At 43.4% G+C, this 144,179-nt stretch overlaps 2 protein-coding genes and 1 long non-coding RNA gene across 3 annotated transcripts; all 3 read left to right on the top strand.

Moving 5' to 3' along the window:
* The first annotated feature begins 1,316 nt into the window (after positions 1-1,316).
* Positions 1,317-2,691, top strand: SF3B5 (splicing factor 3b subunit 5). Its single transcript, XM_032683814.1, has one exon. The coding sequence runs from the start codon at positions 1,526-1,528 to the stop codon at positions 1,784-1,786; it is 261 nt and encodes an 86-aa protein (XP_032539705.1). The 5' UTR covers positions 1,317-1,525; the 3' UTR covers positions 1,787-2,691.
* A 22,765-nt stretch (positions 2,692-25,456) lies between these two features.
* On the top strand, positions 25,457-93,048 carry FNDC1 (fibronectin type III domain containing 1). The gene is made up of 20 exons (XM_032684189.1): positions 25,457-25,476; positions 51,555-51,764; positions 52,156-52,254; positions 52,947-53,061; positions 54,120-54,307; positions 54,955-55,062; positions 58,388-58,576; positions 59,281-61,626; positions 62,414-62,529; positions 64,327-64,438; positions 65,382-65,762; positions 70,428-70,496; positions 72,415-72,576; positions 74,555-74,785; positions 76,432-76,540; positions 84,553-84,632; positions 87,044-87,073; positions 89,260-89,421; positions 89,890-90,012; positions 91,432-93,048. Exons 2-20 carry the CDS (start codon positions 51,563-51,565, stop codon positions 91,545-91,547), a joined length of 4,938 nt encoding a protein of 1,645 aa, XP_032540080.1. The 5' UTR covers positions 25,457-25,476; positions 51,555-51,562; the 3' UTR covers positions 91,548-93,048.
* A 25,214-nt stretch (positions 93,049-118,262) lies between these two features.
* On the top strand, positions 118,263-140,057 carry LOC116783979. Its single transcript, XR_004355908.1, has 3 exons — positions 118,263-118,326; positions 139,585-139,589; positions 140,035-140,057. It is a non-coding gene; the product is annotated as an uncharacterized LOC116783979 (long non-coding RNA).
* Positions 140,058-144,179: the final 4,122 nt, after the last annotated feature.

The raw sequence follows: 144,179 nt of genomic DNA, 5'->3' as shown, positions 1-144,179 counted from the left end.
CTGTGGCCTTGGCTTTATAGGAAGCTTGCTTTTAAACAAGGGGCTTAGAATCATCTGGGTTTTCACAGAACATTTCTATGGGTTTCTTTTGAATACAGAGCATTTACAAGGACAGGAAGAAATAGCTCAGTGTTCTATTGGAAAATTTCTTGCAATGTGTCTTTCCTATTTTAAAACAAGTAATTAAAAACACTACTATCATATGAAAGCACAAATCCTTACATGCTTTTTAAATTTAACATTATGTAAGCTCTTGAATAGAGCTGGAAAAGAGAGACTACTTATTTGGTGAGCGATAAAATTTATTTCAAGCGCAACTTTCACCGAAGAAAATAGCCAGTGCAATTTATAATTCCTGTGGGGTTTATATCTGCTTGTGAGTTTAACATTCACATAAAATACTACCTGCCTGGGAGTTTAACATTCACATAAAATACCACCTGCACTGTCAAAAAATCCTTTCCAAAATTAATATTCAATTTTGGCTCAGCTTTACAGCCTGCCTAGGGAAGAGTGACTCAGAGCTCTCCACCTTCCAAAGGAACAGGGATGGGACATACAGTACTTTGCCTCAGCTGCACGTAGCAGTAAGTAACCTTACCAAGTTTCTTGTCTTGGAAGGACCCACAAATGCTGTGCACCTCTTCAGATTTTCTCTATGTCGACTTCTTAAGCCACTTCTCTACCACAGAAAGTGCTGTGTTGCCCTCTAACCAAGCAAAGGGCTAATGAAAAGGAGTGTTGGGTTGCTCGTGCTGGCAGTTTTTCTGGTAGCCTTTTCCTTCTCCAGAGCCAGACTTCCCACGTCCCTTGTTTAGAAAGAGATGCAGTTTATACAGAGACAGCGTCAGGAGCTGTGATAAGCTGTGCCCTGAAGCGTGAGCCTCGGGGCTTCGCTTTTCTGTTTTCTGACATCCCCAGGCAAACACAGATTTTCTGATGTCTTTCCCCATGATCCATTATCTGGGCGTTTTGTGGCCAGATTCGATAGTGCACGCCCCTTGATTCTCTGGTGAATCGAGCAATATCAAAGCCGTATCTCTGCTTTACAAATTAACTGGAGGCTCAAGGCTTTAGGCTGACGCTCAGCTAAGCACCTGGCTTAACTCGAGGTGCAGCCTTGCACCCGCGTCGAGAATACGAGATCCGGAGCTAGTCCTTAATCCTCAAGTACGTGCCTTACAATAACGATGTGTTGCAGATGCCGGCCTGGGGTTGTAATTACTGGATTAGCCGACTGAAGTGACTGAAGTGGCAGTAAATTATTTTATTACAGCATCAATATTTAACCACGCCAGGGCCCGCCCCGCAGCCCTCCAGCTCCCAGGGCGGGGCGGAGAGGAACTACAACTCCCGGGAGGCCTTTTCCGGCGCGCTCCCATCGGGCCCTGCGGCAGGAAAAGCCGAGCGAGCGCTGCTGCGCCCGCCGGAACAGATCCCTCTGCCGGGGTGCGTCACCTCCGCTCGCCATCCCGCTCGCCATCCCGCTCGCCATCCCGCTCGCCATCCCTCGCTCCGCCGCACCATGACGGACCGCTACACTATCCACAGCCAGCTCGAGCACCTGCAGTCCAAGTACATCGGCACGGGGCACGCCGACACCACCAAGTGGGAGTGGCTGGTGAACCAGCACCGGGACTCGTACTGCTCCTACATGGGCCACTTCGACCTGCTCAACTACTTCGCCATCGCCGAGAACGAGAGCAAGGCGCGCGTCCGCTTCAACCTGATGGAGAAGATGCTGCAGCCCTGCGGGCCGCCCGCCGACAAGCCCGACGAGTCTTAGGCCTCCTCCTCCATCCTCCCGTCCCGCCGCCGCCCTCGCCTGTGGTTCCCGCGAAGCACTGACGGGGGAGAAGTCTTGTAAAATGCTTGCTTCTGGACAGCGCCGGCTCCTCTGACTGTACAGTCCTTCGGATTTTTTCAAACGGACAACAATAAAGCCTGCTGGGCATTTCTGATGTTCTGTTTGGTAATCTGCTAGTAAGAGCTTTTTGTTCCAAAAGGAATGCTGTTGCTCGGTGTTAAGCGTTTCAATACAGCCACCTGAAGTGCAAGACTCGGATACTTCATAGATAGCTTTTTCCCCGCCAGGTCGATTGATGCTTGCTTACAGAACTCTGTTGTTTTGATGAGTGAGAGAAGAAGCTTGTTGGAACTCAGAGGGTTTGATTTGTTGTTAGCATTATTGTTTGGGGTGGCTTGTGGTATAGCATAAGGCAGTTGTTCTAGTGCTTTAAAACTTCAAAATAGCTTTTCTCTAAACCCTGTTTTCTTGGCTTGTCTTCCTCTGTCCTGTACTTTGAAGTTCTTAAAACCTTGATCCTCTCTGATCCAACTTAGCTACCTTTTTTTATATTAATGCTTTCTAGTCATATACCGGTTGAGGTTTTCCTATGTTACACCAAACTAGGGTATTAATATGGGGTTCAGCACTGTTAATATGGAATAAGAACATGAGGGTTATTTGCTAGTAGTTTGAAGTAGAATGCCTCCAGGTGACACAGTCTTAGATCAGATTGCATACTGAATTGATGTTGATTCTGATTTGTCACTTAAAATAGGCTTTCTATTCACTTGCGGTAAAAATAAATATTGAGTTGTAATGAATGGAAAGACCTCAGAGTAAAACTTAGAGATATGTTGCTTAGAGAAATAAAGTGCTCTCATTTCTGACATGAAGCATAGTAACTGTTGGTGGGGTGATTTTGCTTTGGATTTTTTTTGTTTATTTGTATTAACATTAGAGAGGAAAATCCAGTGTTTTGTGATTCTATTAAGACAAGTTTATCAATGATTTTTTTTTGTAAATCCGTAATCTCAAGTCAGTACATCCCTCTTCTGAGGAATTCAAAGGTGGCATTTTTCAAACTTGGTTGCACATAGTAAGATGAGGGCATGGGTGAAGTCCTAAAGAAATTTTACTTGCAAGTTCTGTGGGAAGCTGCTTCAGTTTCCAATAAATGAGGGGGATTTGTAGAAAACTGTTTTTCAGTTTGCCTACAAGCTGGTGCAGGTAATTTGAAGAGCATCTCTTCCTCACATACTGAAGAACGCAGCTGAAAGTTTTTTCCTTAAGTTGAGTTCAAGCACTTACTTGTATGCAATGCAGTCTTGCAAAAATCGGACAAAAATTATATCTAAATCAAGCAAGTTTCCTGTTATGGTTCCCCTTAAAAGTCTGTTCTCCTACCAAATTTTAGAAACTTGCCTTTTCCTATAGGAATAGGCAGCATGCTTAGTGAGAAAGGGTGGCACGGGAGAGTTCCATGGCAAAAGCTGCTCGTTCCTGTTTCTCTTGCCTTACATACACTGTGGCTACTCTCTCCAGAGAGAAAACAAGAACAGAAGCATCAATGACTTCACTGAACCCCATGACTGGTTCCATAAGTTGTCTCCTCTGCTGGCAGGCAGTTGGTGTGTGCAACAGGCAGTGGCAAAGGAGCTTGAGCCTTAGTGCTGGGCCTTGGGAAGCAGAAAAGCTGGAGTGAGGATAACAGGTGCTTTTATAATGGTTTGAAAGCTGCAATGTTTTATGAAGACAAGTCCTGAATCGCTTACATGGAAGGAAGAACAGAAACCATGCAATTTAATTGCTCCTGCATAAATTAGAACATTTCAAGGAGGATTTCTCTGAGTATAAACTAACAATTCGCTCTATCCGTGGATATTCTCAGTACATTTTAAAATGTGAGCAACAAATATATGACACATAAGTAAAGATTAATCCTGTTTACAGGCCAGCTCTTCACTATAAAGGCCAAACAGCCTTCAGGGACAAGTCCAGGGTTACGTGATGAATGAACTTGCTGGTTCTGGGTATACTTGCTTGAATCCCAGTTAGGTACACACCTCTGTTTTTAGTGTGGTTGAATTGGGGTTTTAGAGTGTCTGTACTAATGATGATGAAACATTACAAACACTTTCTTAAGAAATAGAGAAAAACAAAGAGAAGTTGTAATTCCTAAAATTCAAGATAAACTTAAAGAGAACTGGGAGGTTGTTCCTGGGCTGTGGTATTTTTCCTAGATCCCAAAGCAGTTTTAAAACCAATGAAGGCAGTGAACTCTTTTACATTTTAGAATTGAAAAGGGTAAAGCCTTTTAAGAACAGTGTTAATTACTTGCCCTATTGGGATGTATCTGGTTTTTACCTCTGTCCTGACTGAAGGATGAAGGGTACTGTTTGTTTTATAAATTGGCTTGATATTTGCATTATGTTCTTTTTTATGTCCAAGGAGTATGGCTTCAAGTGGGCTTCCTGCTGTGATATCTGGCTCATTTTCCTGAGTTTCTGTACCATTCTTTTGGTAAGGTGGCTATCTCCTACAACAGGCAGCATAAATGAGGTTTGCTAGTTATTTTATAGATTGAGAAATCTTGACAGTTTACTCAATTCCTATATTTGAGTTACTTTTCATTAAAGTGATTTTTTTTTTTTTGCTACACCAGAGGGCAGCAAGTGATGCTACTATCTAACTGAAGGCACAGATAACTAACAGAATTGCATGCTATCTTGCAAAGTTCCTATGAAAACATAGGTGGATACTTAAAAATTTAGTAAAACTTTCCAATAGGCAGAAATAGGTAACTTTGTTCAACGGGATAGTTCTAAGGTTCAAAACATGTTGTACCTTTTATTCACCATGTGTGAATAGAGCAGTATAGGAGCACAAAGCACTATAGTTTTGAATGCCTTCATCTTTTTTTATTTTCTGATCTATCAGAATGATAGCAGTACATTAGTTAACATTTGTGCAGTGAAGCAATTGCATTAGTGAGCTGTTTTCTGCAAACTTCCCTGCAGGCTGGAAAAGTCTTTTATACCCGCTCCAGAGTTTTGGGACTTTGTTAGTGAGCTGCAAACAGGCCTTGATATAAGTGTTGTTTGAAGAGCTATATTCTGCTTTTCATTGCTTGTTGAAATGTTTTCCTCCTAAGACAGGGTTCTCAATCAGCTATTTGCATACAAATCTGTGAGCACTGCAAAGTTAACTGCAGCTGTCCTGGGATGACCCTGGGAAGCTGGAGTGAGCAAGGGCTTTGGCAGGCAGCTCCCCAGCGCTCCACTCTGTGATTTTATTCCCAGTATTTTGACTGCTTGTTTAATGATGAGGCTCTAAGGAAAAGAGACGAACCATATGCTCATCAAGCAAGGCACAGGAAGCAACCAGGCCTGTGGGATCTCAGCAGCAGGATAAGATGACTGTCTTGGTAGAAAGTCAAGGCTGGAGAGGGCAGTGCAGGGCCACAGGCTGGCCCTGTGAGGCTTTGCTCACCTGCAGGTGAGGATTTACCAGCCTACTGAGCAGGGCACTGAACATTCAGTCTGTTAGTCATCCAGACCTGGATCTTATGCAGCTTTTGCTCTCTTATCTGGAGATTCCCACTGAATCACAGAGAGGGTTCAAGCACTCAGCGTCTCTCTGGATCAGGCCTTCAGGTTACTTCTCATCTTTGTGGATGAAGGCTTGTACCCTGCCAGGTGCTTTGCAACCAAGGACTGTATTAAGGCATTACTTGTTGGACATGATGTATGTTTTCTAGGAAATGAGGCGGTAGGGGACAGCAGGGTGAAGGGATGACAGTGCTTAATAATTCTTAGAGAAAGAGATTTTTATCCTCTCTGCTGCCCTTATGGCAGTTAGCTGGAAGCCTTTTTGTGAAGTCTTATCTTCCTGCCACCTCTTCTCCCTCCCCTTCTCAAAGGACATTCCCAGGAAAGCTATCATCATGAACCAGGAACAGAGCATTTTTCTTGGCAAACCTAAGCAGAGAACTTCAGGCCTTGTCTACACAAAGAAAATAAGGGAGGATGTGAATGCAAAGTAAAATGCCTGTTCCTGGCCATCGCTCTATGGGGGTGCTCTTTTCCTGCAATAAGATAACTTTATCTGAAGATAAGGACTCAAGAACAGGTGACTTGCAGTAAATTAACCATGAGGACATACCAGTTACTCTGTAGCTAGTGCCTATTGCACATCCTTACTTTAGTGTCAAGTATTTGGAGTCTTCGCCTCTTTCCTTGGAGGCACTTTCCTGTCATCATTGAGGCACTGCAAGGAAAAAAACAGGGCAGAAAAAACCCCTCAGACAGCTGCCCTAAAGTAGGTAACTACAGTGTGCTTCAAGTTCAAGCCCTAATTGCCCTGGCTGTAACTCCCAGGTATTTGGTGTTAGCTCTTTAGGAAACCAACTGCGATAATTCAGGGTAAGTCTCTCTTGCTGAAGGGTAAGAGTGCCTTGGCAGACTGGGGAGCAAAGAGTTGCAGAGAATTTACCAGAGCACTGTGACCAGGTCCCAAAACATAGGGGATGGCAGCCAAGAAAGCAGGGCAATTCTTGCTTACAGTCATCTCCTGTTTCTCCCCAGTGGGCAGGTGAGAAGATGATTCAAGAGACATGGACTTACAGACCAACAAAATAATACTTCCCTTCTTGTATGTCACAGCTTCATCTGGTTGTTTCTTGGGGTGTTTGGTGGGTCATACTGTCAAATGAAAAGGGGGGAATTTCCTCAACCCTTACTGTGGGGGGGTTTACTTGACCCTTAGTGTTTTATTTGTCTGTCAGTGCCCCAGGAAAGCCGAGACCCTTGTGCCCATCCAGTCTGTTAGCATTGTTATGGGGACTCTTCACTGAACAGTCCTGCTGGATTGGAGGGTGATTTGACTGCCTTTTTTAGGGAACTATGCCAGCAGCGTAAAGGAGACCCCTCAGCAGGTCTTCCCACTTTATTAGAGTGTATTACCCACTGCTGGCAACTGTTAGTGCCTGGGAAGGACCACCACTAACAGTTTACGGAATAACACTTTATTAATATAAAATTTTGACAGGTTTGAAGGTTGCCAGTGATGATATCTGACTGCAAAAACTTATTTAAAGCAATACACAGACAAGTTCTAATCCCAGTAAAAGTATTCAGCGTGTATACAGTTCTTACCCAATAGGCAACCCTATGGGAGGAGAAGACAGATTCGGCCCATCGACTGATCCCAGCAGTTACAATGGAGTCTTCCCTAGCTTTTCCCCTGCTCTTGACTTAATTTTATACTATTTCTTTAGGTGGAGCTTGAGTGACTTTAGTCATAAATACCTTTGTTGCTGATTGGTGTAAAATTTTCTTACTTTGCTTTTAAAGATACAATCAAAAAAACCTAGAGCGCATGCCCAGTGGAGGGTAGTTGTACCTTGAGGTGAGTAACTTTGGGATGAAGGTGTGCATTAATATTACAATTAGGCTTTAATGAACCGATTTCATCCAAGGAGATTTCACCACAGTTATTGGCTCATCAGCAAGATATCTGTTCCTATCTCCTTTCATTTACAGGTGCTATGTGGCTTATCAGATGCAAAGTACCACTGAGTTCCCCTCCCTGCAAGGATTTCAACAAAAGCTGGCCGTGGTGCCTCCACTCTGCTCCACTCTGCTCCACCCTCCATTCCATCCCCCTGAGCAGGTGCTTACTGTTGTGCGGGGAATCATTGTGGGGCTGTCAACTGCATTCCATCCAGGGAGCAGCAGATGCATTTTACCCTATAATTTCAGTACCATTATAACTTCTGTTAGGATGTGAATATAGCTTCTCAGTTTCCTCTAATTTTTATGCCCAGCCATCTTCCCAGTCACAACCAGAATGTGCTGCATTTGATGTTTGCTGGGCAAAGTGGATCTGTGGGCTGCCCTTGCCTCTGCAGGATGGAGGAGAGGTGCTGTGGTATGTTTCTGAGGTCACGTGCACCTCAGTTGAACTTGCATGCCCTGCCAGCACTCAGCTTACCCCACCAAACTGTAGGCACCCACCTGAGGCACTTGAAAGCCAGTGGTGGACCCTTGAGGCCTGTGTATTTGGAAGGGATTCATATGTCAAGGGACTGCTCCAGCCTTTGGTGATCCCTGCTGATTGATTTGCCAGCTGCTGAGCTACCATGGGGCATGTAGGATGAATCAAAGGAGTAGCTTAGTTTTCTTCAGTTTTCTACTTGGTTTGGGACTATCCTCATGTAATTCCATGGCTCAGTTAGCAGGGTAGGGGTTTTTATGTTACCTGCCAGGATTTAATCACAGATAAGTCATGTCCCACCCGTGTTAGTGCATAGGGGGATTAAAGGGAAGGGACTGTTGCTGCGGCAGTAAAGAAGACAGCATTGTATCTGAATTCCCAGGGAACAAAGTGCCACTATTCCCCCTCAAACGGGAAACTAATGAATTCCAGACCTCTCCCTAACCTCCTTCATGTCTCACTTTTATTCACTGCATCCCTGATGTCAGCAGGACTCAGTGAGAGCTCAGTGCTGAATTTGGCTGTTGGCCTTGGCGTAGCCTCAGTGCAGACCACTGCTTCCCCCTCCTTACTCTGTTTTCTGTCTGTCCTTTCCACTGCAAACAGATAGCTACACTGTGACACACCACACACAACAAGCACTGCTACTGCTTGACATCGCAGCCACTCAACACTTCTTCCTGGTGGTGATACCTCAGTTTCCTTCTTTTGATGATGTCTGAAGAAAAAAACCCAATCTTTGGCAAAGCTAGACTATGAATTATTAGACTATGAATAATTGCTCTGCTTTGGGCTGTCAGTGAGCAACTGGCTTGTGTCAACTGTCCAGTGGAATAATTTGGAGAAGGCTGCAGCTCCAAGTTGGTTCTATGTATACGTATTTTGAGATACTAATCCAGATTGGAGACCTTCCAGAATTGAATTCTTCCCTGCAGTTGCTGTGGCTAGAGTAAAGAGTAAAATGGAGTTTTGCAAAATGGAGCAAAAGTGGAGTTTTTAAAAGCAGTCTAGATGGGGAGCAGCAACTCTCAGCAGCTTTTGTGGTCTGTCCCATTCCAGGTGGTGTCAAACCCACATTGTGAATTTGGTCACTGGTGTGATGTGCTGCAGCCCACAGTTACCTGCTGAAGCACTGCATCCCACCTGAACCTTCCTTTTTCACTGCACCAGGCAGCTGGTGACTTTCTCAGCATCAGGGAGTGCAGTTGCAAGGGGAGGAAGACCAGGTGCTTTATCAGCTTTGTGTCCAAATCAAGATGTAGAGGTCTGGCTTCTTTTGGGGGAGTCAGCTGGGTGAACAGTGTACAGCTCTAATTGCCTTTTGTGCTTGTGTTGCCCCTGGAGATCATTCCAAATCCAGCAGTCAGCTCTGTAGGAACACAGTTTGTACTCCATACCAGGATCAGTATCTATAGCATCATGCAACATTTGCTTGCATGTAAGCCAGTTCTGCGGGGCTCTGTAATTTCCTGGATCTCATGAGCATCCTTCAGCCCTGATTCATTTGCCCACATCTTCCAGCTTCTCCAGTAAGGGAAGCACAGTTCTACAGAGTCATCTCCTTCCCCACATGCTGCTGGTAGGTGGGATGCCACATGGGAAAGACCTTCTGTTTCTGGGAATTGGTCAGAAGGTATCAACAAGGAAATGACTCAAGCTAATTAGGTGGAAGGAAATTTTTTTACCTTGGCATGGATTTTCTGGAGCAGGGAAGGGGAGGGGCCCTGCTCCAGGGGAGGAGGAGTGGTGAGGACAAGGCCCTTTTTAGCCCTGGGCATCAGGCAATGGAGACAGTCTATATGGTATAATGGAAGACTGGCTGCATGGTCCAGCCCCTGTGTCCCATGGGGTGGCTGGATCCAACCCTTCTCCTACCTTCCAAAAAAACATATCCAAATTGCTCTTTAAAACTGTATATGTTTTAGTATTTTCTCTCTCATGGCATAGGAACAGAGAGCTTTGGGGCTTTTAGGAACAGCAGAGGTAAAAAAGTCTCATGATGAGCTGTCACTTCGTGTGTGCATCTGTGTGTGTATATACGTGTATTATACATAGACTGGGTCAGAAGTTGGATAATGTGTTTTCAAGTGTTATTCCTTCCAAGTATCATCTTGGCACACTCCAGATAGCTATTTCACTTTCAAACTAAAGGAAGACTGATTAATCTTGAAAATCTGTCTTCTAGATACTATGAAGTTGTGGCTTATGAAAATACAGTCTTCCAAAGGATTCTGCTTTGCATATGATTTCATATTGCAGGGATGTTTTGTGGATGTGCAGAGTCTACAAACCTTACCGTCACGTAAGAACACTGCAAGTGCTTGTAAGATGTGCCAGAAACAAATACATGCCAGAAAAAACCCTCAGAAATTATAGGAGTCAGCAGCACAGATAACACAAGAGCTTGAGCACTCTGAAGCAACAGCAGCTCTTGTCCTTCCATTTTTACCTTGCTTTTCAAACTAGTTGATTTAATGTAATGATATTGTTGTATTTCCTGGGAAGGCCTCTCCCCATTGTAATTTCCTCTTTGTTGCTATGTGTACCTGGAGGAGGACACTGTGATGCCCATGTCTGCTTATTTTCAGCTTCAAATTCCTCAAAATATTTTTTGTTATGGTACTTTCAAAGGACTTGACAGTGGTTAGAGCCTGAGTGAGATGGCCAGCTCTTGGGCTTTTTCCCTGTTTCTTCATGCTCTTCCACAACTATTTATAGAGTCATCCCATGACCCAGAGTGTCATTATGATGGCACTGGTTTTGATTTGTGTGTGCTCACTGCCATTACTGAGAAGAGAGAAAAAACTGCTTAAAATAGCAAGATTAAGTTCTTTGGGTAGCTGGTTATGTGACCTTTGAGCTATTGGTTCAACAGCATTACCATGTGTCTTTCCCTATTCATACAGATCCTGCTTCATATTACTCAGTTGCTCAGGAACTCATTTACCAGTGGGATGGGTTTTCATGGACAGAGGTGTGACAAGCTGGGCTGCCACTGGTTGCAGTGGCATTACCAAGTGTGTTTCAAGACAACAGCAGCTGGAAACCCTGTTCCCTACTGCTGGAGCAGAGTGACCTGCAAAGGGAGGCTGGTGCACACAGAAGGGGCTCCCATAGCCACTGACTTGCTGTCAGTACAGTCTTGGAAAGGAAAAGTAGCAAGGGCAGGCTGTGCTGGGCTCCCTCTCCCATGCCCTGCTCTTCTTACATGAGCAAGGTGCAGGAAGAGTCACTCTGGCTGCCCTCCTCCTTCTCCTGGTTCCTCTTGGCTGTTGGCACACCCTGGGAAGGGGAAGCTGTGGTGGGAGGAAGACTTGGTTCAGAGGCTGACAGCAGACCGGGCTAGGCCAGGCGGTGGGAAGAGGTGTGAGGAGAAGCACAAGAGAGAAGAGGCCCAGGCTAACAGTCCAGGTTGAGATGTTCAGCCATCCATTTGAACACTGCCCACACCTAACACTCTGCTTTGGCCTCCATGCTTCAATTACCTATGTCTTTACTGAACAGCACCTAAGGGAGGAAGTCAGTGATGCAGACTTTGCTGACAAGCCAGGGACCTCATGTCAACAACTTCTGCTGCTATCTGCACCTGTCTCTGTGCACAGAAAAGAGAAGAATTAGTTAGCCATGAGCAACACAAAACTTGAAGGCTCTGGGCTCTTGCCAGAGGAGCAGCCACTGTCCTCAGAGAAACTTTAACATTTCAACATGTATTTTTGTTCACTTCAATGAAATGAGAAAATAAAATACTGAAAGGTTTTGTGTAACAAGGTATTCCAAACTGTTTTGCTTAGGGATAGTTGAAACATAAAGTTTATTTTATAGCATGACAGTTTATATAAAGTGAAGAAAATGGAATCCAGCATAATAAAACTACGTGAAATAAAACACTATGATGCCTTTCAAAACTGTTTTGTGGAAACTTTGTTGATGATCAGTGCCTTATCCTGAAATATGTAGTGTAGTTCCAGCATTTTTATACTTGAATAGTATTGTCTTGACAACTTTTCAGTTCTAACTTGACTTCTATCATTGTCTCTCCCTGAGCTTTAACCATTCACCAGAAGGTGGAGCTTAAGGTATTGCCAATGAACTAGAACTGAAGGAATTTTACAAAGTCCTTTGGATTGGAGGGCTTGAAATGTGTATTCTCTCCTCCCTGTTTTGCAGAGGAAGTACTGGATCATCATGACAGCTCCCCAGGTCATAACACCTCAAACTCGGGAGTCTTAGTGGTCCCACCCTGTCTGGTATCAGCACAATCTAATTGAACCAAAATCTTACCACCTAAGTAACATCAAAGTCCAGAATCCTTGTACCAAAAGCAAGAATCATTGCGCCCCTGGAGATGCTATTGACTTTTTTTGCGATTACTTTGAAACTAATGAGTGGGAGAGAGATGGGCATTCACCTCATGTTTCTGCCCCAGTCCCAGCAGACACTGCTGTCATAGAATGATAGAATGGTTTGGATTGGAAGGGTTCCTAAAGATCGAATAGTTCCAGCCCCCGTGCCACAGGGACACATTCCACTAGACCAGGTTTCTCAAAGCCCCATCCAACCTGGCCTTGACTTGTGTACTCATGGGCCAAAAGCTGGTCAGCTTGATTCCTATGTGGTGGGTCACAATACTGGGCTCCATGCACCTCTTGGCAATCGGGCTCATGCAAGTTCTCAGGGAAGGCTCTCTCTGGCACCTAAACCTCTGTGGCCTTGCAGTGGAGAGTGCTCCTGTACTGAGCTCTTAACTTGTCAACCACAATCATTTCACTGCTGTAGCAGGAAGCTTTTGGATAACATAGACCCAAACCCCACAGTGCCTGAGGGATGTGTCTCAGATATTGAACCTGAATCAGTTCTCTGTGATGCTGTGACAGAGCTGCAGGGGTGCACGAGGTTGTCTGCGGTGACCCATGTTACCAGGATGCTGTACAGTAATGGGCTGCACAAAAAGGAGCACTCTCATGGCTTTCTTCTTAAATACACGAGTTGCTGAGGTCCAGTCTGGGTCATGTTTAAGTAGAAAACTGAAAGCTGACTAGATTTGGTTAGCTGCTTTATGGGTGTGCTCAGGATTAAGACCCCATACTGAACATACTTGACTAAAAATTTAGCATCTGCCTTGGCTTTTTTCTGCTGTAGTTTGGAGGAAAGATAGCTGCCATCTCTGCATGATGCATGGAGTGTTTGATTCAGAGCAGCCCTTGTTCATGCTTTTATGGGCCAGTTTGGGTTCAGTTACCTTTTGGTGGAAGTCCACGTAGATAATTTTCCTGGAGGACGTGGGTGGGATGAGATGTTGACACCTTGCCCACAGGTGAGCTTTCTGCTGAAACTGTGACCACAGCAGCTGCTCTCAGAGTGGCAGCTCACATCACAGCCCCAGAAATGTCTTTTTGGAAACACACCGAAGTTTCACCTACATCACTGTCCTGTCTTTGGGGATGGCCAAAGGGAAGAGGATAAGAATAGAGCAAATATACAGCAATTGTTCCCTATGGTACTCCTCTGATCTGCAGTGATTTCCAGCTGAGGGATTCATTAAGCTAGAAATGGTACCTTTATGTTTTATTGCCCTTCTAAAGACTTGGATCAGTTCTAGTTGGCAGTCTTCCTAGCCCCTGTTTGTCCTAAGGCTAAATTTCCACTACCCTAACTTAGAGACATTTAGAAAAACATTTTGCTATAATCAACCCATTGGAAATCACTTCGGTGTTGAATACAACAGATTCCTCTGGTTAGCCATCTAGGTGCTGGCAACACTGACTAGTGAAGATCCAGTTCTTTCAATTTTACACCATTTCAGTGAATGGTACAAAATCGTTTGCTCAAGATAGCAAAACCCAAGAGGGGTGGCCAAAATCTTGACCTATAGAATCAGAATGAGTAATTCAGTGTTCATGAAAAAGAAGTGAAAAATAAATTTCTGACCATTTTATTTCAAAACAGCAGCCTTATCTCTATTTCAATTAAGGGTTATTTCAATTTATTAACAGTGAAGATAAGTACCAATGTGTATTAAAAACATTCCTTTCTTTTATATCCTGAAAAACAATCAGTAAGCTCATAGCAATATTGGCACCTAGCAGAAGTTAACCACAAATAAGAGTGAGTTAAAACCCACTGGCTCAGGAAGTTTTTGAGACAAATTTGAAACACAGTGTTCCTGTCTGGCAGCAGAGAACAAATTAAGTATTTTTCTTAGCTCTTAAAATGCATTTAAATGTCAGCAATCTCCCATGGTAAATTGGTTTCTGAAAAGAATTTACATCAAAATAATCTTCGTACCCACTTCCCTAGAAAAGAGTTGATTGTCGTTTATTTTCATAACCTCTGTGCCAAATATCCCAAGTATGAGGAAATACTGAATCCTGCATTCTACTTGCAACAGCAGTTTTCCTTCAGGCAGCCTCTTTTTCTCCCAGAAAATTGATGGCTGTTCCCCTTGCAGTATAGCTTGGATGGGGTGCTGCCACCCAGCTTAGCCCTGACTCTGAGGCACACCAGCTATAGACCTTGTTCATTCTGGTACTGCCAGAGTCCAACAGAGGTGGAGGTCTGGTTCTTCTGGGTGTTATACAACAGGAGAAAAGGAGATGAACCCTTCCAAGAAGTATCTACAGGCAGAAAAGGGGAAGACATACAAGAGCAAGGCACCAGAGACTGCAGAGAAATAACCACGATGCGGTGAGGGTTTTTCAAAGGTGAGTGCCTGCAGAGATAATCTAGATTACTTGGAAGAATAAATGCAAAGAGAATTAGTAAAGTCTTATCTCCATCTTCTTTATGGGTGTTCTCATTCAAAGTCAAGATGACCTGCCTGATGCTATTAAGCCAGTTTCACTCCACAATTTTAATGAATTCCAATGAATTTGTCTCAGTTTCTCAAGGTAGACAGGTCATGGCACAATTACCTTTTTCACGATGGGGCTAGAGGAAGGAAAGACAGAAGGAAGAGAAGCTATTCTGCTTAGATGGGATCAGAAATAAGAGAACTGAGCACCTTGTTAAAGAGATGAGGCTTGAGCAGACACCAGCCCTTCCCAGCAATTTATCACTTGCAGAAAGCCTACATGGGAGAAAGCAAGGCAAAGGCTGAAGGATGACAGAGGCTGAGAGTGGTCACATAGGGAAGGTCTGAAAGGCAGAAAGAGAAGCCTTTGATGAGGTGGAGCCAGTGGGTGATAGGAAGCAAGAGGGCAAAAACAGATTTATGAAAATGATTGGGAGTAATGCTCCAAAGGGAGTGGGTGCAAGAGCGAAGATAACTGAAAAGGAGGAGGGCTGTGAAATGATGTGAGAAAAAATGACAGATTTTAGAAAGGGTGAGGAAGATGAAGAAAGCTGAGACATAGAAACTGTCATATCCAGAGGAGAGAGTAAGTGAAAGATGATATCCAGGAAAAGGGCCAAAGGGACTTAGAGGAAGCTGGTATTGACCATTCAAACAGAGAGCAGTGTTAAAGCAGGCATCAACATCGCAGTCAAACAGACCAACAAGGGAGCAGTTCATGGCCAAAGCAAGATCCATTTCAGTGGCTATGAAACATAGACCACAGCTGCAGGGCAAATCAATGGAAGAAAACGCCAGGAAATCAAATGGGCACCATTGTGGAGGTGAGAGTTAGTGACGATGTTGGAAGGTAATGATGTGAGGGAAAGGTAAAGTCCAAGGGAGGTCATCCAAGAGTTATCATGGGACAGCAATGTCAGGATGGGGCAGGAAGAGGAGTTGGATGAAGCAGTGATGGTGGGAAGAGGGTGAGTCAGAGCAAGGAGGTTTGGAATTATTAATAATGAGAAAAGCCCAGTAGACTCCTTCCACTTTTTCTCCCTGGTTTGCTAAGAAAGATGTGGTAAATAAAAGGACGGAATAAGAGAACTCTGGATCTCTTCCCCCCCATGGTGTGGGGTAGCCCAGTTCTAGTTCCATTTCCATCTGAGGAACCATTTCCCATGGCTTAAGTGGATGGTGGGGGGGACTCCAGCGCCAGGGGTTTCTTCAGGTCCTGAGCCTGGAGAGGAGAGGTGCTCTCCCCTGCTCCCACCCACGTGGCTCCATGGCAGGCACAGAGACAGCACACCGGTGTGGAGAGGAGGCAAGAGAGAGTTTATTGTTGGGGGGGTTACATTTATAGGGTTAGAAGGTCTCACAGAGTAACCAATTAGAAGTCTCAAGGGGCTTACAGGAACACCCAATCACAGGAAGGGGTTAACAAGGTCCAATGAGAACACCTTAGGACATCTTCCCAGGACATTCCTGCATGGGATAACACTTGTCATGGGGGGTCTTGGGAAGAAGAAAGCATGAGTTAGCAAAGAGACTACAAAAAGCCATTTTGAAACATGTTTAAACCACAGTTTTCTCGTATACTGCCACAGAGAACCACAAGGATGAAGAAATGGTGAGATGCTATCTGAGGATCAGGGTGAAAATTAATAAAAAAAGAGTAAATATGATTAGGCAAAGAAAAACTAAGCGAAGGCAAAGCAACAGTGCTAGAGAGGACAGGGAGGTGGGTGCAGTTGGAAAAGACCTTTTGAAAATGCTACTTGGACTCCAGGATGCTTGCAATTCTGAACAGAAAGGGAAGGAAATGCAGGACCCTGAGACTTAGAGGTGCCTTCTGCAGTCACAGTGGGCTCACACCATTACTAGCTCTTCCTCTGACAGATTGAGTTCCCTCTCCCTTTGCAGCACCCGGATGTCAAAAGTTCATAATCCACAGTCCCATGCCAGGTGTCTCGAATAAAGGCACCTTGTCTCCGAACCAGAGAAAAAACTCACCAATGCAAAACTGAATGATAGAATAGCCTGCATGACAAATACCAGAGAAGAGCTTTGCCAGGATGGCCCTATAGTGTATTTCCAAAGTGGTTCTTCATGTATGCAGAGTTGTCATGTGCTGGAAAAATCTTTCTTTTGAGGCAACAGCAACACAGCCGTGCCCCTCACAGCATGGTTGTGTCACGTTCAGCGAAGCATCCTTCTTGTGCCCAGGTCACAGGAAGAGCTGGACCGTGTCAGTAGCGTCTTCCAGCCCCATCCAGGAACCCCAGCTGTGCCCGGGCGACATGCTTTCTTCTGAGCTGCCCCCTGGGAGATCAGCGAGGCAACACTGTGCCACTTTGGGGCCATCTGTCTGAGGGAAATCTTCAGGCGACAAGTTTTAAGAGCCAAATAGCAGCAGCGCCTGCTGCCGAGCACAGTAGCAAGAACAGCCTGCTCTTGTAGGGTGGCAGCTAGGGCTGAGGCGTGGATCTGTCCTTCCTCATGGCCCTGGTGACAGGAAGACCATTCATGAAGAAATTAGGCACAACCCTTCAATGTTTTGAGGATTGGCTTGTGCAATGGCAGTATTGTTTCCAGTTGCCAGGATGACATGAAGATTTAGGCAATGGAGCTGCTTGGCAGGAGGGCTCTTTCTGAAGAGGAAGGGGAAGCACAGACATCTCAGTGCTGCAGGAGACCTACTTGAAGTGTGTGAGGAACCAGCAGGGCTCTGGCTAATTCCTGTATGCAAAACGAGCAGGAGGAAGGAGGCCTTGGCCAGGATTCCTCTTTAAAGATATCCTTAAATAGCCTGTGTTGTGCCTGGGCCAGAGTGTTTAATGAGTCTCAGTGATACTTTGTCTTTATGCTCATCATGCAGGATTTTTTTTCTCTTTAAGAAACCTTGCCTTGCAAATCTCTCTCTCTCTCTCTCTCTCTCTCTATATATATATATAAACGTCATTTTTTGGGGGGGAATATTTTTTATGAAGATTTCTTGACCTCAAGAAAGTTCATTTATTCTTCTTCTCTACTTAATTAATGAAAATTCATGTCTGTCCCACAGATCTGCAACCACAAATAACTCCAAATATTTTAAGTCTACGTGAGTCACCCTAAAGGTTGAAAATATTTTCTTCTTCTTCCAAATGTCAGTAGATACACATACAGTTAATTCCAGATATTAAATACCACACATTCAAAGTGTCTAACTCTGCAGATCACCATCTTCACTTTATCATATTTTCAGGGTACTGTTACTGAGGGTTAATGTGACCTCAGTGATGTGACTGACAGTAAATTCATAGGGTCATGCTGTGTAGCAACTGGAAGAATTAGTCTTGACTAGTGAGATGCCTCTCTGCCTTGTAGCTGTCAAAATAAAACACTAGTTTGAAACTCATTGCACTGGGTGCCTGCCAGAAAATGCAACACAATGCAGTTTATTTGAATTCCAAGTGTCCTGACTAGGGCTGAAGCTGGAGTAAACAATATCCCTAAAAAAACACTGTGAGAGCAAATCAGTTGCAGTCATTAAGGAAACAGTAAGACCTAGTCATTGATCAATCCTAGGTTTTTTCTTGCCAAAGAGAACCATAACAATAGCCTCCTCTTTAAACAGAAGGACCTCAGAGAAGGAATATGCTCTACTGCTGTAAAAACAGAGTTGCCTTCTCACTCCTGAGTTTCCAGGAATGTGAGTTTATAGCCTTGACTACTGGGAATGGGTTGTCACTTGATCTTCGTGGGGGAGTAGGGGGAGTGTTAGGGAAAGCAGGCTTGGACAACTCTCTAAATCAGTGGAGTTTATATGGGTCCAGCAGACAATTATTGGAGTTGGGAGATAAATCCTCTGAGGCTCTCAGATTCACAAAGCAGACCACATCCTCTCACCATCCTGAGAGTGCTAAGCCTAGTGAGACCCCTTTCCTCACAGGATCAGAGCTCCCTGTCCCCATCCCCATCCCAGTCACCATCCCTGGGCCAGCAACATGGAAGTGTCCCTGCAATCACTGTTCTGAGCTGCTGGCCATGGTGTCATCAGGCAAAGAGGAGCAGCCCCTCCCAGGCTGAGCCCTCAACACTCCTGAATTCTATCAGAGTGCTGTAGCTCCTGCTGTAGGAGTTAAGGAGAGGAGGGTAAAAATGGAAGTCTAGAAGTCCTAAACTCTCCATCACATAGCCAGGCTGTGCTTTAGGGTGTCTCTGCAACTTAGATGGCCTCTGCCCCTTGGAGTTGTGATGAAAAGGTTTATTTTGGGGAAAAATGCCATAGGTCAGGGTTTTGTGTAGAGCTCCGAACTCCTCCAAATTGAACTCCTCCAAACTCCTCTCTGCTTGAGGCTTTTTCCAGTGCCACGTCTCAAACTTACCACCAGCTGCAATGTGGATGCACAAAAGCAATGCAGAAATTGCAGCTTAGAATCAGTCTATATGCCTTTCCAGTTCAGTGGTTTTCCACTGTGGGGGCAGTAGAGAGGGATGAATCATTTTCTCCTGTTCTAGCAGCAGCCACAATCGTGTTTAATTTGGAAGAACCCATGGTAAGGGTGACCAAGCTGATACACCTTTTATTAGACTGCTGCTTGTCATGACAAAGCTTTCAGGACTCAACACTTCATTGTGCTGACTGAGCTTTAGCAGTTGAAATGGTCTTGAACCAGGACAGCCAGTGTTTCTTCTCTGATGGTGCCCATCATCAAAGTTTGTCTCAATTAGTCTCTGTCCTGACAGTTCCCGGGGTGTGAACTTTGATGTCCAGGCATTACACTGGCAGAGATTCCATACTGCTGGGCATTGTGTGTTTCAGGCATTCAATGGCACCCAGGTTTGACATGCTTCAGGGCTTTCTTCATTTACCCACCTTGCTTTTCATTAGGTTGTCATTCCCAAATCTGGACTCAGGTTTTGAGACACTGTTCAGGAACACAGGGAAAATGTTCTTCAGGCTTTAAATGTAAATTTTGCAGAGACTTTCATAAGTAGCACTTATATTCTGCTATTTTATTGCTGGCTAGTTGCAGTGTTGAAAGGTGTTTGGCGAGGCAGCAATGGCTGAATTGTAACAAGTCAGTCTCACCACGAGATGAGGAATAGGGGATCATGACATGGCATTCTTACACTCACTGTTCTGACAAAATCACATTGTAGAATAACACAGCTATGTCCACATGTATAAACAGTCAAAGGAAATAATAATTTGCTCTAGAAGTTGAAGCAGTTTAATGGAGAGGAGCAGAAATCTCTTACTGCCATCCTGTACTGGGTGCACATGACAAGGTTTTGGGAGTGGAAGAACTACAGGGGTGGTTTCTGTGAGAAGCTGCTAGAAGTTCTCCATCTGGTAGAACCAATGCCAGCTAGATCCAAAAGGGATCTGCCACAGTCTAAGGCTGAGCCCATCAGTGACAGTGGCAGTACCTCTGGGATAAAGTGTTTAAGAAGGGGGAAAAACCTACAAAACAGCAACTGCAGCTGGAGAGAGGAGTGAGAATAAGAAAGAAAAAGATCTGCAGACCCTCGGGTCACTGAAGAGGGAGGGGGGAGAGAAGGTGCTCTGGGCGCTAGAGCAGAGATTCCCCTGCAGCCCTTGGTGGAGACCATGGTGAGTCATGCCCCAGCAGCCCACAGTGGGAGTAGAGATCCACTTTCAGACCATGGAGGACCCCATATCAGAGCAGGTGAATGCCTGAAGGAGGCTGTGACCCCTTGAAAAGCATGCACTGGAGTAGAGCTCCTGGCAGGACCTGTGGACCCTTGGAAAGAGAGAGGAGGCCACAGTGGAGCATGTCTGCTGACAGGACTTGTGATCCAGTGAGGACCCACACTGAAGCAGTCTGTTCCTGGAGGACTGCACTCCATGGAAGGGACCCACACTGGAACAGTTCATGCAGCCTCTGGGAAGGATTCATGCTGGAGAAGTTCATGGAGCACTATCTCACAGGGGAGAGACCCCACGCTGGAGCAGGGGAATAATGTGAGGAAGGAGCAACAGAGATAATATGTGATGAACTGACCACAATCCCCATTCCCCATGCCCCTGTGCTGCAGCAGGAGAGGAGGTAGAGAAAATCCAAGTAAAGCAAACTTGTAAAGAAGAGAGGGGTGGGAGGAAGTGTTTTAAGATTTGTTTTTATTTCTCATTATCCTACTCTGATTTGTTATGCAATAAATTAAGTTAATTTTCCCAAGTCAAGTTTGTTTACTCATGACAGTAATTGGTGAGTAATCTCTCCCTGCCCTTACCTTGACCCATGAACCTTTTGTTATATTTTCTCTCCCCTGTCCAGCTGAGGAGACGAGCGATAGAGTGGCTTTTGGTGGGCACCTGACATCCAGCCAGGGTCACCCCATCACACACTCACACTCATCGTGTCAGATAATTAGTGTCTATACAGGAAAAGTAGGATGGGCAATCAGGATTTGGAAGGAGATGCTAATATGGTAGCAATAACTGAGACACTCTTCCTGAGGCAGGCTGATCAAAAAAAATGAAAGACACTTCGAAGCAGTGGACTAATATAGCCATCTTCTGGTGGTGGAAGGCTGGGGTGCCATATGTTTCTGAGACTACAACCCCATGAACCTCTAATGCCCAGCACGGCCTGAATGAAGCCATGGCGCTTTCCAACTGCTCTTCCTGTGCTGATCTGCTTCATGAGGCTGGCTCAGCCTTCACCAAGGCCCTCCTGGCTGGGTGGCCTCACCAGCTGCCTCAGCAGACGTTTTCATGGCTTTTGCTCTCTGGACCAACACGTGTTTGCACAGTACACGAAGGCAGAGCAGTGTCTGCTCCACCGAGAAAGTTACAGCTCCTGTCATAGCCTTTGGTGCCACAGGGCTGGAAACCAAACTGCCTTGCCTTGGCTTTGTGGGAAGGAGGAGCAGCTAAAATGGAGCCAAATAGGAGTAGTACTGGGCACTTTGTCTACGACTAAAAGTCATAGAATCACAGAATCATTTAGTTTGGAAAAGACCCTTTAAGAGCATCGAGTTCAACCAAGGTCGAAACGTTGCCACTGTTATAGGGGAATAGCATGGAAAAGATATGGTTTCAGATATAAATGACTTAAGAAGCAAGGCATGCCAGCTCTACAGCTGGCTGAAAAAATTTAGTTGCTCCTTGTTTGTGTGCAGGCTTTCTTCAATGACATAATCTCCTCTTCTTGAGCTTTTGTTTAAATGAGTCTACCAGATGGGCACACAAGAATTCAAATTCCATTGACATTCATCTGGCAATTTCATTTAACTGAAACAACTTTTCACTTTCTTCTGGCAGTTGTTTTTGGAATCTGTATCTAGAAACTGAATTTGGTAAATACCCCAAATGTCTTCAAGAATACATGTCATTATTATTAATAACCATTTTGTTATTCAAACAATGAAATTATTTCTTTTTGTTTCAGTGTGAAGGTCACCACAGCATATAAATGGAAATAATTAAAAAATACATTAAAGAAACTGTTTCCAGGCAAGTGATCACCAGAAGAAGAGGCAAAGTTCAGCGAATAAATTATTGGCTACTAGTGATTTGCCCATAACAAGTATAACTTCTATGCTGTCTCCTTTTTTTAAAAAACTGAGCATTTCTTTTACACGATGCAGCTATTTGTGCTTCTACCAACCTGTACATATGCTCATACTGAAACAGGACAACCTGCAAGGACAACAGGACAACCCAACAGGTGCACGTAGAAGCTTTACATGGCTGGAAGGTATTTCCTGGCTCTCTTTCAGCCTCTTTTCTCTCTGTTAGTGGCCTTCAACAGAAGTTAGTGTATACCTCAACTCAAAAGAATTACATGATTAACATCCTTAAAACTGTTCCTGTTCATCTGGAAGTAAAATCTTAGTCTTATGCATATAAATAATCCTTTCACATTGTGTAGGTGTAATGATAAACAGATGCAAAAGTCTCTGTACAGAACCCTTGAAGTTGCCTATAAATATCTAGGCAATTTGGCTCACTAAAATTCTTCCTTTATATGCCTCTGTCTGCCTGTCTCTTCCATTTGTAAATCTGCCCCTACAAACTGTTGGGAGCGTCATTTCTATCTCATGGCCTGCAGCTATCTTTCCTTTGAGTTAATGACAAACATTCTAGAAGTCAAGAGTCAGTAAGCTTGCGTGCCAAACAGCAAAAAGCTGTTGCGTTAGCTGGTGCAATTAGAAGAGCTCCAAAGAGGATGAAAGGAGTTGGGGCAAGAAGTTCTTTGAGATTGTGCCAGCCGAGGACCTGCTTCAGTAAGTTTTCTAAAACTCCAGAAAGCAAGCTGCTGGTGTGCTATATCTTCTCTGCTCAGGGATTCTCTGGCATATAGTGATTATTTGTCTGGCCTCATATGACTTGAAAAGAAGCATAAACAAGAGAGAAAGTATCAGCAATCCCAAATATCACTTGTCTTGGCTTAGGCTATACTTTAATCTTAGACATTATACTAATATCAGCCGGGCTAATTACAGAAAATGCCTTTCCTGCAAAGAAATAGATTTCACATTGCCTTAGGAACAAGTCCGTACTCACTGCAGCATGACATCTTGGTTGTCTCCTGACTTATCCATATTCTCGATGGAATTCTATCCTTTAAATGAAAAACCTTTGAGGCTGCACAGCCCATACAGGTGATCACGGTAGTTAGTTTCATCCAGACAGATGGCTGCACCCCTGCATGCTTAATTCCCTCTCTCTCCCCTGGATGCACTTGCACAGAGGAAGCAATGAAGAAACAACTGAGGAAAATAAAAACCCTTCCAGATTTGTGAACTCTTCAAAGATTTGCCCTTTCCAATTCATCTATATACCGTTTTGGTTCCACTTGGGAAGTGCAGTGGTTTTTCCCTTTTTAGAGTTATGACTTAAAAAGCACTAAGTGGGCTTGAGCCTGATGAGCAACATCAGCTCCCATGGGGGTCCCTTGTGTTGCCTCTGTCACCCATGCCAGCTGGGGGGTGAGGGGAGATGTGTGGGTGCTGGAGGGGCATGCTGAGGCTGTGCCTCCTGCTTGCCAGGCACCATTTGCTCCTGAGGGCAAGCTCCTTGTCAGGGAGTATTGGCACAGCCACATTGTTTCACTAACTACATCCACTGCAATTCCCAAACGGCTGCCATGTACAACAATACCTTCCTCACACAGAATGGTTCTTGCTGCAGATAATAGGCAGGATTTGGATTTCTACAATCCTGTGATCCCTGACTCTAATAGAGACCCTCTTCCCAGGTTTATTTGCTAAAACTTTTGACCCAAATATTCAGATCTTTCAGTTTGGTTGTTTGGTTGTGTTTTTCCTCTAGCTGTCATGCTTTGCTAGTGAAGTATGCCCTCTCTCAGAAACAGCTGAGGCCCACGTGAGACTTGCATGTTTTTAACCAGCGTTCAAGTCAGTTCTTGATTCATAATCCAGAAAAGGCCTTTCAAAGCAGCACTTAGGGTGCAGGTGGCATTCCATGCAAAAGGCTAGATAAGCTCAGTACCTCACTGTATGACTGATGCTACTGCATTGTGAGCCACATCCTTGAGAATGCCACTCAGGAAGGGGAGAACTGAAGATGATACAAGTGACTCCATAATAAAGCAGTGATGCTCATGCAGCAGAGACACCACTCAGAGCAATGAGGGGTATACTGCAAAATGAGGAGAAAGTTACCAGTGTTGCTCTGTATTACAGAATTACAGTGTTTGCTGGGTATTATAGAATGTGCCTTAACTCGAACTCTCTGAAACCCTGTCATCTAGAGACTCCTGTTTGGTATGCTGCTTTGTTTTTAAAAGCCTCTCCCAGGCTGCAGCAGTCAAGTTCTAGGAGGAAACATTCCAGAAGTGGTGAAAGACAGTCTTCTGGAGACCCCCACAACTCAGGACTCCCTCTGCTTGTCACAGTGTGGCTCCCTGCTTCAGTTCTGGACTACAGTCTCTACCTTGTGCATGGCTGCTCCAGTCCCAGCCTGCTCCCAGGCTTCCTTATGGGGTGCAGTGATCACATTGCTTTGCAACAAAATCCACGGGGCTGCCCCGTACCCAGTATGGACGGGCAGGTGCCCGGCTTGGCTTCCTGTGTCCCACAGAGCCCTCCAACACCACCCCACTCTAATATCACCAGGGTATGCAGCCTACAGTGTTGTGATACGAATGCACATTCAGTTTACCAGTTAACACTGTCTTCACCTCATTTTAGGTGTTGCAAACAATGAAAATGCACATATGTAACACCCAGAGCACAAAGGATACTGTGTGCCCAGTGATTACCAGTGGAGACACGACAGATGTGCTCCTGTGGGCAGGGTACTCTGAGCAGCTTGGACATGAGGGCCAGAGGAGCGTGTAGGGCCAGAGTCCTGGGAGCAGGTATGTCCAGCAGCAGAAATGTAGCCTGAGATTTTGGAGGAGGCACATGTCCCTCACATGGTCAGCTGTGGGACTGTGCAGCAGCATGCCAGGGCAGGTGTATGGGCAGAAGCAGGTGAGGAGCTAGCACCCGCCAGGTTCCCGTGCAAAGCCTGCCTGTGTTATTTGCCTTTCTTTGAATTGTGTTTTTGCTTCTTTGATTCGTTTGTTTTCCTCGGAAAAGATGATGTTTATTTTTCCCAGTACTTGCAGAAACTCTTGTATCTTACCTCTCCCTTCATAGCAGGTAAGAACTGTAATGCATATTTAGTTGTTTTTTTGTTTGTTTATTTGGGTTTTTTGCTTAGTTTCCACAGGAAAGAGAACCCTGAGTAGAAAGTTCTGTACTGCATGTGAATTTCTGTGCCCCCGCAGGGCTGAATGCCCACCCCAGCTGGGAGGGCGAAGTGCGACAGGGGACAAGACAGAAGGGAGCATGGAGAGTGTGTAACAGGCGTGGGCCAGCTGAAACCCCCCTAGGTGCCGAAGGGCAGACTCGGAGCTCGTCATCTCCCCGGGGAGATGTTTCCTGCAGGAGCCAGGTGCGCACACCAAAAGCGGGCGATGCTGCGAGGTCCGGCGGCCGGAGCGGCCGTGCCGGGGCGCCGTGGGGGGCGGAGGGCCGGCGCCCGCCTCCGCGGGGCCGCCCCGCTGCAGTGTCCCGGCAGCCCGGGAGGAGGAGACGGCGGGGCGCGCAGCAGCAGCGGGGCAACCCCGCCGAGACGTTCGCCGGGCGGGCGGCAGCTCCGCGCCCCGCCGCTCCCGCTGCCGCTCCCGCTGCCTGCGCCCGCGCCCCCGGCCCCATGGCGGGGCCCGCCGCCCCCTGGGCCGCCCTGCTGCTCCTGGCTGCCCTGCTGCCCGCCGCCCTCACAGGTACGCGGGAGCTGCCCGGCGGTGTGGGATGGGGAGCTGTGCCCGGCGCGGGGGACTGCTCGGGGCGCTGCGCTGACGGCAGACCCGATGCTTTGGGATGCCCGGCGGCGCCGCTCTCTGCCCCCACCCGACCCGGAGACAGGCGCCGCGGCGGCACCGCGGGGTCACCCCGACCGAGCCGGGCCGCCTCCCTGCCCCTGCTCCGCGGCAGAGGCACCTGTCACTGCCCCCTGTTTGTGCGGGCCCTTCCTTCAGTGCCCCCCGCAGCCGGGGAGGGAGACCCGAGAGGGGAGGGAGGTTGCAAAGCGGGGCAGGCGCCGGCACCGAGGGGCTACAGGACCCTGGCGGCTCTCGGAGACCGGCCGGGACCCTGCGCGTTACCCCGTTACGGCTTGGCTGCGCCCGGGGCAGCTGCTGGGCGCAGGGCTGCAGCCTGCAGGGACGCTCGCGAACAAACGTGAGCAGAGGGCACCGGAGGGCGGCAACCTCCCGCTTGCCTTTAGCCCGTTGACGCCTTTTTCCCGCTGGCACCGCGTGCTGGTTCTATCGTCCCGTCTGGGCTCTGCGGAGGAGCCCCGCTTGCGCGGTTAGCGGCACTGACACCGGGCAGACCAGCGCTGCAGATCCCCTGGAAGCCAGGAGAAATCCCTCTTTTCTTCGTTCCCGCCGCCAGAGTCCAGTGGATCGGACCCTTTAACAAAGTCCTGTGGATCGGACCCTTTATCAGCGTGGGCGACGCTGTCGCTGCTGTCAGGGTTCCCCGGGCTCGCAGCCTCTGTTTTAAGCTGTTCTGAAGGTGGGGTTGTGGGGAGCAGTGACGGATCTGCCCCGTCCGTTTCCTCGTGAAAGCAGAGTACGTTCACTGCAACCCTCGCGGCACTGTTTGCACCGCAGACAGTGCTGAACGCCGAATCTCCTCAGCTTGTGCCCACAGGGTTTGCACCAGAGCAAGACGGTGCAAAGACGGTATAGATGGACATACGGAGGGATTACAGCACTAGACTGTATCTGCTGGTGTCACAGTAGCCAGGGAGATAGAGGGACACCTGCTCTCAGGCTCTGGATGTGGTGGCTGTCCCTTTTACAGCCCTGTGCTGTAGTTGCAGGGGAGACAGCCAAGGAGGGTAGCATCTCGCATTCCCTGCTCCCCACCCCTCCCCGCAGCTCTGGGCTGCACAGCAGAGCCCAGGACCTCGTGTCACCCGTGGTTCCTGGTGAGTTTTAGTGTGCGGCTAAACAAACTGGAAAGATCTGCTTAACCTGGAACTGCTGTTTCTCTTCCCATAACTTCTTGTGCCCATCCAGGTTAAGCCTGGGATCACAGTCTTGGAAGTGGATTTATAATAGCGCTTCTCTGTGGCAGTGGTAAATGGAGGGGGAACTGGATCTCTGGGGCTGCCTGCAGGCAAGTCAGAGGAGAAGGAGGGAAGGGAGTAGGGGAGTTTGTGTTCTGCTAGCGAGGGAAACATCCATAGGAAATGTCATGGTCTCTGAGAAAAAGTATTAGCTGTTGAGGGCGGGCAGGCTCTTGCTTCCATGACTGTGTAATGTCTAAAGTGATTATTGGGGATTCTGATACTTCACTGAAAATTTTGCATGTAATGTCCATATAGTCTTTCCTTGTTTGCAGTCCCACACCAATGTGCTGTAAAAAACAAGCCAATTTCTGAACAAACCCAAATGTCTTGGCGTAGTGTTATGCAGAGCCCTGCGTGCTTCCCAGCTATGGAACTCTGGAGCACACCAAAACCTGCTGGAGTGGGAATACTGCACTGTTAACCCCAGAGTGGCTGTACAGGACCGAATGTGGGCTGCATGTATGCTCCCTGCCCTTGGTGGTGTGCTGGCCACATTGAGTGGGCACCACTTTCCTTCTCCAGTCTAGAGAGTACTTTATAAGCCATCAGACACAGACTGTACCCTGAACAAGTGCAGTCTCAGGCAGGAGGGCTGGTGGGTTCCAGAGTCCTTTCTCAAGAGGTAAAAGCTATTGCTGAGTGCCTTTGCTGCCCTTGGCCCTGCTTTCTCATCTTCTAGCTCTGTTTGAAATGGCCCCTTCCTGCCTGCCTTTCCACCATGTGCTCTGTTTAGGTGACCTGTTGCAAAGCCACTCTGCACTTAGGAGCCTTTGTCCAAGTGCCACGTCTGGGAGACAGGGAGGCTGCCTTGGCTCAGCAAAGGGGCTCCAGGGAAGTGAAAAAGCCCTTCAGTTTTTGTCTGTGGAGAGAAAGATTTTTCTTTCAGTAAGGATCTGGCACTGAGCTGGTGCTTTTACTTACTCTGTTCTGTTTATCACAGTGGAAAGTCAGCGTGAGGCTTGTGCCCAGGCTTGCTGTGGGCTGTCCCTTGGGCCAAAGAAGCATAAGAGAAGGGTGCTGTGCAGTAGCCAGCTTAGAGGGTAGATCCCATTTGTGTATTGCCAAGAGAGATTTGTTGCTTGCTGCCAGATCCCATGTCTGGAAGGATGGATAGTGACTGCAGAAAACAGTCCTCCTGTAGAAACCCACCTGTGTTGCTTAGACAAACAATATTCAAGCACCACCTGTGACCAGTGGGAGAAATTTGGGAGGAACATTGAAAAGGCTATGCTCGGAGCAAGAGCCTTTTTGACAGCAGCACTAACTCTCATTTTCCTTCTTTGTCTAGACTGTCTAACATAAACAGAGAAAGCAGAAGGGTCTCCAAGGAAATTTTCCACTTCACTTAGCTCTAAGGAATGTATCTTCTCAGTTATTTAGGACAGTGCTGTAATGGTCTTAACTGTATAGCTCTGTACCAGCCTCTGGGTGTGTCAGATGTATGAAAGCTCTTGTGCCGTCCAAATCTGTAATTCCAGCTTTTCAGACAGCACATGGACTGATTTTGGCTGTACATATGGTTAAGAAGATGCTTTCAAAAGCTGATCTATGCAGAAAGAAATTAGAGGAGGGCTGAGTAGATCATGCAGCAAGACAAAGACATGCTAACAGGGGGAATGGGATTTTGTCTGTATTGTCAATGAGTTAATATAGCTCAGACACATTCAGTGCTCACGTGACATATTTCTCATACATGACACTCACATGTGGCTTCTAAGTCTCAAGATAATTTGGTTTGGACTTTATGTCTGCTTCAGGTTGTCTACCTCTGGCTGCAGGTGTGCTGTTGTCTTCCCATCAATGAAGCACAGCAATATTTCTACCAGGCACAGTTTCTGGTGCACATCTGGATCCCATGGTTTCTCTAGCTGGGATTTATGTCACTCATATCTCTCTATCACTGGGAAAGTGCTCAGGAGTGTGGCTAAGGTGGCATTTGGACGTGCTGGCATGAGGCATTGCATCTCTTAAATTTTTACTGCTGCAGCTCAGGTATAATCATGACTGGAACCTTTCCCTGACCAAGGACCTCTAGAGTGAACCTGTGTTTAGCAGCCTGGATGTGATCCCAAAAATGCTAAAACCTGCAGCCAAATCAACCCTTTTTTCCCCCCCTTAGGATTGAAGTGTCAGGATCTGCTTATCTTGTTTTACTTGAGTTACCTGTCTTCATAAATTACTATTCCTTAACTCTCCCTTTCTCCTGCCCAAGTGAACCATAGCTAGGTGCATGCATGTATCATGGGAACATTTACCATTTGTTGCGTTGAGATTTCTGCTGGGAAAGAGGAGGGAGCATTGATGTTAGCTATGCCTCCCGCAGACAGCTAATGCATTAAGCAGGTGAAGCGGTCACTTCTATGGAGGGAATGACGTGGACATTGATGTGCCACCTTCTCAGGAAGCTCCATGCTGCTATTTCCCCCCCCCAAACTGCAGGTGTATCACACTTTCGTGCAACCTGGAGAGGGCTCTCCCAGCCTTGCAGTCTCTGCACTGATCACTCAGGGAGTTATCAGCGCTCTCTGCTGTGTTTTTCTACCCCCAAAATCGCCATGTGTCTTTTCTGTTTTAGGGTTCCCTAAAGCAACAATGTTTTCACTGGTGTGCTGTACCTGCATGATTGCTTTTATTCCTTTGAATGCAGCTGAAATTTAATTCATTTGGAACTATGAGTATTTTCATTATTCCTCAAGATGAGAGACATGGCTTTGCCTCTGCAGTCGGTACCCGTGCCCAGCATGAGAGACAGGGATGAACTGCTGTGTTGTAAGGCAGTGAAATCCAGAAGGGAGCAGCAGATACTGAAGCTGGGGAGATCCTTTCCGCCTGTCTCATGAGGAACCCAAGTATTTTTCTTCATGTGTGTTGAGAACTTGTATTTTGGCTCTGTTCACACCAACACCATAGTCCCTGAGGAGTGGTATGGCTTACCATTTAAAGGGCAGTAGAGGTGTGATGGGTGTCTTGAGGAAATGGGAGGTCGTCTGGAACATCCTTCACTATGCACGACCCAATATAAAGCCTTTGAAATCACGTTTATGTTTTCTTATATGTGTTTGCTATACTGCTGCTTATTCTGCTGCACTGTTGGCTGCAAAACCTACAGTCTGTGTTGAATGTTCACAAACTGCAGTGCCAAAATAAGCACTGCCAAGATCAAGACAGTGGCTTAAATAGCACAAGATTTAAAAAAAGCAAGAACTGCTGAGATCTTTTGCTTTGCTGTCTGTTCTCTGAGTCTCGGGACACATGTTTCCAAGGTTTCCTCCACACCCTGGATATCTAGGGATTTAGAGGGACAATGTGGTTTAGTCCTGCATCTCCACTACCTGCCTCTTACCAAAGAGGCATTTAGACCAGCAGGATTTTGCCCTGCCTGTGTACCTGGCTATATGGACTACTGACGCTCTGATCCCAGCTCTTGCTTTTGTTCTTACTTAAGGCACCAGCAGCATTTGCCTGCAGTACATCCAATGAATAGTTGGATTTGTTTCCTTTGGGTAATGTACAAGCACTCGGAAAGTGTCCCGTTTCCCTGGTTCCTCTTTAAACTTCAGACCAACTTGTAATGAAAAGGAACTTTTTCCACAGTGGACCACATGGTTAAGTACTTAACTACTATACCGGTAGCAGAGTTAACAAGAGCAACATCAGTGTTTACACAGTGTTTCCTTCATTGAGTGCTCTTCATTTGCCTGGGGAGACGAGAGGTTGTACTGACAGCTCATGTGCTTCTTTCTGGTCTCCAGCAAGACCTGTGCAGGCAGCTGAGCTCCCTCCACCTCCTTCATCCTTGAGGGGGTCCTGGTACTCACCTCTCTCCAGACTTCTTGTGCCATGTCTTGCCCTCCTAAGGCACGTGGCTTCTGCGTCACGTAACTCTACAGATGCCAGTTCCTCCTCCCCAGTTCCCTGGAACTGATGTTTGGGATGTAATATAAGATCTTCTCCTCAGAGTTTCTGCAAACGTATCTCTAAACTTCAGCATGTTTTGTACTGCTCACAGCATTTTCAGGATGGTTAAAATCTCTCTGGGTTAAATTGTACATTTCTCAAGCAGCAGTCACCATACCTCACTCTTGTGGAACTTGTAACCTCTGGCCCGCTGTTAGCTCTTCATAAATTACGTCTGTGTGGTGGGATGCAGCAGCTTTTTCTGCGTGCCAAGTTGGGTTGTGTACCCTGGCTGTGTTATGTCCCTGTGCTGTGGCCACAGTTGAGCACTCTTCAGTGCCTCTGAAATCAACTGGCATGTGTGTCACCTTTTTGGTGTAGGTGCTTGCATTTGGTGGGTCTGTATTTAAAGCAAATAGTCCCAAGGAATGGAGATGCAAGAAAAGGTGGAAGAAAGACACAAGTCACGTAGAATTTGTGTACTCTAAACAGAGAGCTTTTCCTAAGCAAAGAGAAATTGCTAGTTACATCAGATGAAATACTGAAATCCCGTGGTAAGGAAGGCAGTCCAAGCTTCTCTTCATCCTGGAAGAAAACGTAAAGGGTACATCCAGATTTAACTCTGTACATGTTAAAAAGTGGTCTGGAGAAGTGTGCATTTTAAATCACCCCTCTTTAGTGACTAACTCAGTCATCAAATCAGTTCTTCATTAAACAGAGCAAATTGCTCTTTGAGGACTGTGGAGTGTGTTCATATTTCACTGTTCCAGTGCAACTATTTCACTATTACATAGTTATTAAGTCCTCTTGGGCATCTTGCAACAGTTCTGGTTCCAGCAAATCTTTCCGACTGTTGTATTCTTCTGGCGTTAAACTGATTATTTTTCCACTGGAGGAGTCAGTCATTCTTAATATATACATCTGCTGTAAAATAAGAGGCAGCTCTTCAAATGGTTATTTGTCATTGTGTTTACTGTATCGGTGACTGCAATACTTTGGCTGAAACTTTTTATGGGAAAAAGTACAGGACTGCTGGAGCTGGAATGTTGGTGTTTCCTGGTCTTTAAAAAGAAGACAGGAATAAGAGAAATTGAATAGTCAACATAATTTGTTTTGGTATTCTGTTATGAAGTGCTTAATCCCTTCTTTCAGAATGGTGTTCTTGGAAGGTACAGAAGGGTTTAGTTGGTAACAGGGAATGATTACTGAGTTTGCCTTAACATTCTTGCAATGGAAAGCAGCAGATGTAACTGACAAAAAGTGCTGCTATGGCTGGAGGCTCATGATACCCAGTGACCAGCCTGAGCCCTGCCACCGGACTGACCAGCCCTTGCAGAGCCTCTGGATGCTCCTGCTGCCGAGGGAGAGGAGCGCGGGAGCAGCACCCAGTGCTCACCCCTACTGCCTCTCTGGCAGCCTGAGAAACAGCCAGGCCTTGTGTCCTCAGCCTTGGGAAGCCAGTGTTTAATTTTGCCTTTGCTGCTGAGATCTTGGGGCAGCTCTGAGAGCGCTGCAGGATTCAGGCTGTAGCCAGATAGATGGAGAGCTGGATTTAGATGCTGTTACTCCTGCTGGATAGTGTCTTGCTTCACATGGCAACCCTGCTGAAATACCTAATAGCATCAGAATCTAGTCCTGCATGAGCAATTGAGCTGCACTTTCACACAGCCTGCATGTCTTTCCCTTTCATCACCTTTTGAAGCCATGCCGAGCTTGGTGACATAATTGTGTGGTCTGGAGCATCAGAGGCATTGCAGATGGCCCTGCAGCTCATGCACCAAGAGGCTGTAGCAGTGCGAAGCTGACAGTGATCTGGTGACTTGGCTGAAGGCTCGCTGCACTTTGCAGGAGTGAGTGCTCTGGGTTATGTGTTTGCAGCCTAACTACCTGTGTCAGCTGAGCTTTGCATCAGCCTCTGTCCCAGCTGTGCCATTGGTTTGATGTTTCTGGTCTCCCAAAGCCAGAGGTACTGTAAACAATTTAAAAACAAATGGCAGTGATGGAAAGGCTCTGCTTGGCTTGGCTGGACTGAGACTTCAGGCTGATTTCAGGTTACATATATCTTTTATGTATGTATTTGATAAGTGTCTGAAGTCATATTACTGGGGAGGAGGACTGTGGATCACAAGGCCTGGTTTCATTCATAGGTCTGAGACAAACTTTCAAAGTATCTCACCTTTCCCAAGCTCCATTGGGCATTTTAAAAATTAGTTGAATGCATTTTCCATGCTGTTATGCTGAAGAACTGCCCAACCTAAGCCACTGCTCTCTTCTACTTAAAATTTTCCAAATAAGAAGTAATGACTGATATCGTCTGTCAGTTGCCCAAAGCTGAATGTATACAGATGCAATATTGCTGTCTTTCCAAAGAAAAAAGGCCAACAGAAAATGAAATTAAACAGAAAAAAAAACTCTTCTGAGAGACATAGCAACAGTATTGAAAACCTAGAAAATCTAAACCTTTAACAGAAATATTAGCAAGGCAAATTTTCATGTTAGATGTGTATAATAATGTACATTTTGTTTGCAATGTGATGGTGCTGTGCTGGGGCATTGAGTTCCTGTTCTTCGCTCTTAGTGGCTACTGTAAGTCAAGTCAGTCCTCCAAGAGCATGAGTACATGCTTAAATGGGAGGCAGGGGTCTGACCGCTCAGCAGGCAAACTGTGTATGTTTTCATGAAAGCCCTTCCCGTTCAGGTCAGAGCTGCTGGGTTTCGGTTGCTGAGTTCAAGTTTATTGCCACAAGATGTCTGAGACCATACATGCTCCTCATCTGCCCTCCCAGCAGGTCCCAGTGCCATGCACCTTGGAAGTGCTCATTGCTGAGGGCCAGACACCTCTGCAAACACTCATTTTAAACTACCCTCAGGGAGGGATGAGTGGTATGAGACATTGTGGAATTCTGGTCATGTTTGGTATCATACCATGCAGGTTGGGCTGGAAACCTGCAGCTGATGATGTGACATGGGAATGAGCGTGAAACCTTGGAAGTATGGAAGTAGATTTCAGACCACCTCTTTAAGCGAAGTTAAAAGAGAAATGGCTTTGCATGGACTTAAGACTTTCCTTGTGGTGGTGACTAGCCAGCTGTCCCACGTTGTGCTAGCACGGGGCAGTCACAGGCAGGCTGGCGTGGGCACAGCTGTGCCTGCAGAGTGTGTCTAGGATGGAATGGTGTCCACACTCCTAGTTGGGAGTGGAGGGAAGGAACCATCCATGTATATGTTGATGGGGGAAAGGGAGAAGGAAATACAAGAGAAAACAAGATTTTTTTTCTAACACCAGCAGGAAGAGAGGAAGGATTCAGCCTTATGGAGAATGAAGTGAGAGCTCAGATAACTGATGGACCTCAGGGTCTGGTGGGGGTAAGCATCAGAGAGTCTGATGAGTTAATATGGATGTTTCTGAAAGAAGGTAGTATGCCTGAAGAGAGGGGGTATTATTTATAATTGCAGTAAGGGTGGCAGAAACAGACCCTATGAATCCAAACATAGGAGCCTCCATGAAATTAGACTTATGTGAAAGGAGCCATTTGGCTTTTTGCAAATATATATTTTTGCTGCTTGTGCTGTATAAATATATTTTTAAAAACCTCAAAATTTTGTTATAGTTACAAGCGATCCCTATAAAAACTGAGAAAGCAAATAGTGAAACTTTGAAATGTTCTGTAGGAGCTTTTGAGTAATTTGGGGCCCTTCCGTATGGAAAGAAATCACTGTGTTTCAGGAAGCTTTGCGGCTTTAACAAAATGTTTATGATACTGCATGGTAGCAGATGGCCATCCCAGAAAATGGTAGCAAGTTGCTTAAGCTACTTGTAAATGGTTGCAAATTTCTTTGCCTTGCTCCAAGTAGCCAGCCTTGGTTTTGAGAGATCCAAGCTAGGAATTTGTCTCTGCTGTCACTGCAGGGCTGCTTCCCCAGCACTGGTCACTCAGCACATCCAGATCTAGGCTGCCCATAACTCTGATGAGTAACATTTCCTTACATGCCATGCAGATCTAGCCAAAGCTCCGTGACAGTAGAAGATATTACTACCATAGAACTAAGGACTGGTTTTCATCAAGAGCTTGTTGTAGGGTTGAGGAGAGGGGGAATTGTAGGTCACCAGTGTTGGTGATGGGTGGTTCAGAGCTCACAAGCAAAGTGGGAAATGCCGGGTAGATGTTTTGGTATTTGAAAGCTTCACTCACTCCTCTGAACTGCAACCAGCACCAGCTTAGTGTCAGAGGGTCACCTTGGCAGCAGTCAGAGAGAGTACACCTTTTCACTCCATCCCTCCTTCCAAATCTCCTGCTTTGGGTGTTCAAACAGTGATACATGAATAACATAAAATAGGAGTCCATGTACATTGGTAATGTATGGCTCTAGCAGTCTGCTAGCTGTGGCATGTTAAAGATTCTGGAAGTTCTTTCTGAGACTTGCTCTCCTGATTTCTGCAGAGGCTTTGTTAACAGGAAGAGTTGATTTTCTTCCCCAGAGGTTCTTCTTACTGTATATCCCACTGGTCAGGGATATTCTGTGCTGTGTGGGGAGAAGCCACAGGTTTTGCACCTCAACATTGGAGACCAAAACATCAGTTGCTTTGTAGATATGTGTATTTTCAGTTCTAGATATCCCTGGGCTAAACCAAGGAAGATGACATAGATTCTCTTTTACAAACCTGCAGAGCTGTTGAGTGCATCTTCAGTGTGAGTGCTTATGTTCAGATGCTTTTCAAGGGTACTAATTGGGTAAAATCTTTGCCAACTATCCCAGCTAGTAGTTGATAAACCACAGTGTGGTGAGTTCAAGTGGCTGCTGCCATGTGTCTCAGTCATGTCTGCTCCGCTATGAAAGAACTATCTATAACGTGTAAAACAGCCCAGGGCTTTGCATGAAGACATTGCTTTGAATATGGCTGCAGAAGGTTACTTTTTGGAAGTAATGAAGATCTGTGCCTATCTGAGCCCAACCTAATGCAGAGCTCCTAAGAATAGCAATAGTACTATTCTGGCCATTTCCTTGGCATGCACTTTACCTAGTATGTATGAGTTTTGCACTTCAGGAGCCTTGGAGTGTGTGCCACCAGCTTCCCTTTTAGGGTACAAAGCTACGTATATACTTTTTGAAAGATATTTTACAATAAATAATGTGTAATAAAGTTATTTAGAAGAATCAGGACTGGTATTATTTCAAGACATGAATTGTGAACAGTTTTATATTACAGGTAGATAAATAACATTTTAGTGGTTTCATTTGCATTTTCCGTGGAGAAGAAGAAACAAAGACACTGTTATTTTAGGATGTACATTTTCCAATGTACACCTCTGTGAAGAAACTTAATCTTTGAGACTTATTGATGAAAGAGCAGAGGTTAATATTGAGCCTGTGTTTTGTTCTCAGCAAACCTTTACCTTGGGAAACTAACTTTTCTGATTATGAAAGATTTGCAATGTGAAATAAAAATTAAGTGTTTTAACTTTTTTTTCCCTTCAATTCACGATGAAGCCTGAATTCCTGCTCTCTGACTTTGTGCGTCTGAGGCATTTTTGGCAGTTTCTAGTGGAAATTTGAACGTGCACTTCAACTAGAGATGGAATGGAAAGACTTTACATAAACATGTGAATCTCCAGTAGATTAAAAAATCTGTGCTACTTTACCAGGTAAGGGAGCAAATTTTGATATATTGAGCTGGTTTTGAAAAGAGGTGTAAACCAACCTCCCCTCAGGCAAATATGATGCTTGAGGGTGATTTTGATGATGTCTGTGATATGCATAAAACAATGAACTAAAAGCAGAGCCACAACATCCAGACTGCCAACACTCTGAATTCAAACACAATCTTCATTTCAGAAATACCTTACTGATCATCTTTCCCCCTCCCCTTTTTTTTTTCGCTTGGGTGTCTGTGTATGTGAAAATCACCATTTTTTTTTGAATTTTCAAAATCCAAGGTATCTAAATAACAGTTGAAGCCGTGAGTTTTTTACTAGTTGTGGCTTGGTTATCACTTGTTGCTGTGTCCACAAATGACTGATCTAATCCATTTGCTGACTGTTAAAGCACCCAAGACAGGTTTTTCAGAGCAGGGATGTAAAGGTGAAGGTGTCTGAGAGTTGTCAGTTTCCTCCCACAACCCATCACAAACCAATACAGAGTAAGCTAGCATTTCTCTCCTGCTTTGAGGATGAAGGTCCAGCAGCCAATAGTTGAGAGAAGTTTGGATGGAAATTGGGTGTTTGAATAGGAGTATTTAATTAAAAATAAAATTCCCATATAAAGTGAATAATATGAACTAAGCATGTGAAGCTTTGTGCCTTATGGATGTGGGTAACCACTGTGTGATGAGGTTGGAGTGAAAGCTAGTGCAGAAAGAGAACTGTACTGCCTGCTGTGACTTTCCATAGGCCTAGACCGTATCTCCCATCAGAAAAATGATACACAACATTTTCTTCAGCCATTGAGTGAGCAGGGCCTCGCTCTTCACTTGACTGCTTCTGTAACATGCCACTGACTTTCATAAGATTCCACTGATGTAAAAGGCGAGCAATGGAGTGAAGATTTAGGTTCACAAGAAGTAATCCAGGTGCACAGCATAAAGATGCTGCCATGGTTTAGTTAGCCTCCTAATGAGCAGAACAATTTTAATAGGTGTGTTTTCCTTACTGGAGACCTATGGCCATACCTGTGGGAAGCAGGACAGAGGTTGGCTCACAGAAGCGCATGCTCTGGCTCTGTCTTGTGTCCCCTGCCAACTCACTTCAAAGCTCACTCAGGCTGTGAGGAGCAATGGTGGAGGGGATGCATGACAACCTAGAAACAATACTCACTCTTTTTTTACTACTTCGCCTGTGGGCATCCTTTGAGGTTCAACTAGGAGGGAATAAACTGGCTCATCTGCAAGCCTGCATGGGGGTGAGAATAAATGTAGGTAGGCTGCAGAACCAGTATCCATGTCCAGTCTGGGCAGAGTGGCATTGTGCATGTTCCATGCTGGTGTCAGTGCTGGAGAGAAGGACATTTGTGGGCCTGTAATCCTGTACAGCTGGGTCATTCTTCCCACCTAGCTGTACCTGTGTGGACATTAGCTGTGGGTGGAGAAGTATTAGTTTCATGTTCAACTTAAAAAAAGCTCTGCATATCATGCCTCTTGTGGAAATCTCTAAAGAAAGCATTTCCTCAGTGGCAGCTTCTCAGTATATGAGCGAGCCACTGAGATTAAGTCAGTCTGAGCAAATATTTTGTTGTATTCCATGTTTTCATGAAACCATCAGAAATTTCAGTTAAATGGAGCAGTGCTAGCAGCTGATGTAATTTCTTCCTGTTGCCATGGTGGATTTTACCATGTGTATTTGTACCAGGGGTCAATTCTTTCTTGTAGAAACACATGTATATTAGAAACACATTATATAGAAACACATTATATAGAAACACATTATATCTCAGAAGTGTCTGCTCGCAGTGTGGAAGTCAGTGTACTTTATGAGAGGGATAATATCCATCCTGGTGCAAGTTTTGTATTATCTTCATGACTGCTTTTGTAGATAAAATTGCCAAGTTTTAAGAGGAGAATGAGACTGTTGCTGCTCATGTGGCTTGCGCAGCCAAAATCCATATGGCTTGTGCAGCCAAATCCTACCTGGGTTCCAAGGACACTTACAGTATCTCCACACCCCTGACAGTCTTCAAAATGTTTGAGAGACAAGCAGACTGGGGTGGTGGAGAGCAAAGGGGAGCCCTGCTTTCCAGGACCTTGCAGTGGAAGGACCTGTTGAAATCCGTGAGTTTGCCCTGGGCACCTGTGACACATGGATGCATGGGTGTCCTTAGGTCTACCCTGAGGAGCCAGGGAGTTGCTCAGGGGGATCCTGCTGCCTTGTGAATCTCTCAGGGGATATTTCTTCTCCTGCTTTCTCAAGCACTTAGAGAAAGCAATGTGAACTGGGCTTAAAGCGTAGTTCTCTACGGTAGGGAGAGTGTTACCTCTTGTGACACCAACAAGTTGATTTGACATTGATCGAAGAGTGCATCCAGGGCCAATGCTGTTAAAGGCCCCAGGCTTTGTAGTGGTGGCTGTGAGGAGAGTGTGAGGATGGTACATGCATGCAGGTGGAAGTCAGGGAAAATGTGACTTTCAAATATACAGAACTATGTGGTAGGTTTCTCTTCTGTTCTGTCCACCTCTTCTCTTCAATGGACAGTGTATTTTCCATACCTGTTTTGACAGCAAATATACATAAAAAATATACATAAAATATACATAAAAAAGCAGTATGAGTCAGGTGTCCCTTACTTTAAAGAGGAGACTAACCAAATTGTAGGACTTAGCTTTGTGGCAATGCTATGTTTGCTCTTTACTTTCCTAATGTGGTTTTGCGGTAATATATGTGCTTCATCTTAGACTGTCAGAAAGACAAAAGTTACCTCAATTTAGAGTAAAAAAAGAACATGAATATGGACGCAAGAACAAATTGGAGGTGAAAAGGATGTGATGGCTACAGTCATGAACACAGTGTGGAAAGACCATTCTTTGAAAGGGTGTGTTTGTATTCCATACAATGTCTTGCCTGGCATGAGTTGCTTGGTATGGGTTCATGTTCTGATTTTCTCAGGCAGGTTTCTTTCCACTTACTGAACTTCTGACTAAAGCTAGAGAGCAGTCTGTACAAAAATTATGTAGAGGAAAACAATCTTGGTTTTAACTTTATCCTGTATTTTTGTTGTGTTTGTGATTGCAGTCAGATTAAATTCAGAGGGCACAACTTAAAGCACCCTTAGGCTCTGATTTATCTCTGAAACAGGGCTTAAGATGTTGTAAGTTGATATTTGTGCTATTTCTGCAATTGAATATCCACTGAAGCCAAGAAATGTGGGTTTCTTGTGCACTAGGAAGAGTCTGAGTGTCACAGGAGCTGCCAGCTGAGACAGCCAGGAGTCCTGTGAGGTAGTACAGTGTCAGCAGGGGAAAAGCACTAATATCCCCTCTATCCTGAGGATGAGAGGTTGAAGGCATATGCACAGAATTGTTTGGAATCAGTGGCTTTATTAGGTCCATTGACACCTCACACCATGCCTCTTTGTTGATGTAAAAGAAATAGATAAGCTTTACTATAAACTTGATTTTCTGTAAAATCAGTAAGTTCCCATTCTTGCAACCCAAATTTCCAGTGACAGGCATGATAAAGTCGAGTTTCCCACTGAAGCCAGGAAGCTTTGGGTCAAATTGAAGTACCACAGAGGTCGAGTCCCTCCTTACACCCTTCCGTTTTTAAGCTTGGAAAAGGTTAGGCTTGAAGTCAGTAACGAAGATTAAGAGGCGACCTGTATATACACTTGAAACTTACTCAAATATTATAGATTTGACTTTTATTTGTTACGAAAACCTAAAGGCTATAAGCCTTATTCTGCTGATGATACCACCTAATCCAGCTGTGCTCTTGTCCTCTGTTTTCTGGACTCTGAAGGAACAGCTGGAGTCAGAATTGTGGCTCTGTCCTGCATAGAAAGAAAAATCCTTATGTTGTCAGTTGTTTTCACAGTACCTCTGGCTGATACAGTTGAGCCATGTCAAAGAAAACAATCCCCCAGAAACAAAATTATTTCCACCAGATGAAGAACTTCAAATACTTCAATGTAAGCAAGCTAATACTATCAGGACCTGAAAGATGCATCAAAGAGAATCCCGAGGAGAAACAGAGTATTATCAATGTGAGTTAGTATTAGACAGCCAGGTGGAGACGTATCTAGGCAAAGGGATAGTTTGAGTAGCAGATTTAAAAGGACTTTTCCAATGCTGCTTTTGGAGTAGCTGGTTTAAAAACACTTCCGAACTGGGTCTACCAGATGTTCAGCTTTTTCCATTTTTTGCTTATTAGGGAGTGGGGAGTAATGAAGTTTTTATGACATACAAAGTACATTCTTCATTAACGTTGCTTCCTTTTCTCTTAGCAACTGAAGATTTTAGTTTAGAGGGGTATATAGCCCTACATACCATACCTGATTTACAGTCTATGCTATATCCATTCATATCCATCTCACTGCCTTATGCTTGGAAGCTTTCAGGGAGGCTTGCTACTGGAATGAGTTTCACGTTTTACTCTCCAGAAGTAGCTGCTGAGCTGAGCAGTGGTTGTAGTTCTCCAGGAGCTAAACGTGGCTTGATGTAAACCATGTGTTTTGCAGCCCGGACCATGCATGTTATGTGGGTGGCAACAAGGAGCCCCAAGGGCCAAGCTGTGCAGGCAGGAGAACTGACAAACCCACCTTCTTAATTCTTCTGGACTATGGGGTTTTTTTGTCTCTTTCTCGTCATGAAGGCTCCACACACATGCGTATTACTAATAAATATCTTTATTATTATATGTATATCTCATTTTCACAAATGTTAGTGTTAAAAAGCTTAAACAGTAGAAAATCAATAAAGTCCAGATTAAAGTTGCAGTTTTGTCCCTGTGGCAGTGCTGGAGTATGCCCAGAGGAAACTGGGAATGCTGAATCCTCTGCCTGCATTAGAGGGAGCAATACACACTTTTTCTGCAGCAGAACTCATGGAAGGCTGTTCATATGGTTGGCAAGTTAAGCAAAAAGTCCGTTGAGGGTAAATGTTAAAATTGTTGTTATGATTTATGGACCAGCTACCAGGCTCTTTTTCATGGTCTGGAATAGTATTGGAATGCTTTTTGCTACCAGATACTATCATAGTAAAGTATGTACATATATCATTTTGGATGTCAGGAAAGGCGGGGATGAAGCTGTTGTTGGTACAGATGCTGTGGCATCCCACAGAGCCGTACTGCTCATGGATGTTCTGCCTTGTAAAACCCTGGTCAAGCCACAAGCTGCCCTCCAAGCTTACATGATGTTGAACTGTTAGAAAAACATCTTGGTTTAGGGCATGTGTTTGATAATGGAGACATGATGCTTGCAGAGGAGGACACAGACTAGTTATGACTTTGAACATGATTGCTCTGCCATGTATGGAATGAATGGAGGTAATGTCCAGGGTCAGGATAGCAGAAGGGGATCTGAATGGGAAAGTATTTTGAATTACACTTGTTATGACTCCTTTATCCTCCTGCTCTTATAGCAGAAGTGCTTCTTAGTCACCCAGCTTAGCCTGGGGGTGGTCAGAAATGGTCAGGGCAACTCCATACCTTTACCAGCTGTGTTCACCTGCTCTGTCTCCACAAGGAGCCCCCAAAGCTGTTGTCACTCCGATACCACCTTTCCTCCAACTCTCTGCGGAGGCAGGTGCTCCACAACACCCTGAATGGGTGTTTGCAGGCCAGGGCCATGGCTGCAGTGGGCTCTGGCAGCCCCTGTGGTGTTTCTGGGGGCTTTTGCCACCGTAATAGTTTGGTCACTGGAGAAGCCCAGACATGAGGTATCCAAAGTCAGTGGGTGCGCTAGAGAGGCTGAGCTACAACCTCAGAGGGCTCCCTTCAGAGGTTGCTGGTGCAGAAGCAAACCTGTGCATGGGCATCAGTGGGAGAACGTGAAGTCTTCAGTAAGTCACTGTTGGTTGTTCTTAAGTCGTAATGCGTGTATTAATCGTGCAGAAATGCATTGCTGAGTTTGGAAAATGCCCTGGTCCACTGTGCTTAGCATTCAGAGGGTTCTTTAAAGGGAGCACTGGAAATTTCTTTTGATGCTGTCAATTTAAAGAATGTCCTCTGGATGCCAGGTGACTCCTCTACAGATGTATAATGAATTGCTTTCCTTGAATCAGACATTACCACTGGATACTGATCCTCTGCCCAAAACTCCTGACTGGAGCCTGATGAATTATGGCGCACATTCGTTGTGCTTTGCAGGAACTAAAGCGTTCCAGTCCCAGTTTCTGCACCCAAGGAGAAGTGTGTGGAAATGTGCTAGTCGATTTTTTTTTCCTACAAGAAACAAAGGATTTGTGTCGCTTCCACTGCTTTAACTGATTAGCTTATTTCCAGGTGGAGATATGATACTGAGAGTATAAATTAGAGGCATTGAAAAAGTTGATCAGCTCACATAAGGACAAGGCTAACAGTGTGGTTTAAAATGCTAGGGGACCTACTGATGCAGTAAGCCTGATGGTGTATTTGTTGTCCCATTTCTGTCCTACTTTCTCTGGTCATATACTTAGGCATTTACACGTTAGTGAAGATCCCCACTAGAGCTAGTGCTCTGCTCTGTGCCATGGCAGGTCTGAAGTAAATTGTTGAGTCCAGGGTCTTGTGGAATTAGAGCAGTTAGCACATCTCCGTTCAGAGGGCCACATCAGCACTGTTTGAGCTGGCTCACTGACTGCAGGAAATATCTCTGCAGAGTGAACACTTCTTGGGATGGCCCCAGTCCAGTCCTCATTGAAGCTGGTAGAATTGTTCACATTTTCTCAACAGAACTTGCATCAAACCGTCAACTTAAAACAAAATATCCTGTAATGCTTTGCCAAAGTGACACAGTGCATTAATTTTTGGGTGGAAAACAAGTATTTTCCTGTGATATTATATCTGTCCTCTTTCTTCTTTTCTGATGATGTGGCTTGCAGATAGCTGTATGGCAGTAGTTAACAGTGAGAGTATGTGAAGGTGAGGAGAAAAGCTGCTTCTCTGTGGATTGCTGAATGAGAAAGATGGGATGTTTTCTTTCCCCCATCTTTTTCAGTTATGGTAAAATGACATTTTGCTTTTCCTGTTCATGAATAACAACTGGGTTGAGAGCCATAAGCTGCACTAAGGACTATAGGGCTTTAGACGCATGGCTTTACTAGTAAAGCTCTGCTTTCTCCTTTTCAAATACACTTTGTTTAATAATCTGTTTCAAATCGGGTGAAAAACCAAAATGGCATATCAGAATTGTCCCAACCCTTAAAGCCAACATACAAAGTGATTTACCTACTGGAAGGGGTAGAGCACCGTTTGGAAAACAGTGCCCACTGGGGGCATGAAGAAGAACGGAGTGTTGCGAAGTATTTTTGCAAACAATAAATTTTTTCCTGGAGAAGGTTGGGCCATAATTGAGCCAGTACATGAACACTGCCACATGAGTGTGAGGCTTTACTCCCCGGCTTTCCTGGTGCCTCCTGTGGGGCTGGCATTGCTCAGTGTTTCTGCACCCCTGGGCAGATGCCTGCCTTTGTTTCACAAGCTGTCAAAAAAAGGGGTAGTTGTAGAGCTGTCTTAAGATGTGTTGGCCACATGTGTTCTGAACTTTAGTGTCACTGATCAAGCAGTTGCATTTAGGACTGGCCAATACAATAGGTTTTAGGAGTGCGAATGTTTTACAAAGAGTCTTGCCTCACAAATGGAATTAAATTTAGAGTTGCCAGATGAAGAATCAAAAGGTAGTGCCTCTTTTTTTCCTGTTCATTAATTCACTATCATTTTTTGCTACAAGTACAGCTGATACCTTTGTGGTGATATCCAGACTTGGACACTTATGAGAATGCATGGTATAGAGGAATATTGTTTCCCAAAGAAATAGCTCAGAGATCTAGGAACCATCTCTGGCTGAGGTACTATTCTTAGTCCTAGTGAGGGGTTTTGAGAGGAATGCTATAAGGTGTTGGTAAACCGAGTTGTTCAGCTGGATTGCACCTTGGCAGTGGTGCAAAGTTCTTACCTCAGAGGACAATTGGTTGAGCTTAGGGAGCAGTTAAAGACTTCTTAAGACAAAGATCTTTGAGGAGGATGAATGAACTGAGCAGTTCAGCGCATTTTATTTGATCTTCCATACTGTTTTGTCTGGTAAATCAGCAGTAGTCTTAAATTCGGGCTCCAGAGTCAGTAAGTCTCATTTGATGCTTAGAACTTAATTTAAAAATAGTAATAAAACCAAACCACACCCTTCCTCCTCCCCCCCCCCCCCCCCCGAAAAACCCAAATAAACAAAAAATCCCACCAGTTAGTTGTTGCAGTGCAGACAATGATGATTTTTGGTCAAGTTGCCCATTGCAGGATTTCATTTGAAAGCTGCCATTTTTGGCCTTCTGATGACTTTGTTGTCTCTAAGCAGTTACAACTTCTGCTTTCAAGCTGTTACTTTGCATATGGCTGGGTCACTGGGCTTAGTCTCCCAGACTTCTGCCTGAAGTGAAAAGAGAAATTGATTGTTGTTTATAAAATGTATTGATGTTGTCTACTTACTGTGCCAAGTATGTGTCCTCTGTGCAGCAGAACACATTTTTATAGGTCCAGTTTTCCAGTCCTGAAGTTATGGCACATAGAAGCAAAGTGTAGAGAAGTTTTTACAGACTAGGGAAGACAATAGGAAAAATTTGTACACAGACTTATGATAGTAAATTGAAATACCTGATTTTTTGTGACCTCAAATGTCAACTACTTTTTTGTGCTTATATCTTAATAGATTTGGGGTGCTTGGTATGTTTTTCCCCACAGTTATCGATTGATTACTAGGGGCTATCCCTTTTCCTCTGGAGCTGTTTTGTTTTTCTTTGCTAGATAATTGATGAGACCCTCTGAAGAATCTGTGTGATTTGGCAAGTGCAAGCTACCTCCTTGTGTGGTTGTTTAGAGGATGTTTTAATGTCAGCTTAGACCTCATGCTTTTGTAAACTGTTCTCCTACAGTATTGACACAGACAGAAATTTTGGCAATACTAGTGGACATTTAATCTGTGAAAAATCAATACCAAGGCTTTAATCAGCCCTGCTTTTTTGAGGTCAAGATACTATACACAAATTCCTGTAGCTCTAGGTAATGTTGGATTTCTGCACTGAAGAGAATACAAGGGAGTGACTCTTTCTCATTTTCCAGAATATAGAAAAGGATTTTATTTTTATTTAATTGCAGGTAGCTCTTTAGATTAGTTCTGAAGATGATTGCTGGTTGATTTAGTTTGGCCAGAGTGGAGGTCCAGAAAACTGCTAAATCAGTTTTGGAACAGAAGTGAAAAAATACTTAAGAGATATGTACGGGGTAAATAATGGTTAGATGAGGAAGAATCAGCTGTCAATTGAATCACGCACTTGGTAGCTTGATGGAATTTATTAGAAAAATGAAGGAGGTTGGGAGTGAAAGAATCCAAAGACTTAGCTTTTTCATTTCTATGGAGTTGGGACCTCATCCAAAGTTGCTGAAATCCAGTTGAGTTCCTGGTGTGCCAGAGTAGGTATTAGATGGGGAACAGACAACTGCAGCCCTGTACTCCTTTGTAAAGGTCATATCTACTGTCTCTGAAAGGATAAACCACAAGCACTGTAGTAGCTGTCAGCTGTGCAGCTTCCATGCTGACATGAAATCTTGTTTTGGGACCTGATGGGGCAATCTTCTGCTGAGAAGCTGGCAGCCTGTCCAAGTTTAGGACCATTTGAAAAGGTAGGGAGAGATGTTTGGCAGAATCAGACTGCAGCCCAGGGAAGCGGTGAAAATGTTCCCCACCGCTCAGGGCCCTAAAAGTGACCGGTGTCCTGGGCCGCTACTGGATGGCCATTTATCTAGGTTGGACTCAGCTGGCCTCAGTGAAGCTGTGGAATTGATGCTGCAAGTGAGCAGCAGTACAATGTATCCATCCTATGTGACATGGGAATGTGTTATGCCAGATAGTGAGGAAGATACTGGGATTTCTGTGCTTGGTTCCCCTGTTGTTAGATCTGTCGCTTCCTGCATCACTGAGAGTGCCAACTCACAGATAGAATCTGATGTGTCTTTTCTTCCTTGAGAAGGAAGGTTTCGTTTACAGATGTCCACATTACTGTTGTTGAGATTGCTGTACTTGTATATCTAGTGGATATTTGTGCTTAAGAGAGGCAATTTTTATTGACACATTAAGGTGTTTGGGGGAGGCTGGAAGATTTGTGCAGGGCTGTGTCGAAGGTGAATGAAGCCCAGCATCCAGTGGCTCCAGCTCTGTCTCATCCTTCCCTCCTTTCCACCCACGCTATTTCACTCTTAGCCTTTTCTCAGTTTCTTCCCTCTCTGCTTCAGGTTTCTGTGTGTGTTCTATTTCTGTGTCACCGTTAATATTATTATAGTAGATCTTTCACTGACTTCACTGTCCCCTGTTTCAACTCCTCCTTTCCACACCCCTTTTCTTGGACCTGTTCTTGTCTCCCTTGGTCTAGGATTGAAATGATGCTTTGATTTTTCGAGAGGTTTTGCTTTCTTTAGCCCAGTGTGACAAAAATCCACTGCATAGTCTTTTGGGTGGGTTCAGATCATGCCATCTCCAGGTTCACATCCAGCACCTAGATGTACAGTGAATGGTATCCTAGTGATGCAGGAAGGTGATGGGATGTGTCCTCATAGTGCTTGACCTGTGGTGGCAGCCTCTTCTAATTCTTTTAAGACTGTTCAAGGCTGTTGTTCCTGGTGAGTTCAGTATCCTCACAGGAAGGGGCTACTTTGGAAGTTGAATGACTTAAATGATGCATGGGATTTATTTCTTCCCCTTCCCATCCCTTCCTTGATGAGTGTAGCTTGTTTGGGACAATTCTGTGTATGTGGTGGGGTTGTTATTGTTGTTGTTATTGTTGGTTGGTTGGCTTGGGTTTTTTGAAGATGAATGAGCCTGGCCAGGAGGACCAAACTCTGGTCTTAGTACACAGTGAGCTTTTTTGTTGCTTAGTCTCTACAGTCCCAGGGTTATCCTCTTTGTGGAAATCCAGACTCTTTCCTGGAGCCAAGACAAGAGCAGGAGACCAGGGCAAGAGAATGCTGATGTGCAAGGGCTGTGACTGCAGAAGACAGTGACTTTATGTCCTGTGGGGAACTTAAGGAGTGGGAAATGTCCTGACTGGGAAACACTCCCTTTTTGGCATGGCTAAGCCTGACAGGACAGAAGCCCAGCAGGTGCTCATAGGAGGAGGTGTGAGCCCAGCTGCATCTTCTTCCTCTGTGTGGCTGAAGGTCCTGACTTTCAGGCCCTTATCCCAGACCAGACTGATGGCTGTGGCAAGGTCTTGTGGCAGCTCTTCATTTTTAATGAGAAATCCCTTTCTTGTGAAGTCTGACACAGACTTCACACAAAAATGCTGGTTTTGATGGGTCAGCAGTTATCAGCAAAGCCATTTAAACCATTTCTGATAGTTCCGTTCTGGATGCCTTCAGATTCCTGCTGGTCAAACTGTGATGAGGAAAGATAAACAGAAACTGGAATTAACTAGTGAAATGGGAACAGAAATGAGCAGTAGAGTGTGGTGCTACCATGAGGAAAGTAATGGAAGCCTTGGAAAGCCCTGGTTTTAAAATCTCAGCTGATCCCCTGCATTCAGCTTTAGAGCAGATGAAGTTCCCTTTGCCTAAACACATTTGTTTTAGATTGACTACTTTCCATATGGCTCCCTGGCTGGGCTGATTCCTTTTGTATCCTTTGTCCCTTACAACTCTATATTTTAATTCCAGATGAAAGCTGCAGCTTTCACTGGGGAAGCAGAGCTGATGGGCTGCAGTGTTCCTTCCAGCTACCCTGGGCCAGTGAGCCTGTGGGGCTGCTGAGAAGAAACCAGCATAGTGTGCTTGCACTGCAGCCTGGCAAAAACTACAGGCACCTGGGAAAGTGTGGCTGGTCGAGGGGATATGTTCCTTCCCTGTGGCCAAGGCTGGCACACTCAAGAGAGATGTTGAGGTCTGTGGAGGTGGTGGCTGCCTATGGCACATGGGCTACAATGGGAGGATGAGGGAGTGGGGCAGGTAATCTGACAAGCAGGAGGACAGAGCAACATCCCTCAGCAGCCAACCACTACTTGACAGGAGGATGCAAGAGAGCCACTACTTGACAGGAGGATGCAAGAGAGCCACTTCTTGGTGGCAGGGCCCATGTATTATTCTAATGCTGGGAAGCAGCTGCAAGTAGCAGTTTGGGAGGTTTGGGTTGGACATTAGGGAAATGTATCAAAAGTAGTGTGACCAGCAGGACCAGGGAAGGGGTCATCCCACGGTACTTGGCACTTGTGAGGCCACACGTCAAAAACTGTATACAGTTTCGGGCCCTCACTATAAGAAAGACATTGCAGTGCTGGAAGAGGAGAGCAACAGAGATAGTGAAGGGTCTGGAGCACAAGTGTTGTGAGGAGCAGCTGAGGGTGGTGGGGTGGTTTAGCCTGGAGAAGGGGAGACCTTATTGCTCTGCAACTACCTGAAAGGAGACTATAGCAAGGTGGGGGTCGGACTCTTTTCCCAAGTGGCAAGCGACAGGACAAGAGGAAATGGTCTCAAGTTGCGCCAGGGGAGGCTTAAATCGGATACTAGGAAATTTTTTTCACTGAAAGGGTGGTCAAGCAGTGGAACAGACTGCCTAGGGAAATGGGTGAGTTACCACCCCCGGAGGTATTTAAAAGACATGGAGATATGGCACTTAGGAACATGGTTTAGTGGTGGACTTGGCAGTGCTGGATTACCGGTTGAACTAACCTAAACAGGTTTTTCAGCCTAAATAATTCTGTGATAAAAACTTTCACCATAGGCAGGTGGTGCAGCACTGGAGCAGGTCCCCAGGGAGGCTGTGACATCTTCATCCTGAGAGATTTTGAAGAGTGAGCTAGGGAAAGCCAGGTCTGGCCTCCTCTCCAGTGTTGGAGATAGTTTGTCTTTCAACAGAAGGTTGAGAAGAGATGTCTAGGTGTCCATTCCAACTTGGATTTTGCCCTCTTTCAGTTCTCCATGGTGGTACTGTGAATGAAGGATCTGTGACTGTATAATCACTGACTCACGGGCTTTTGAAATCTGTGTTGTGCAACTACTCAGGAAAGCCAAAAAAAGAAATCACTTAGGAGCAGGTGTTTTCTTTTAATAGAGTACATGACTGAGAATGTTCCTTGGAAAGTGGTCAGGGACCCTCATGAAAGCAACTATATTTATTGTCAAGCAAAAGGCATTTATTATTTGTTAAACACCTGGGACCAGTTCCACTGCTGTGATCCACTAATATACCCTGCTCTGGCAACAAAAAAAGGTTTGTAAAATCAGCTTAATTGGCTGATTAATCTACTTTTATAGCTGCTTCATTTTGCTGAGGTGATGAGGAGCACTACCAAAAGAGACAAGCTGCTGAAGTCTGTCCATGTGTTTAAACTGATATCCATGTCTTTTTAGGCAAAATAAAAAGGCATGGTTTACCATGATGAGCTGCTGCCCAGTATTTCAGTAGAAAAGCAGAGTTCCCTGCAACTGTGCGGTTCCCTGCATATGTTACACACCTCATCAACACTGAAGCCTTGTGTTTCTCACAGGGGTTTCAAGAGAAGCTCTGCAAATAGCTCTGAGAGTTGCTATGATTCTTTCCAAATGGTAATTTAATAGAAGAATGTGTGTTAGGAGTGTCTAAGAAGATGCAAACTTGTCCACAGATCAAGACCAGTGAGCATTTTGGTTATAGAAAGTGTTACTGAGCAGAAATATTGGAAAAATACCTACTTCTGGCATATATAGGGACATGCAGCCATCAGTACATACTTAAAGTAAAATGTTAAGAGATGTAATGAATAAATATGAGCTCCTGAACAGATACTTTGGTACATTGTCTTTCACTGTCTGTCCATGTCTCTGGCGGGTCTCTGCCCCAGTGCCGTATCTCTTGACATTGCTGTGTTGTCGATGGTTGACATAACCAGTGAGTGAGGGGGTGTGAATACAGTGTGTAACCTCTGTGCTTAGTGGAACAGCATTGCTAGAAAAGACAGAAAAACCTACTGTGAGTGCAAAATGTAAAGATAAGAGGCAAAAATCACTCCAAGTATGAAGATCTCAGTCCTGCTGTCAGCCCTTTTCTTCCTGCTGTCAGATCTGCTTTCAGCCTGCACAGTAGCATAGTGCAGGTCATATGCAATGGAGAATGCTGTGAAGACTGGAGATGCTGTTCAGAGAACCAAACTGGTTACTTGAGTAATCTTGCATCAGTGTCACTTAAAAGAATGCTGCCAACTTGCCAGCAAATGTAAAAAAAACCACCTGACTTGCATAAGGTACCCTGTTAAAATGCTGGATGCTCAAAGGATTTTATATTGAGAGGTTTGAGAAGTCAGGAGTTGAAACACATGCAGAACAGACCTTTAAATATGAGTCTGTTGGGGAGCAAAACCATTAGTGATGCGTTTAGGGGAAAGGAACCTGCTTTTAATGTGGATTACTTTTTAAAAGAAAGTTTAAAAATAGTGAAACAGTTCTGTGCTTCATTTTACACTTTACCATTTGCCAAAAAAAATAATGTACTGGTGTGCTTGAACTAGGAAAGGGGATTAAAAAAAAGGAAAAGGAAAAGATTAAACAGGAAAACTACAAGACATCCCCAGTTTTTGGAAGGAGTCCTTGTGTTGCGGTATGTTTTCACTTTTGGTGTCTTGCAGGAGTCTGTCTGAAGGGCCTGGGAAAAGACACTGAGCATTGTATATCCAGCTTGGAAACTTGCTGTTACTGAAATTTAGTTGTATAGAAAAAAATAAAAAGCTATAAAATTATGCTCTTTATTCTGATGTTAATAGATGTACTTGTGACAGACATGCACGGTCTGCTATACATGTCATGTGCTTCATAATAACTATAGTGGGGTTTGTGTGTGTGTTTGCTTATTTTTTAAAGAGAAGGACATGCCAAGCAGACCTCTGAGAGTGCGTGCCCAGTCTCCAGATAGCAAGTTACCTTTTCGGTGGAAGCCGCCTTATGGAGCAGGCTTCAGAGGTCCACGCAGCAGATCCCAAGGTTATCCCCGTGGGTATGGAGAGAGCAGCCGAAGGATGAGCTATGCTCCAATGCCGCAAGAGCGACACAACCAGGAAGCAAGAAAACTAGGTGAGTTAGAGTTCCTCGATAGCACCCAGTTTAGCTAGCACACTTCTGTAGTCCTCTGTGGCTGCTAGGTAATCACAGATCACATGTTGTTCTAGCCATCAAACAGCTTTCTTTCTATAAATGAAAATACTCCCTACGACTGTGTTCTATAATGTGTTTTTAACAGAGAGTAGGGTATTACCTAAAGAATAGGGTAGAAATTGTAGAAGAACTTGATGCTGTGTTAAAGAGACATGAGTGTTAGTTACTCCTTAACAGCAGAGGGAAAGGGTGGAGAGAAGAGCCGTATCCCAGATTCTCCTTGCATGTGGTGGGACCACTCTAAAATCCATTATTTCTTTTCAACGAAAAGGGTGACAGGAAAGCCTCTGTTTTTCCCCTGCATGTACAGCCTCTGAGTCAGTTCATGTGGTCTCGCTGCCATCAAGGAGCTCCCAGGGACGGAGTCAACCTGTCTATAGGTCATCTTTAACTAAAAGAAAAGTCACAGGTATGTTTCTTTCACATCTGCTGTCCATGAATGAAGACAATTGGATACAAAGAGATAACTTTGTGATTTTTAGACTGCAAGTCTTTTGGTGCTGGAGCTGCTAGGTTTTTCTCTGTGTGCTACAGAGCTATGGATGTCTCCAATTGCTTCTTTAATTCAAGCAGGATTGATAAAGTAATGATTATTTCATTCACTTTTTTTTTTTGCCTTATATACCATAAAAAATTAAATATTGAATTCAAACAACCTTTTTGAAGCATACAGATGCAGGAATTCTCCCTTGTGAAGAATTTTTTGGAGAAGGTTTTATTGCTCTTCAAAATGAAACCAAATTTTAAAATCTCAGAATTTTTGATAAGTCAAAAGGCAGCTCTGGCAGTGAGTTTGCCAGAGATGATGAATATCAGTATGTTAGTAAAACTTTTGCTGTAAGTGATAGTTTGGGCACCGATAGAGTATTGAAAGACTGTAGAATATATTAGTACTCTGGTCTTTTAGGCAGACAACTAACAAAAGAAATGATGTTTCCATGGGATACCATCAGTAATCAATCTACTTGGTTTCCCACTCCTACTTGTACTTGTAATTCAGCTGTGCTGTGTGAGTATTATAGTGTCAGTTGAAGACATTTACTGATTTTTATGAGAAATCTAATGTTGTTATTGATATGCTATTCTGTTTTACCATTTCAGAGGAGGAAGAGGTGGAGGTGGCACACGACATAACTGTTCGAGTTATGTCCTCTCAATCTGTGCTCGTTGCTTGGACAGACCCACTGTATGAAAAACAGAAGGTTGCAGCAAATAGGTAGTTAGCACTGTGTTTTTTAAATGAATACTGAAGGGGAACTGCTGCTAACACACTGCTGAATGCTTTTGCATTTGTTTAATTACTGTTGGTTATGAGAATAATTTAGCTTGCCTCCCAGCACTGTTAGTATTTAGAAATCTGTGTAAGTGCTGAAATGCTGCCAGCCCCAGCTGTGGGTATTTTGCAATTCAAATGCTGGTACGTCACCATGGTCAGCAAATCCCCACGTGTCCATGGGGAAAGAAGAAGTGGGGGACAGGGCACAGCCCACAGAGGTGAGATCTTGAGTTGGATTGGCAAAACAGACTACATACAGCTTTGAGACAATCATACTGTGGATGAAGGAAACATCACTGCAATGGGAAAGACACCCATCATGGCACCCTGCATCCTCTAACCTTCCAGAAGGTCCATGCCGCTGAGGCTGGGCAGGTCAAGGGCTCCTGTGGGTGAGAGAGCTTGACTCACAGCAGCATCCCACAGTAGATGGAGACCGCAACAAATAGGGAAATGGGCTGGAAACTGCTAAAGGTCTGAAAGCACTGGATTGTGTTGCTCAGCTTGGGAACGCCAAAGAGCTGTGCAACCTGGGGTGGAAATACCCTGAGGGTCACAGCAGGAAAACTGATAATTTCAGATATTCTCTGTTTCCTTGTGGAAGCAGCTGTCTAGGCAGACGTGGGAACCAAGCCGGTGCTGCTCTGGGAGCTAAGGGCTCCCAGCAAAGGGCTCTCACGTGCTCACGGCTGTGAAATGGTGGTGTGGAACCCTCTGTGACTCCCCCTGGGGGAAGAGGGTATTTTGAGTAAGAGTCTTGAAAGAGGGGTCTGTCCTTTGGGGTGGAAGGGATCACACTCTGTTAGAAGAAGACAAATGTGTTTATTTAAAAGATGTTGGGGTTTCGTGGTGGCGGTACTTTATTTTTTGCAATTTGGTAGGTTCCTCAGTAAGCCCCAGCAGACTAGCTGAGGGCAAAGCATCACCATCCCTCTGTGGTCCTGCTAATGCTAGGTTTCCACAGGTGAATTTTTATTTTCCTGTGTTTCTGATCCCAGGCAATATAATGTTCGCTATCGGGAAAAGGGAGAATCGGCAAGGTGGGATTACAAGCAGGTGTCCAACCGGCGGGCACTGGTGGAAAATCTAGTGCCAGACACTATGTACGAGTTTGCCATTCAAATCTTGGAAGGAGAAAAGGAAGGCAAATGGAGTGTGTCTGTTTACCAACGGACCCCAGAGGCAGGTATGTATTCAAAAGGTCTGTGGGGTAACACAGGTCTTAAGATTTGAGCTGTGGAATAGGGCTGACTTGAGGGAAAGTCAGAATAAGTGGTTGCCAGGGGCAGCAGAGGGTTGGGATTGTGGGAAAAACCTGAGTGCTGCTGCCTGAATCCCTGCAGTAGTGCCCTGGAGTGCACACCAGACTGCTCTTGTGGTATGACAAGAACAGGGGGTATTTCTGTGGAATGAGTCAGCACTTTGCACCCCTGAAGCTGGATGAGCCCCTTCAGTGGGAAGAGCAGCATGTCTTCCGTCCCACTCTGTGGGCAGCAAATTTAAATCCTCTATGCACCACGGAGAAGCTGTCAGGCCCCTTTGGTACAGGGAAGTGGTCCCTAACAACCAAATTACCGTGTCGTTCCAGCTAAGCCACAGTAGCAGTCTTGTGCAGACATCCTGTTCCTAAAAATATGGAATAAAATTTCGCTGTGGTAGTCTGGGAGAGAGGTGTGAACAGAGGCATGCATGGGCCTGAGTCATGTGTGCGCTTCACATTTATCTTTGAAATGGCCATATAGTAATCTCTGCTATGAGAAGATGGAGCAAATGATGTGTACTGTGTTCGTTTACCTTTCTTAATTGCCTCTTCTGCGTTTGACTGTTTCACAGCTCCTGCCAGTGCACCTGAAAATTTGGATGTTTGGCCACTAAAGGGGAAACCAACCTCTGTAGCAGCATCCTGGGATGCTCTCCCAGAGAGTGAAGGAAAAGTCAAAGGTGAGTTATCAGTGTTGGTTTCTAACTCCCTCAAGGAGCTGATCTTCTGAAAGCCAGACTGCTGCCGCACAGTAAGCTGGAACATTTGGTGTGCCAGGATTTTTTCATTTGTTAATGGCTTATACCCAAGTAAGATTTTCATGCTTCTAGCCCCGAGTCTCCACAGCACCACTGAGAAGCCATTGTCACTCTGTGACCTCCCATTGTGCCTGGGATGTCAGAGAGCTTTCTGGGGTATCATGCATGCACATTTTACCTCTTTTTCCATTAATAAACAAGTTGAAATGGAGCTCAGGAAGGAAGTTTCTGGAAAGATTTATAAGAATTAGGTGAAGAAGGAAAAGTTGGGTAGTTGCCAAGAAAGTGGGTGGGCTTATGTTGTGATTTATTTCTAGTTTATCATGGAAGGAAAGCCTCAGCTTTAGAAGCAAGCACAAATTGTATATTCAGCAGATATCGTGCATAAATTTTGTGTACTGTAGCATTATTGTACATAGTCATAATGATAATTTGTCAGTGGTTATGTTTTTGCATAGTATTAAAAAAAAAAGCTTTTTAGGATTTTTTTTCCTGTTTCCCTCTGAACATGAAGAGGCTGATTTTTTGGCCTCTCCTGTTCTTCAGTGGTTGACAGGATTGTGTTCTCAAATTGCACAAGTTTTTGGAGGTGCCTTATCAGCACTGTAGCATCTCAGGATTTAAAAAACATTGACCTGGAGGGAAATATACTGTGTCTGCATATAAGACCTACTCCATGTGTTTTCCAAGGCGGTGGTGGAATTCATTCCTTTCTGAAGTCAGTAGAAGTCTTGCCAGTTACTTCAATGGACCTGCAATAGTGTCCAAGAATTATTATTTCTTAAAGTAGGGTCATGCAGGGACATTATCTCAAATTTGAGATCTGCTCCTAATTTTGAGCAGTCTGTAGGCCTTCGTGCATTTTTGTCTGCTAATCATTAGATGATTCATTCAAGACAATAATTTTAAAGATACCTAATATTCAAGGGCTGAATGCTTGTATGTGTTTAATACATTGTGGTTTTTCTGTGAAGTGTTACAGGAAAGGCCCAATTTTTAAACTAAATAAATGACAAGATATTTTTACTGGCTAAATAAAATCACTGAATTAGCACTTTGTGGTCATTTTGATGGCACGTAGTAATCAGGAATTTTTGTCTTTTAAGTCTTTTGGTTTTCAACCCTGTCCTTATATATTTATGCCATATATTAAAATTGTGGGAGAAAATGTCCTTCAGTAGCTATCTGAGAGTTATCAGAAGCTACACAAGTGTCTCTGCAATTAAAGTAACCCCTGTATCCTAGAGGAAAAGAAAAAAGATTCAAAGTTTACCATGTCTTCTAATACATTGATTTATTTTTCAACTGAGAGCATTAAATGTATTTGCATATAAAATACTGATGAATTTTTTTTCTTTATTTTGATGAACTATGCCTGGCTTATTTCTTAACACAAGGAATATGGGCTCATTTTCAAAAAAGCACATTTCTTCTTTTTAAAGACGCCATTGTGTTCCAGAGTTTTTTCCTCATGGTACTGTGATTGCTCAGGTGTTGTTGGGGTTTTTTGTGTGAAGTTTTTGTGTTTCAAGCTGGCAGCCCTTGAAATTTATTATCAAAACCCTGTTTTTGTCCAATACATCTTACGGAGGATTTGAAAAGAAAACGAAGCCTGCAGATGTCTGAGATCTTACCTGCAGTTTTTGGGGGTATAATGGGAAGATTCCTCTTCATGCCCACAATTATTCCTATAGGGGTGAAATTTCTTTCAATACAGAAAGCTAAGAAAGGGCACAGGTATCACAGTAATCTGAAACTCAAAGGTGAGAGCAGGGTGAGTTTCTTAAGTAGCAACAAAACCTTGCTTTGCTCTCTCTGCCATGGTGTTTGGCCCTCGCTATAGTTAAGCACAGGATATCAGATTTTGATTTTGTTGTACAGATATGATATTGCTCCCATTTAGCAAATAAATCCACAGTGCTGTTATTTTCTAGTAGAAGTATCTTTTCTGAATAAGAACCTCAATCACCCAGGCATGACTTTTACCTGTAGGTTACAGCTAAAACTCCTTTAAGCAAAGACTCTGCTGGAAATATTTATATTTGACTGCAGTAATATTGTTTCCAAGATTAAAGTAAGTTCTTTAGTGTTTTCATGGGGGTGTCCCTCAGGCTCCAGCACTGCTGAGAAATGCGTATATGGCCTTTGGAACTGGTAGAATTTCACCACAGTGGACTGGAAGAACTACTTTTGCATGGCTAGGGTCTTACAATAGAGTGCAATTGTAGCTGTGCCAAGACTGTGTTGGAAATTAGGATCAGAAAGTAATTAATAGCAATGAATGACATAATCTGATTTTAATACTGATGTTTTGAATGATAGTTATGTGAATACACAGTTTTATTCTTCTCCCAAATAATTTCTGTGGAAAAGAAAAAAATTTAACATTCTTATTTGGTGGTGAATATAGCTACCATCAGCAATACAGTTGTGTGTTGTCCACATTGTGAGCGAGTTATGTTTTAGAAGAATATTCTCTGGATCACGTGTTATTCATTGCAAATACCTTAGTAGCTAGTCAGTAAGTTCAAAATTTCTCTATTTTTTGGGAAGTATACAATGTGCTCATAGTCAGTGAGCCATAACAAAACAGGTATTCTGATCATAGTGATCTGCGCTACCTAGCATTCGCAGAGTCTTTCGGACTAGATTTCCACAAGTAGTAGGACAGTGCATATTTTCACAGCAATGTTCATACGTGTTTTTTGCCTCCAGGGCATTTTCTCTTCATAGATTTCCTCTGTTATTTCTGATTTAGAGCACTTATATTTTTCAGAACTCATTTTTTTTCCCTTTATTAGTTGGTGTCCAAACCCAAAAAACAAGGTCTCCTGGTGCAGCACACCAAACAGCGCAGGAGTTGTTGCTATAATTTTCTCATGTCCCCCACACCTTCTCTGGAAGTGCACACAGATGTCATCCGGCTCCTCTTGATGACACTTCACCCCGATGGGCATTGTTGCTTATGTATTTTTACAAAGGTATAGCTAACATATTGTCTCAGTGATTAGGTCATTGATGTGATTTGGTTTTGTCTGTTAAGATGAACCGATGTTCAACTTACCTACATATATATGTATATATCTCTCTCTCATGTCTTTATACTCCAGCTGTTGACTCGGCGTGCATTGCTAGTGTATTAATTTTAGTAATGCACGTTCTAATTCATCCTACCCATACAGTCTGTCCGCTGGAAACAGGACTGTTTTCAGTTTCCTCCTTCCAACCGTCTGCCAAATCATTTCAGAATACATTCTTTCATACGCCCCGGCTCTCAAGCCATTTGGAGCAAAGTCCATCACCTACTCTGGAGCTACAACATCAGCAATAATAGATGGTCTTCAGGCCGGGGAGCGCTATATTTTCAAAATTCGTGCAGCAAACAGGAGGGGACCAGGTCCTCAGTCTAAAGCCTTCAGTGTCGCCATCCCAGCAGGTGAGCACCAAGCCAGGAACCACTTGCGTAGTTCGTCCACTCTTGCCTTGGTCCCGGCTGTGTTAATTCTAACTGACTTAACTTCTCTACTCTCTATCTAACCTGTGGGATTTTACTTCCTTAATACTGTTTCTATTAGTTCTTTTTATTACTATATTGTCCAAATAAGTGTTTGCCACTCTGCAGCAGGTAAAAGGACATCTTATGAACATTTTAACATCTTAAATAAATGCATACCATACTCCATTTCCTGCATGGCAACACTATGTACTCTTGCTATCCAAAGGCTTTGGGTCTTTGCAATGCTTTGGGTCTTTGGCTGCCCTATTCCTGAGAACTCCTGCTTGAAAGTCTTGAAAGTCGGTTAGAGTGTTTTACTCAGAATATTTGCTGGGTTAACTAAAAATGGGGTCTACAGCCTTACATGGGATAAGGCAGCACCATGCCATCAACATGACTAAACTCTGCTGAAGATTTGGTTTCACTGGAAGAAGTTTTACCCAAGATACAATAATTCTACATAGGTACCTTTCTACAATCCAGAATTTAACTTAGCTGTACTGCACAACCTGATTAATACAGAAACAATTGTTGTCTCATATTCTCGTAAGTTGTTTTGTTCTTGCTTCCTGGGTGGTTTCTTCTCTTGGTCAGTTTTTTGTGCATCTTCTATTGTGAATAATCACTTTTTTTTTGCCCCCTAGATGCTCATGAGGATTCAGTTGCTCAGCAAAAGACAAATATTCAAGATAATTCAGAGGCTAAAACAACTGGGAATGCTGGCTCATCTTCTCAGTCTTCTTCTGTTTCTTCAAAAGCCCAGCCATCACCTTCTTCTAAGCAATTGTCTGTTCATTCACCTAATGTTAGTGATAAAAAGAATCTTCTTTCTGAATATAAGAATAAAATCTTGACTCGAGGGGTCTTGAGTAAATCTCAGTTACCTTCTAGAAAGACAGGAGAGCTGGAACCTGATCTCCAGTCCACTGAGGTGACAGATGATCACAATTCTTCCCAAGAAGCTCCAACATCACCACCAAAAGTACAGGACCAGAGGCGGAATGTTAGACCCCCTGGTCGTCCAGTTCACCCTGTCCTTTCCTCAGGGAGGACCTCTGTTCGAACCCACGCATCAGAAGTGTCACGCCAGACGAGCACAGAGAAACGTGAACCACCAGCGGTGTTGCCATCCTCAGCACAACATTCTTCTGCCTCATCTGTTCCCAAATACACAGATAATGAAACAAAGCAACAGAGGCAAAGCAACAATAATGTGCCTTCTAAAACCTCTTCCCATTCTCTGCCTGCCAAAAATAGTGATCTTGTGGGTAATGAGGAAGAGAAGCCAGACTCCATGCTGGTGAAACTGTCTTCTAAAACTTCAGAGCCTAGTCGCCTGGCTTTGCCATCGAGTCGGCAATCTGCTGTCTCTCATGAGGTTGTCTTAGGTCATCGCAGTGGGTCTGGCTCTCTAGGTCTGTCCAAATCAGCAGGTTCCCACGCTCGTGACAGCCATAACGAGTTTGACAGTGAAGAAACAGAGGACAGAGCAGGACAACTCAGTTCCAGGTCACAGCAAATAAGGCTATCCTCAGGCTCCAGTTCTCGCATGCGGAAGGATTCAAAATTGGCTGCAGTGGCAGTCTCATCTAGATCTGCTATTTCTGGTCACACTTCAACTCACTCTCACTCCTCTACCCGTTCCAAATCCAATGGAAAAGATGTTGATAAGAATCATAGGGAGGACTCACAGGATCAAAATCCCTTATTTCCTTCTCTACCCTCTTCCAGACAGTCTTCTTCAGCAATCTATTCAAAGAGAAGAAATCCTCAGGTTGATTCTGATTCTCAACTCAGAGAGACACATGGTGAAAAATCACCCCACTTTGACTCAGAAGAACAGCAAAGTCGAACAGCTGCTCCAGAAAAGCATTCTCTTTTGCAGTCTTCTCTTTCCGAACACAAGCCTGAAGAGCAGGACAGTCGAGAGGTAAAAGAAACGCTTGTTCGATCAAAACCAAGTGTGTCATTGTCTAGAAAGATATTCTCCTCTCATCTTCCAGTGGAGAAGACCTCCCACTCAGAGCCTTCACAGAGGGCACAAACCAGTCCTTCATTACTGCATTCAAGGGGCAGGCGCCTCCCATCTCACATCTATTCCCAGAGTAATGAAGAGTTGCAGGAAGATGATGATGAGGATGTAACAGAGGGCAGTGACAGAGCAAGCAGCCACTCTGTGTTTCCTAAAGAGGTGTCCTCTTCTAGGAAATTACCTTCATCTTTCTCTCAGGGAAGTTCAAGTTCATCTCAATCAAAGCAGCAGCAGCCAGGTTCTCAGGTACCTTCTTACAAACCAAAGCATATTCAACCAGACTCCAGTTCTGCCGGTGATACAGCAAAAGACAACCAGTATAATCCAGGGTTGTCATCCACTTCAAGACAAACTCGTCCTTCATTACCTACTCGCTCAAGGGTTGCTATGAGAACAGCATCTCAAACAGAGAAAAAATATGGTCTATTGCCCTCAAAAATATCCAACACTGAACTTCCTCAAAAAGTTCCTTCATCTTCTTCATCTAAATCTCATCAGTCAGTTTCTAATGAAGAGAGTGATTATTACAGTGAATATGATCAGAAAGAAGTGGAAGAGAAACCCACATCTTTGGCAGCAAAACGGTCTCCTGCTGTTTCTAGAGGTAACAAAAACACATACGATGATACTACTAGCAATAAAAGAAAATCTATGGACACTCTTCTACCTCACAAAGTAAGTTCTGAAGAGGAAGAGGTGGAAAAAGCTTCAACATTAAAAGTGGCTTCTCCTGAATCACCAGGAAGCTCTGCCATAGCATCACATATTACTCAGTCCTCTAACAAGCATACTCCATCTAAACCAAGCTTTGTCTGGCCGCATTCTCCTTCATCTACCACCACACACACTGTTTCTCCAACAGTTTCTTCTTCCACTTTGTCTCCTCGTCAGCGACTACTGAACTCCAGGCTACGGAGCCCTTCCCAACGGCAAGTTGTCAGACCTCCTTATAGACCAGGTATCTTGTCTTTGTTGTACTAGTCTCACTAATTGTGTTTTTTCTAAGGTCAGCAGTTAGCTGAAAAGTTCTGCATCAAAATGCAGGTTCAGTTATTTAGTATATATGTATGTATTTTCATTGTATTTTTCTGGAGACAAGTCTCTGAGCTAGGCTGTGAAAATTGCTGCTGTTTCAGAGCTGGGGGACCTGCAGCTCAGTGCCACTGCTTCTCCACCTCTGACCTGAGTGTGCTTCTGTTTAGCAGTAGTTTTTCAGCTAGAGGAGAGTCCTTCCTTTTACAGGTTAAAAAAAGGTGTAGAGAAAATTGCCATCCCCTCTCCTTTCAGTTTGTCGCTACGGGATATAGTATAAGGTTAGGATTGAACATGTGTTTGCATTTAATAATGATTTCTTCCCTCATCCCACTTCAAATATTTACAAATATTGCAAACATTTTAATGACCATAGTGTCATTGAGAAATATTGACCTGCTTTCTTAAAAAAAAAAAAAAAAGAAAAGAGGGAATAAAGAGACCAAATAAACATGGTAGAAACAAACCATGGGTGTTTAAACTCTTTAGGAAGAAATAATTTTAGATGCTTGTGTCAGCTACAGGGATCTGATGGTGTCACAACAGTTGCTCCAAGCAGAAATGGAGTGCCTGGTGTGCAGAGTGTGGTGAGGGCTCTTTCTGCTCTCGTTTATGTTCAGGTCAGTCAGAAGATGCCTTTACTTGCAATTTAAAATGCAGTTTGTAAGTGGCACAGCTTTCTTCAGAATAGTGTGTTTTTTTCTATGTTTCAGGTTACAATGGCAGACCAAATCTTACAACAAAAAATGGAAATGGAAAAATAATCCCTGGTAATAATGGAAAACCAAGTGGACAGAAAGTAATCAATGGCCCTCAAGGAATAAAGTGGGTAGGGTGACCTTCTCTCCAAGTTCAAGATGCTTTGGCCTTTTATAGTATTTACATTTTCATTAAGAAAAGACAGGTGAACAGTGCCATCAGTCAATGAAGCTGTAAAGTGAAGTTATACTTAGTGGTCTAGTTTCCAGTGTTCCACCGAAATCTAATGACAAATTCTGGATTTTGTTATTTTAACATTTTAAATGTCTGATTTAAAGCATAATGGCTCAAATTTTCAACTATAACATTACTCCCATAAGTTTACTGATTTAGTGAAACATTTTTTCTTCGAAGTCAGTGGGACTTACACTCCCCAGTGACTCAGGGCTTGTCTGCTGTGCAGTGTGAGTGGGGACTGTCCAGGATAACTACTGTGAAAGATATGTTCAGCAGTGCTTCTCCCAGACTCGTGCTTCAGGTGGAAGCTTGTGAGCAAGAGTATTGAAATATAAAGTTACTCCATAAGCATCACAATGCTTTAAATGCACATATGTAGATATCTTTTAAGTATTTTGCCATTCTTACAGACATTCAAATACCTCTTTCCAGAGATATGTGCAGAAGAGCTCAAGATGCCATTGATAGGAAAGCCCCACGAGCTGCCTACATGCCCAGACCTTGTCTTTTAAAATCCTTTCCAATGAATTTATAACCAAGGAAAGCAGGGAAGAAACTGGTGTTTCCTGCGTGTTAGCCCACATGCTGAGCAGTAGGAGACTGTGATCAGCCTCCCTGGCGTTAGCAGAGCTGCTTACACACGGCATGACACATAAAGACATTTATTTTATGGCCACTTCAATCTCACCATTTGCATAGAGGAACATAAAAATGCATCAGCTTTGTCACATTCAAGAGGAGGCATTTTGAAAAACATGCCCAAAGCCTTTTAAATAGACTCCAGAAAGTGGGCAAGAAAGGTCCTTGAGTGGCCATGGGGCATCTCTCTCTGCTTCTTGAGAGGAAGGCGTTGCTGCAAGCAGGGCAAACACCTTGTAAAGCAAGAGGATCTGTGCCAAATCTAGGGCCTAGAGGGCTTCAGAGACTGAGCTCATGATCTGCTGTCCTTCCTGCTGCAGTCTTTTCCTCAGCACCAGATGTAAATCTGGCTTGCCAACCTGGAACTGTTGGTCATGTCCTCTTCCCATTTTCCTTCCAGCACTTAACACCTTTTGCATTTTTGTGTTTTGTGGCTCAGCATCTGTTACCTCAGGTTAAAATAGCATATAATTAAGCTCTTTTGGGTTGAAATAGCAACACGGACTGGATTTTAACTGCAGTTAGCTCTTGAATTCAATCCAAGCTCTCAGACACATTTGTTTTATGAGACAGAGGCTTTTCTTCAGTCTGCTGACCAAATTAAAATCTGAGCTACTTTGTTTTCACTTCCATTTCAATATAAATTTACTAGTTTAATTTTTCCATTTTCTTTGGTTAGTAGACATACTTTTAAATCCCATCTTCAAAAGGATTCAGGGTCATACTGAAATAAGTATTACAGGAATCCACCTTAGGAGTCATGCAGCCCAAGAAAATCAAGGGAATTGCTCTTTTGCGCGTGAGAGCTACATTAGATGATATGAATATGGTTGTGCAGCTCTGGAACCCAGAGATTTTCTGGGGATTTGCTTTCTTCAGCCATGATTTTTCAGTGATTGCTATCAATTAGGCCCTTAAAAGACCCTGTGTGTTGTAGCTATTCCTGAACATCACACGTAGTGTATAAATTTCCCCCAGATTTCTGTTGCTGTGACATTTCATTTCACCTCCTCCTGTGCTAGCTAAAATTGAGTCCATCTATTGCTTTTAGATTGTAGATCTTGACCGAGGGCTAGTGTTAAATGGTGAAGGAAAATACCTCCAAGATTCCCAAGGCAACCCTCTCCGAGTGAAATTAGGAGGAGATGGACGTACAATTGTTGGTAAGTTACAACTTCCTTCTTACAGAAAAAACATTTACAGTTTTTGTATCCATAGTACAAATCTTTAAACTGTTGACTGCTTCAGGTCTCATGCAAGCCCTTTGGAGTTGCTTGTACTCAGATCTCCATCACACAGTCAGCACATTGCAGGACCTGGGAAGGCTTTGGGGCGTTCTGTGGGGTTTCAGAGTATGAGGCAGAAAGAATCTCTCGAGTCCATCTTACTTGTATCAACATTATAAAGAAATGCAGAACTTAGCCGGAATAAGGATTGATGATTGTTTATATCTTTGTATATCTAAAAATAATTATTTCCCACTGCTAGCACTGTACCAGCCATATGTATGTGTTTATTTCATTTTTTCCTCTGAAACTGACCACAAATAGTAAGAAACTCTGTGTGTGATTTCTGAAAACACTGCTGTTTGCATGTCAGTCCATCTGTATAGATCTCTTGAATACAAATTCAGTAGCTGTTCTTAAACTGGTTATCATGAATATTTGCGGTATCCAGAATCTGGCACACGAGTTTATCTGCAGTGACAGCATCTCACCAGCTCATCCCAGTTTTTCCTTGCACGTTTGACATTAGGGAGCAGAATATGGATTCATTATACCTTTCATCAACAGTTAGGAGAGTGACTTAGATTAAATTCACTGTCTGCACGTTGTGATTTGAAGTGAAACCTCCCTAGAGTGTTTATCAAACAGCGGGAAAAAAGTGAACACCACTGTGGTTTATCTGAGGTTCTTCTGAACCATTTTCCAGCTCCCTTAGCCACAGCTGTTTCCTAGATAACACCCTTCTTCTCTGTCAGTTTACTTGCAGGAAGCTGTATTCGCACTGTCAGTACTCTTGTGGTATCTACTGTGATAAAACACCCTGCTATAAGACTGAAATGGATTAATGGTGAGATTTTTCAGTTTTTTTCTTTTCTCCTAGATGAAAACGGGGCCCCAATGGTGAGTCCTGATGGGTTACCTTTGTTTGGACATGGCAGATTCAGTAAACCTGTAGCAAGTGCACAAGATAAACCAATAATAAGCCTTGGAGGAAAGCCTCTGATTGGTCTTGAAATGGTTAAGAAAACAACCACTCCCTCAACTACTACTACAACAATACCCACGACAACTACCACAACAACTACTACAACCACTACAACAACTGTTGCTACAACAACCACCACCACTCCCGAACCAACCACCACTGACCCACCCACTGAGAAACCAATCCCAACCTGTCCTCCAGGCACCTATGGACAGTATGATGATGAAGGCAACTTGCTGTTGGGGTTCAATGGCCTGCCAGAGTGCAATGCAGAAGGTAATTTCCTTTCGTGCTGTTTTAATTTCCTTGTCTGTGCTATTTGTACAGCAGAGTTACACAGATGTAAAATGGGAAAGAATCTGCCTCTGAAGACTTTGATCCATTTGCTAAGGTAGGAGCTGAGATTAGAGGATGTGAAGAAGTGTTTGGGTGTTAAATGTTTTTTCATTGGAAAATTCCAACTTTCCCTAAAGCTGAATTTTTCTGTGGAAATACGTTGTTTTCCGCAGATTTCTTACCTTGTGTTAGATCCACTCCTAATGCATGTATTCACTCACAGGAGCACAAATGTAGACAGTAGTTTTGTGGTGAAAGCAGTCACATATGAGGTTTTCTCAGTTCATTTCAAGCGAGGGAAGGACCTGGAGGCACCATACATTTTGTGTATTTTGTGTTCATTTATCACAATGAATTCTGAAAAGTCTCTCTTTTGAGCTGTGGTGGAACCAGCATTTGCAAAATGAGATTCTTGTTCTCTTGCCAGCCCTTGGAGATAAAGATTGTCTAGCAGGAATGCAGCACAGCACAGATGAAGCTGGTGAAAGTCAACCTTGGCTCTGCATGGATAAGGCAGAGAGCTGTACACTAATTTCTTTAGAATATGAAAATACAAACCAGTGTCAGTGCATGTCACTTTTTCCCTGTTGCAGTTATACAAGCTTAGGATGTGGTGCCAAACTGAAATCCAGAGTAAACACATATAAATGCACTAGAGTCTTTGGGTGTTGAACCTGTTCCCCACTATGTTTTATGCTTTTCCCACCTGAATGTTGCGCTGCAAACCAGTTAGATGCTTATTTTGCAAAACCAGATCAGGGGGCCCTCATACCCTTACCCTTCCTGTTTGTAGGTAATCCCCAGCTCAGTCTATTAATGGGCAGAAGCAGCAGCCCAGCCATAATTTAAACAGCATGTTGACCATCAGGCATCTGCCAACGGCAGTAGCCAGTTGTAATGTGTAATGAGCTCCCTTTACCTTTCCCCCATACACCTGTATCTCTTAAGCCAAAGTAGATTTACAAGTAGGTCCTAAAACCGTGGCCTAGGAAGCTGAATGATCACTTTGAAGAGTGCAGCAATATGGAAAGATGTGGTTTCAGGAACTCACAGTGGGTCTAAGGATGGAATCTTTGGAGAGGATCTCAGAAACAGAAAACAAAATTCCCTTACCAGCTGCCCTGGGTAACAAGTCAGAGATGTCAATGCCTTGTGCACGTGGAATTACAATGAGTTATGGTGTTAATATTTATGTAAGCATTAGCCCCATATTTGACAGTATGTATTTACAGAAGTCTACTTGCATGTGCACATACACATGGATGTGTAAGCACACAAATGTATGTATATAAAAATGACCATCATTGTTATATATTTCTGCGAAGATTTTTGCTCTTCCCTTTGGTGCTTTCTTAGTTCTTAATTGTATTTACAAAAGTGTTACAAATATTGTTATTATATATGGTCACTCTCATAATTTCATATTTGCCTAAAGGGAACCTTGATTTTTGGTAGAGTCCCTCCCACACCCCCAGCTCCTTTTGCTTATCTTAAATATTGATTATATCATGTACTGTTTCCTCTCTTTGGTCTGCGCTGTTTGTTGCCTGGAGGACCTCTTCTGAGAATACAAATTATAAGAACAGTAAGAATTCATGAAATATGGCTGGAGTTAAGCTGAATGTAGGCTCCAGAAGCTGAACAACAAAAAGCTTTGCAGTATTACTTTTAGCAGAATTGTGGGCCGTGGTCTGGGGAACTTTCATGTGATTTTATGAACATTTAAAAACATTCTGATTGGGTTTTTTGCCTTCTACCAGATGAGCTTGCTGAATCCTTGAACTTTGTGGAGGCATGAATAAAAACTAAGTTTTTACTCAGGCTGTGTGTTGAGTGAGAATGGCCCTTAAGTCACTTATAAACTGCCTGGCATTTTGACAGTATGTCTGCAAATGCCTCACAGTGGAAGACTAAAAGGACAAGACGGTACTGGATTTCTGCTTCTCGCCTGGTATATAGTTGGAGCAGTATTAGTCTTTACCTGGCAATTTTGAAAGCTTCTCTGAAGAGTCTAATCTTTTTAGTTGTTTTTTAATCCTAGTGACCTGCCTCAAGATTTGATAAACATAGCAAAACAACCTGTCTGTTCCACAGAGGAACTTGCTTGAAAAGAAATCATTGTTGTCATATTTATTTAATGATGGCTGTTTTTGTTTAACAAGTGAAGTGTATATTTCAGGAGCGATAAACAACTACTATTGGAATTATCAAAACAATTATTGCAGTTTTTACTTGACCATTTCCAAATTATGTTTTTATCTTGTCTTTCCCTTTAATCTGAGTCTAGACATTATTCCAGATCATTTAGTGCAATACTGTTTCTGCCAAAGCTTGATATTTGTTGCTAAGTGCTTTACTCACAAACAGCCGGGGGCTGCAAGTGCCAAAACCCACCGCCAAATATTCTATTCAAGCTTTGGCAAATGCTCTTACTCTCTTACTCTTCTGCTCAACCCAGCAGAATTTATTGTCAGTGTTTCACTAGATTCAGCAGTCTCTAACTTTCAAGGAGGAGTTTGGCCACACAAGCACGATTTACCAGTAAAATCAATCAGCTAAATTTTATTCATAAACTCACAAAGAAAAAAACTGATAGAAACTTTACCACGTGCTACATGTGATAAAATCAAGGGATGGATGCACAGTCTGCTGTCCTTATAGATGTTAAAAGGCTATGGCAAGTGACCATAGGAAGACTTAGCCTTGTTTGTTACAGGCAGGGTTCACTCAAGAGCTTCAGTGAAGGATGATGGAGCAAGCTGCAGAACTGCAGCTGGTGTATGTACAGAAAATAATAAAATGAGAGGTCTTTTGGGAAGTACTCCTATCGTCACCATTACACAGCTGATGCTAAACAAGCACAGACAGTGAAGTTGAGTACGAAAATAGAAAATCAAATTTGGCTTTGCTGGATTGTAGGTAGGTGAAAGACTGACTAGCTAATACATGTGAATGAGCTGAAATCTGCCCATGAAGGATTTCAAATTTCTGCATGTCTGATCCTCTTGTTTACTTGGATTTAGTCAGACAAAGTTGAGCACATACATTATAGCTGTTGGTTGATGCTGGTCAATTGTGATGAGATCTACAGAACTACTTTGTGACTGACTACCCTCAGAGAAGTCAAGTGACTTCCAAGGAGATGATCTCCTGAAGAGTGACTGCAGAAGTCTACCATAAGAAAATGTCAGTTTCTGATATATGAAAGTCTGACAAGGATTAACCCATTTCCTATGTTTTCAAAGCTTATTTTGGCATTGAAACCACACTACAGATTTAAAAGAAAATTATTGTAGGAGAAAAAAAGCAGTCTTATACAATTATTGTTTATTCTAAACAAAAAAAAAAATCTGCAAAATGAAAATGTGTAATTCAGATTATGTTTGTGAAATATTTAACATTGGTAGTTGAAATTTTGCACTGTGTGTATTACTGGCTTGGTGAAAATAACACTATTACTTTCATATGGAGTGTTACATTACCAATTTATGTGAAGTGTCTGGAGGTCAACGCTGTCTCTCACTTGTCTTTGTTCACACACTGGCCACTCCCAGCATTTCGTTGAAGACTTCTGATGATGCCTGCACTGGGTTCCACCACAGTGCTTTTGCTTTGTTTGCGTGGCTTTTTATGACTGTTCTGAGCTTTGTGTACTCTTTGACTTCCCTGAATAATATGTGGAGAAATGTGTCTCTCAGAGTGTGCAGGAAAGCCTCCAGGATTCAACAGATGAGGTACTTGATGGTTGATGTATCTGGTGCTGGATTCATGACCTGAAGAGATACTGAGATAGTATGAAGGAATAGGCCTCTGAGAAGTCTTTTTGTGCATTTGCATTATTTTTGGGGTGGATTAGGAGTGTGTTATTGATGTACACCTCATAATCATCCATTCTTGCTATGCTTTCGTTTGCATCATGGAGCAATCTTTGTGTGCACAAACTGAATTCCTGTTGGATGAAACTAAAGCAGAAGCAGTGCTTCAGGATTATATGTGTGTGACCCAACCTGTAATGGGCCTTCATTCCGCAGGATCAGACTAGAGCTAGTGCGAAGTAAAACCCCAGAAAATCCAGCACCAAGTACTTCATTCTACACATCCATTTCTTTTGGGCTTCATTACTTGCAAGCATTGACACAGTCTGTAAATGTCACGGCCCTGTGGGTTGTTTGTTTTTTATACCTCCACAAAAATATTTGGACGGAAGTATTTTAATTGCTTGGTTGTTTTCTTATATAATGTTTTCACATTTGCTGCTCTTGAGACTATAAAATACTTTCAAATCCTGACATGAGTGTTACGTATTTGTTGGCAGCCTACCTTTGGTCCAGAGCCACTGTGGCCTGGGGCAGAGTTCCTGGCAGGTGCATTACTCTTGATTTTGAGTAGCAGCCTTAAACCCATTTTCCCCCAGCAAAACTCCTGGCTACTGCATTTAGCTGCTCATCTGTTATTCTAAATATGCAGAGCAGTCTGTCACTGTGTTATTTGGAAACTAGGCAGTTATCTTATTTCTTTACAAATTAACTGGCTAAATATTTTTATATTAAACTTTATTCCAGAAGTATTTTATTGAATTCTTAAAGCGTTTTTTTCTTTCTCCAGTAGATACGTTCTCGGGACTGGATTTAGATACGACAGCAACTCCAGAGGCATATGTGATATATGATGATGGTACTGTTTAACTGTAAAAGTCTATTGCAAGTGGCATGTTTGGGGCTGGGGGTTTTTCTGTCTTCTTTCTCTGGAATTGGGTTCAAGGGGGCAGATTGGTGAATGGGAGCTTAAGCAAGGGGTGGTGGACTGGAAGAGTCCTGGATCAAATGTGAAGAGAAAGGCTGCAAAGACACCTGTTTCTGGACATGAAAGTCCCTTTCTATCGATCCTGCAATCTAACAGGAACCTGTTGAGGAAATCAATTATATTCAGAGCTGGGTCATACAGACACTGCTTCAATCCTGAATTCACTTCCTCTGGTACAACTTATAACTCCAGCCCAGTCAAAGTCAATGAACTCTTCTGAAATTGAAAATCCAAATAGTATCTGAGCCCTGGAAACTTGAAATACCTTAGTGAGTTTTTAGCACTCTACAGCACTATGAATATTTTTTTGTCTTTTTTTTTTAATGTGTAGTCTGTATTTAGACAATTAAATATGCTCATACTGAATAAGATCACCTACATATAAAATAATTAATCTGCTAAATTCATGTAGAATTTCAATCAAAGAGATTTGAAGTTAGATGAAAGAAGAAGAAGGAAATATTTTTGCAGAGTTATATTCATGCCATCTTGATATTATAATCCAGGACACACAAAACTCAGCTGAAGATGAAGCCTCAAGTCCCAGCATTTAATTATAAGTTTGCACAGGGAATGCAAATTCTCAATTACTGGAAATAGCATTCACTTTCTGTCATCAGTGCTATCTAAAGTTCTATCTCTTTTAGTCCTCAGACTCGTGCTTCTACCCACATGTAAGTACAGACCTCACTTAAACAAAAAGCTCTTTTAATAGAATTTATGGCTCTAGAATAATGATAGTTTTTTTCTTTGTGGTTGTAATGCTGAGTCTTAAGTCAAACCAACAACAGAAAAGCACTTAAAAAGGGAGTGCAGCAGCTGAGCGGAAGATATCATAGACGTTTGAGCTTTTAATTCTGATCACTTCATACTGAGACTGACATTTAGAATATGAGGAAGAGAGAAAGAATTAAAAACTGCACAAGACCTACATCGCATGTTCCTTACATCCCCATGAATGCAAAATATCCTCAGTCCACAGGTCTTTTGCCAGGCTTCCTCTTAGGTACAGGTCACCTGCAGAAAACATATGCTTTAGCGGTTTAGAACAAAATACTCAAAGCCATGAGCCAAGTCCCCCAGCCTGCATGAGGTCATGGCAAGGATGCCAGATGCTACTTTCCCTTCATTTTGTGTGTCAGTCAGGTAGCACAGTAGCTTTTCAAAGAGCACTGAATTTAATAGGACTAAATATCAGAATTCATGTGGGCCAGTTAGCCTTCCTTAATGGCCCTAAGTGGGAGACCACAAATGACAAGTGCCAGACTCCACATCTCAAGTTGCAGGAGGGTTTAAGAGCAGTATGAACCACCTGTAGTGGTTTAAAATAACAACACAGAGTTAAGAGTTTTCTTAAAGAGCCATTTTTTCACTCCCTTATCTCCTTCATTTGGCATCTGAGGGTTTTGACCAGGGATTCAGTTACTATGCCATCTTCTCTTGGGGGTTGCGAAGGGAGGTAGCAGATGCTAGTTCAGGATGTTGCCGTATGAATACATTTGTTTGCTGCCATTCTATTTAAATTTGTGAGTGAGGTCTAAATCAACAACAACACTATTATTCAAAGGCAAAGACTTTGTGCTCTGTCCATTAGTTTGATAGAAGCCATTGCAAGGCTGAGGTGCAACCAACCTCCACTTGGAGGCCCGTAAGGAGTGTGCAGCAGCTAGAGCAGTGTATGTTGCACTCCTTTGAGACTGTGGCTGGTGACAGAACTGTTTCCTTTCTCATACTTAAGCCAAAATAAGATGAAGTATGCTAACATTTTCATCTTATGTTTCCTCTGAAGACTACGAGTTTTTTGAGAGCACTTCGCCACCAACCACCACCACTGTAACCACCACCACTGCTTCTACGACAACAGAATTGGAAGTTGTCTATCCGGAGACTAGTGTTGTTGGCACTGGCCCTGTGTCAGAATATGATATCGCTGGAAAGAAGCGGTTCACTGGTAAGGATGCCCTTTGGTTTATGTAGCTTACTACTTGTACTGCAAAGAATTCTTGTTCTAGCAAGGTCAGCCCTTAAGCTGAGACCATTGTGCAAACACATCCCTCAGACTTGTGTGTGGTCCTTTTAAGGACTGCCACTTCAGAAGCCCAAAGAGCAGTACCTTGTTCCTTGCTTCTATGCTTGGATGTCTACTTGTGGGGACCACTTTTGTTCAAACCTCTTTGTACTCTTTCAATGTGAATGCTCTGCTTTGTGGTTTGCATCATATTCAATCTAGATGAAGTCAGTAAGAGAGCAAGAGTGTCTATTCCACTGCTTTGTTCAGCTTAACTGCATCAAACTTCACACCAGTGGTTCAAACAGTGCAAGTCTCCATGTAGGTGTGTGTCTTCCTCTGGGGGACTTGATTCTTTTCCACTGACCCATGCAACCCCAGTGATTTCATCCACCTTGCACAAGCATGTATGTCAAAGGTGTGCTTCAAAGTCAAGTAATGAAGGGCATTTTGGATGTGAACTTTCCAAAAAATAGATTCAATAGAGATAAATTTGATTTTGCTATTTGTATGTTTGCTCTGTAGAAGGAATTTGGTGAAGGAACCTCCAATACATTACATGAGCCATGAGGCTGTCTCCTGTGTACACGAGCTATTCAAGTGTGTAGGTTGTTGTTGCAGCACTGACTTCAGAGCTGCTCTCCTTCTCTGTCAGAGAAGCAGCTGGGGGCCAGAACAGAGGGATTTGGAGATTGTAAGGTACTGCATTCCAGCCTACACCCCAGACTGGTGACACCCCCTCCAGCCCTTTACATACCGCTGGAACTTGAACTGAGGTCAGATCAGCTGCTGACTCACCTGGCATTTCAGATGGGAGTTCAGGGGATGGAGAATCATCTTTAATCCATGCATTGCCTTCCCTTCCAATATCCACAAGCTTCACGCAGCTTAGAGTGGAACTCTGCTGCTGCAGTAAAAATTTGTTTTTATATATGCCAAGACTTTTTCCAGTGCATCTTCAGTTTCCTCATCCAAACAATTTCATGATGTTTCTATTCCTCTCTCTCACTGACAGTGCTTCTTGATTCGTTTGGCTAAATTTAACTTCATTGCAAGATCTGGAAAAAATTCCTTTAGGGCATGAAATCCAATAAGATAAACCAAGAAATGTTGGTTTATGAACATTTCAAGGCACTAGGGAAATAATATTACCATTTCAATGAATTGTATTATTGCAACTGAATAAACATTTCCAAAGTAAGTTTTATAGTCCTTACTTTGAATGTTACGGTGACTTTCAAGGCAATAAAAAGATGATTTAATCTTTTCCTGAACTGAAGTGCAATTCCAGTCAGAATAAAGCTTTTAAAAATAGAAGTTACAGGTTGGGAGCACGTGCCTGTAAGATAGAGACTCATGACTCCTGGTCCCTTAGTACCCAGGGGACCACAACAACAATACATTTAAACTGGTTGGACTTCACCTTGGAATTAGTCTTCATACTGCCTTTGTTGTTTCACAGCAGCTTCATATTGTTTGTGTAAGAACTAACTCACCTGTAAAGTCTTAGATGATCAAAGGCCCTGTCAGGGATCTGTTCCCATGTGTGGAAAAGCAGAGTTTGGGTGACATTTTCATCCTACCTTCCAGAGCAGCTGGAGGTAGCATGTAGAGAGTCCTGCAGTCAGACTGCTCTCTTCTGCTTCTTCTAGCAAAGACAATCCTTCTGTCTTTGCGTAATTTTGTACAATTGTGAGTGTGGGGTAGACCTGAATGTTGGCATCCCATTCCCCCTGCTCATCAATCAAATTGACTTTGAGCCATGCTTTGTTGGCAGCAGTCTCTGGGCTGGGAGGGGAGGACTTTTAAAATGCATCACAAAACTTGACTCTCTTCTTTTCAAGAAATTGGCAGCCTGTGTGCTACTCTATGGTACCTAACAAACTGTTAACTACATGCCACCCTTCCTTGTCTTTTCCAGCTCCTTATGTGACCTATCTTAGTAAAGATCCAGCAGCCCCATGCTCCTTGACAGAGGCCCTGGAGCACTTCCAAGTGGACAGCCTTGATGAAATCATCCCTAATGACTTCAGAGAGAAAGATCAGCATCCCCTGAAAGCCCCTCACAACATCACTGTCGTGGCAGTTGAAGGCTGTCATTCCTTTGTCATTGTGGACTGGGCTAAACCTGCTCGAGGAGACATGGTAACAGGTACTCTCCCAAGTTTGCTCTCCTAATGGTGTAATGGAGAATTATAGAACTGACCATGTTGGAAGAGAGCTCCGAGATCATCAGGTCCAACCCTTGATCCAACACCGCTGTGTTTACTAGACCCTGGCACTAAGTGCCACATCCAGTCTCATCTTAAAAACCTCCAGGGACGGTGACTCCACCACCTCCCTGGGCAGCCCATTCCAATGTCTGATTACTCTCTCTGTAAAAAATTTCTTCCTGATATCTAACCTAAACCTCCCATGGCAGAGCTTAAGACCATGCCCTCTTGTCCTACTGTTGGGGAAAGGTTTTCTCAAATGACAGTTTTTAAACTGAGCTGATGACTCATGACTCTGATGTTTCACTGCTCTGCAATTTTCTGAGGGAGGTGAGCTACTTCGTGAAGAGAAGGGTCTCTCCATCAACCCTCAGTGCCAGGCTGACCAGCCCATGTTGGTCCAGATATCTCAATTTTGGCACTGATTTTGTGACAGTGCTTCCGAAGGCATCGCATCCTACCTGCATGGTAGCTCTGATAGTGCTTTGCTCAACTGAGCACTTCTTCCCCCAGGTAGTGGCCTCAGCTCCACCACAGGCACCTCCACAGCCTGCCTTTGGAGCATCTTTCACACTCAACTTCAGTCCGTTTCAAGCAGACAACCCAGTCTGGATTGTGCCTGGGTCCTGAGTGTGGCTGCAGGAATGGTCTGCCTGTAGAGGGGCTTCTGGCATGCTGATCTTCTAGTCTGCTTTTTTTTTTTTTTAGGAAAATAATGTATAAAAGTCAGTTATCTTGGAATCTGTGGCCCAGGCTATGCTTAGCTTGGTTTGCTGGAATTTTGCTGAAATATCAGTCTGACAAAGTTCAGAGATGGGGAATATATTAAACAAATGTATTAAATTAAATCTCCTTTAATGTCTCTAGACCTTCTGAGAGACAGAGAAAATCCCAGTGGACTTCAAGAATGAATCTCAAAAGTTGCTAGAAAAACACTAGAGTAAATAACCAAAATATTTTAGAAATTAATCCTGTTTGTTAGTGGACCCAAAAGATTTGAAGTGAGCATTTCGAAAGGCCACTGCTTTGGTGCCAACATCCAGTTTTGGAGGATCCTCGCCCAGCTCTGCAGCTGACACCATAGCAGAGGGATGAGAACTGGCAGAACCGAAGCAGCAATAATGACTGGGAAGGGAGAAGATGGCACTTGAACAGGCCGTGTGGTAGCTTTCCCACAGTATTTCATTATTCAAGACTGTTGAGACAGTAGCTTAATGAGCACAGTTTGTATAACTTCAGGTTTTTTCCCCAAAAAATCCTCTGGTATTTCTAACTATATTAGTCTCTGCACAGTCCATGTATCACTTAAAGCAGTGAATGGATTGCCTCTGTCATCTTTTTGCCTTCACTGTGTTTTAAATCAGAATTCACACCTAGGTGCCATCCTCTGATGTAACATCATTAGGTAATGACAGGAAATTCTTACAGCCTGGAGTTTTCCAGAAGAGTTAGGCATTGAATCACTTCCGTATTCAAAGATGTTTCTACTCCTTTTAACCCATAGAATTCACCATAACACCTAGAGATATCATTTACTTAAAATTTATTTAGAATCCTCACAACTATTTGTCTTTCCTGTTTACAGGCTATCTGGTATACAGTGCATCCTATGATGACTTTTTAAAAAATAAGTGGTCAACCAGGACTGCAGGGTCTACTCATTTGCCGATTGAGAACCTGAAGCCCAACACACGGTAAGGATTTGACCCACTCCTTTTCAGCTCTATTAAGGAAGTAAAACAAATTTTGAGAATTGTCAGTTGTTTTTCTTGGTCTTAGTGTAAATATTTACATGTGACTTAGATTTTACTCAATCTGTTTGAGAGCAAATTGCTCTATAAACTGCACAACTACTTACATGATATCTTTACCATATTAACCCTGGAGCAGATGACTGTGTACATGGATATGTGTTTGTGTGTATAAAACCACATATCAGTAACAGAGAAAATCTTATTTTAAAATGCATTTTATAGTCTTTTGCATAACTGAATCAAATGTTTGGGGGGGAAGAGTATACTAAAATATATTCTTGATGTGATGTGGCCATTCCCACATACTGGTCTGGTCAAGATTTGATACCTGAGGGCTGGTGAGGAAGTGCTGCCCACTGGTCTGTTTTCACTTTTTGTTCACATGGGTTGTGCTGGAAGAGAAGGCTTGGTGGTGTATAGTGAGGCTGTGGTGATTCATCAGAAGTCAGTTTGGCAGGAGACTTAGGTCTGTATCTTGCAAAAAATCTCAATGAAATGGCAGAACAAGAACGCGTGCTTTGCCTGATATTGGAATAATTCGTGGGAATTGGGTGGGAAGTAAATGGCCACAAAGGGACTGCATTAAAATTACTTCTTTTCAGAGATGCTTGTTGTCTTTCAGACTTTTCTTTCAAATTCTGAGTCTGAAATTCAGGAAAAACTGTGCCCTCTTATCCTTTCCTGTTTTGTCTATCGTACTGTCAGTCACATGCTTCGTGAGGCCTATTCTTACATATCCAAGAGGTAAAGAAAGACCACTTATTCTGAAGATTAATAATCTAGAGCTTAATAAAAGCCTTTTAGGGTCGTTCATGGTGTGTTAAGGCAAAATTATTTCACAGTAGAGAGTTTCAGTTATATGCTCTACATCTGCTAGTGCTCTCATTACAAAACATTGTAGCTACAAATGTATGGAAGGTGGTTTCGGACACAGTTTATCTGTGGTTTTCACCTGTTATAACAAGATGGAAGAGGTTTGAGATCTCCTAAACACTGCTCCTAGGTAGTGGTGGAAACAGTTGCAGTTTCTGCCTTTGTGCATCCACGTCCTTGTGACTTGAAGACACCCTTTCCCCAGACGACTCTCCTCTTGCTGCTAGTTCCTCCCTCCACATCCCAGGCTCCTCTATATCCCCAGCCCTTTTCCCTTTCATCAGTATACACTCCTCCACTCTCACCTTGTCCCCCATGCAGGCCAGGGAGGCATTGCTTTGACACCCCAGCTTCTCCTAGGGGACCCTCCGTCTCTTGCTTCTGTGCCATTTCCCCCTTTCCGGTTCCTCACCTCTTCAGACTCTCAGTCAAGCCTCCCTCTCCTGATGCCCCAAGGACAGTGTTGAAGGCTAGAGATAACTCTCTGCTTCTCATACCCAACACTTAAAGGGCTCCAGGTCACCAGAAGGAGTGGTTGCAGTGGAAGCTCACAGGAGTTCTGCAGCTTCTGTCCTGGCAACGCTCAATGCAGGGGAATTGGTGGGAGTTGAGCTGCCAACCTGTGACTCATTTGATGAGATGTACATTAACTCCAGGCTTCAGAAGTTCACAATTTTTCTGTATTTGAATGGAGTTTTATAGGAACAGCAAGGTTATAGGTTCATGCATCTCCATGAACGTAGTGACTGTCCTGTTGAATATTAAGGTTCTGTTTCAGTGTAGGGAGGTTCAAGCAAGTGCTATTTATTTAGGCATATTGTTTCCCCAGCACCTTCCTGAAAATGGTGTAATCCATTGGTCCCTGTTACATGCTCTTGAAGGGCAATAAAGGCTTCATGTGGGGTCTGTGGTGGAGAAGGAGGGATCTTTATAACAGAGAAATTGTGTGTATCAGCCAATCTCATTTACATTCTCCAAATCCACAGACTGAATTGATTGAATATTTTCTGTCTTAAAAATAACTCCCTAACCTCTGCAAAAAGACCCCATGACTAATTAAGAAAATATGGCGTGAAAGCTGAGGTTAGTCTAAAAATTTTGTGTTTGCATTGTTAGTGTATTTTGTGAGAAATCTCAGATTCAGTCAGATTTACTGTAAGATGCTATTGGCTACTGGGTGTCCCATGAGGGCCTATGGGTGGTGCAATTTTGCAGCATGTGCAGCGTATGAGAAACAAGTTGGCATCTTGGCTGAAGTCAACCCCAGAGAAGATTTGAAGCTGTCACCATATCCTGGAAAACATCTGCCTGGTGTTTAGGTTTTACAAACAAAACGGAAATCTCTGTTTAATCCATGTCATAAGTTTTCTTCCGAGGACTAGTCTGACCCCATTTGAGAAGTGGAAGTTTTTCCATTAGTGAAACTCTGGTCGGCTTCAGTGGGCACAGGAGCTGCTTCCTTGTGATGTGTGATTGTAAACACTAAAATTACTTTAAACCTTAATAAATCTTTAAAACAGCAGTTTTGACAATGTCTCTTCCCTAACCTTAATTCTCAACTGTCACAGAAGACGGTGCAGAGGGCTGGACAGCATCTGCTCAACCACTAAATCCACAGTCACAAACATTATAATCCTTGCCATGAACATTTCAGTCTCCTTCTTGAGCATGTTTAGACTTTTTTCTGCCTTTTTTCAGGAAACCTGTGTCACTGCCTGATGGGATTGTCATGATTTAAAATGCTGTCGTTTATCACCATATCTCCATGTCTCATGAAATCTTTTTCCCTGTCCACTTGGGTTATGTTTCATCTGGGAACACTTTGATCTCATAGTGCCTGCTACCAATTCCGGTGTTGTACATAGGAAGTTCTCAAGCATTTACTCAGGGCTCACAACTGCAAACAGAGCCTGGATCTTCTGTCCAGACGCACCAGAAATTTCTCTTTCCTTTCTGTATCTCTGTTAAAGCAAAGCCACAAGCTTCATCAACCACAGCTGGCTGCTGTGTGCCACCAGGGCAGCACAGAAGAGCTAAGATGTCAATGAAACCTTTGTCTTGTGCAAGTGGTAGACCTGTGTGGCACATACATGCCTCACACCTGCTGTGTTGGAAGGTCCTGTTCCACCTCGACTCTACTGTCTTATTATAATATTTGTTGTAACTATTCATGAGAGATGTAATGCTGGACCGTTTTTTATGTAGGGAGACACTTTGCACTATCCTGTGAACCTGCAGGCAGCTGATTTAAGTGTCTTTCATCTGAAAGGGATGGTGCAGTTGTAGGAGGATTTTAGCCTCTGCCGTGGGGAGAAAGCTGTCCTTCCTGATTCCCTCCCAGCCTCTTTTTCCCCTCATCCACTGCTCCTGCTGGACAGTGGATCTATGGGGTGCTGTCATATTGGCTTGTCCCCTACCCTTCTTGGGTAGCAGCACATGTCTGTCCCTCCCAGTCACTGGGTTGGGCATGCCAGTTTCCCTCACGCAGGTAGAAGACACGTACTCTGCCTGCATCCCCTCTGTGCGTCCACCCTGGCTATCACCCAGCACTGCCGGAGGTCCAGCAGCAGCCATTCCACCATCCTCGTGGCTGGCACATGGTCATGGTGCTATGGCTCCTGCCCTGCCACCTGCAGCATGTGTGGACAGTGCCACTGTGCACACCATGGCTGACTGGCATCCCTGGCTGGCATCTCAGCCTGCCACTGAGTGCAGGGCTGGGGATCCATGCAGGCATGCCTTTGGAGAGTCTGGAAAAAGGAATTTACAGCTAACTAATTTTTTTTTTAAAGCTGCTTCTCTAATTATCATGCTAAGTGATTATCTCACTTTGTTCTGCGAGTGCCAACTGTTTAATTCCCAGAGAAGGGAGACATCTTGAATTAAGTAATAAAATAATTTTGCTCCAAGTGACAGGTTTGGTGAACAATTAATCATATAGTCTAAATGAATAAAAAAAAAATATTACAAATTCATTGCCCAGTTACAGTTTACTATGTCCTTTCTTGACATATCAGTAGAACTGGTAAATAAAATCTCAAAGGAACTTTACTTTAGGAGAAAAAGCTTTTTTCTGGTCTGTTTTGAAAATGAACAACAAATGGTACTCCATCTGTGGCAGTTGTGATTCTTCTGTGCCTATTGGTAACAATTAAGTGCAGTTCTGCCTAAGCAAAGTGTAAACTAAGCTCAATCAAATTATATATTATAAATTTTGTTCATGTATTTATGTGATGAAAACCAGTGGAGTTATACTGATTTGAGATTTCCTGGCAAAGTCATCAGCTGAAGGATTCTGACTAATGCAAATGTCAGATTCCTGGACCTAGAAAGGCTTTGGCAATTTCTTTATTATTTGTCATGTCTGAGAAAGAAATATATCCTGACTGCATTATTTTATTGATGTTCTTAATACAGCAATCATAGCAATGTTTATGTCTAAATCACAGGTCAGTGAGTCATGAGACCTGACTCTCTTTCTGGTACGACTAGAGGCTTCTTGTATATATAAAGGCTTAGAAACCAATTTTCCAATTTGTGAAGAAAAATGTGCTCATAACTTCATCGCTGATTTTTTTTTTTAGACAGTCAGGCAGGAGCTTGAACAATTCTGTGTCCCAGATGGGCTTCTCTGTATGTAACAGGACAACTGAATGCACAGTTGTCCTGACTCCATAGGTAATCAGTTCCTGCATTACACATTGGATACAAACCTGCATGTTTTTCTCTACTTAAATAGGAGCACAAGGTTCTTGGGCTGCTCTCTCTCCAGTTTCAGAGATGGATCATCACACTCATATATCTGATGGGAATGGTTTGAAGCTGCCATTAATACACATAAATTAAGTGCATTGAAAGGGTTGCTCAGAAGGTGCCACCCTGCTGCAAACATGGTACCTAATTATACTGCTTTGGAAGCAGTGGGACATCAGACATACATATAGATGTTTCCACTATGTTTTGAAGCATCATGGAAGAGGTGTAAGCTGGAAAACATTTTTCTCCTGCTCTTCTGAAGTATTTAGAGCAGGTAGTGAGTTAAGTCAGTTAAGCCTGGTGCTGTGTTGTGGTTGTTTCGTGAGCCAGCATGAGGAATCACTGCGCTGTGTCCCATTCCTGTGGTCATGCTTGTGCTGCTCACTCCTGTCCCAATCCGGGTGGAAAAAGTGCTAGTGGATGAAGGAGGTATGGATGGGTGCAGGTGCCCCGTGAGAACACTGGCAACGTTGGATTAAAGCAGAGCTCAGGCTGCCATGCTCTGCTCAGGTGGCCAGAAGTGGAGGAGCACGTGGGAGGTTTTTTGCCTTCCCTGTCCTCTTTCCCCAGCCATGCTAAACATTCTTTTATGCAAAAAGCAAGGTCAGTAGTTAAAACCAGGGGGAAATTTTTCTGCCAGTAAGAGGATTGTGCTAGGCATGAGCAAAAAGCACAGCCTTACTAAATTTTGCTATTTAACTGCTAAATTCTGCTATTTATTCTGCTAAATTCTGCTGTTTTCTTTTTGCGTCATCATGCGTCTCTTTTAAAGAAAGCTGTGAGTTGCTTGTGAACATCATATAGTCATTCATTAAAGGCAGAACTGTCTGAAGAAAGCAGAAATGGAGTAGTTCTCTGGTATCAGCTGCAGGACACAGTAGAGACAGGGGACACGTCCCCCATGCAGACATGGGAACGTGTCCCACAGAGAGTCTGACCATGCTTGTGCTCCAGGTCTGACACAGGTGCAAGGTAAATCTGGTGCCATGGATGAAGTCGAGAATATTTCAATTCCTGCAGCTTCCGCATTGATTTCATCTAGACAACCCACCTGTAATTTTTAAGGAGTAAACAAGAAGATGTCCTGGCCCATATCCTGGAGATAACCATCTTGCTTCATGGCAAAACCCAGTGTTCACGTGACTACCACCCTTCTGATGAAGACAGAAGGGTGTTACTTGCACATCTTTTTAGCCTTTTCATAAAGATCAGTTTGATTTTGAGGCAAAGCAGTTCACCTTACTTGATAAAAAATATTTCTTTTAATGTATCAGGAATAGTGTGGCCAGCAGGACCAGGGCAGTGATTCTGCCCCTGTACTCAGCACTAGTTAGGCCACACCTTGAGTACTGCGTCCAGTTCTGGGCCCCTCAGTTTAGGAAGGGCACTGACGTGCTGGAGAGTGTCCAGAGGACAGTGAGGCTGGCAAAGGGAGTGGAACACAGGCCCTATGAAGAGAGGCTGAGTGAGCTGGGGCTGTTTAGCCTGGAGAAGAGGAGGCTCAGGGGAGACCTCCTCACTCTCTACAACTACCTGAAAGGAGGCTGAAGTGAGATGGGGGTCAGTCTCTTTTCCCAGGCAACCAGCAGTAGGACAAGAGGACACGGGCTTAAGCTGTGCCAGGGGAGGTTTAGGTTGGGTATTAGGAAGAAATTTTTTACAGAGGGAGTGATCAGACATTGGAATGGGCTGCCCAGGGAGGTGGTGGAGTCACCGTCCATGGAGGTATTCAAGAAGAGACTGAATGTGGCACTCAGCGCCATGGTCTAGTTGACAGGGTGGTGTTAGGTCATAGGTTGGACTCGATGATCTCAGAGGTCTTTTCCAGCCTGGTTGATTCTGTGATTCTGTGAAAAAAAGGCAGTCACCTTTGCCAAAGGGCTGGTTCAACCATGTCACCTCTGGTTTATTGTTATGAATAATTTCCTATGTGCTTAGCTGGTGCTTAGGCCAGAGAGGGCCCTTTCAGGAGTGACCTCCAGGCTCTGTTCTGTGTCTAAGATACAACTGATGGTACAGGAAAGTGCACATTGTAAAAATTGAGTGGCAGACTAAAACCGGCAAAGTTCTTGCAACAGAATTGTATTGGATCTTCCTAATGCATGGGAGACTGTAAAGTATAAGCATCATGTCTCAGCCCAGTGTGGCCCATGCAAGAGAACCAGCACTGGCAGTTTTTTGTGCAGGATGGGGAGAGCTTCACCACCAAGAGCAGCCTGATATTTTTAATGAAGCGGGCTCCCTTTCCCAAACTGAGGTGCATCAGGCCAGCCACTCAGATGGGATATTTTCATGTAAGGTAATCCAGCCATTGGTGGCAACCATCCATGCAAGTAATCACTTGACCTGTTATGTAAGTCATGTATAGATCTTTTGAAGATGTCTGCTTTTGGGTGAGAGCCTAAATTAAGATCCAAATGAGATGTGGATATTACAGAGGCACAGTCATTTTTTATGTTTTATTAATTTCTTTACAAGAATGAACTTGAGCAAGGGAGAAAGAAAGGAAAACCTAAACGCAGGAATTTAAAAAATGCTGTGCTGGAAATTTTTACAGTAATCTTTCATTCTAACTGGTTTCTGCTGGACTGGTACAAATATAAAAGGAAAAGAAGAAAACATTAATCTGGGAAAAAAATGACAAGGCAGGCATCAACTAAAAATCATTGTATTTGGAAATGAACTAAAATGTGCTTACACATATTCTTCTGTAAGGCTGAGGATAATTTTGCTTCTCTTGAGCAAAGAATGGAGTTCTGGTGGTGAGTCATGTGCTTTGACTTAAGCATGTGATTTAAAAACTTTGGGGGAATCAATAAGGCAACATGTGATGCTGCCTTGTATTACTCAAGTATTGTGATCTTAATGCTGCTGGAGTTTTTACATAAAGGTCAAAAGCTTAGTTTCTGATCGCATATAAATCTGATCCAGTTTCAGTTTGCAGTTTACATCACTGCTTTCCTAGGTGTTGGTCTGGTTTAAAACTATTCCTGAGATCAGAATTTTATTTCCTTGCAACTTTTTCTTTTAGTCTTTTGCTACCAGTTGTTTCATAGAAAGTGGATATAGTTGTATGTGGTTTTTGGAAGGGAGATGATATATAAATAAATGATCCAAAAATATGCATGGGAGCAATTGCAAAAAGGAGACATTTGTCTGTAACAGCCAGCTCATACCCTGGCTCAGTATCCAACTCCATTTAATGAAAAGGACACTCGGTGCTGTTCTGCTGTTTTGATTCTTACCCTGTTTTAAATTACTTATAATTTAGCCATTGCACTGGGATCTGTTTTCATCTTATTTCCCCTCTCTTTTTGTTTCAGGTATTATTTTAAAGTTCAGGCAAAGAATCCCTTTGGTTATGGACCTGTTAGCTCTTCCGTCTCATTTATCACAGAATCTGGTATGGTTTGCTTTTTATTTTCATCTCAAAATTGAATTTTTAATAAGAGATGTAGAAAGACAATGACTGAAAACAGCATGCTAATAATGGTGATTATCCTGATCTTGCTGCTTTGAATTTTTTTTTTTACTTTAATTATTTGTTATCAGTTAAGCCAGGAAAATAATATGCACTCCTAATGCCACTATTAAAATGTAAGTGACAATAAAGTGAACTCTAGGGGAACAGGAGGCTGAATTTCAAATGTACAAGAATACTAACATTCAACAATACAGAAGCAATGGGAAGCTTAATATCTTTGATAGATTGACCAACATTTAGTAAAGTAGTTTCCTAATTCTGGACAGCTAAACAGTTGGAAGCAGTTGTCTCTGGAAGAAATATAGAAGGCAACAGTTCCATCGGACAGACAAAACTCTCTGCTCTTTTTTTTTGACAAGGCATGCTGCTCTTTCACAGGGCTAATAGTACATTCAAGAGCAACACCCTCTTCTAAAAATAGTATGTTAAATGAGCTATTTTTGCCCATTTCTTCTTCTTCTACTTCCATCAAGCCAGAGGCCAATGACTTCACTAAATAATTAAGGACAAATTTTTCAGTCTTTGCTTCAGTGAAAGGTCTGTTGTTTCTTGCAAATTCTGCCCTTTTAACAACATGGGGCTTCTGTGGTCTCTGCCTTTGCTCATTTGACTTCACTCTGTAGTGCTCACTTCAGAAACTCCACTAAGAACTGTGCAAGTAAGTCATCACAGAAGGGAGACAAAAATGCAAGATAAGAAAATGGTCCTGGGTAACATGTTCAGATTTTCATTAAAGGAGTAAGAAGCTCAAGTATAAATCCAAGCATTATATTTAATATTACCTGGGTGGCCAAGAAGGTCAATGGCATGCTGGCCTTGTATCAGCAATAGTGTGGACAGCAGGACCAGGGAGGTGACTGTACCCCCCTATTCGGCACTGGTGAGGCTGCACCTCAAGTGCTGTGTCCAGTTCTGGGCCCCTCACTGCAAGGAAGACTTTGAGGTGCTGAAGCATGTCCAGAGAAGGGCTGTCAACAGGCTGGAACCTAGAACAGGCTGCCCAGGGAAGTGGTGGAATGCCCATCCCTGGAGGTATTTAAAAGACATGTAGATATGGCACTTAGGGACATGGTTTAGTGGAGTACTTGGCACTGCTGAGTTAACGGTTGGACTCAGTGATCCTTAAAGGTCTTTTCAAACCTAAATGATTCTATGATTCTTTGATTCTGTACTGTATCTTGCAGATTGTTTTCCTGATTAATTGGCTACCAGTCTATGGGTCTGAATGCCTAGTTTTCCCATCCAAAATCAGTGAGCTTTAACATGTTAAGTACACTAAATTTAAAGTTTTGTTTGCAGCACTGATCTTTTGTTTGTTGTGTAGCCAAAGGTGGCTCTCCATAAGGTGGCATAAGTACAAAAACAGTTGCTAAATGCAAAGCCAGGTGGTACTGTTACAGTGATGGAATAGGTCATAAGAGAAAGTAATTGCTAATTCAGAGTCGTCTTCTAATGCAACCATAAGGTTTGAGCTGATGGGAATATTCAATAAAGAATGCCATCATAGGATCAAGCAGCTTATTGAAAATGTTCAATCTCACCCCTAGTAACACATTGAAGAGATCAGAAACCCATCGTTCTCTTTTATCAAACTTTTAAAACTTCCTAGAATTTTTCTTCTCCATTAGTAGACAACCACCATGCTTTTTCTTTGGGTATTTTGTGTATAGTAAGAGATGATAGAAACTGCAGTGTAATGAATATAGAGAAGCTAATGCATTAGATCATGTTATTTTGTTATCCTTACTCCATCTTTCTTTATTTAAAGAGTTTTTCAAGCAAGAAGCTCCTGAGGGAGTGGACACTGCACATTGCACTGCCCAGGGAGCTCCTCAAAAATTTCTGCCACTATGACAAAAAGGATTAAAATTATAAATTTCACATATTTATTAATAGCACTGAAGAACTGTGCTGAATGTGATGGATGTCTGAGACCGAGGTTTGCATGCAAGAGTTAGGTTATATTTGCTGTTGGAGGACAGGCCCACTATTTGTTCAAAAGTGTACAGTGAAAATGTCTTCCTACTCTGAGGACCTTCTGAGAAGAGGAAATGTTTCAAAGCTGGCTTTGGACTTTGATACTAATCTCAATAGAGTTTTTACAGTATCAAAATAAATATACAATCCTGTGGCAAATTTCATTAACTGAGGAAACAGCAGAATAACAAACACACATTAGGTCTGCAAATTGAAAAGAAAATGTAAGTCCCACATTCATAATGTAGTTATGTATGCTGTACTGTCATCCTGTTGAGTGACTGTATGTTTCATATTATAAAACCAGATTTGGAAAAAAAATACTAAATTTTTTATTTGTTTTATTCTTCTAGACAATCCTCTTCTCATTGTCAGACCACCTGGTAAGTCTTACTCTGTTGTTTCTTTCATGAAGTGCATAAAATCTGTGCAAAACAGTTAGAATATAGACGTTAGAAACTTTTAAACATGCAGTTTTAGTTACAGTTTTAAGCAGGTAGTAATTCATGGGACTAATTCACAAAACATTTTTTGTCTTAGGACCCCTTATTCTGTTTTCTGAAAAGAAATCTTGTAAAGCTATGTTCGAATAAGCATTTGATTTTAGTCCATCTTTCTGCCTGGTACAAAGGCTTAAATTGCTTAGTATTAAGCATTAAACTCTATTCCTTCTGTATCTCTGTGTCCTTCAGTTGCCTAAGCATAGCTTGAATAGCAGCATCAGGTTTTTGTCTCTCTAGTTCTTATGTTCATCTATAAAAATCATCATGCCCTTATAAATGCTGAAAAACTCACGGATTTGCTACTGACCCAAATGATACGCCACAAAGCTGATGAGCTTTCGAGATTGTTGAGCTGTTTCCAAATTTGCAGTAAGCTAGTTCAGCCCCTAATCAGAAGATCTGATTTCCTGGTGCTGGGACTAACCTTGCTGATGTGAACATTGGTAGGGTAACCCCAGGCAGTACGTGCTCTCAGAAGAGATGCAGAAGAAAACCCCCTCATAGTTATTATACACTATACTCTGTCAGCTTTCCTAAGCAATTAAAATGCTTGGTTCTGAAGCTTTTTTGCTACAGTGTTTATGAAAACAGTGTCCAGCATTTCCCTTCCTTGTCTGTTTTATTTTACTTGGGTTTTTTTTCTGTGTCCTCTCAGAAGTCTCTGATGATGCACAGGTATTGCAGAGCACACTATGTCTCTGGTAGTCAGTGTGAGAGGCCTCTGAGAGTGGTGACCCTTCCAGACACCTTCAGCTTTTTTGCTATCCATTACTTTGTTGGTCTGTACAAAGAATGGAGGCTTTGGAAGGTGATGGCTTTTGCACTTGTAGTTTCTTCTCCAACTGGACAAAGAGAAAATACTTCATGTGGCCGCAGTAGTAAAGACAGACCAAAAAGAGATGGCAGAGCTCTGGGAACTTGTGGAAATTAAGAGATTCTGAACATCCAGTGCAGGTCATGCTAAGTTTATCCTTCGGGATTTTTGGAGGTGGGCAAAAGTGATGGGCAAAAGCAGATTATTCACAGCAACAAAATTGCATTCAAGAAATCGTTTACTGTTTTATGCTAAAGATAAATCTGTGGCTAAAATCCTGTAATCCCTTCACTGTGTGGCTGAGTAAAATCAGTACAGTTAACGTTTCTATTCACACCAGTGGAGTTGTAAGGATTGCTGATCACATGATAGTGTTTGCAGGATTTGGACTATGTGCCTAGTGAGAGGGAGGAAGAATGACTAACAGAAAAAAACTTTCAATCTCATTTGTAAACCACCTCAAAATAGCACAGTAAAATCAGGACTTTGTGCTGTAGCTAGAGACAAAAATACCAATTATCACACTGGAAACTTTTTGTATCGTTCTGTATACATTACTACAACAGCAATTTCAAAATAAATTATATTGTCTTGTCTAGTATAAAACAAACATTTAGGTAAGGCAGTAGGAACATTTAGTCTTTTGCAATACAGTTAAGCATTCTCCTTTGCAGCAGTGCTCTGAACAGAGTTCCCCAGGAAAGATCTCACTTGTTTGTTGTTGAAAACTCATCTGTTTTGATGTAATCTGAGAAACAAAACAGAAAAGTACATTTGTGATATGATCTTTTTAACCAGATAGCAAGAATCACATCTCAGGCTGTTACTACAGAATTCTTAACATCTGTTCTTCAGTACTAGGGTTAAGTTTTGTACTTAGTCTTAAAATGCAAGTCACTGTCAGACCTGAGATTAGGCCATGCTGAGGAAAGAAACTGTAATACTAGGTAAAGAAGAATTCTTATTAAAACGAATGAGACTTTTTACTTAAAGCTGTGGTTCAGTACATGAAATCATGTTTTTTAATCAATTTAACAGTTGTCTACTGCCTACAAGGGATTTAATCAAGTCCCTCTCTTCTCTTTTTTTAACAGTATTTGTTCTTGAAGTAGTATTTCTGGATATAGAAAAGTTATGCATTAATCTGCTGCAGTGTGTCTTGTAAAACATATTATTAAATGTTAACCTCAGCAAAACTCAGATTGAAATGCTGAAGTCTGTCTCTAATGTGGAATTTATTATTTTCCCCAAGGCGGTGAGCCTATCTGGATCCCATTCACTTTTAAATATGACCCCACCTACTCAGACTGCACTGGCAAGCAGTATGTGAAACGAACTTGGTACCGCAAGTTTGTAGGAGTGGTTCTTTGCAACTCCTTAAGGTATAAAATTTACCTCAGTGATGATCTGAAAGGTAGGCACCAAGATTAATTTCTTGAAATATGATTACTTGCCATCTCTGTCTTCTCACTTTCTTCATTTTATATGTGAAAGAATTGCGTGACGGCTCTGTGGGAGTCCTTCTCTTGAGAAGAATTAATGCTAATGCTTATATGGGTGTATTTACTTTCACATGATATATTCAAATGACTAGTATAGTTGAAATTCTCTCCACCCATCACCTATGGTGCAGGGCCCATGGACTTGCAAAATAGGGTCTACTCCTTATGGAGCTGTAATCCATTTATTTTCCATAATTTCTTCTTCAATACTCTGAAGGTGGCATTCTCCCTCTTTCCAGCCGCTGTTTGCTTATTGGTAATACTGTGTTTTTCGCTGTAACATTCCTCCTGCTTTCTTCCACGTCTGTTTTCCTGGTGGCAAAGAACATCCCAAACAAAAGTATTGCTGAGTTAAGTAATCTGTCTGTATCACCCTTCAGACACCTTCTACAGCATTGGGGATAGCTGGGGAAGGGGCGAGGACCACTGCCAATTTGTGGATTCACACCTGGATGGAAGAACAGGACCTCAGTCGTACATTGAAGCCCTGCCCACCATCCGAGGTACAGCAATGGGGGAGTGGGATGCTGGCCAGGTGCCTGTCATCCCATCTGTAGGATTAAGGGGTAAGGAACAGAGCACAGAGTGGAGCGCTGTTCACAGCTGCTGGCAGCTCTCTTGAATAGTCCAGCTGATGCAGTAGGTGAAAACAAGTTATAAAAGTCCCAGACAGCTTGAGGGTGGAGAAAGAAAGACAGACAGAAAGAGAGGGGCGTATAAGGCAAATGCTTTACAGGAACAAAATGCAAAGACAGAAGGAAACAATTGTATAGGTCTGTGAGATGTTTCTCTTAATGATAAGACCTGCCTCATTGAATTGAGGTACAAAAACTCTTCCATGTGCCAAGAAGAACCAGCAACATATTTGAAAATATGGCTTTTGTGAATGGTTTCTAACCAATTCACTCAATGCAAAACACGAATGAGTATGTCTAGTGACTTAAGGTCAGTAGTTTTATTCTGGCCTGGTAGATAACTCTCTCTGAGTGAAAATTCTCACCTTGAAGGAGCTCCTCTGAGTAAACTGCTCAGCTCATGTAGCCAGGAAGGCAACAGCTTGCTTCACAAAATGAAACCAGTCATGAAAGTCAGCCAATCTTTTCAGTAAGTCTGTTGGTTTAAGTTATTCAGTTAGTGTTAATGGTTTCTATGTTAAATTATTTGTTGATATTCTTTTGATGGTGGCGTTACCAGGAAGAAACTGAAAAAGTCACTGATACTAATATATCACTGGGAAGTAGCGTATTTCTCAGTTCAGAAGAAGGATGATTAATCCAGATGTGTATAACTAGGTCTAGGAGACAGAGAGCACGCAAAAGTTATATTATTGGCACAAGCCATGAATATTTCAGATGTTCCAATGCACGAGCTATGTGAACAAGAATGCTGCACCTCTTCTAATGCTTCAAGCAGTCACATTCTTTCTGCAGATGAAGAAAAAGGGGAAGGGAGAGCTTAACTCAATATTTACTGCATGAAATGATACCTTTTTGTTTTTTGAAAAGCTGACACTTCCTGAAGCCCTGTGAGATAATATGATTTGATGGTATTTTTTTGCCCCAGAGTCCTTTATATATTTAAACTGACTTAGAAACTTCATAAACACAACTGAAATATGCCCACCTTTTGGGGTTAAAGGAAGAAACTCTTTGGCAGACCATAGCATTACACAATAGTTAAAGAGATTTTGAACAGTAAAACCAGTCAAAGCTGCAACAAATATGAAGAACCAGAGTTAGATCATTCAAGAAAGATCTAGACCAAATACCAGGGCTAGCCAATACCCTGTTGACATAATTGCCTACCAGACCATTTTTAAGTTTTCGTTTGAGTTGTGAGATTGACTCTCACTGCATCTGTTGCTCTTGTTAAATTACTGTGTCTTTGTTGTGGAATACAAATTGGTGTTTTTCTCCTGACAGGGTACTACCGCCAGTACCGCCAGGAACCTGTATCATTTGGACGCATTGGATACACAACACCCTACTACTATGTGGGCTGGTATGAGTGTGGTGTGCCCATCCCAGGAAAATGGTAGCAATCTGTTTTCCTGTCTTAGGCAGACCATGCTTTTCAAATTATTTCTACCAGAGGACTGTGAGCAACTGATTTGGAAAAGAAAAAAAAAAAGAAAGGTAAATGAGGCAAACCAGTGAAAACCAGCTGCTCAAGAAACCCTCGTGAAGCCAAACATGAACATCCTTTACCAGCCTGTATCTGTGGTGCTGCTTGATTTCTGCTTGAAAGCAGGGATAGGATATAAGTTTGGTGTCCTACCTTCCTTCTGTGTCTTTAAGGCATAGAGAGAAGTTTGCAATATGTGCGGCCTGTGAAAACCAGAACTGTATTAGCCATGAAAATTTGAAAGTTTCTTATATCTTACGGGAACGACCTAAGCATGCTGTGCTTGCTTAATGGGATGCTAAACTGTCCTTTCCTCCCAACGGGGCTCCCCTATGCAATCATGCCATGTAACTGGCCACCCACCAAAGGCAATTTATTCTCCTGAAGACTTACCCTGTGGGTTCACCCACTGCTGGACTAATCACCAGGTCATTCACAGTGTAAATTCACTGTGAGATATATGTGTATCTATATCTATATAAATACAGTACTGTACATCTGCAAAAGTACTGTTTAGAGATGCTGAGATTTTCTTGTTCACTAGATAAATATGTTTGGAATTTTTATGTAAAAGGTGCTGTTAATTCTTTGAGATATTGCTATGCACAATATATTAACCAAGGAAAGAGCTATATTCTTCTTGTGAGTACTGTTGATGTAACATTTGAATTACTGATCAAAGACGTGTGTCTCACTTCCTTGGCAACCTTTGGACTGGACATTCAGTGGGAATCTACCCCTCTATCTATGTTAGAGTGGCACTGTTAGTCCAGCAAAAACACATACACAGCAGTTTATCAGCATCAGTTAAACTTTCTATCCTTTGCTATTTAAAAGTTGTTGTGCAACTTTTCTTCAATCCATTCTCATCTTATTTTGTATGTTATTTATTCCTTGTCAGTACCTTTCACGTTACTGTGCAGAGGCATAGGATGAGTAAGTTGCAAATTAGAAACTGCTTTTAACTTATTTGCCCTCCAAAAAGAAGCCCAAGTCACCAACACAGGAGTCAACTAGCAGGAAGCTCATTTGACTATGGTCCATCCTAAGGACAATTGGGATACACTTCCTTTGCAATACTACTGAAATCTCTTCCAACCAAATCATAAAGCAAAAGCTGACATGAATAAAAGGTATACCTGGGGAACTGATCCATTCTCTGGTTCCTCTCTCACTCTTGTTCCAGCTTAGATGTAGTGTAGTTCTAACAGCTTTTGAGTTTCTTCCTGTAGTTATTTTAAATTGTATGGGGACAAAAAAGGTACTAAAGTGATTAAAAGAGCATTTTCTTTTTTATGGTGATTTGGGTTTTAACATTTTAATTATTCTCACATACTTTTTCTTCAGTACAGTGCAAAATATATGGTCTTGAAGTATAACTTTTTTCCCTAATAAACCTATGATACGTGGTTCCACTTCTGTTTCATCCTTTCTGGTCATCTGTGTCATGTAATCTGACAAAGTGACGAATTGTTAGCTTTTGAAAAGTCCTCCTTGGGAGAGGAGTAAGTGTCAACTTTTTCTAAGGGACTGGAAGCATGTGAATGTGTTGTTCTGTTTTGAAGATGGTTAGCAGTTATCATGGAGTTACCAATAGAAAATCATGCCTGACCTGCCTGATCATATTCTTTGTTGAGACGAGTTCCTCTGTGCAGACGGGAGAACAGTGAATGTCATAGACTTTGGCTTGTGTAAGGTGCTTGGCATGGTCTCCCACTGTGTGTCTGTAGCGAAATTGGTGGAATATGGCTTGGATAGTTAGACTTTAGAAATAGTGGGTATGAAATTAGCTGCGTTTTGAGGCTCAAAATGCAAAGTCCAAATGACCGCTGGTTGCAAGTGCCACTCCCAGGGCCAGTGCAGGATCCAGTACAGTCTAATGACCTGGACAATAGGATGAAGTGAATAGGTGGAGTGCAGCATCAGCAAGCTTGCTGCTGATACTAAACTGAGGCTGGGGAGTGGTTTATGTGCTAGAGGGCAGAGCTGCTCATCAGAGGGACTTTTATGCGCTTGAGAAATGACATGTCAGGAAACTGATGCAGTTCAGCAAAGGAAAGTGAAAAGTCCCACATGTTGGTCCTTGCAGCAGTACAGGCTGGGGTGACTGTCCAGAGAGCAGCTTTGCAGAAGAGCTGCATTTCACCTTCAGAGACTGCAAGTAGATTTTGTTTCGTTCATCTGCAGAGACATGGTTCCTTCATTCCCTTCTGGAAATACTCTTGGGGTGGGACAGTCCCATTCAGGTATGTCATTATGGGTGAAGAGCTGAGATTGTTGTTTTTTCTGCAGCCTCAGCGGGGGAGGAACTGGAGGGTGCTGGGGCAGGGATGGAAGGGCACTCTTCCCTTCCAGTGTAAATCTTCTATGAGACTAAACCAGCTGGGGCAGAGTCAGCAGTGGGGCACAGCAGGGAAACACATGAAGTGCAATGGTATGTAGTCTGTTCCCTTCACTTTGAGGTCTAGGTAAATTATCTGTGCGATTTGAGGTGATGTGATTGACACATTTGCATCCTTTGCCCCATTTGCAGGGTAAACATATTATTGTGATACTAGCTAGTTTCTTGAAGAGATGGTACTCATCTTGGTCAATGTTCACCTAAGAGGTGGTGGGATTACAGAGGTGTCTAAAGACCATGTGGGTCAGGAAGGCCATGTCCCATCCAGATCTCTCTAAGGCCCTGTCAGTGTCCTGAGCTGTGAGCTGCCCTCCCCTTTCCTTCCCTACTTCCCTGCTGTCCCCATGACACACTGGTCCTGCTCTGCCACCATAGGAGAAGCAGCACACCCGCTTGGAGATAAATCTCATCTCAATTGAAATAGCTGTACAGCTTTGTGACTGCCCTGTGTATCAGGGAATGTTGTACAGCTCCAGATGGTGCTAATGGGAGAGGGATGGGTCTTTTCCTCTGTCAGCTCTCCTCCCATGCCCCTCTTACTGGCAAAGCCACATCTACATCTGGTCTTCAAGCTCTTGGCGCCAGCTTAGAGAATGCCATGTCCCTTCAGAGGCTCTGAGGGGTGTTGCGCTACCCCTGCCTTCTTGTTGAAATGATTCTTGAGGGAAAAGGATGGAGGAGAGGGAGGATCCCCACAGAGAGAAAATTCATACAGCTTGGCCTGCATTGCCTCTGATCCAAGTCTCTGAGGGGTGGAGGGATGCCAGGGCCCTGCCTGGTGGGGAATTGTACAGAGTTTAAAAAAAAGGGAGAAAAACACAACGGAGGAAGGGGTGGGGAGGAAAAGACAAGCAAAGAAGCTGCTCAAAGCATTGTCTGACCCTGGTCAACTCCAGATGCTAATCTCTGATCACTGTACCATATTTTTTGTGAGAATTGGGATTTCTGCCCCAAAGGCATCAGGAACAATTGCCAACATGTGACATGCCAAGGGTTCTTGGGGGCAGCCAAAGCCCAGCATGTGGACCCGGCATGTGAACAGAAGAGCTCTTTGGTGATGAAGGAGGCACTGGGTGTCACTTGGAAAGATAATAGAAGGCCTTCGTGGGAGGTAACCCAACCCTCCGAACAATGTGAAATGATGCTTGTGGTTCCTCCCTACAGTTTGCTCTCCACAAAACCCATGTCCTATTTTCTCACCAGGCAGATAGATGTTATTCATGTGAAGAGCTGTCTTCCTCTGGCAGAAGAGAATAAGGTAAATGCAGAAGGGAATAAGGACAATGCTGCAGCAGCCCAGCTCTGCTTCCTAAGGCAAAACTGGCATCCATGCATGTTGAAAAAGTCCCACCCATGGAGCCCTGCCAGCCTGCCTGAGGGCCCTCAGCTGGTAACATTTGAAAACAAAGCCATGTCTTGTACTGCTGCTCCTTTTCTTGTCATGCTTGTGTGTCCCAAAAAGCAGGAAGCACTCCCGCAGGACTCTGCGAACTGCATCACAACAGTCAGTGAAAAATATGACCCTAGTGGGAAGTAGCACCTGAAGGAGAACACCACCAGGATTGTAGCTGAGTGCAATAATCACAGTGTCAAGAAAATTCACAGGGACCAGGTCCTCAGGTGCCAGCAGTTGCCATAACTCCTCAGTGCCAGTGTCACCCAACTCCAAACATGACCTGATCAGCAGAAAAAGAGCTGGGGAACCTCCACATGGCACATGCCAAGGAAGCACATACTTGTGGCAATGAAGCTCACCGACAGGCCAAGGTGCATTAGCAATGACACAGTCAGTGGGCTCAGTGAGGCACTTCTCTCTTTAGCGGTCACAAGAGGGTGACCACAATGGTTAGGGTACTGGTGCACAGGACATACAAGGAAAGGGCAAGCACTGGGTTTGTTCAGCCCTGGGGAAGGAAGGCTTGGCTGGCAGTGATGGATCTGGTTGATATCTTCAGTGGCCTAATGGGATTGTAAAGATGAGCCCACACTTTTCTGAGAGATACACACAGTGAAAGGTTGATGGGCAATGGACACAGACTGCAACATGAGTAATTTCAAGGAAGTATTAAGAAAATGTTTATAGCATCGAGCTGATCAAGTACAGGGACTGCCTAGAGAGGCAGGGAAAACTCCATCCCTGAGGGTGCTCATAACTGGCCTGGAGAGGGCCATGAGTAACCTGATCTAGCTTTGATGTTGGCCTTGCTTTGAGAAGTGTCTTGGTCCTGACTTCCAAAGGTTCCCTCTAACCTGAAGAAGTGTACAAGTCTATGAATGATACCAACTACTGCGTTATGCAGCCAGACAAAAACAGAACCAAAATTTTACAAAAACAAAGTGCAATCTCCAGCATTTTCCACAGTGGATTTATTTATTGGACAAAAAAGGTCGTAGACTCACAGAATGACTGAGGCGGGAAGGGACCACCGAGGATCACCTAGTCCGATTGCTTCTGCTGAAAGCAGGGTCAGCTACAGCAAGACCTTGTCCTCTTGCATTTTAGAGGTCTCTGATGATGGAAACTCCACAGTTTCTCTCGGCAACCTGGGTCAGTGTTTAACCACCATCCCACAATAAAAGAATATTTTTCTTTGGTTTGAATGGGTTTTCCTGTATTTGAGTTTGTGCCCACTGACTTCTGTCTGTCACTGGACACCACTGAGAAGAGCCTGGCTCCATCTTCATTACTCCCTGCATCAGGGGTATGATTCCACTGAGTGTTCTCTCCTCCAGTCTGAAAAGTCTCACGTCTCTCAGCCTTTCATTATGCCAGAAGTGCTCCTGTTCCTTCATTGCCTTCATGGCACTTCATTAGACTCTCTCCATTATGTCCATGTCTCTTGTACTGGAGAGCGCAGAACTGAACACAGTGGACTCCAGGTGTGGAATACTGAATAAAGGGGGAGGATCACCTTTTTGGAAAGAAACATCTTCAATTATAAAAAAAAAAAAAAACCTTTTTCTTTTCTAAATGGAGGTTGCAAGCTGGCTCCCAAATAAAACGTGATCATTTGAGAGGAAGTGAGGGAGGCTCTGAAGGCAAGAGAAAGGGAAGACATGTAGTCTTCTAGACTCCCATGAAGAATTTCTGACCTTGGTTTCTCATTGTGAGTAGTTCCTGCACGTGCTTTCCAGATGGGTCTTGTGGATGCTCTCAGCTGAGCCTGAGGATCAGGTCACGTGTGAGTGTGGGTGATACCCATGGTATGCAGAAAGCCTCTAGATGGCAGGAGATACTGTTTGGCCAGGTCTTGTAGCAGGTCTCTGCTGCAGGGGATGAGTGGCAGGAGTGGAGGTTTAGGTTAGATATATGGAAGAAGTTTTTCACCTGGATGGTGATTGAGAACTGGAACAGGCTCCCCAGGGAAGTGGTCACAGCACCGAGCCTGAGTTCAAGAAGCATATGGACAACACTCTCAGGCACATGGTGTGATTCTTGGGGTGTCCTGCATAGGACCAGGACTTGGACTCAATCCTGATGGGTCCCTTCCAACTCAGTATATTCTATGATACTGTGATTCTATTCTATGTGCACTCATCATTTCACACACACTGTGTGAAAATTTTTTTAATGAGAGCACAGTTTTGGTTCAGGAGCAGCAAAATCCATTTTCAGGTCTTAGAGAGAATCTCTAAGAAGTCCGTCCCTCACAAGGCAAAACTTGCAAGTTGTGCTGTCTAAAGCTTTGGAAGGTTATAATTAGAAACAGATGCAAATACACAGTGTGCTCCTGCTGGGTTTTCACGGGAGATACTTCTCCTAAAATTGTGATTTCCCCTAGAGTACTGTGGGCAACAGGAACCAGTTTATCTTGCAATAGGAGTAAAAGCATTACAGACTATTTCCAGGAGGCTTTCAAACTCATCTTAAATGTAATAGCAATAGTGTTTCTGCCTGCCCTATTGCTTTCCACACTTCATCCTTCTGACAGTTTTTGCTATGGGAGCTGTAGGTCCTCTTCATTAAAAGTGTGGGCTGTGTTTATTTAAACTGCTAATAAAATACCCATGAGCTTCTGTTGATTCTCCGTCATTAACCTCTGTTTTTCCCTTTCATTGACCTTGTTCTTTTGGTAATCGGATATTTTTTCTTGGAGCTGAGTGAAGCACTGGCTATGTCTTGAAAGTACGATCTAAGGTATATCCAAAAATATTTCACAATGTATCACTCAGAGGTTGGTGTTCCTCCCTGGCACCAATGTGCATGATCTGTATTGTCCCACTCAGTGTCTTCAAACAGATGTTTAACCTGCCTTGCGCACGCATTTCTCTCCTGCATAAACATAGCAGATGTTAATGCCACAGCTTTAAGTCCCTCCCAAACACCCAATAACAGCATTTCCCCCTTCTCTCTGGTCAGTAGCATCATCCTCCAGCTGACCAGCATCTCTGTTTTCATGCTGGTCCCTGTCCTACCTGGCTGCAAAACTTCTCCTGTGTGAGCCCTTCTTGTGCTGCCCATGTGTGTCTCTACTGAGCAGGAATTCTGGCATGGCAGCTCTTGCTTGTGGCAAGCTCATGAGTGGGACTCAGTCACTAGTGAGTCACCTCCTTCTCCCAGACTACACGTGCCATCACACTGGATTGATGATCATTTTGGCCAGTGTTGTAATATCAGTGTTCAAAGATCAACTGTGGAGAAGAGGGAAGGAGCTCAAAATGGTTCCTCGGAGTGTTTTAGTTGCCCTGCCTTTTGGTTGGGACAGCCTTGAGAAAGGCAAAGGCCTTCTGCAGATCTGCACCTCTCATCCCACCAGCCGTCCTTGGGCAGGTGCTGAGAGTCCCATCCCTCAGGGAGGGGCAGGGTTAGAGGCCAAACCTGTGTGACATGGTGACCCATATACACAAAACTGCATAAAGGCAAGAGCATACAGAGGAGAGGCTACCCAGAGCAGATACACTATGTTCTCTACTGAAACAGCAGAGAATGTAAATAGAAGTCAGCTGAGGCTGTGTTTAGTTTATACTGCTAATCAGCACTGAATAAACAAGAGAAAACAGTTCCAAGCTGTGAGTATATTACCATTTCCTTTCCTTGAATGTGAGAAAAAACAAGGCCTACAAAATGAATAGTATTGTCCACACCAACTTTAGCCAGTGGAACCTAAACAAAACAGAGAAGTAACTAACCAGAATGAGGACTCATCCATTAATTTCAAGTACTGCTATTATTACCTCTACTGTTCATTTTTGGGTACTGTCCAGCTCTGAATGTTTACTTTGCAAAACCGCACACTGATAGGCTTGTCCACTGTACTGCATTGCCCTGGGCTCCTGCACAGAGTGGCCACGATCATGCTGCAGCCCATTTGCTCTCCTACCAGGTACTCTGCTAGTCCTCAGTCTGCAAAGGCTCAAAACTGGTCTTGCTGACAAACATGGCATGACTTTCAAGGTGATGGGAATCTTCCTCTGATGGCAAGGCTGGTGATTCCCAGATTTACTGCTGGCTTTTTGCACAGGAATGTTTTAGGTTAGGTCAGAGCTGAGTGGCCATTTCCCATTACCTTTGCTGCTGCTGTAGCTCTTATTTTACACTTTAAGGTTATAATATTTTTCTGGATTTTCAGCTCCCCTACTAGAAATATGCTTTAAGATCCTTTGTTACAAAGAAAACTCTGCTTTGGTTTCTTCCTTTTGAAATTTTCTTTTGAAAATTATTCTGGAATCGTGTGCTGAGAAATCTGCTTGGGCTGTTTTTCTTTAAAAGCTCAAAGGCCCAGAAACAAGAAAAAAACATGTTGCTTAGAGTAACTGAAATGCCATTTATTCATACAGTGAATTATTCGTTAGTGAATTCTTGTGTATATTATGGAGTACATTATAATATTGTGTACATCAATCGATATATCACATCACATTTTTATAATATTGTATACATCAATCGGTATAGTACGTCACATTTGAGTAACCTGTACTGAAAACAGGATTGCTTTTAAGAGCCGTCATATAAGATATAGAGACAAAAAGCTTTATAAGGATTGTTCGAGTTGCATCTGAGGAGAAAAATGTATGGCACTGAAGGATATAACAGATGAAAAACACATGGTACTATATAGCAAATTATTAGTGAGTTTTAGCAATATGCAAATGTTTCAAACAAGTGGATTAAGTAGGTATTGGAAGAGTTCCAATGCTTATACATTTTGATCGAGACTGAGTTTTTCTCCCTGGACAGAGTGAGGGCTTCCTGTCGTGCTAAAGCTCTACTGCACCACACTTCTGCACACTGCAAGGTTATTGGACCTGCTTTAGAATCTCAGCAGCAGGAGGAAAAATATCCTCATTTGACAAGGGAAAGATGCACTAAATATCAACAGTGGAAAACTGACTTAGTGCATGTGAAACCTGCATATAATTTGCAAGAACTTGAAAAATTCTGAAAATATTTGTGTCATGGTTTGAGATAGCCCCAAAATCTAATTCCCTAGTCTAAGCCCCCTTCCACATCTCAACCCAATGTGAGATGGATTTTCCACACAAAACACGCCCGACTCAAAGTGGGGGAAAGGGAATATATTACAATGACTGTACAAATAAATATTATATGACATTATACACACGATTACAACTATCTCTACCATGACATATAGTATTTACAATGGATCAGATCTCTTCTCCCCTCCAAATAAAAGTCCAGGAGGGAAAAAAGGACAGATCCCTTCCAGTCTCAAAGCAGGAGTCTCTTCTAAGGCAGCAGGTTTTCCTCATCTCATACATACAGCAGCTGATAGCTGGATCTCTGCCAGCACTCACGAGGGAGGTATCCAAGCTCCCTCGACCCCTTGACGCAGGCAAAGGGGTCTTCCGTGGGCTACGTCACCCCAGACAAGGTCATTCCACCACGGTCATATCACGAGACACAGGGGGTCTTCGTGACGGTCTGGTATCTCCAGGAGATTCAAGCTCCTTGCAGGGCCTCTGTGCCCTGTTCAGGCTGCGAGCTTCTTTGTAGCTTGCAGCAAGGGAGGACTCCAAGGTTAACCTCCCACACTCCGTCCTGGCTGAGCTCTCAGGACGACCGAGCTTCTCAGCTCCTCTCTCTCTCTCTCCGCTGCTGCATGTGCAAAACTGCTCTCCATAATAGGAGTCCATGTCCCTTTTTTCCCGGAGGTCTCAAAGGAGTTTGGGGGGGGGGGGTCTGGTACAGTTCTTACCCCCAAAATCTCTGTCTCTCTGCTGCCGGCTCTCTCTCTCTCTCTCCCTTTCCAGGAGTTCCCTCCTGCTTGGCTGTAATGCCTCTGCCGCATCTTATCTTTTCTGGCTCTCTGCCACCACTCCGGTCAGTGCAGTTCTGCCGCTGCGCTCACAATGAAGAAACATCTCCAGGTTCAGTTACAGACACATAGTCCAGCTTAACACTGTTCCAAGTCTCTGTAGCCCCCAACTGGGGCTGGGGGGGGGGGGCAGAGGCCCCCCCAGAGGGCTCCAGCCCTCTCCTCGTGGCTCCTAGAACATGGCCACCTCTTCTACAACCAAAAAACTACAACTCTTCCGATCTGGTTGTGGTATGTTTACATTTTGCAGGAGTGCCCATTGGACAAAACTTTAAAACTTCCAGGGGTTTCCACCCCTTGGGGTTTTACCATTTTTCTTAGCCTCTGGGGGAAAACAAGGTCCAAACCACTACAATTTGGTAATCTTTCACTGGTCCACCTTACATGGCACTCTGAAGAGGCCAAATGTCCCTTGGTACTGCCAGTTACTCCAAACAGCTTGCAATCAAAATGTGATGCACTTCTTGTGATCCTTCAGACTTCTGGGATTTCCAGGCCTTGGCTTCCCTTGCAAAAAGGGTTCAACCACAGTTTGCCAATGGAAACATGTGTAGTTCATGGATCTTTGCTCTCTCATGAGCAAAAGCAAGATGCTGAAGACAGGTGTCTAGTTTCTCCATGCTGAGGAGTGTCCTGTCATCTTGGTGCCCAACTGCAGTTTCCCATTCTTGTCATGCAGCTTTTCATTTTTACAAACATTCTGTTCATCTGAGGGGTCACAGCTCCAAAGAAGACCTTCAGGCTTGTGAAAAACATTTTCTTGAAATAATCATGTAATGTGTCAGTTGGGAGGTAAAAATATTGTGGTGTGAGTTAATTTCTGCAGCATATAGAATGTTGAGATTTTTATAAGCTGTTGTGTAAAACAAGTGACATTGCCTAACTTGTCTTTCTCCATTCAAAGCTCTATTTGTTGGCTCCATTATTATGGAGAGAGAGCGTGCCTTTGCACGATATGTGTTCACTTTTCTAGTCTCTTAGCTGCTGCCAGCCACATGAAACATAACTCATTTGTTTTCCAAACAGAAAAAAAAAGGCAAGAACCAGTATGATAGCGAGTTGCCCTCTGGGGTTTTGCTGACTTTGCCATGTCTCCCTTGTTTTTCCCTTGCATGCAACTAAACCTGAGGTGGTCTTAGGTTCAACACCTAGCATTTCATTCAATAGCAGTACACCAAATGAATGTTGCTTTGGTCCTTTTGAATCTCACCCTGCCAAAGAATAACAGAAAAGAAGATTGCAATTGTCAATGGACCCATCCCTGACGGTTTTCCTCTACAAGAATATCCCCTGATAAATATTATCCTTGTCTTAATATTGTTTTATGCAATTACAGAAGTATGAAAGGGACCTTTTGGTATCCCCACCGACTCCTGATACTTCACAGGACTGGACTCAGATGTCTTGGGGATCTCTCGGCATGAGTAAAAATCTAGCCATGGGTTTCTCCAAGTTCCACTGCTCCAGGAATACTTGTTTATTATTTAGGAAGCCCAGTTATAGGAAAAGCCCCTCAGTATGGGGTCTTGTTTTCAATCTTGCATCTTTTCCACTAGCTTTTGTCTGTCACTGAGCATAAAAAAACTCTACAAAAAGGCACTTTGGTACAGAATCCACATATTTCACACACATGGGTCTGTAGTCCTTTTTCAGTGTCTCAAGAGCTGAGTGATTTTAGATGTCTGTTCTAGTTGCACAGCAAATGTGGCTTTCTCTACATGCAAATTGTTGCTGTGTTTCCCTATTTTATGAGAAATGTTTGTTTGTCTACTGTAATGTTGGTTTGTGTTTTATGATGTTGAACTGGAAAGTGGTTCTCCTTCAAGATCTGAGTAGATCTGATGGGAAATAATAAATGCCAGAACATGCAGAAGTGGTTTGACAAAGACAGTCAAACCTCAGATGAATTGCAGTTCTTGCACTTAGGTAGGAAATGGGGATCTTAATCTCTTAAATTCTCTGTGAGAATACTCACAGATGGTCCAGTTGTTGGCTGTGTTGACATGGATAGCTTAACTTCCTCTTGAATTCCAGAAAGCATCTCAGGGAATTGTGCATCCACATCTAAATATATCTTGCTTGCTTAGACTTGTCTTGCAGAGCTTTCAGCTTTTTCTATGGAGCTTAAATAGGCCTCATTCAGACACATGTATTTGCTTATCCAGTTTGTCCCTATGAAACTAGCAGAAGCTAGCCAGCTGTCAAGGGGCTGGGAGCCTGCTACAGAACAGACTTTACTGTTTCTGTAAACAGTCAGTCAGTCACATGCTTTTTGCAATGTTGTACAATGAATACTTCATATGAACTAGCTATAGGGGGAACCCCATATAATAAATGTTGGTACACTTACCAACATTTGATATTTTCCTCTTGCAAATGGTCTTTAAAACAAACTGAACCATGATTCCAGAGTTTCTGAGCAAACATGTTCAGACAGTAAGTAACTATAATTAGAGCTGCAGGAAAAGGAAATGAGGGTAGAGAAGTGATTTCTCATCCTCCAGAAAATAAAAGGGGCAAAAAACAAATTAAAAAGGTGAATGTGGGTGTTAAAAGAGACCTTTTGCAGGTCTGCCATCAACAAAGAAGGAGGGATGTGAGCTAGGACAATGCTGGGGCTGTGTCACAGGGAGATGTGGGAGTCACCTGAGAGCAATGGGCTCTGTTTTACTGTAACCTCTCTATGTGCCTGGCACAAAGTAAAAGAGTTGCCAAGTGCCAAGACCTTCACCAGAACTTGGCTTTCAGTAGTCAAAGTGTTTCTTTCTAAGTAAGTTAGTAGCATAGAGGTTAGAGAGATGAAGACATAAAGTATGGGTAGGACATGTTTCCATAGGAGAAATGGTTGAAATCAAAGAGATTTGAGAGTCTTTTGATGACCAATAAAATTGATAGAGGCCCATAGCAGACTGCAGCTGTCCCAGGAGAGATCTGGAGATGAGAAGAACCCAGGACAGTCCAAGGACAGGATGGTTACAAATCTCTTGACCTTCTCTTGAGGTTGATGTGAAAAAAAAATAGGAGAAAACTTGGCATCCATTGTGTGGGAACCCAACTTCTATGTAAGTGGGAGGAAGAAGAGTTAATTGCCGAGTGGAAGGAAGGCAGAACTTCACACTGGGAGGTTTTAGTTATTTTATGGGACTTTCTTTAGGCTGTAGAGCTTTTATGGGTCTCTGAGGAAACATCTGAGCCGGCTAAAATTTCGGTTGAGCTGGAAAGAGGATGAAAGTGCAGTGAGCTGGAGATAAGAAAAAATACTTAACCCAATTTATATTTTTTCTTTTTGTAATCCACACATTATTCATATGCCAATATTTGCTCTTTCTTCTCCACCAATGAAGCCTTCAAAGCAGTGAAGTGTCAGAATATTTTTTGTAAAGAACACTGCAAAGGTTCTTAATATCTGAAACTGAAAAAAAATATGTTACATTCCTAAGCCTTGCCATTTCCAGGATACTGGGGACAGGAACAAAAATCCCTCAAGAAAAGAAGAGTCATAAGCTTGGTTTGGGGTTTCAGTGGTTTCACTGTTTAGCCTGTGCTGAAAAGGCATTCCAAAATATACAGCTCCTGCTAATGCCACTGCCAGAACACTGCTCCCTTACCCATGTTTTAAACAGTCCTCTCAAATATATGAAATAGGAAAATGGGCCGAGAGTGGAAAGTGCAAAGCCCTAGCAGAGCCAGAACATTCTGAGGTGGGTACCTACATGTTACATCCAGACCATGCTGGGCCAGGATGAGTTTGTGTCTGCTCTGTGCTGCCAGTACAACACAGAGTGGTATGGGGCATCTCTAACCCTGTGCATTTTGAGCCAGATCACTTTCCTTTGTGATTGAGACATCCTATTCCAGGTCCAGGACTCCCTTGCCTCCTGGAAGTAACAGATAGGTTCACTGTAGTAAGCAGTTTCTACAACTGTAGTTCATTTTCCACTTTATAAATACAATGCTGAAACTAGAATGCCATTGAAAGGCAGATCCACATTCAATACCATGTTTGGCACTGTGAGGTGCTATAACAAACCCTTTAGAACTTTTTGGAGTGCAGCAACCACCAACAGAGCCCCAACACACCCATCTCTATTAAGTCTCACTACACCAAAGACAGTCTGAATTCAGCATCTTCTGACGAGGAAATGCTGAGCTGTATGAACACTTTTGATGTTTTCTTCAGAGCAGGGGTGAGGAACATGTTCCTTGCTGAGAGTCAAATAAGCCCAAGCACTCTGGCAGGCCAGGTCCCTTAATGATGTCCAGTAATGTAATAGCATGGGCATGGAGGGAATTCAGATGGCTGGGGATCATAAGAATGATGTCACAGGTAATGGCTGTTCCCTGGCCAACCTGATCACCCACATCCTGCTTCGCAAATTAAACCAGAAGACTCTGCTGTAGTTGCTCCCCTAGTGATCAATCCTATCCCTGCTTCCCAGCATCCTATGGACCAGGCTAATTTTGAGAACTAAGTCTATAAAGTATTTTCTGCTATGTAACTACATTAAGTTAATAGGGAAATAAACTATTATTTAACAAAGGCAACGCCAACCTTCTACTTATGCTGTAAATATTTGCTGGCGCAGAGCTTGTGCTACTCTTCACTCAGGTCTATGTGAGGAAACTTTGCTCGCATGGGAGAGAGCAGTTAAGTATCATGAAAGTGTCAGATGAAAAATGTCTGCAAAAGGAGAAACAAAACCACTCATCTATGTGTTGTATGTATGTGCCATATGTCAACTGTGGACACATGATCAAATGCAAATGGCTCATGGGACCTTATTTTCCCCTTCTGTTGAAGCGTAAGTGAAGTTGCACAGACATGAAACTGGTATAGACACAGAGCTGGATAGTGCTTGCTTATTTACCCAGATCATTAGAGGAACAGTGGAAGCAGCTCGGTTTTTATGATAATTAATTAGCTGTCAAGCCTAATTCAGAACAACCCCTCAAACAATAGTAATAACAAAAGCAGTGCTAATAAAGGCTGCTGGACCTGAGATAGGCATTGCTTCAGTGTACAGAGTGGAGTGAAGGACATGCTTCAGATGTGGAGTGAAGGACCCCACCTGTGTCCAAGCCTTTAGCAATATGCCTGTCTGTCAGCATATGTTGGTTTGTTGGTCCACAGGTGGAATGCACTCCCTGCTCAGCCTGCTTTGGACAGCATCTCTGGGCATCCTGTTTGTCTCCCAGACTCTCCTCAGGATAAAAGAGCTTCTCCTTTATCCAAACTGAACCTCTTTTATTTCAGCTTATGTCTATTGCCCCTTATCCTCCCACTCCACACCACTGTGAAGAGCTTGGCTTCATCCCTGATGGAGGGTGCCTCCCCACAGGGACAATGGGCTGCTGTCAGGTCTCACTGAAACTCTCTTCTGCAGGTTGAGCAGACCCAGTGCCCTCAGCCTCTCCTCACAAGGCAAGTGCTTTAGCCCTGTCTATACTGGTGGCCCTCCACTGAAATTTCTCCAGTTTATTGATGTGTTCATAGTACTGGGACAAAAAATTGACACAGTATTGTGCATATGGTCTGTTGAGTGCTGAGTAGAAGGAGCAATCATTTCCCATGATCTGCTGTTTGTGCTTCTGCTCATGCATCCCAGGAATCTGCTGGCCTTCTCTGCTGCATTTGACAGAAAGGGCAAGAGAACAGTCCTGATTTTGCTCATGCTTAAACTAGTCACTGATTTTATCCTGCTGGACCTGAGAGCAGAATTCGGACCAGAGTAAATAGCTTTCAGCCTCAGCCTGAGTTGAGGAGGAGGGCAATAGGGGGATGCAGAAACAAATTAAAACAAAAATAGGTAAAATACATTGAACCACAAAATCCAATTAATTTTTAAACTGACAACTACTAAAACTTCAAGGGATGAAAGTAGAGGAAACTGCCGTTTATCTGATCCACACAGCTAAATCCAGGTCCCAGCCATACACCAAGACCTTGCTGGGCAGGCACCTCCTCCTTGGCCAGCATTTTCCTACACCCACGAGACTAATGCACAAAATATTAGCCATGAGTTTTCTGAGAGTTTATGGACCTGCACCACCCCTGGAGGTTCCTCGAAAGCTCTGCCTTGTGGGGCTCCCGTGCTCCCTCATAAGTGGGTCATGTGCCAAGCTACATGACTGTACAGAGCCCCTGCTTATAATGGAGCTGTATCCACCACTGCAAGACTCAAAACTGATAAAGAAAATCAGAGATGCAATGAAATGCTGGCTTTACGAAGTTAGCAAGAGCCAAAGGAAAATATGTGTATTCCTTCATCAAGCTGAGCTGCCTGTTTAGATCTGTCGTTTTTTCTTCACATACTTTGCACTTATGGTCATGGTGAAACACATGCATGGGCTCTGGACTGTAGGTCAGCTGCCTACAGCATCCTGGAGGCCTGGGAGGACTGACACCACCAGCCAGCAGGACACTGATGCTGGCATTACTTTGATCAGGGGCCTGGAGCAGTACCATGCTGCATTTCAGAAAACAAGAAGATTTGAGTTACAAAGCTGCAGACTGGAATGGACCTGGAAAAGTTGGCCATTTCTGGTAATGTATCATATTCTTTCCATCTGCAACAAGCTTTTATTGCCATTTCAGCGAAGTTTGGTTAATTTCATTTCCAGTGTTTTTTTCTTCCCCATGATGCTCTTTGCTCTTCGGGGGTCTGACTAATAGTAGAAGTGTTACAATTCTTTCCACTCTCTTACTGCTTGTATTTTTAGCCAACCTCGTCGATCCAGAAGGTTTACATAAGTATAACAAGCATCCAAATCTCTGCACTGGACCCCTAACTATTAGGATTTTGCTGATCATGACTAAAAAGATCCTTTTTGAGAACCCACTTCAGAAACACTTATGCACATGAGCAGCTTTCACAGGTGATTTTTTAGCTATCTTGGGAATCAGGAGAGGCCCCAGCTGACTGGAAGCTGGTGAATGTTGTCCCAATTTTCAAGGAGGGCAGAAACTACAGGCCAGTCAGTCTCACTTCAGTGACTGGTAAAATCATGGAAAAGATTATTCTGGAAGGTATTGAACAACACCTGGAGGACAACGCAGTCATTGGTCACAGCAAGCATGGTTTCATGAGAGGAAAGTCCTGCTTGTCGAACTTGATTTCTTTCAACTACAGAGTAACCCACCTAATTCATCAAGCAAAGCCAGTAGATACACTCTTTTAGGACTTCAGCAAAGCTTTTGATACTGTCTCTCAGAGTAGTCTTCTGGACAAAATGTCCAGCATACAGCTGGATAACCATGTTACACGGTGGGTGAGAACTGCCTCACAGATCAGGTCCAAAGAATTATAGTAAATGGGGTGACATTGGGCTGGCGTCCAGTCACTAGTGGGGTTCTGCAGGGCTCCATCCTCTGCCCAGTTCTCTTCAACATCTTCATTAACTACTTGGATGCAAGGCTTGAAGGGATACTAAGTTTGCTGACTACTCTAAACTGGTAGGAGCTGTTGACTCCTCCTCAAGGGCAGTGGTTGGGCACTGGAACAGGCTCCCTAGGGAACTGGTCACAGCACCAAGCCTGTCTGAGCTCAAGAAGCATTTGGACAAGGTTCTCAGGCCCATGGTGTGATTCTTGGGGTGTCCTACGCAGGGCCGGGAGTTGGACTCGATGATCCTGATGGGTTCCTTCCAACTCAGCATATTCAATGATATATTGACTCATGGGCCTTTTACAGAATCAAATAATGAAATATTTATATTCAAGCAATTTCCCATTTAAATGCAGGAGCTATGTTCTTACAGACCCAGGGAAAGGTTTTGTGTCATTCAAGATTAGTATTTTGAACTCTTGTCAGGGAATGAGACTCCATTCCTGGACAGGGAGACAACAAGCACATTGGAGATGATAACTTAATTTAGAAGAGAGATTGGAAAGAGAGAAGAGCTTAGCTAGGCCCTAGCCTTAGAGTGTGCTGTTTAAATATTGCTACTTCCACAAAATCACCAAGTGCAACAGTACTCATCCCAACGATAGTCGTACCGATTAAGCATTTTTTAAATCACAAATTTAGAGTTCTCTTTATTTCCATTCTTGAGTTGGAGCATTTTGCTCTCATTAGGTTTTCTGTGAGATTGCAAAAGCTGGGCTCAAGAAATAGAATACCTCTGTTACAGTTCTGCTACCTTGATTTCAGAAGTTAGAGAGCAAGCAGAACACCAAGCACTGCACGAATTGCTCTCAAAGATGGCAAATTTGTCCCTGAGAGCTGACAGCGCTGCATCTGGGCAGCACTGTGCTCTTGCAGAACAGCTCTGTGTTCCACTGAACTGACTGCATCTGTCATCCCTGAAGGGCTAGAGATGGGTCAGTGATCACAGAGAGGACAGGGTTCTAGTTCTTTCCCTTTTTGATGCCTGCTCCTCCAACCGGGAATAGCTATATAAATTGCAATTAAAATGAGCCTGAACTACTGACTCCCTTCAAGCTCAGAGCAGAGATTAAGTGATTTATGTTTTTACAGGCTGGATAAACTTCAGGCAGCCCAGCAGGGGTTACTCACATCCCAACAGGTAGCTGTCAGCACCTGAGTGCAAGCTGAGCTGTTGCATTTTAGCCCAGTGTGTTAACACTGATTGAGGAGAGGTGTCTGGAAAGGAGCCTTCCCCCTCTCCCTTTCTTAACCATGTGCTAGTTAGTTTCACTAATTAGTTTCACTAATTGTTAACCACTTCCTACACACTCATTTCTCTACTCCCAGGTGCTCTGGATGGGTTGGATCAGCATGGTGTTCTGTGGCTTGTAGGAAAAATAGTTGGAGCTGCCTATAGTTAATGTCTTAATGTCTAACATCCTAATGCCTAAGCAGCCACGTCCAGCTTTGCAGACTCATCTCCCTTCTGCTGCTACACTGTCTCTTACTGAACAGAATTGCTATAGCAAGGAGCACCATGATTCCATCTGTAATGAGGGCAAAGAGGGGAGTTATTCTACTGCCTCTACACTGGGGCTGTGCTGACACCAGCATTCAGTTGCATGAGTGTGCAAGGAGCATGTTTTTGATGTATCTACCTTCCCCAAAGATTTATACTGCAAAGATTTATACTGCAGACTGGCCTCAGGGAGCTCAAACTGAGCTGATAGATGAAACCAGGGTGAGAGTGGTCCCTAGGAGTGCTTGTAGCCTGTGCTGCCTCCTCATGGGCACCTGAACCAGGCTGGAGCTGGGCTGAAAACCCCACAGTGCTGAGGAGTGTGAGGTGGGTCCTTAGCACTGACCCACTCCACAGTCCTGTTCCAACTGCGCTACACTGCTTGTTGGTGCAGACAATGTCATGGCCTCCTCTAAAATCCGCCTTGGTTATTAATCACAAAGTTATGAAGATAGCTAAACATTCCTTGAAACAATTGCATACAGCAACAGGAAAGCTAGGAAATAACAGCTGAAAAATAATCCTGGCCACAGAGAGTGAAGCTAGGAAATCTGGTTTGGATAAAGGCAGCACAGCCCTGAACTTTTACCAAGTTTCAAGCTGCACTTTCATACATTCAGAGAAATGTCTTACCTTGCCCTCCTCTGACCTCCTCCAGAACCATTTCTACTCCTGACAGCATCCTGCAGCTTTTCATCTCTCTACTATTTTCAAATCCTCTTGTAGCATCCCTGTGCAAGTGCATGACATTTGAGGGTATTTCTGCCCCATTGTAAGATCTCAGAGTGATTTGCCTGAATTTTCCCTGTCGTACCTGATCTACTCCAGCTAAGGGTCATATGTTGGAGAACTAAAGCCCATGGATATCCTTTGACCACAAAAATTAGGGGTAAAATCTTGCCCTTACTGAAGTTCATAGTAGACTTTCCATCATTTTTGGCTGGACAAGGTTTCATTGTGGAGCACTGCTTGCCTTTAGCATCACTGTGAGGAACGAATGTGCAGTCACATAGTATTTAGTAGACTTCAAAACTGAAATGGGAAAGAAATGCGTGCTAGTCAGTGTTAAAGAAATCTGTAGTCAGTGTTGAAGAAATCTGTCAACCTGGTATTTATTTTAGAACAAATAAAACCACTTCCCTCTGTTCTCCCCACCTTAAATGGCTAAAACTTTTCGTTGGAAAGAAGTCAGTTCTTCCAAAGGATTTTTTCACACAAACATGGAGAATCTCTCAATGTTCACTTGATGTAGTGATGGTGGTCATGACATTCTGCTAGGCAGGGAGTCTTCAGCACCTGCAGCACAGATACTGACACCTGCCCAGCTGTACAGTCAAAGAAGAGAAATTGACAGGTTTTATGGAAAGACTCAGCTCATCCTGAAGTGGGGGAAGGATGTAGCTTTAGGCAAACACCTGAGTGTAGGTGCCTGGATGCTTTCTAGAGCTGGATTCAGTTCCCTGAGAATGCAGTAGCGTGTCTTGTGTGGTCCCTAGAGATGACTGTGGAAAGTTGTCATGTGTCACCCATAGGTCTGATGTTGTACCTGTCAGCTCCAAAGGATGCCTATCCTTAGACACCTGTATTTAGGCAAGCGAATGAAGGTGAACCACGTGGCATCTGAGAAGCCAAAGTTCTTCCTGGCAGCACCACTAACACACAGGGAGCATTGCTGGGAATTTTGAAACCTGCACTATAGTAGGAGCAAAGCATTTGTCGTGGCTTTATCACTTTTAGTATATCGGGTGCACAGTGAGAATAAATGTAGGGTAAGTATGTCGGTACTTACTGATGGCCTGGTAAGTGAAACCCAGAGATATCCCAACCATCTCAAACTGTTGCCTTCACAGGGTCAGAGAGAGGACACCGCCAATACCTTAGAAATCCCCACTTGTCAGAGGATTACTTTTGAAACTGAGATGTCTTAAAAATAATGCCAAGGACAACAAACATTAAGGCTGAAGGACAAATTGCCAGATAATTGCAGACACAGGCTTTCTCTTTTATTTCAGAATCCAAATGCCATAAGGTTTGTCACCAGAGTTCAATTATTTGATCTTTTTTCTTGACTGGAGAGGAATGATGAAAAACAAGAAATTAGTAATAATGTTGTGCATCTGTTTGGCCATCAATTTCTCCTTGCTTTGAACATGTTCGGCAGCTCTACATCTCTGCGGATCTGAGAGTATTTAGTGAGCAGTAAGGGTGAAATATATTGAATTCTAAATGACTACATTAAAATTGCAATGAGAAAAACAGAAAGAAAACTTCAAAATTTTAACTCTTGTGTGGCTTGGCATGTTCCTCTTTGTTTATTATCTGTACTAGTATAGTGCCTGCATCAGGAAGCAGTAGCCCACTGTGGTTTGGAAAGTGGCTAACAAATGTATCCCTGTCCCATGGTCCTGACAAGCAAAGTCAGAGAAACTTCAGGGAGAGTAAAATTGGCAGAATTCAAGTGACACATAACTGGGAGAAAGATAAGCTTTAGGTCAAGCCTGTGGAAGAGAGAGAGAGTAGAATCTTTGTTTTCAAATAGCCAAACTGTAGGAAATGGGATACAATGGAAGGTGTTCTCAACACTGATTTTCTTTATCACATAAACAATAACTTGTTCACAGCATCTTTTTCTACTGTGGTGGTGGTTTCCTTTTGGAAGCAAATTGTTCAACTGTTTTATGGTCCAAGAGCCTGTTCCTTGTATGAATGATGTGTGCACAGAAGGGCCAAGTGGGAAAGGCTCCTCCAGCCCCACAGAGATTCTCAGGATCTGACATTCTTTTCTGACCAGAAAAGAAGAAATGTTGAAGCCCTGTAAGAAAATAAAAAATTATGTTTAGGATATCCAAAGGAAATGAACATTTCAGACTGAGTGGATTCTCTATTTTCCAAATGTTTATTTTCATTTTGACCTTTTAAAAATGTTTCCAAATGTTTCTCAAATAACTTACCAAATCTTTCAAAAGAAAATGCCATTTCAAATGTTAGAAAGAAAATCCTTGGGATGCCATAGTGTACAAATATTCCAAATATCCCAACTATTCCCAAACTTGTCTCTTTGCACTGGGCCATATGGAGGTGTGAGAACTTTGCACAGCGCCAGCTCCGTGTCTAGATATGGGGATGGCTAGAGGCAGGGGTTGCCCATGGCATGGCTCTGGTGGCCAGGCTGGTGCTGGTTGCTCCCACAAAGGCCAGCCCCAAAAGGACCCACACCCACCACCTGAGTGGCCTCCCACTCCATGCAGAAGGTACATGAGTGAGGTTTTGTCCTAAAGCCATATGAGCTTGTCTTCCTTCCAGCAGCTGTGTGTCAGCAGTGACAGATAGAGGTACTTATGGTCTTCAACGGTCCTGTTTTGATCCATTTTACTTCTGACTATGTCAACTGCTCTTAAAAGACAGGTGTTGCATCCTGTTCCTTTCAGACATGACCTACCTGTTCACTCAGTGTAGAGATGGGGGCTTCTCTGCTCTCTGCTCTCTGTTCACACTGCCTGACACTATATAATTTCAGAGAAAATTGGCAAGGAATGGTCTGGCGGCCTGCAGAACCATGTGGAACTGCCATGGAAATGTTCTCGGTTCTTGGGGGAAAGTAGCCAGCTGATGGACTTTAATGATATGAAAGACTTTCTGAACTGATCTTAGGACAGGATTTCTTAGCTTTAGGATTGCGTCTCAGACTGCTTTTATCCACCTGCCTATCACAATCAATGATTCTCCAGCTTGCCTCCTCTGAAGCATAATTCATGACATCTTGAAAGCCCTAAGCTGAGTTGCATCACATTCCCAGCACCTTCCAGACATCCCACATCTGAGTTCCCAGAACCGCTCTCCCCTAAATCCTTCGAAGCTGTGCTCCCTTGCTTAGTGGTTTTGGCTGCCACAGGGAATTTATGGCCTGAAACTTGATGGATTCTGAGTTCTGCTATCAGTCAAAGGAATATTTTACTGCCACTAGGAAAAAAAAAAAAAAAGAGAGAAAAGAAAAAAGAAAACAAAGAAAAAGAAGAAGAAAAAGAAAAAGAAAAAGAGAAAGAGAAAGAGAAAGGGAAAGGGAAAGGGAAAGGGAAAGGGAAAGGGAAAGGGAAAGGGAAAGGGAAAGGGAAAGGGAAAGGGAAAGGGAAAGGGAAAGGGAAAGGAAAAGAAAAGAAAAAGAAAAAGAAAAAGAAAAAGAAAAAGAAAAAGAAAAAGAAAAAGAAAAAGAAAAAGAAAAAGAAAAAGAAAAAGAAAAAGAAAAAGAAAAAGAAAAAGAAAAAGAAAAAGAAAAAGAAAAAGAAAAGAAAAAAAGTTTAGGGAATAGCATGTCAAGTTTGGAAAGTTTTGTGACTTGGAAAGCAAGCATAAACATTTAAGAAAATCCCACCCAGTCTTTATCTCAATACCTGACCCTTCTGAGCTGGAAAGGACAATAATGACAGAATGAATCTCATCAAGAGCTACTGGCTCCAAGGTGTTTAGTGCCATTTTATCAAAAAAGTGAAATCTTGGACTGCTGTCATTTCCATTCCAGAAAGCCTATTTCTGCGAGTAAGTGGGAGAAACTCAAGTCCACTAAAAGAGGATGGGTCCTTATGGCAATTAGCAGTTTTGTAGTTCATCATCTCTTTCTTTCAAATCATAAGACTGTTTACCCCATAAACATTCAACTTCCGGGAGGATGTGGTGGGAAGCCAGAAGCACAGCATGCATTCAAACCTGCTGTCATAAATTTGTCTCACACTGAAGTTGCCCTGAAGCCTCACCCAACTGTGAGTATCATCTCACACAAGATCGAAGATGGGAGGACAGCTGGACACATTGCTCCTTGAGATGCCCAGTGTAACTGGTCTGCCTTAACCATATAGTCTGATGCACTGAGATAGAGCACAAACCTGGCTTCCATCCCTCCATCTGGGCAGCAGAAATGAAGCCACGCATTTGCCTGTTGCTGCTGGTGGTAAGTAGAAATAATGCCACGCACTTTCACATTCTCTTCATGTGGCCACTGAGAAGCAACTGTCCCAAACAGACTACTTCAGATCCTTAGAAACAAGCTCTACAGGGGAAGGACCAGCGTGTTGTTGCATAAAAAGAACTGAGCTTGCTCCCTTTCCCTGCAGTGAATACACTGCTTCTGATCACCACCTATAGTTGTTACATACATAGACCTAAGATGCATCAAGAGGGATTTTGTATGTTTGATAGCTTTTCAAAATGGTCTTTTTCTCAATTTCTTATTGCTCAGACGTTCTTTATTATGCTTTTCTTTGTTTGCACAAATATTTGAATTTCTTCTCTGGTCTTGTGATTTGGCCCTGATCTCCTATTTCATCTGTGTATTTATTTCTGTTTATATTCTTTGTTTATTAATTTGCTTCTGTCTTTCTTGCTTTTCATCCTATTTGGTAAGTCTGTCATGTAAGAACACTTGTTCTTGCTTTTTTGATTTTTCATTCTTTCAAAGCGAAGGTCCCCCATACAGAAAGGATCTGGAATATCTGGGAGTTATCACAGTACTCACTGGTAGGAGGCTGTCTAGATCTGGAAACAGAACATTTAAAGTATTGTCTTTGGAAGATACCTTGCTGGCAGTTTGGGATCTATTCCTGGGATACCTGACCCTCTATGCACTACATGCTGTGTGTACAGGCAGTTTGAAAGCCAGATCCACCTTGGGCCACAGATCAGTTTGTCATGGGGACTGATGTTCTTCATCCATGGTAAACGGGCCTAATGTGCTGAAGCTAGTGCAGCTGTATGAACTTTTGTCCATGAATTGATTGATAGATGTCTGTCTTACTGAGTTATTTTGGACTAGCACTTATTCTACAGGACAGAAGACCTTTTTTTTCTCTGGGAAACATTGCCCCTGTGGCTCCTGCCATTTCTTTGCCACAGAACTATAGAGACTGGTAGACTGCCAGAGATGTATAGCACCAAGCAGAAACATCCAGAGAGAGGCAGCAGAGTTGCCTGTTAATGGTGAGATAGTGTGGCTGGATGAGACATAATGTAAGTCAATAAAAAACTGCAAGAAACATTCAAGAAAGACTCAAAGAAGGTTCAAAATTCCCTGACACTCATGTTGATTCCACAGGTGCTTTAGATCCATTCCTGCATGGGCAGGAGGTCAGTAGGATGTACAGAGTATGTGGCATGGCACGTGACAGCCATGCCTTAACAGTGATGGCAGAGTTGCTAATGGACAAAGTAAGGATGGGCATCCCTTAACAGCAGACATGTTATTGGACTTCAGTCTGGATTGGAAAATAGCAGAGCCCTTGTGGGGGGGAGTGGGATGAGGGGCACAGGGATGCCAGGAAGGACAGCAAGAGGGGCAGCATCCCTCCCCAGGGCATGGCATGGCACAGGGGAATATGCAGTCTGATCTGCTGGGACACTTCATGTGTCACATCAAACATTTTGACAACAGCCCTGCAGGGATTTGGCACCATCCAGCTATTTTTACAGCAGCAGCCCCTGTGTGCTTTGTAAGCCGATATTTTGCTAACCCTGGGGTATTTGGATTAAAAAGAAAATAAGGGAATCAAAAAAATAACTCCTGACTATGTCTGAAGCACAGGGCTTGGGATTTTGGTCAGACAGTGAGCACAGAGTGGCCTGGTACCGGGGATAACACTGATGCACCCCTGGTGGGTGCTCCCATGGTGAGGAGCTAGGGACCAGGACAGAGATGAACCTGTATGAGTGAGATGTCTTCATGGCATGTACGAGGCCTTGTTGGTTGCCCAATGGAGGGACAAACCCTCTGCTCTGGGTCTGCCTCCAAATGGGGAAGATAAATCCTGCCCCATGCTGGGAATCAGGTGGCCATCTCTAGCCCAGTTTTACAGACAGGACATAATTCTGTGCTGCTCCCCACCTCGTCCCCCATCTTTACAGGGCAGAAAGGGGAACAAAGCAAAGCACTTAGGGAGGAGGGTCAGACTTTGCCTCTGACTTTCAGAGGTTCAAGAGAATAGAGTTCAGTAGCTGTCCTAAAGACACACAGGGCTTATTCCTCATCACTTCAGATCCAAAGCTACAGGCTTGTAAACTCTACAAGGTTAAAAAAAATGAGCGACATGGTGGGGGTCAGAGAATACAGAGCTATGGTGTGTCTGTACAAGCTTGCAGAATAGCCTGAGAGTCTATTCTGCAGGCTCCCTTGTTTGGACAAGTTTTAGATCAAGACAGGACAGCAATGGGAATGGGAAGGACACAAAAATGATGCATCTCCTTTTAACCCTTTCCTATTTTCATTTTATGGAGAATCCAGTTTTGTGGGGTAACAGGATGTTGGCATGGGGCACAGGGCCATAGCAATACATGGTGGTTTTGAAGTAGCTTGTAGCAAGACTGATCTGACCTGCACTTGCGGCCTCCTGTCCAGTATCTTAGTTTGAAGACATATAGTACTTTGGATGCCAAGTGCTGAATCCAGCACGGCTCCCTAGGCCAGACCAGGAGCCAGGTCTGGTTTGCACTGGTCTTTGACTGCTTCCATGCTGTCTGAACTCATACACTCCCATGTTTATGATGTATTATTTTTTGTTTGCTCCATGCCTCTCAAGATTCATATTTATAGATCAAAAATACATCTAATTTTCATATGAGAATTGTTGTCTGAAAAACTGACCAAAGTACAGAGGGCTGTGATGCCACAGAGGGGGAAAGCATCTCCAGGAGCACCTGAAAAATCACTTCATGGGAAGGTGATTATGTTAGTAGTGAGGGTTTCTGTTCAGTCCTGGGTTGTGTACAACCACACCTAATCATGACAATCTCTGCATTGCTTTTGGACAGCTCTTGTAACATTTGTGCCCAGGTAGCCAAGAAAACCAAAGATATCTTGGCCTGTATCAAGAATACTGTGGCCAGCAGGACCAGGGAAGTGAATATCTCCCTGTACTCTGCTCTGGTGAGGCCACACTTCAAGTGCTGTGTTCAGTTCTTTGTCCCCCACTTCATGAAAGACATTGAGGTGCTGAAGCGGGTGTAGAGAAGAAAAAGGAACTGAGGAAGGGTCTGGAGGGTAAGACCTATACAGAGCAGCTGCGGGAGTTCGGAGATGTTTAGCCTGGAGAAAAAGAGGCTCAGGGGAGATCTTATCAATCTTTACAACTACCTGAAAGAAAGTTGTAGTGAGATGAGGATTGGTCTCTTCCCCCAAGCAACTAGCAATGGGACGAGAGGATGTAGCCTCATGCTGCATCTGGGTAGGTTCAGACTGGATATCAGGAGGAATTTCTTCATGGAAAGAGTTGTTAAACATTGGAATGAACTGCCCAAGGAGGTGGTGGAGGCACTGTCCCTGAAGGTGTTCAATAAACAGCTGGACATGGCACTCAGTGCCGTGGTCTAGTTGACAAGAAGGCAGTCAGTCAAAGGTTGGAGTCAACGATCTCAGATGTCTTTTCCAACCTAAATGATTCTCTGATTCTGCGATCCCTGAACGTTTTCCCATTCTTCTGGCTTACAACTACTGATCAAAAGCTTGAGTTCATACTTATATACATAATACCAGAAAACAAGAAACCACTCAGGGATTTAGTAGTCATCTCCAAGTTACTACATTTTCTCCTCCTTGCTGTTTTATCCAAACCACAAAGATGAGCGAGTTTTCCCCAAGGCCTGGAAGAGACAGTAGGGCAACTGTGTTACTAATTAGCACAAAACTATATACGAGATTTGGCTGTGGCTTTAGGAGGTTGTGTGGTGGCATTTGATGTGGATTTCTACACATTCAGTACAGTATATGGAGCCTGTGGTCTCAGAGTTACTCTGAAAGTTTGTTTAAGCTGTTATTCATTAAGACCAGTACTTCATTTTACTAGGTCTGTCCATGCTTTCTCTTCTACATTGCAAAGTCCTTTCATGCTAGGATTTAGCTCTTATGGAAACTTAATGCCAGAAAGAGCACTCTGGGATTGTATACAGTGAGGCTATAAATGCTGGGTCAGGTCTTAAAGTCACAGCTTAATTTAAATACAGGTTTGAGCTTGGCCTTAGCTGCGGCAACAGCACCTGGCAGAGGAATTACACGGGAATATTGCTGGAGGGGAACAAGGGTTTCTTGCACAAGGGAGAGTTAGAGGGTGTTCATATCATCCAACTTTGGGGATCTGACCCAGAAATAAGACAGGAGTCTCTTGACAGAGTTTCCAGAAGACAATTAAGACTACCTAGAGGCCTCACTTAATACCACCATCTGTCCTCACGCAACATATCCTTAAAGCTATGTCACTGGTATAAGAGTTGCCTGTGTGATAAAGATTCAACGTAAGCGAAGGAAATTCTGAACCTCAATAGTATCATTCACTCTTTGACATCACTTTTTACCTGGGAGAAGGCAAAGCATGCTGAGATCAGTGTGGCTTGTGACTTGGTTGAGGTAAACCTCTTTATCTGAGAGTTGTTTTCTTTGCTGTCAAGTACGGAACAGCTCTGTGGTGACCAGATGTATGTGGATTTTGCAAACATTGTAAAGAACTGTCAGGTGAGGCTGACTAGACCTTGCACAGAGTGTTAGAAACTAGAGTGCAAGTGCAAATGCCCAGAAGACCTCAGGAATGCTGGATGGATGTGTGAGAGCCAGAGCTGATGCACAAGAGGTGCCTCAACTGGAAAAATAACAAGAGGGCCAGTGTTACACAGTGGGAATGTATATTCTGTTCTCTCCATTTTAGAGCACTCAATCACCAGTCAGAATTGAAAGTTGGCTACTGTGCCTCCAGACCTTGCAAAGCAGATACATGCTGAGCTTTGCGTGCACTACAATATCAGGTCTGAAATTCTTGTTCACCACAAGCAACACACTAGTGCCCACCCTAAAGGGATGATCTGCAGAGAATACACTGCCTAGGATGAACCAGGCAGGGAAGCCTCCTTGTGTGTCACCTGCCTGGGGCAGGAGGGCTGCACAGGCACAAACTGTACTGCAGCCTTAGACAAAGCCTCACTCTCCTTTCATTCCTTTCCAAACTTTGATTTTTCACAAATCTATGCAGGCAGTGTCAATCCTCACATGCACCAACAGTGCAACAAGGAAAGGAACCTCAGTTACGGCCAGGCATCCTGCCAGGGAAGGAGAAAATAAACAACTGTGGCTCCAAAAGTTGGGAGGGCTGTGTTGAACAGATGGCTGCGGTAAACAGGAATTTCCAAACCTCAGTAAAACACCTTCCTTCTTATAACACAGATGGAATTACGGGGACCTTATTGTGCTTGGTAATTGATCAAGCTGCTTAAATTGTTAGAGAAAACATCAGTTGCAATGTCAGTGAAAAACATTTATGGAAGTGCTGATGAGTATGATTTTAATCCCATATAAAATTGTGGACAGAAAATAGAAATTTCTGTTGGATGCTCTCCACAGTAAACTTACTTTTGGTTGGTATTAATCCACGCTGAATAGCTCCTGGTCTGATTGTATTTTGCAATAATGTGGTAAGGCACACCAGGCCAATCATGCACTGTACTTTGTCCAGGTACTTTTTCACTTGAAAGGAGAACAGGAAATTAACACTGGAAAAATAACAAAAAAATCCTGATATTGATTGGACTTCCCTGATCATTTTAAACCTTCTACAGTCCTGGAGGAGAAGGTAGTAACAAGTGAATGTACTAGACTGGGAGACTGTTACATTTCACAAGCAAGACCTAGTACTGCCAAACCCTTAAAGAAGGCAGAAATTTCAAATGATAGTTTAAGATTCTGATTTGGTTTCTTTTCTTCAGAGTGGGTGATGGGGTGTAATTGAAGCTTCAGCTGACTTTTTGACTAAGTATAACCAGGGAGCAAATTTCAAAAAAAAAAAAAAAAGGGTTTAGTCTGGCTTCCATTTTTGTTCTCCTAAGTCAGGAAATTAGATTTCCTGGGGAACATCTACATATACCTTGGTTTGTTTAGCCTAGAGAAGAGAAGACTATGGGGAGAACTCATAGTGGTCTACAGCTTCATCTCGAAGGGAAGCAGAGGTGCAGGCACTGATCTCTTCTCTCTGGTAATCAGCTATAAGACTCAAAGGAAAGACATGAAACTGTCAGGGGAGGTTTGGGAAAGGTTTTTCACCCAGAGGGTGGTTGGGCACTGGAATAGGCTCCTCAGGGATGTCATCACAGCACCAAACCTGCCAGAATTCAAAAAGCCTTTCAAGAAGCGTTTGGACAACGCTCTCAGGAACAATGGTGGGATTCTTGGGACTGCCATGTGCAGGGCCAGGAGTTGGACCCAATCAGTGATCCTTTTGGGTCCCTTCCAAGCCAGGCTATGCTATTATTCAATGATGATTCTATAACAGACCACAGTATAGTACGGAGATACATAAGCTTGCCTTGAACAAGGCGAGTAAAGAAACGGTAAGGCCATTGCAGCATGAAGTTTGCCATCGATTGCTCTGCAGATGCCTGGCTCAGCCTTCCCCATAGGCTGTGGGGCAAACATACTCCACTTCAGCTCCATCAGCCTCTTCCCCAAAAGCAGAGGCCAGTATGCAGACTTCAGTCCTTTCCGTGCAAAGGTCCTTGGGAAGGGTTGTAATTACAGGATGCAAAGACACAGCAGTCAAGTTCTTTACTGCTAGGATTGCTGTTTTGCCTAGCTCATCTGAACCTTTGAATATTCATCAGCACCTCTCATTTTTTGTGGCATTCACATTAGAAACAGCATTGTTTAGCTTACTAAATTATGGGTTACACTTATTTTAATGATGCAAAAAGCTCCATTTGCAAAGCAATTATGATTAGGGTGTCTAAAGCAAAGACGAAGAAAGTACACAAAACAAAACACACTCAGCTTTTCCAGATTTAAATTCTTCTCGTTTTATGCTTTGGATATGAAAAGAAAACTTGGATGAGATCAGATTGGAAATGACAGTGCTCTTTCAAATTACAAATTACATTTTGTTACAAGGATACCAGAGAGACATTATCAGCAGGGTGTCTATAATTTGTTGACATGTACAACAATTTGGAATTATGTACATTTTAATATGGATACTCACTTTAATCACAGTATGCTATCAAGGATTTTCATGCTGGGATCTGACCTCTTACGTGTGAGAGTACTGTGTTCCCTGGTACCAAAATGGCTTGTAAACACTTTTAGCTGCCCTCAAGGACAGAGCTGATGATTCTGCACATTGGTGAACAGAAGATCTATGAATAGCCAAGCAGCCCTGTAGCCCTTTGACTCCAGGAAGCTCTTTCCCTTAAATTTATTTCTTCACCTATTTGTTCAAAGTATCAGGGTTTTTTTTTATTCCCCATTTGCAATGGCTTTTCTGTGGGAATACAACAGAATAGGAAAACATCTCTTTCATAATATCTGTTAGAACATCCCTCTATAAAGCAAACTGTGACCACTTTAAATGCCTGGGACAAAGGATGAAGTTTATCAGGTGAAACCACAGGCATTTCTCTTATTATTTAAATTATTATTCTTGTAACAGAAGTTGAGAGAGAAGGATGTGCAAAGCTGCATCTCAGATTTGGTTTTTTGATTAGTGTACATCTGCAGGGAGCTTTCGGTTTCTGCTCTCTGGGGTTGTTTCATATTTTCACACACCACATTCAGCATTAAAGCTAATATTGGAAAGAGTACGCAGTGACCTATTTGATAATTTAATTTAATTTATCTTCTGCATTTGTGTTGTGACATCCATTAAAACGTGCATTTGGACTGGGACTGTCCAAGCAGTGGGCACTGCAAGAGTCCCAACTCTGCTCCAGGAAGAGACAAAGATTCAGAAAGCCAGTTATGTGATGGGACCAGCTATCAGTAATGTGCTCCTGAGGTGGCCATTCATACTAAATGAAGGTGGGAAAACACACTACCAGTCCACACATCTGGCATGGTTATAAATGATCACAAAATCAGCAGGGAAAAGCCAAGCAAAAAAATTGCCTCAATGTCATCTCTCATTGAGAACATTTTCTTAGAAATAGGTAGGACAGCAAACGGGGAAATCTATTGAGGCAGTAAAAATCCCTGTCTCAGCTGTCTGAGTTTGGCTCAATGCAAACCAACCTTCATCATATTCCCTCAGTATGGCAGAAGAGTCTGAAAACAAAGAGATGAAATCTGAGTGTTCCTAAACTTCTTGAAATGTGAAATTGCTTTGGAGGACATTTCTAAAGAAAGCTGTGGGAGAAAAACAATTCCCTTTATAAAATCATCTTCTTTTTCTCAAAATATAGCAATAGTCAACTTGATTTGCCTTGCTAAATATCTGAGGAACCCTGAATCAGTGAAATCCACATCTGCTGTTATCTTGGACAACAAGACAAAGTTTGGGTCAGGAAAAACCTGGGCTTCTGTGCTCTGTCCTTGGGGATGACTGGTGATCAGGGCTGAGATGTATGTGCTAGGGGGGATGGCAGACCCCACAACCAGATGCTGGTAGCCACATCACAGTGCCCAACACCTTGCAGCAAACTTCAGACCTTCAGCAGGTAAAACCAGAAGCCAAAATATTATCACAGGCCTCAGGAAAGCAGAAGCCGAGATCAAAGGTACTGCCAGTGTCTTCAGTCCATGTAACAGCAGAGAATTTATGAACTAGAGATGGGCATTTCACCTTTCTCCAGAGTTGAAGAAAACTGTCTGTAAAACAACTGGAGTTAAACTTTTGCCGTCTCTAGGTTTCAAACCTGAAGGAAGCAAATCTGTGATACCGATGCTCACCAAGCTGTTTGTATATTGGTGTGTCCAGAAGGTGGCTTGTTTCCCTCTCTTTACCTTGGAGGTCAGTTGGTAGGGCTTTCCTTCAGGGACCAAGAGCAAGACCTTACTCCTTAAAGTGCCCCAGTCCAGCATGTGACACACAGTATGAGTATACACATATGCCAGGCTGTGGCTACCCAGGTAAGGTGCAAATTTACCCCATGCACCTGAACCTGCGCATTCTCCCCAGATGGATGAATGGGGGGTGGAGACACACACAGGCACAATCTGTCCACAACCTACTCACCACGGTTTTCCTCTTGCCAGAGGCATGCTGCAATTGCGTTCCTTGCTGCATTTGATATCTCCAGGTGCCAGAAGTCAAGCAGGAATTGCCGCTGCCTGCCACACTCCCTGACATTGCTGGCTGGCAGCCCTTCGACCTTCTGCTGTATGACCAGTGGGTGAAGTCATGCAATTGTCTGCAGCGCAGAGGAATTTGAGATACCAGCCCAGTTCTAGTCTGCAAACACATGCATCTTAGTGCTTGCATGATTAAAAGGGGGAAAATGGAGACAGAAAAAATGTCAATGGCAGACCAACTTGAAGAAAAGGGAAAAAAAAGAAGATCAAAAAAGAGCTTTGTAAATGGACTCATATCCAGGCCAAGGGATACATACACTGAGAAGTGCCTTGACTTATTCCTGTTCACTTCCCATCTTGATGCACATTGTCTTCAGTGAGGAAGCGCTTGACTGGTTTACGTCACATGCACGCTGCCACTGTACCAGCAGTGACAAGAAGGTTGTTACACAAATATACATTGCCTTGACGTCTCTCCTCCCTTGACTTTTGCAGGAGGGACCTGGACAGCAATAGGAAGGGGACTCTGATAAACTTTAAGGTTATGACTCCACTCCTCTCATACTAGTTTCCAGTTCTTTGTACCCCTGAAGTAACTATGGCCCAGGATGAACAGGCAAAACTGACACCTCAAATGATGAAATGAAAACTTTGCAGTCAGTGAAAGCCACTTCTCAGTCACATTGTGCCTTTCCCAAACTTGTCAGTAGTATGAAAACTGGCACGCCCAACAACACCGTAGCAACAAGGAAAGTGCAAAGCTCTGTGTATTGCTTTGTAAAACCTTCAGCTCTGCTGTCCAGAAGAAATGCTGAACATTCATTTGGAGAGACTTAGCAAAAGGTAATCTCTCATTGTGCGCTCTCCTACCTACCTGAATATTAACAGCAATTGATAAAGTCTGCTGTTTCCTGTGTGAGATCCACTGAAGACTGAAAGCAATACTGTCAAGAAGTTCCATGGGCAAAACTTGACTTAACAGCGGAGTGACAATCTTTGTCGCAAAACTTTGGCTTCATTCCTATACAGCTGTTGAATACTTTTCTTTCTAGCTATAAAATGTAAGATTCTAGTTTTACTAGCTGGAAAATGCCATCAGGATTTTATCCAGAGGTTTTGCTTGCAGTTTTGCCTTGTTAAAAGTTTGATTTGTTTTCCACACCAGGAGACCTTGTTCTAACTCAGGTTTAAAGAGCAGCTAGGCTGTCAGCAGTATTTGAAACTATTTTTCCAACTTGACATATACTAGAAGGACTGACTTCTCCAACCCCCTCACAGTGCCTGGGAGAACTCTGCTGCTTGGGTTAGAACAGGAGAAGGCTGTGGTAGCCTTAGAGTGAATGGATAAGCTCTCAACCTACTCTTCTTGCAACATCATATCAGCAATATATTGCAGGCCTGTTTCATTAACTGACTCCAACTCTGGAAGGCATCCAGTCATTTTAAAAAAGAGCATTTCATGGTTTTTGCTTTTAAAGAACTGCAAATGACCTGGATGCCCAGAAGAACAGACGCTGAGGCTCATCAGTAGCTTAAAAGTAAGGATTTACAACTGGCAGGCAGAGCTGTGAGAAGTTAACATAATGGAAAAAACAACACATTTTCCGTGTAAAACTTCTCTATTAAGTAGAACACGGCTGCATGGATTTTTTAAGCATTAAATAGTCTTCAAATCCCATTCCATCTCCCAGAGAAGAGGAAATATACACAGGCCAAATACTGGGAAGATGGAGGAGATGGAACTGGTGAGTTGCAGTCTAGTTGCAAGGAGACCTTTGCACCCTGGATGATCAGAGATACTGTTGAACGTCTTATCTAGCAGGTACAGGCCATGGGACTGATGTGAGACTGGCAGAAGAAAGCGTGTTCATGCCAACATGCAGAGCCACCTATTTGCACATTGCAAGTATTCTTGGCATAGCATATTGATGAGTCCCACCTTCCCCTCCACACCTCAAGGTACATAAAACTACTCTTGTAGGCTGAAATGCATCTGAAGGGCATTGCCCCACATGGCCCAGCCAGCAACACTGTCTAGCTGATGTAACTGGAGGAAATCTCTTGGAAGACAGTTTCAGCTAGGGAAGAACCAGATATACAAATGGAGGCTATCTGACATGACTTCACCATGTATCCCTAAGGAAGTATGGTACCCCATTTCCCAAAGAGGCAGGGCTAGCAGAAGTGCCTTGCAACTCAGCTGTTCTCGAACTCGCTAGCACAGCAGCATGTCAAAACCAAGCTGCCATCCACAATGGGCACAAATCCTCCTGGCTTTACCTTTCCAATACAGCCACTCAGCCTGTCACCAGAGAAAAACCCTGCCTGTTTGCTGAGGCTGCATGGCTTGCACCAGCCTGAACCTCCTGTTTTCCTTAGATGAAAGGGTTTGACAGCTCTTCAGTCTGACAGCTCATTCTCCCACGGCTTTAATGAGGCCTGTAATTGTCTTGGACTACAGTAGTTAATTTTGGATTATAGAAGTAGCCAGTAATTGGATAGGAAAAGAAAGAGTCTTTATATTGCCTGTCAAATTGACCTCCTTTCTCAGACACCTCCTCTTCTTCCACAGTGTCTCAGTTCCAACTTCTACTTCTCTCCTTATTGGCTCCAGACACCTCCTTGTCCTCCCACAGAGGAGGGAAATCCACATGGATTTCCCATCCGCTGCCTCCCCATAATGCCAAATTTCCCCTACTCCCTTTCCCAGCTGTACCAGACACCATGTCCCTTCCTTCCTGGTCCCCTTTCCTCCCAGCACAGCCTCAGCCCAGGGCACGCAGTGGCGGCAGGGTGCTGGTTGTACCATGGCCAGTAGCCCTGCCTGCAGAGCCAGGTCAGCCAGATGGGAGAGATGTCAGAGTACATTTTCAAATTGCTTTCGTTTTTCAGTCTGACTGAATTACTCCATAGCAGAGAAGACTCATGCTGTTAGGCAAGCAACAGCCCAAGGAAGGCCAGGAGGCTTTCCAAGTGCATAAAATGGTTTCACCTCAGCAAAGCCAGCTACTAAGGCTTGGTATAGCGCTACACAGGTACTTCAAGTTAGAGAAGTGATTAAGTGCTCTGCTGTGTCAAAGCCTCAAACTGTGCCACTTCATGACAGCAAAGCAAGATGTCTCAGCAAAATGGAGCCAACTTTCTTTTACAAAAGTTGTGACGTTTTGGATACAGTGTCAAAGAGAAGCTGCCAACTATGAGGGCATATATGACTGCCTGTTGATATCAATGTCTGTATACATGGAGCACATTTGGGATTTGCTTGCCTTGAGATGAATTTTATAATGAGAACTCCTCACAGGAAAGCAAGTTCTGATTCTGCTTGAAACAGGTTATCAGAGCAGAAAAGGTAATTTTGCGTGCAGGACCGATTGTCAAGCTGTGCTTTATTCTCCTCTGGGTTGGCAAAACGCAGCAGGTCTGTGTCAAGTTCGTGGCTGCCTTGCATGAAAAGCCATCAGGAAAGCAGCTGTGGCAGCACTGAGGCATAGGATGGTAGGCAGAGCTGAGCAGGGGGGTCTGCTTTGCCATCAGAGGCTGCAAAGCACCAGCAGCTTTCATGGTGGGCTAGTGAGCTACTGGTCTTATTGCTGGTTTTTGTCTGGGCAGTGCTGGTTTCTGCTTCTTTTCCAAGGTCAAATGTTATACTTTGCTGGGCATGACAACATTTTAAGGGATTCTGCAGATTTGTTAAATCAGCGCCTGGCAATCTCAGTGCTGAGACTTGTTGATGATTAGTTTGCTCGAGCACACTGAATTCGACTATAACGATTGCAAGTACACTGAGAGGTTACTCTTTGACACAGGTCTGCAGAGACCTCCAACATATCTACCAGGCTAAATTAGGCTTGTGCAGGTGCCTAATTTTTATTTTTTCTTCTGGGCCTTTTGTATAGAAACAATGTAATGGAAATATCCTTGTGGGGTCCGAGGCCCAGGCAAGCTTTTTGCATTATAAGCTCCCACACTTTCAAAGCAAGTGATTTCATGGGGGCTTTGAGATGAAAGGTGCCGGCTGAGCTGCCAGGTGCAAAGTTAATGCTGTTCAAGCTCCCGGGACTTCAAAGAACAGGGGCAAACTGGGAGTCGGGGAGAAAGAGGGAGTGTGGAAAGTGACTTAATGAGCTGTGTCACTTGGCGATGCATTTTATGGGCAGCATCATGCACAAGCCCGTCAGTACAAGGCAGACAGTATTTTGCTCCTGTCCCATGCAGAACTTGTGCAAATGATGGGGTGGCTGTTACTGGGGTATCCTGTTGGAATCCCTGAGGCTTGCAAGGATCTGTGGGCTGGGGCCTCAGTATGGAGGTGCCAGGCATCCTGCAGACCAGGAATAGAACACACTTCTGGTGACAAGGCCTTTCCATAGCTGCCCTGTTCCACTTTGATGGGTAAAGGCAAACCCTATGTCCACATGTTAAAAGCATGAGCGTGCTCTTTGCATGCACAGCAGTGGCATTGTGGGCTCGAGTTGCTCCATACAAGGCAAGAGTTGGAGCAAATCCCTGGGCCCTGGTTTTGCCAGCTCCTGCAAGCAGATTATTTTGCAGTTCTCCATCTGAGCAGCTGCCTTGTTAATACTCCCAGTAAAACAGAGATGGGGACATACTTTGAGAGGCAGCAGAAGGTTGCCTCCAGTTTCAGTTTTCTAGTTGCTGAGGTGCTCTGGGGCAGGGGTGCACAGGGAAGAGGTTCACAGGGAAGAAAAGCTAGCCTCAGTGAATCTGTCTGTGGGGCTGAGCTGTGTCTGATGCTGAAGCTCAGCTCAGTGAGATGTTCTGAACTTGAACCTGCTGTGACCAGGCAGCACTTCAGCTCTGAAGGCATGCACTGCTCCTTTGACATTGTTGCATGGGTGTTATGGGAGATGGTTTTTCCTTCTGTTTTTGATTTGATGACAGATATATTGTTACCTGTCAACAGGGCTTGATTCCAAAAGCTTTTGAGTGACTAGCTTTCCCTGCTATTGACAGTAATTTATCATGAAGGACTGTTGTTTTTACTGGCTTGTTGCAGCACTCACATATGCTCACTCAGTGCTGCATAATCACATGGCCTTCAGTGGATGTATTGGAGTCAGATCTTTGGTTTCTGAGACAAATCCATGCATGGGTATGGTCAATCTGATTTCTTCTCAATATAGCTGGTACAAAGTAAGCACTTTCCTGCCTCCATCATGTCCTGTTAGCAGATTCATTGTTCTCAGTTCTTGAGAGCACAATTGGATTCGACCTGGTAATTTTTCACAGTTGTTTTCCAAATGGTGCAGAGTGGAGTAATATGACTTTCCAGTTCTTCTGACAAGTACGTTGTGTTGGACACATTCAATTAGGGGACCGATAGTTATCCCAGCAAGACACCCATGGATCAGAGATACGAGGCTTGGATTTCTCTCTAACAAGAGATGCTTGTTTTTGTAGAGCTGTTTCAGCTTGGAGACAATTAATATCTAGCCCTTAACATTGAGGAACTGCTGGTTTCTGGATGAGCCTCACTTTTTCCTGTGTGCTATAGTCTCATGGCTCACAAGCAGACAGGAAAGTTTGGACTCCAGGAGTGGAATATTTTGCTCTGAGAAGTGGATTACTAGAGATGCATGACATTGGATATCAATATGCAAAGAGTAAAACATTAATTTTGTGTTTTAAAAATGTACTGTTAGAAGTTGGTCTCGTAGCAACACAGCACCTTTGTTCGCCAAGTGCCGAACCTTAACAACACCATATTTGTGCTAATTCCATCTGTTTCAGTTCAAGACAAGAGTTGCTAAATGAATCAACAGCAAGCAATGTGCTAGTTTCAGAGATTTAATAAAAAGTATAATATCATTGCCATGCAACTTGTCATCTCTTTGAAAAACTGAAATATAGAGATTGTCCCAAAGCTTCTGGATCACAGGGAAGAAGCATTTGAAGGAGGGGAAACACTGGTATGAAGTGTTACTGTTTATCTTCTCACTGATACACAGTTGGACCTAATGCAGCTATCAACCTCCATTTTTATGTATTTCCCCAAAGTCTTGGCTAATGTAAACAGAAGAGGCTATATGGCTAGATGCACAGAATAAATGTTTTCCTCCTCTTTATACAGTGTTTCTTTAAATAACTTTGGATCTTGGCTGGCTACAGATTCTTACCTCAAGGAGAAGACTGGCTCAAGTTTCTAAACACTGCAGAAGTGAACATAACTGCAATTAAGTTCATCAGTGCACAAAGGTACATTGCCTGCCTCAGTGGGAACCTGCCTGCAGCTGAGCAGGATTTGATCTCACCAGAGACAATTCACGTTTCTTCCTTCCATCTTCTCCCAATTTCAGTGGCTAATTTCAGCTATCATCAAGCAGCTTCCTTTTCTTGCTCTGTGGTGTCTGGTGTCCCTTCTTAAACTGCAACACATATTGTTCTGAAAAGAAATGAGAGTTGCATAGGAAGTCACTTAGTGGTGTAAATTTTAATGCTGACCTGGTACCCTCTAAAGCCTTGGGTACATCTTTCAGTGATTCTGTTCGTATTTCCTGTCTGATGGATGGTTTCTGACACACAAAGACCTAATGAAGAATATGCTGGAAAAAGGTTTGAAGAGAAATGTCAGGTCTCAAGATAGACCCATTGAGGATAACAAGGGTCTTCTTCTAGGTCTGCTCTACCCAGCTGCAGATTTTTCTCCTTGGGGTAAACCCATGGGACCAGGGACACACTTTTCGAGGAAGGTTTTGGGAATTCTTTATTGCAAGGGTGGTGAGGCACTGGAACAGGTTGCACAGAGAGCTTGTGGATGCCCCATCCTTGGAAATGTTCGAGGCCGTGTTGGATGGGACTTTGAGAAACCTGGTCTAGTGGAAGGTGTGTCTTCTCATGGCAGGGGTGTTGAAATTAGATGATCTTTAAGGTTCCTCCCAACCTAAACCATTATATGTTTGGGATACAACAAAAATCACCTATGGCTGTAGCATGTCTCATGCCTCGGCAGCCCTATGTCAGCACCATGTGATCGGATAAGAGAAGCAGAAAGTGCCTGCACACTTACAGAGCTGGAGAAGGGAGTGCATGCCTGTGGCATCTCCAGAGGAGCAGATTTCACTGATGGTCTCAATTATAAACTTACGTTGTTATTGTAGTTTGTTTCCTTTGAAAAGATAGATTACAGGGTGATAATAAGAAGCAGCAGGAAAATATTATAAGGTTAAAAACTTTGTTTGAAGGTGTCAGTCTAGCACAAGCAGGTTTGAATATTCCTCCTTCCCTCTTTCCTGTCATTGCCCTTCAGCAGGAAGTGAATGTTTTTATGTACAGCTGAGTATATGTCCATTTGGTGTGGCTAGTGTCATGTAAGCAGTAAAACAATGTGCTAGGATCAACTCTAAACCCTATTGTCTTGTCGTCCCTAAAATTTACTTGAGAACTATTTGTAAAATACCAAAAGTCCTAGGTCATGGAATGATTTTCAAATGTCCACAAATGAAATACAGTGAAGATCTTTAAAAAGGCTATTGTTAAGAAGTATCTTTTTCCATAGGAAGACATGGTTTGAGCTTATTTATTTATTTATATTTAGAACTGACATTTAGAAATATACACAGCTGAAAATGTCAAGAGTTTTAGCACTGTGTGACCTAATGCTGGTCATGACAGAACCAGTAAACACATCTCACCCAGCAGAAACAGACTGCAACTGGCATAATAAAATAACCACTTTTATTCTCATTCCAGATGAAGATAACTTTAGTTGTTTTGTTAGCTGTGCTTTCCATCATGTGGGCACTAATGACTCCAAAAGAATATTTGCAGAGAAGTAAAGCAAGCAGTTGGGTACAGGGAAATTGGTTCATTTGTTCTCCAGACAGCTGAACACATGCACCCTTCACAGTCTCAAAGACTATACAAGCAAAATGCACAACCTTTGCTCCAGTCTCTATTAGACACTTTTGGTGCAGTAGTTGACCACAGATTAATTCACCTGAGCGAGGCTCCCACCGAGGCTGGCTTGGATGGTGCCTTGCCATGTAAGGCTCAGGGGGTCATTCCCTGCCTGCATGCTTCCAATCTGCCACATGATGGTTATAGACCCCTGTCACCTGCAGCACACCAGAGACACCACTGGTGTTGTTGGTAACAGGTAGTCACTTCTCCTATGTGGTATGAAGATGGCCATTTGCAAGAATTTCAGAAAAAGAGAGGAATAGGAATAACTTCAGAGACCATGCTTTGAAAAGAAAATACCCATAAATCATGAGTATGTTGCAATGCTGAAGACTCAGGCCCCTCTTGTCTGTGTACTAACACAAAATGGAAAGGCTCATTGGCAGAGAGTTCACAGCAAGTGGCCTTAATGACAAAAGGACCATCATCATCCCCTCTGTACACAAAGTGGTTGCAGAGATGTTTGCTCCTTTGGTGGTCAAAGGTCAAATTATTTTTTGTAAGGATCGGAGTACAATCACATACTAGCACAGAAATGATCTATGCAATAGAGCACTGGACTTCTGAGTTTGCTCAGTGAGAACTGACTGCAGGTAACATGTGTTTATACCAGTCTGATTACACTGATTTCCACAGGTAAAACTGTGTTTTCTTCCTGCTCTGATGTCCAAAAGCTCTCCTGTAATTTGCTGAAATTCAACAGGCTGTGACCATTTTCATTCTCTCACATTTCAAGTAGCTTAGAGAAAATTTTTCAGGAGAGATGGTTCAAATTACTGTAATTCTTTCTGCCACATCTTATTACACAAGCAATGTATTAAGCATATGATAGGAATAGAGATAAAACTAGTTAAAGGAACCTAATCTAAATTTATTCCCTGCCTAAAGTGCTTAGTTTAGGTTCATCTCAAAGTGAAGAAGTAGAGATGGGCTACATATCACTTTTCGCTGGTGACAGTTTGTCGTGACCTACACTCAGGAAAGCATTGCTCAGCTGTCAATGTGTAACAGGCACAGCACACAGCACCACACAGGTGGGATGCAGAGTGCTTCCAACAAAACATTCCAGCTCTCTGAGCTGGAAAACAACTCTTCCGGATATCAGCAGGCCCTCAAGGCTATATCCAAAAGGGATTTAAGTGGAGTCACACATGGGCTAAAAAACAACACAGAATCACATGTTCCTATTAAGGAGTATTTAATTTTTGTAAGAAATGGGACCTCTTCTGAGTACCAGCCTGACCTGAAAATTGTCTTATTCCTCCAGCTTTTCTCAGATTTTAGGCCCCTGAAATAAATTTTCAGGTCTTTCCCAAACCTGTTTCTTACTTTTTCTTGAGGTTTTCCTGTGTATTTTTAAAATATGTTTCTAAAGAATAATTCTTTCCTGTTTTTTTCTTGCTTTATATCATCACGTAGTGATTAACACCAGCATCCATAAGCTCCCCTTTCTAAGTCACTTTGTAGTCTACATGCAAAACTTCATTCCAGCTGAATTAATAGAGTGCATGTTTTTTATCTCATGAGGCAGCTCCCAGTAGGTTATAGGCAAGTATTTGTGTTTCACAGTATGAAGGCTTCATAAGCTTCCTCTTAATTGAACACTGGTACTCAGCAGAGATCATTCAAGACTGCTCATTTTGGGTTGCGTGGCATTGCAAACATAAATTTTTCATTTACTCCCATCTGTTTCCAAAATTGTTTTTTCTGGAAAAGTGATAGAGGCTTTAATGAAGCCTGTGAAAGGTCAAAAAGCAACCTCTCTAATTGAATGCACTCTTGGGAATTCACTTGGAAATAATACTCTTCATTTTTTTGTCTCCCTTTCTGGCTGCCAGTGTTGAACCACAGAATTAATAGCAGCCTGCTAAAGTAAACTGGCTTGTGTGTTGGGTCCAGCTGCAGTTATCTCTCTCTAAACCTTGCCATTTGCTGATAACAGAAGAATAATGGAGGAGAAGTATGCAGCTAGGATGGAGTGTAAAAATGAGCTGAAGGTGGCTTAGCTGGATATGAGAAATGCCTTCCTTTTGGTAATAAGCTCCTGCAGTCCACCTGCAAGGACCACAGAGTAAAAGAAAAGGGCAGATGAGGGTTGTTTCAGAAGAAAGCTGTGCAATTTGCTCCCCTATCTAGGGCTCCCAGGGTACACCTTTCCTGCCAAGTCTCCCTGTTCGTCTTGGCTTGCAAGTATCTCAGATTGAGGCAGACAAGGATGTGGAGCTCCAAAACCTAAAGCAGTGGATGACCAGCAGTGCACAGAAATCACCACCTCCATGGCTAGGCAGGAGCAGAGACACCACTGTGGTCTCAAGGGGAGTGCTGTGACTGACTGGGACTGGCCTTATCCTGCCTCTAAAGGGCTGCCAGCTTGCAGGATCAGTTCAGAGCAGGCTGCCAAGTTTGCCAAGAGGCTGCATAAACAGTATCTCCCCCCATAGCTTAGCTTATGGTGAATGGAAGATGGCCAAATCCCACAGGACCTCCTGCAAACCATCCCTTCAACATCTTTGATGCTCCTCCAGGCAGCGACAGCTACTGAATGATCCTCCCATAACTCCAGCCTCAGTGATGAGCTGATATCCAGACATGAGGATTTTTTGTCATTTGCTGACAAGTTCCTTGAGACACCCAGTCACTCGTAGGCACAGCCATCCTCTTTAAATGTCAAGCTGGCAGACCAGGAAAGAAATGCCATCAAATTAGATCATTTTAAGGTGCTGCCAAGCTTTTTTTTTTTTTTATCAAATTGAAAAGCTTAGGTATTAATGAAGGAATAAGAATCTTCAGGTACCAAAATGGATTGCACAGTGTTTGAGACATTCATGTTCTAAAATATCCTTATTTTTAATAAGTGAGATTGGCCTGATGTGCTTTCCTTCAGTCAGTTTGCTCTCACTTTTAAAAAGGCTCTTGAGAATTTTGCTCTTGTAGGGAAACAGGGAAGGATTAATACTGAAAGAGTACCAGATCCATAAAGGACCACAACATATGTGAAACTTAAGTTAATTGTAAGAATACAGGGATTTATATTTCTTAAAGGCTGTTTTCTTGTTCTATAAGTTTAACCAAATAGTTTAATATGGTCTTCACAGCCTTATTTGTGTTGCTGTAATGACTTAGTTCTGTGGGATTTTATACTCTGCACCTTCTAGCATCATGGGAATAGTTTGCCATTAAGGGTAGTTAAAATGACAGCAATCTGTATTAATCTCTTCTGAAATAGTCATCATTGGCACTCAGACAGGCAGACTTTTCCTCACTGGGAAATAAAGGAGTTCTTATTTTCTACAGTGAGGTTAAAGCTATGGTGTCTGTCCTGCATGGCAGAGCTCTTGCTACCCCCCAGGTCACAAGTTGCCAAAAATCTGCAGTTTGCAGGATTTCCTATTTGAGGAGGCCGACAGTCCAGTGCAGAAACACATTCCTTCAGAGTGTAATACAGCACTTGAAAGCTGGCTCCAGCCAGGCTCCACATTGCATATAGAGAATCATGCTACTTGCAGCATTGGTTTTTGTTGAATTAGTTCCCAGTTCCCACAGATGGTGTGGGCTGGGGTATCCCACTGGGTGTCTCCAGACAGCCAGCACTTGACACTGTAACCTGCAGCTGGGCTCTGCACATACAAATGTTCCAATATTTTATCAATATTTAATTGAAATAACTCATAATTCACTGACAAAACAAAGTAGAACAAGTGAGACCCTGAACTCTGGTTATGGAGAGCAGCAGTCACCAGACTGCAACCAAGTGGCCAAGGCTCCACTGTGCATTTTTTCTGTGCTGAATCTGCCACCTCTGAAGGGATGGGACAGGAGGAAGGGGAATGTACCAGATGTGGAGATTATCACTTGCCATTCCTTCTCCCTCCCTTTTTGTCTCCAGTGACAGGCATTATAAAGCCTCATGACTCCATACCTTCCCCTCCTTCTTGTGGCAGCCACTTTAAATTTTGCTGCACTACTAGGAAGCCCAGCACAACATTTGTCATGAATAGTTCAGCCAGCAAAAATGCTGTCTAAGCTGATTTTCTCCAGTTCTACAGCTGTCCTGAGAAGATCAGTGGGGGGTGCAAAGTGTCCACTTTTCTTTATTTCTCTTGAAATGTCAGCTAGGTGTACCTAGAGCCATGTACACACATCAACATGCTTGTGAAGAATTTCTAAATTAATACAATCATACTTTAGTAGCAGAAGTTTTTCTCTTTGACCAAAGCACAGATGCTGCATGATTTGTTTGCCTCTGAGCAGGGAGTGATGGGAAATGTTGTCTTTTTTTCAATAAAACCCAGCTGTGGATTTTATGATACAGTCAATAGCTCTGCAACTTCAAGAAGCACATGTCCTGCAACTGCTGGATCCACAGCTGCTTTCTTAAAGTTATCCATTGGAATGTGGGACTGGTTTAGCCCTGGGAGATCAGGCCTGACAGGTGCTTATCACATCTACTCTTCAGAGCTTCCAGTAGACAAGAGCCCACCATCTCTGAATCACAATCATCTCTCATATTGATCCAAAACCTCCTTTGCCACAAATTAGGTGAATTTCTTCTTGTCCTCTGTTTTAAGCTGCATAGAGAAACTTGTGAAAGAAAGTAATGGCACAAGGCAGAAGTGAAAAGCAAAGATATAAAGAGGAAAGCAGTCAGCCAGGCAAAAATGTTAGCGAGAAAGGTCAAATAGCTATACACAATCAAAAATAAAAATGAGTCAATAATGCAATTTTGGTACTGTCTCTCTGTTTTATTAAAATAATTTTAGATTTGGTGCCCATTCTTGTCTGTCTTGTGAATAACTTTTACAGGAGTTCTGTCTATGCCCAAGTCCAAATAGTAAATAGAAAAAGATATGGATCAGATCTTTGGATTTCCTTTCTGAAGGAATTTTACTTGTTCCCCTTTATGCTCCAGATGGCTTATCCCTTCAGAGGAAGAAACTAGATTGGTCTGAGGCAATCAGTTCCTGACAAGGTTGTGCTGATGTTTTTTTATCTCCTCATTCTCTTTCAATCCTTATTAATTGTTTTGTTAACAGCTGTGATGCCATGGACATCATGCTGATGCCTGAGTCATTAAAAGAGCATATGATTGCCTGCTTCCCACTGCTCTCTTTTGATGAAAGTGTCTAGGTCTTCTGGGGCTAAGACAACAGATGGTGGTGAAGCATCTGCCAAAAGAGCAGGAGGGGATGGAATGATGCGTGTGGTGGTATCCAACACCAAAAAATTAATAAAACCCAGAACCTGACTGTTCATTACATCAACAGAAAGCCACAACTTCAACGAGATCAGGGAGGATCTTAACACATTCTTCTGTGGCATTTCAAGCTTTCTGTGAGTGTCCTTCCAAACTGGGGAGTTGTCTCCAGAAGGATGCTGTTTTGGGCAGTGTCTCTCAGTAAATACAATTTTTGGTGCCACAGTTGACATGTTCTCTGAGTCACCCAAGTACAGCGCACTTATCCAGCTCACCACAAAACCCACTGCGCTGTACATCCTGATCTGTGGGGAAGGCTCAGCATGCCTGTGGTCCCCACACTGAGAAGAAAGGTGAGGAGCAACAGGGCTGGGGCTGGGCTGCTGGCCTCCACCCACTCATTCCAGCATGGCAGGTTGTCCCTCAGGTGACTTTCCCTTCCGGTCCCACTGGAGTTCCTGGAGGAGCTGGCAGGGCAGTGGAGGGATGCATGTGAACAGGGCTGTGAGAGGGGCTGAACTCTTGCTGCCCAGGTCCTGCCTGTGCCCTTCTCTTGGACCAAGAAGAGCACAAACAGTAAATACCAGGTTTACAGATTCCCCTTGGCATGACCCCTTGGGGAAACTCTAGACTGGAAGGGACTGCTCTCCCACTCAAGTCAGCACAAGAAGTGTGCAATCTGTAACAATTTTTTTTATGCCATGCAAAAAAAAGCTGTCTTGGTCCTCACAATTTTCCTGCTTTTGTGCTCTTCCTAAACGTCAGTGGGCTCCCTGCCATGAGTAGTTTGGACTCCCAAAGTCTTATAGGTGGGAAATACTCTCTGTCACTTACTGTTTGCAGAGCCTGAACAGCAGTGTGGAGTTGAATGACTGACTTTCAGGCTGCCAGCACCTTGGCAAAGCCCTCAGAGGATAAAGAACAGAAACTTTTAATAGCTGAAATCCAGACTATTCAAAATTACTCAGAAGCAACTGCCCTCATGGGTATGGAGAGAATGGGAAGGGGACCTAGAGAAAACAAAACCAAAACAAAAAAATATGTCTCTAAGGGAGGTGTCAAGTTCTCCTACTGTGGGCTTCTGGAGACATGTCTCTGCAAAGTTTTCCAAGATTTGCTAGATTTATGCATCCTCCAATGTAAATGGAACTGATTCAGTGTCTCACTGAGAGGAATACTAAAATGAAGAGAATTTCCAAAATAAAATTGCTAATCTTTCAAACAGTAATTTTACTAATGTTCACTCCTATTTACTTAGTCACGAACAAGCTGGAGGTCCAGTTGATACTTGGAGATTTTAAAACCATTGCCCTGGAAGTGTTGCAATACCTTTGCCCTCAGATATTATATCAGCATATAATATAATATCAGCATATAACAAGACAAGTTGTTGTCAAGGTACCGAGCCCCCTGAGCTGGAAGACAGGGAGCAGAATGAAGCCCCCACAATCCAGGAGGGAATGGTCAGCAAACTGCTATGCAACTTAGACCAGTACAAGTCAATAAGGCTGGATAGGCTTCACCCAAGAGCACTGAGGAAGTTGGCAGAAGAGCTCACTAAGCCACTTTCAATAATTTACCAGCAGTTCTGGTCAGCTGGAGAGATCCCAGCTGAGTAGAAGTTGCCAAATATGATGCTAATGTATAAGAAGGACTGGAAGGAGGATCCAAAGAACTACAGGACTGTCAGCCTGGGCTCGGTGCTGGATAAGACAATGGAGCAGATCAACTCGAGTGCCATCATGCAACAAGTACAGGACAACCAAGGGATCAGGCCCAGCCAGCACAGGTTTGTGAAAGGCAGGTGCTGCTTGACCAACCTGATCTGCTTTTATGACCAGGTGACCAGCCTAGTGGATGAGGCTAAGGCTGTGACTGTTGTCTACCTGAACTACAGTAAAACATTTGACACCATTTCCCGCAATATTGTCCTGGAGAAACTGGCTTCCCATCGTATGGGTGGATGTACCCTCTTCTCAGGGTAAAAAACTGACTGGATGTCTGGGCCCAGAGAGTGGTAGTGAATGGATTTACACCTGATTGGAGGCCTAACCCTGGTGGGGTTCCCCAAGGCTCAGTATTGGAGCCAGCCCTGTTTAGCCCCTTTATTGATGACCTGGACAATGGGATTGAGAGCACCCTAAGCAAGTTAGCAGACAACACCAGGTTTGTGATTTTCTGGAAGACAGGAAGGGTCTGCAGAGGGATCTGGACAGGCTGGATAGATGACACAAAGCCGATTGTATTAGGTTCAACAAGGCCAGGTGCTGGGTCTTGCCCCTAGGTCACAACAACTCCATGCAGCACTACAAGATGGGGGATGAGTGGCTGGAAAGCTGCCAGGGGAAAAGTACCTGGAGGTCCCAGTTAAGAGCCACTGAACATGAGCCAGCAGTGTGCCCAGGTGGGCAGAAGATCAATGTCATCCTGGCCTGTATCAAAAATAGTGTGGCCAGCAGGACCAGGGCAGTGATTGTCCCTCTGTACTAGGCACTGGTGAGGCCACACCTCTAATCCTGTGTCCAGTTTTGGGCCCCTTGCTAAGGCACTGGACCTAGTCCAGAGAAGAGCAACAAAGATGGCTAAGGGTCTGGAGTAAAATCTTATAAGGAATGGCTGAGGGAATTACGATTGTTTAGTCTGGAGAAAAAGAGGTTGAGAGGAGACCTTATTACCCTCTACAACTACCTGAAAGGAGGCTATAGTGAGGTGGATGTCAGTCTCTTCTTCAGAGCAACTAGTGATAGAATAAGAAGAAATGGCCTCGAGTATGCAGGGGAGGCTATTAGGAAAAAAACATTAATGGAAAGGGTCGTAAAGCATTTGAACAGGGAAAGTAGTGGAATCACCACCCCTGGAAGTGTTCAAAAAACATGTGGATATGGCACTTGAGGACATGGTTTAATGGTGAATATAGTGGTGGTGGTGCTAGGTTGATGGGTGGACTTGTTGATCTTAAAGGTCTTTTACAACCTTAAAGATTCTGATTCTATGATTCTACCTTCTTGAAACAGTTTTCTGAATAAGCAGTTTCTTGGCCAAGTTCTTCTCTACTTACATCATTGCCTCTCCTATTAGCTTTAATGTGCTGGAATGGGCACAGTTGTCTCTCCTGTAAACCAAATTAAATTCTTGTTTTCGGAACACAGACTTGCAAGGACAGAGAACTGTAAGCCTGTCATACTGGCAGTTCTAGAAGTTCAAGAAAACTGCCCAAGAGTCCTGTCTGAATATGTATGTGCCTTATTATCACCATAACCATGTTAAAACATGGTTATGTTTAAAGAAGGCTAGGAAACTGGGAAAGCAGATTTCAACATGAAACTTAAAAAGTCTTTAAAGGCAATACTTAGCAGTGAACAATCTTCAACAGTTCATTTCATAGGTCATGATGTCCTGATACTTGTGTAATTACCAAAAACTTGTTTCATATTTGTAGGCAAACTGAAGTAATATAAAGTAACACTATAAAAATGTGGGTGAGGTTTTCAAAAATACTTCAGTGGGGTCTAACAGAGTTCCTTCCTGTATTCCATTGCATCTTGACACAAGACAAGTCAGAGCTAGACAAGGATTTTGAAAAATCCTTTTCTCAGCATTCAGTTTCAGTGCTCCCACGTAGGAAAATAACACACTTTATTATCTTCAAACTGTAAAATCATGTATTTCAATCATAATGATTGAAAACAAGCCTAGTTAGGCTGACTTGCACTTCCTACCACGAAAGCACAAAATCATGATAATCCATGAGTTGATGGGTAATAGTGGCAGTGAAAACTGATTTGCTTTTAGTTGCTGAAGTTGAACCTTGGAATGTCTGGGCTCTTACCTCTAGTAGGGGAAAGGATATACTGAAGTCTTACCATTATTGTCAGTGCTAATAGACTCAGCAACTTCTGTACAGTCATCTCTTTCCCTGAAATATGAAACTTAGGTCTGCATCTCTCCTCTGTCAAATCTGAGAAAAACTGTCTAGAGGATTCAAAAGTTACTGGGAATACATATACAAAGGTATACACTTGTATGCTATGATTACAGACACCCCAGTTTTCTATGAATGCAGGTTAAAGGTGTGCCAAATTAGGCTGAAACCAGAGTTGAGCGAAGAATTGTTCGAAGATTTTTGTCAATGCTAACTCTATTACCATTTTATTATGTTTACTAACATGAAAGTCACTGATGGGGAGGAACTTTTGTGTTTGACAGCATTTGCTGCAATACAGTGGTGATTAATTATGTAAATACAGTATTTTCAACAAGCATTGTGCTGAAGCTGCTCCAGTAGGCAGTCAGATGTGACTGAAAAGACATGCAATACCATATGCCTTTGGCTAACTAATTGTGTAGCTCAAATATTGGATCTCAGATACGTGAACGAATAGTTGTGGTGAACTACTTGTGAGCCAGTCACAGACAGATGTTTGCTTGTGGAAAACTTTCAGCTAAGAGTAAGTATTTCTGGAGAAGTCATGGTCTGTTTACAGGCAATTTCTGGCAAGAAGGGACTACATTCATCAATTAAAATGTTTACTCTGAATTGGTTTCCAACTCTAATTGAAACTAAATGAAGAACTGGCTAATCTGGGTTGTAGCACTTTTCTTTGAAAAAGCTCCAACATATATGTCTCTTCTTGATGTACAGGTAACGATGTATGAGTTTGTTCAACTTTGTCTTTTCTCAGGGGTGTGGTAAGCATGCTGCTTTTCTTGACCTTCTGTGCTGGTTGACAGGTTCTTGATGAAGTCTCTCTTAAAACTTAAGAAGGAAATTAGTAAAAGGAGGAAACTGTAGCATGTCCAAACAATGCTAATGATACCACATAGGTTTGCCAAACCATGGTAACTCATAGCTGATTGCAAAGTGGGTGCTTGGTTTAAGTAGGAACATCCTCGACTTGGGCTTTCCATGGAAGCTTTTCTCTAACAGGAGCCTGGCTGGGACTCCTTGGAGGCTATGCCACTCGCTCTGCCAGCAGTAACTGTTACCCAGCCAGGGAGACCCTACTTTCCTTGGTATATTTCTCCAGTTTCTGTTGATGCTTTGTGTTGTGAAAGAGAAAACTCATGTCCTGCTGAAGCTACGCAACAGTAATAATCCACTGTAGATGTCAGGATGCTGGTTGACTGCAAAACCACTGTAAGCCAAAAAATCCACTGCCGACAACAAGAGCCTTGGTGTAGGAGGGCAGAAGTATGCTGTATATCGTGTATATCATGTATTCTGCCAAAATTCATGGCAATCTGTGAAATGAAAAGCCCTTTGAAAGGTCTGTCCCAAAGGAGAAAAGGCATTTGGGCTGTGGGTTAAACCTGAAATTCAGATTAGAGTTGAGAACACCACCCAAAATCTCATCCCAACACACAGTGTTCTTCACCAGAAAAGTCCAAAACCACTTCCCAGGTAGGGCTGTCCGTAGGAAAACGCCAGACTGGGGCAAAATGAATGGGTTTCCCCTCCTTTCTGCCCTTGTTTTCATATAAGAGAGACCCAGGTCAGGTGGGAGATAAACCGTGCAGTCTCAAGACAGTTTAGGCCACTTCTCCTCAGTTCCCTGCCTGTAGAACAGAAATACCAGAGGTTCACATAGGCTGGTTCTGGCAGTCAAATGGGTAGTGTTGAACTAACTATTGTGGTTGCTCATTCTTGTGATTTTCCAGGCATTTGAAAACAGCTGGATCTGTGTATAAGGGAAATGCAACACACTGTCACTTAGTTTTGCTGTTGTTTTTGGCAACATGAAAGTATCTTCAGCATGCTCCATTACCAAATACCAGAAGACACACAGCCTTCTCACAGATGATACAATTTCAGGTTGTAACTTACAGAGCAAGACAGATTTGAAAAATACTACATTTAATGGCAGTTTAACTGTAATGGCAGTTTAGCTGTACATACACTCTTTTGAAGGCATCAACAGCTAAATTGAAAACCAATATTGGTACTCAAATGTCTCTAAAACCACACAGCCTGTGACTGGAGCCAAGAAATAAAGCCAGTATTCCCATTCTATGTGGATTGAAACAGGAGTCATTTGGAAAACATGGGCTGCGGAATGATAGAGTGTGCTGGAATAGTCACAGAAAAGCTTATGTTTCATAAAGTGAAAACTAGTTGGTGCTTTTTGGATAAACTTGTTACTGGGATGTTGGAAACCTCTTTGTCTTCTTTGTCTTTTGTTTTAGTAGGAAAGCCAGTTGCAGTAAATTAGGTAGGTTTGCTGGGTACAGATCTCAGAACAAAGATTTTCCTTTTAGCCAACTTTATTCATGCCAATGATGACAAATATCAGAGGTCTCAGCTGACTAGAAGAATGTGACTAACCTTCCACAAATATGTCCCTCAACTCCACAGTGAAAAATTAATAGAGGAAGCAGAAAGAGCAGTAACTACTTTAGTGCAATATTCAATATAATTTCTGTTCCATGACAGTGAGGAATTCTGGCCTTGATCTTCATTAAAAGATGATCCAGATCAATGCAGGCTAGTAAAATACAGTCTTGAAGGCTCAAAAACCTGGAGGCGAGGAAACAAAAGCAAACCACCACATGCATTATTTTCGAATTCCCATCATTTACTAAACTGATCTGACTTAGGATTTCTGGCCACTGGGGCTTGGCTGCAGAGCAGAGGAAGAAAGAGAACAGGTAGCAGAAAGTGTTTGAGTTCCTTCACTGGAGTTCCAGCAGTGCTGGCTCGGCTGCTAACACAAACAGAAAGCAAACTCTGAGCCTCTGCTGGTAAATGGTGTTGACTTACGCTAGTGGAAAGAGCAGTCCTGAGCTCAGTGAACACTTCTGGGTGAAGACAAAAGACAAAAGCTTTCCAGGCAGAACTAGCAAAGTAAGGAAGGTCA

The sequence above is a fragment of the Chiroxiphia lanceolata genome, chromosome 3, assembly GCF_009829145.1.
Source record: "Chiroxiphia lanceolata isolate bChiLan1 chromosome 3, bChiLan1.pri, whole genome shotgun sequence".
In the NCBI taxonomy this organism is placed as follows: Eukaryota; Metazoa; Chordata; class Aves; order Passeriformes; family Pipridae; genus Chiroxiphia; species Chiroxiphia lanceolata.
The sequence above is the reverse complement of the archived record's forward strand: the minus strand, read 5'-3'. Positions and strand labels throughout refer to the sequence as shown.

Coding starts and splice junctions, on each gene's coding strand:
- SF3B5 (XM_032683814.1), top strand. CDS start 1,526: ATGACGGACCGCTACACTATCCACAGCCAGCTCGAGCACCTGCAGTCC.
- FNDC1 (XM_032684189.1), top strand. CDS start 51,563: ATGCCAAGCAGACCTCTGAGAGTGCGTGCCCAGTCTCCAGATAGCAAG. Junction 53,062..54,119: donor CAGAAGGTTGCAGCAAATAG/GTAGTTAGCACT, acceptor TTCTGATCCCAG/GCAATATAATGTTCGCTATC. Junction 76,541..84,552: donor AACCTGAAGCCCAACACACG/GTAAGGATTTGA, acceptor TTTTTGTTTCAG/GTATTATTTTAAAGTTCAGG.